The sequence below is a fragment of the Cervus elaphus genome, chromosome X (assembly GCF_910594005.1).
Source record: "Cervus elaphus chromosome X, mCerEla1.1, whole genome shotgun sequence".
In the NCBI taxonomy this organism is placed as follows: Eukaryota; Metazoa; Chordata; class Mammalia; order Artiodactyla; family Cervidae; genus Cervus; species Cervus elaphus.
In genome coordinates, this window is record NC_057848.1 from 175,974,470 (window position 1) to 176,118,648 (window position 144,179).

At 42.9% G+C, this 144,179-nt stretch overlaps 1 protein-coding gene and 3 long non-coding RNA genes across 4 annotated transcripts; 2 read left to right on the top strand and 2 right to left on the bottom strand.

The window, feature by feature from the left end:
- Positions 1 to 12,082: 12,082 nt before the first annotated feature.
- LOC122690155 lies at positions 12,083 to 23,894 on the bottom strand. Its single transcript, XR_006339991.1, has 3 exons — positions 23,763 to 23,894; positions 12,280 to 12,846; positions 12,083 to 12,187 (listed from the first exon to the last, which is right to left on the bottom strand). It is a non-coding gene; the product is annotated as an uncharacterized LOC122690155 (long non-coding RNA).
- Positions 23,895 to 24,115: 221 nt separating this feature from the next.
- On the top strand, positions 24,116 to 35,074 carry LOC122690157. Its single transcript, XR_006339993.1, has 4 exons — positions 24,116 to 24,245; positions 31,934 to 32,009; positions 34,851 to 34,946; positions 35,034 to 35,074. It is a non-coding gene; the product is annotated as an uncharacterized LOC122690157 (long non-coding RNA).
- A 9,476-nt stretch (positions 35,075 to 44,550) lies between these two features.
- Positions 44,551 to 57,183, top strand: LOC122690156. Its single transcript, XR_006339992.1, has 3 exons — positions 44,551 to 44,606; positions 53,554 to 53,661; positions 56,711 to 57,183. It is a non-coding gene; the product is annotated as an uncharacterized LOC122690156 (long non-coding RNA).
- Positions 57,184 to 58,802: 1,619 nt separating this feature from the next.
- Positions 58,803 to 61,075, bottom strand: LOC122690611 (tetratricopeptide repeat protein 17-like). Its single transcript, XM_043897495.1, is given in 2 exon segments — positions 58,803 to 61,051; positions 61,054 to 61,075. Coding segments are annotated over 2 exon segments (2,271 nt in total).
- Positions 61,076 to 144,179: the final 83,104 nt, after the last annotated feature.

The window sequence follows — 144,179 nt, forward strand, 5'->3', positions numbered from 1 at the left end:
AACTTCCCTTAAGCATCAGTATCATTCAGCAGGCTGAACTAGTTTCTGGAATAATATAGCTCAGTTACTCAGTGTAATTCTTTATGATTCCAACACTCTTGGCTGCAGCGCTCGGAAATATTTCTATTTAAAATTTCATGCCCGCTAGGCATAGACCGTATCACAAAATATATCCAAAATGAGTATGAGAAAATAGCATGGATTTCTGCCAGCAGCCACACCAGAAGACTTTAAAATATACTTTGGGAGTTTAGCCACTGTATTGTTTTCCCAAAAAAAATGGGAAGGAGTCAGTGATGTTTAGTGGAAAACAATAAGTTTTAAAATTTTCCCATCAACTGAAGCCTATTTAGTGAAAAGTGCTCCTCTTGTTATTTCTTCTCTCTTTCTCCTGCTGAGTTTGAGTCACTCACTATTTGACTTAGGAATTTCCAAGCATAGGCACAATGATAAGAACACCAGAGTGTTTCCAATAAAGCTTTTTCACTGTCAAATCGGAAGTTAAAGTGGTTCATTCCATGAACCCAAAACATGTATTTTAGTCCGACTTTTTGCCACATAGCTTTTTTGTTGTTGTTGATTCAGTTGTAAATTTGGCCACTTAAAAGTGGCTCCGGGGTAAAGAATGTTCCTGCTAGTGTAGGAGACGCGGTTTGCTCCCTGGGTCAGGAATATCCCCTGAAGAAAGAAACGGCAACCCACTCCAGGATTGTCGCCTGGAGAATCCCATGGACAGAGGAGCCTGGCAGGGTACAGTCCTTTGGGTCTCGAAAGAGTCGGACATGACTTGGCAAGGAAGCAACAACAGCAAAGTTGGGGTTTTAGTATGATAGACACCTTCAGCTCTTCCACAGTGTTGGCATAAAATACTTTGTCCTGAAGAAATGTGATTACTCACAATAGCATGAATGGAAAATGTCTCCAAGCAGATCATTTTCAATAAAAGTGCACTAGGTGTCTTGAAACCTAACTAACCCTGGTCATTGAGGTGGCATCCTCAGAAAATTATGTGCTTTTCAGAATTTTCGCACCATCTTACTTGGTTATTTAGCAAAAACTTGCAAAATAAACTGACTGAAAAGAGAACTGGTACATCAACTCTTAACAGCAAAGATTCTTAGAGGTGGCCTTGATCCATATAGTTACTCCTCTTTATTGTCATTATTTGTATGTGTGGTCAGTCTTGTCCAACTCTTTGCGACCCCGTGAACTGTAGCCTGCCAGGCTTGTCTGTCCATGGGATTTCCCAAGCAAGAATACTGAAGTGGGTTGCCATTTCCTTCTCTGGGGGGACTTCCCAACCCAAGGATCCAACCAGCATGTCCTACATTGGCAGGCAGATTCTTTATCACTGTGCCACCTGAGAAGCTCATAATTATGTGTGTGTGTGTGTGCACGCGTGTGTGTGTGTGTGTGTAAGTGTTACTCAACGGTGTCTGACTCTTTGAGACCCCATGGACTGTAACCTCTGTCCATGGAATTGTCTAGGCAAGAATACTCGAGTGGGTTGCCGTTTCCTTCTCCAGGGGATCTTCCCAACCCAGGGATCCAAGCTGCGTCTCCTGCCTTAGATTCTTTACCATCTGAGCCAGCAGGAAAGCCATGTATAAATCTACACACACACCCCTTTTGCTTTAGCTATGCACCCAGGACTGATATTGCTGTATTATGTGGTAAGTCTAGTTTTTATTTTTTGAGCACACTCCATAATCTTTTCCATACTGGTTGCACCAGTTTACATTCTGACCAACAACACACAAGGGTCCCTGTTTCTCTGCATCCTTGTCCCTATTTGTTATCGCTTGTCTCTTTGATGGTGGCCGTTCTAACAGGCGGGAAGTGATTTCCCATTGTGCAGCTTTACATCTATTGTGTATTTTTTTATTAAATTTATATATTTGGCTGTACTGGATGTTAGCTGTGGCATGCAGGGCCTTTAGCTGCAGCGTTTGGCCTCTTGTTCACTGATCAGAAATCAAACCCAGGCTCCCTGAATTGGGAGTGTGGGGTCTTCACCCGTGGACCACCTGGGAAGTCCTTCTCACTATAGTTTTCATTTGCATTTCACTGATGGTTAGTGACGTCTAGATCTCCAGCACCTCTTCATGGATCGGCTGGCTGCTGGCACATCTTCTTTCAAAAACTGCCTCAGCGGGTCCTTTGCCTGTTTTCAAACCAGATTATTTGTAGGTTCTTTTGCTACTGAGTTATATGAGTTTCTTGTATATTTTGAATATTAATCTCTTGCCAACAAAGGTCCATCTAGTCACGGCTATAGTTTTTTTCCAGTGGTCATGTATGGATGAGAGAGTTGGACTATAAAGAAAGCTGAGCAACGAAGAGTAGATGCTTTTGAGCTGTGGTGTTGGAGAAGACTCTTGAGAGTCCCTTGGACTGCAAGGAGATCCAACCAGTCCTTGCTAAAGGAAAGCAGTCCTGAAAATTCATTCAAAGGACTGAGGCTGAAGCTGAAACTCCAATCCTTTGACCACCTGATGAGAAGAATGGACTCACTGGAAACGACCCTGATGCTGGGAGGGATTGAAGGTGGGAGAAGGGGACGACAGAGGATGAGAAGGTTGGGTGGCATCACCCACTGGATGGACATGAGTCTGGGTAAGCTCCGGGACATGGTGATGGACAGGAAGGCCTGGTGTGCTGCGGTCCATGGGGTGGCAAAGAGTCAGGCATGACTGAGCGACTGAACTGAACTGAACCACATATATGATTTGCAAATATTTTGTCTCATTCCTTATGTTGCCTTTTCATTTTGTCGATCATTTCTCTTGCTGTGCAGAAGGTTTTTTCTTTGGTTTAGTCTGTGTGGGTTTTTTTGTTTCTGTTGTTGTTGTTGCTTATGCCATTGAGGTCTTACCCAGAAAAATCATTGTCAAGACCAGTGTCAAGAAGTATTTCTGGGGCTTCCCTGGTGGTCCAGTGGTTGAGAATTCATCTTCCATTGCAGGGGGTGTGAGTTCAGTCCCCGGTTGGAGAACTAAGATGGGAGAACTAAAATCCCACATGCCTCATGTCCAAAGAACCAAAAACAAAAAACAGAAGCAATATTGGAAGAAATACAATAAAGACTTCAAAAATGGTTCACACCAAAAAAATCCTTTAAGAAAAGAGTATTTACACCGTGTTTTCTTCTAGGAGTTTTGTGGTTTCAGGCTGTACATTTTACGTTTTAATCTATTTCAAGTTAATATTTGTGGATGATATAAGATAGAGGTCCAGTTTCATGATTTTCCCATGGTTATCTATTTTTTTCATCACCATTTATCATAGAAACTATCCATTGAGTATTCTTGGCTCTCTTGTTCAATATTGCAGGTGGAAGCTTTACCGTCTGAGCCGCCAGAGAAGCCCCTGTTCAGTTAGTTGACGTATATTACATGTCTGTTTTAAGCTGTGATAATTCTAGGCAGACCATAAATTCTGACATGTGTGGGATTCTTTAGCAATTTAACTCTGGGGAATCAAATGGCTATCAAATTAACACAGGTTATCCAAAGGCAAGAATCGACTCACCCTGGCTTATATTCATTGTTTCCTTTGGAATGTTCAGTCCATGCTAGCTAAAAGAAAGGTGAATGATCACATGATTATTTACATTCAGATTTAAAGTCATGTGATGTGAAAGTGAAAGTTGCTCAGTCATGTCCAACTCTTTGCGACCCCGTGGACTCAGTCCATGGTATTCTCCAGGCCAGAATACTGGAATGGGTAGCCTTTCCCTTCTCCAGGGGATCTTCCCAACCCAGGGATCAAACCCAGGTCTCCTGCATTGCAGGCAGATTCCTTACCATCCGACCCACCAGGGAAACCCAAGAATATTGGAGTGGGTAGCCTTTCCTTTCTCCAGGGGATCTTCCCAACCCAGAGACAGAACCCAGGTCTCCCGTGTTGCAGGCAGATTCTTATCCAGCTGAACCACAGAGGAAGCCTATGTGAAGTAAATTGGTGTCTTAATGTTCTTTTTAAAAAATTCTTATTTATTTATTTTTGACTGTACTGGGTCTTCCTTCCTGTGAAGGCTTTTTCAAGTAGAGTGGGGGTAGTCTCTCGTGGTTCACAGGCGCCTCATTTTGGTGTCTTCTCTTCTTGCAGACCATGGGCTTGAGGATACTTGGGTACGTGGGCTTCAGTTGTTGTGGCATCTGGGTTTACTTGTTCTGAGGCATGTGGGTTCTTTCTGAATCAGGGATGCAAACTGTGTCTCCTGCATCGGCAGACAGATCCTTTATCACTGCACCACCAGGTAACTCTGCCCCCACTCTGATGTCTTATTATTCTTAAGGTAACTTTCCCATTAGCACATCATAGTTTCCAATATTCTGCGATCTAACCCACCTGATGTAACTCTCTCATAGCGTATATTTGGGTGAAGTGTGTGATGGCAACCGTCAGACAGGAAGATAACGACACGGCTCACACGTGCCAAAATTCTCTGCTGTTTTGTAGGGACGCAGGTTGTGTAGGGCCGGTGGCTTTGAGCGATCCTAGGGGAGCAGGAATCATCTAAACATTTCCAGGTGCGGATGGGCCTAATACAAGACTCAGTGTCTCAGATTGACACGTTATAGCTTCAGTTCCTCTTCCTTTCTTCTCATGGAAGTGCTAATAACTAGGAAGATGGTCAAGAGACTGTCAAAAAAAGAAAAAAAACAATAGGAAAAGATATCTGTCTGTGATGTGACTGCATGTTAAAACAGGGAATGAAACCCGGTTGATACTATTATTCTATCATTTTTGTGTTTTAGAAACTATTCCTGTATTGTGCCTGACAACAAACCCCAAATCAACTTGAATAGATCTTGCTGGTTGATCAGAGAGAGGAAGGAAAGAAGAAAAAGAATAAGTAGGTTGAATACTAAAGATCATTATTTAGAATTTTAGGCTGCCCCCTCCCCCTGTTTTATAGTCAAGAATACTGTATTTATTACCAGCAAATAGGTCTTTCGCAAGAATTATCTGAAAACCCAATGGCGCTGGTTTAGTAATTGTCATAAGCATGGCTCATGGGGACTTCACTGGTGGTCCACCGGTTAAGACTCCTCCTTCCATTGGAGGGAGTGAGTGTTTGATCCCTGTTTGTGGAGCTAAGATGCCTGGCGGACATGCCCGGCGGGCCAGAAAAGCCAAAGCATAAGAGAGAAACCATATTGTAACAAATTCAGTAAGGAGCTTAAAAATGGTCCATAATTTTTGAAAAGAATCTTTAAAAAAAATGATGCATGAAAAAGAAAGAAAAGGAAGTAATAGAGGAAATGCTCTTCCTTCTAAAGTCAACCACAGTTGTACGTTTGGTCTTATCCAACCCAAGTGTATCACTGGATGCAATCTTCCACCATGCTCTTCACTCTGTGCTTCACATGGGGTTGAGATTTGCCGTGTTGCTCCCTGGGAAGATGCTACGTGTGTGTATGGTCATACATATGTGATATATTGCAATGATCTTCAGGGAGAAAAGCCTTAAACCAGGATATACTTCTCTCTCCCGGTTTAATTCTGTGAAGCTTATTCGATGTTTATATACCAGTACGGATTTGTCCGAAGAATTGATGCCTTTGGAACGGACGTGCTGGAGAAGACTCCTAAGAGACCGCTGGACTGCAGAGAGGTCCAACCAGTCAGTCTTAAGGGAAAGCAACCTTAAAAACTTGTTGGAAGGACTGCTGCTGACCCTCCAGTCTGCTGATTCGAACAGTTGGCTCATTGGAAAAGTCCATTGAGGGCTGAAGGAGAAGAGGGCGTCAGAGGATGAGATGGCTGGATGGCATCACCGATGCAATGAACATGAACTTGGGCGGACTTCAGGAGATGGTGAAGGACAGAGGCCTGGCGTGCTGCCCTCCGTGGGGTCACAAAGAGTTGGACAAGACTGGGCGACTGAACAGGAACTAATCTGTCCATCTGTACCATTCCAGCAGCTCCAGGGCGCCATCAGAAATGTAGAAATTCTTACCAGTGGAAACGTTCCCCCAACATTATGCAGTAGGTGACATCTAGGGAGTTTAAATCCAGCACTTCTGCTCAAGAAGTTAGCACAACACAGGGGACTTTGATGATGGTCCAGTAGTTAAGACTTGGCCATCTAAATGCAGGGATCACAGTTTGGTCCCTGGTCAGGGAACCATTAAAGATCACACATGTACCCCAGTGTCCACTGCAGCACTGTTTACAATAGCCAGGATGTGGAAGCAACCTAGACGTCCATCAGCAGATGAATGGATAAGAAAGCTGTGATACATACACCCAATGGAATACTACTCAGCTATGAAAAGGAACGCATTTGAGTCAGTTGTAAGGAGGTGGATGAAACTGGAGCCTATTATACAGGGTGAAGTAAGTCAGGAAGATAAACACCAATACAGTATATTAACGCATATATATGGAATGTAGAAAGACGGTAACGATGACCCTATATGGAAGACAGCAAGAGACACAGATGTAAAGAACAGACTTTTGGACTCAGTGGGAGAAGACGAGGGTGGGACGATGTGGGAGGATGGTATTGAAACATGTACGTTACCATATGTGAAATAGATCACCGGTCCAAGTTCGATGCATGAAGCTGGGAACGGGGACAACCCAGAGGGATGGGGTGGGGAGGGAGGTGGGAGAGGGGTTCAGGATGGGGAACACATGTACACCCGTGGCTGATTCATGTCGATGTTTGGCAAAAACCACTACAATATTGTGAAGCAATTAGCCTCCAATTAAAATAAATACATAATTTTTTTTTAAAAAAAGATCACATGCTTCCAGGTGCAGCCAAAAAAAAAAAAAAACAAAAAATAAGGTGCAACACGAGAGATACACCTAAGAATTTGTTTCATTCTTGGAGCCAAAGATGAATAGGAAAAAAATACATGTTTAAGAGAACTTGTTCTAGTGCTGTTTCCTGCTTTCTAGATGGTAGATATTGGGCAACTCCTGTGATGACTTGCGGCTACATTTTCTTCTCCATAAAATTGAGTTAATAACGCTTATCCTCCTCTCAGTTTTTTTTTTTCCACTGCAAGAATAAAAAGAGAAAATGCTTGGAAAGCACTATGTAAATTCCACAGCTTTATAAAGATGAAAGGTAGGATTACTCAGTCATATTTTTACACCTCACTTGAAAGCTCAAATAAAAGAGTCCTTCCTATAAAGAGCAGTTCTACTTCTGCCTGAAATAAATTCTGATACTAGAAAGCATCAGATTTCTTTTTTGTTAATGAGAAATGGGGGATAGCCCTGGTGGTCCCGTGGTTAAGACCGCCTTCCAAAGCAGCAGGTGTGGGTTCAACCCTTGGTCTGTGAGCTAAGAATCCACGTACCTAGTGGCAAAAAAAAAAAAAAAAAACCCATAGAATGTAAAACACAAGACATATTGTAAAAAGTTCACAGAAGAGTTTTCAAAATGGTTCACGTCAAAAAAAATCTTTTAAGAAAATGGAGAAAGTGTCTTATAGAATTCCCTATTTCTGTCTTGAATACAAATGTGTGAGATGGTCACTTCTCCATAAATGAACCGTAGATATTAAAGCACTTATATAGACTTTTTTGATTAACATTTTTAATAAAATTTTTAAGAGTAATTTATCTATTTTTGGCTGCACTGGGACTTCATTGGACTTCACTGGGACAAGCCTGTGTGTTCTGTGTTGGCGGCGGGCAGGGTCTACTCTCTAGTTGTAATGTGCAGACTTCTCATCGCAATAGCTTCTCTTGTTGTTGAGTATGGGCTCTAGGCACTCCTGCTTCAGTCGTTTGGGCACGTGGTCTTAGTTGCTCTGTGGCACGTGGGATCTTCCTGGACCAGGGATCAAACCCATGTCTCCTGCATTGACAGATGGACTCCCATCCACTCTACCAGAAGGGAAGTGCTATTTCCTACGTTTTGAAAATGTCTTTCACAGGAGCAACATTTTCAAAAACTTCCGTTGCAGGGACACAGCATGCATCCTCGTTGGAATCCGTATGCGGTGGTGGTTCTTTTGAGGCTACCTCCCCCTGTCTTACATGCCACAAATTGAAATTATGAAAAATTACATACTGATTTCCAGAAAATGTTAAACATTAAAGACTTCTTTTTTCCCCCAATGTTTTGAATTTGAAATGTTGAGTGACTGCTCTCCTTTTTGATGCTGTCTGTTTAGTCATATGTACACACCGTCAAATGTTTGCCACTTGATTGATACTCTTGTGAAAATAGGCAAATTACAAGGGAATATGTGACTGTCAAATTTAGACGAGAGGAAATAAACATTGCAGTGTAAATTTCAGTTTGACGTTTTTTTCCCCCAGTAGCGACGGTTTGAAAGGAAACAGTTTTCTAAATTGCTTTGAGCTCTTCGTAAGATCTCCCAGTAGCTCATGTAGCACAATTTATTGCTGATTTCCCAAATTCTGGATTGGGTGGTGGTTGTTTAGTCCCTAAGGCAACTCCGACTCTTTGTGACCCTGTGACCTACAGCGCACCAGGCTCCGCTTTCTTCCACTATCTCCTGGAGAAATGTCTACTGGGGTTTTTGTTGATTTACAATATTGTTAGTGTGTGATGTATAATATTGGGAATCAGTTATAAGTAAACATGTAGCTACTCTTGTTTTAGATCATTGCAGAGTATTGGGTAGAGGTCCCTTGGAGGTCCTTGTTAATTGTGTACATGTAGTCACGTCTACATGTCAACGCCACCCTTTCCATTTATCTCCTCCGTGGGAAAGATCGCAGGCGGGAGGAGAAGGGGGCGACAGAGGATGAGATGGCTGGATAGCATCACTGACTCAGTGGACATGAGTCTGAGCTGGTGAAGGACAGGGAAGCCTGGTGTGCTGCAGTCCTTGGGGTCATGAAGAGGGGGACGTGACTGAGTGACTGAACTGTCTTTGCTTTCCCACCTCGTAACCATATTTGTTTTCTGTGTCTGTGACTCTGTTTCTACTTCGTATATAAGGCTTTTTTTTTTTAGTACTGCTTTTTTAAGATTCCATGTATAAGTGATAGCATATGATATTTATCTCTCTCTGACTTACTACACTTTGTATGATAGTTTCTAGGTCCATCCATGTTGCAGCAAGTGGCATTATTTTGTTCCTTTTTCATGGCTGAATAATATTCCATTGTCTATATGTACCACATCTTCTTTATTCACCATTCCTCTCTTGATTGACAATTTGATTGCTTCTATGTCCTGGCTATTGTAACACTGCTGTGAACATTGAGATGTGTGTATCCTTTCGAATTATAGTTTTCGCCGGATATATGCTCAGGAGTAGTATTGCTGGGTCATATGGTAGCTCTATTTTTAGTTCTTTCCTATGACTGTGATCTTCTTTGGAAACAGTGCTTGCAGATGTAAGTTAAGATGTCACGTGAGCATAGAGTGGGCTCCTCATGAATATGACTGCTGTCTTTATAAGAAGAGAAGAAATATAGAAATATACATGCACAGGGAGCCTTTCCAGGTGGTGTACTATTAAAGAAGCTGCCTGCTAATCCAGGGGATGCAGGTTCAATCCCTGGCTCTGAAAGATCCCCTGGAGAAGGAAATGGCAACCCATTCCAGTATTCTTACCTGGAGAAACGCTATGGACAGAGGAGCCTGGCGGGGCTAAAGTCCATGGGGTCGCCAAGAGTCGGACATGACTGAGCAACTAAGCACATGCCCAGAGAGGAGACTTCCAGGTAGAAAGAGAGACACTCGAGGAAACTCATGTGATGATGGAGGCAGAGATGGGAGTGAGGAAGTGACAAGTCAAGGAATGTCAGAGGCTGCTGGGTGGCAGGGGCAGAGGGATTCCTTGGATATTCCGAGAAAGGACACAGCCCTAGGGACACCCAGGTTTCAGACTTCAGCTCCAGGACCATGAGAGAATAGATGCCTGTGGTTGATAGCTACACTGTTTGTGATAGATTGTTTCAGCAGCCACAGGAATCCAACACAGTGGTTTTTATTTTTATTTTTTTTAATGCTTACCTCTTTTTAAAAAATAAATTTTGGCTCTGCCCTGAGACACAGGGGATCTAGTTCCCCGACCAGGAGTAGAACCCAGAACGTGAGCCCCTGCCCACACTCACATCCATTGAGTCAGTGATGCCATCCAACCGTCTCATCCTCTGTCGTCCCCTTCTCCTTCTTTCATCTCTGGGTTTCATGGTCGAACCTCTGCCTTGCATCTCCCTTCCCTGATTTCGTGTCTGGCTAGCTGTTTTGTTTTTTTTTTTTTTTCTTTTCCCGTATCTGTTTTTTTTTTCCCCCTGCACTGGCAAGACAGACAGTGGGAGGCATCCCTTGGATCCGGGCTACAGAGCTCTGTGGGTTCTATTTAAAGTTTGATGTGCACCATTTTTAAAATCTTTCTTGAATGTGACAATACTACTTCTGTTTTACATTTTGGGTTTCTGGCCACGAGCTGTGAGGGATCTTAACTCCCTGACCAGGGGTCCAACCCACACCCTTCGCATTGGAAGGTGAAGTCTTAATCACTGGACCACCAGGGAAGGCCCAAGATGTGTGGGCTTTAGTCCTCCGTGGGCACACTGTCAAGAATCTCATTCATCCCCAACAACTTTTCTCTGTGCTTGGTTGTTGTGGAAATGCCATAGATCATCCGAGGAGACACGTCCTAATGGATAAAAGTCAAGGTTTCCGTGGACTTTTGAAACTGATGCATAGGCCGATATTTGCCATGACGTTACTGAATGTACATATTTTTCTGATTCACTGTGTCTATCTGTAAAAATTTAATGTTGCATATGCAAACATCCTTAATATCTTTCCACCGTGGCTCAATACCCATTCACGGATACGCTGTAACATCATTTTCATGTCTTTGCTACACCTGCGATGTCTCACTTAGCTTCTTCCCTTTAAATTTCAGAAGAGATTTCTAATAATTTATTATAGCACTGCACAAATTAGGACAGATTGTCTTCCCACGCAGCCTCTGAGGCTGTCTCCTGGGGACACTTGCCACCAAGCCCAGTGACACCACCTTCAATGATAAAGATGTTGAGCTTGATTTTAGATTATAACGTTCTCCCAATAAGCTGCATTTATGAAGAATTTTTTTTTTTTTTTTGTCATTTTCTCTAGCCTGATGAGACCAGAATCATATTCCGAGTCAATAGAGCTAAGAGAGAGATATAGACCTTTTCATAAAGTCTTTATTTGGTCCATATTTCAAATAAGCTGGCACACTGTCTTCCCAATTCATGCAAACCTGTGTAAGTTTCCAGACATTTTATGTCAAACCCAGAAGCTAATCTCATTGGCAAATCATGTTGAAAATACGGAAGCAATGGCAATAAAAAAAAAAATCAGTAAGATACAAAAAAATGGACTAATAATTAAAAATAGCGAATGGAGATAGCATCAATGTAACCGGAAATAAAAGCTTTCTAAATATTATTGTTTATTCTTTAGTAAAGATTTTTGTAAAGTTTTTTTTTTTATGTGAACCATTTTAAAAGTCTTTATTGCGTGTGTTACAATATCGCCTCTATTTTATGTCTTGGGGTTTTTGGCCACAAGACAAGTGGAATCTTAGCTCCCCGCAGAGATCAAACCTGTACCTCTTGCATTGAAAGGAGAAGTCTTCAACCCCTGGACTGCCAGGGAAGTCTCCATGTTGTTGTTTGCAAGGGATTTTATTTATTCATTCATTTCTGGCTGTGCTGGGTCTTTGTTGGTGTCTGCGGGCTTTTTCTAGCTGTAGCAAACCAGGGCTACTCTTGAATAGTGGCCTGTGGGCGTCTCATTGGGGGGCTTCTCTTGTTGGGGACAGTGAATTCTAGGGCGAGCGGGCTTCAGTACTTGTGTCGAGGGGGCTCAATTGCTCCTTGGCATGTGTGTTCCTGCTGGACCAGAGATGGAACCCGTGTGCCCTGCCCTGGAGCATGAAGTCTCAACCACAGGACTGCCAGGAAAGCCCCATTCTTGTTTCAGTTCAGTTCAGTTCAGCCGCTCAGTCATGTCCGACTCTTTGCGACCCTGTGGACCGCAGCACACCAGGCCTCCCTGTCCATCACCAACTCCCGGAGCTTACTCAAACTCATGATGTCCATCCTTGTTTAGATGTGATGTTTTTCAGGTCTCCACTGAGAGGCCTCTCCAGGTTAGAAGCTCGATGGTCCCATTGATGATAAGGGAGAACCTACAAAAGGCTGATGCTCACTTTGAGGGAATTCGGTTTGTCTGGAACAAGAGAGTAGGAAGCTACAGTCACGCTTATGCACAGAGGGGAAATGGGAGGGTCAAAGTAAGGGGAACACAGCGATGGGAATTACCTCTGAAAACGCAGCTCATTGATGTCTCCGTGAGCTCTCCTTGGGCATGAGGTTTCACCAGCGGCTGGCTTTGTGACTCCATCACTCTCTGCTGGAGCACCCTCCAGAAGCCAGTCATACCTGGTCCAACCCTCCTGTAGCCAGAGGCTGCCGTCGCAAACCCCTCTGGAGAATTAAAGCCATCGTCCACATAGCTTGGGTTTTCACAGCCGCTCAAAACCCTTCATACCCAACCCCCCTCCAGCACAGTCTCCGAGGTTAACAGGGTCATGTCTCCGTTCTTTGGAATATTCTCCAAAATGATCTGTTTTTATTTCATTTCAAAATGATGGATCTAGTGGCCATAAATACGGTTATTGTGGAGGAAAAAGCTTTATGATGAAACAGAAGGAAGTCTCACTAATTTTAATGGATGTGTAAGAATGGAGGACTGGGGAACGTCAGCGGTGGTCTAGTCGCTTTGACCCCACACTCCCAATGCAGGCGTCCTGGGCTCAATCCTTAGGCAGGGAATTATATCCTGCATGCCTACATCCTAAGACCTGGTGCAGCCAAATAAATGAGTATCTAAAAAAAATACAAAGGATCATCGTTAAATTCAGAGGCTACTTCAAACTGATTCTCCATGAATATTTATTGAATGAAGGTCTGACATTTGTTAACTCTTAATATATATATGTGTATATATACATAGGCACATATGTATATATGTATGTTATTTATAGAAATTCTGGTTTAAATAATAAACTATTTTTTCTATATGTATGCATGTGCATGTACATGTAGATATGTTACATAAATTTTACTTTTAAATAGCATGATAATTAATAATAAATTAATTATTAATTAATATTATTACTATAAATAAGTACTGATATAATTAATTACTATAGGTAATTATTTACTAATATGATTGATTATAAATAAAATAATTTAAGATAATTAATAATGAAATAATAATAATAGGATGCTTGCGCTTTTTTTCCCATTTATTTTTATTAGTTGGAGGCTAACTACTTTACAATATTGTAGTGGTTTTTGCCATACATTGACATAAATCAGCCATGGATTTACATGTGTTCCCTATCCTGAATAATAGGATAATAAAAACAATAATTTTGATTTAAATAAATAAGTCCCTATTATAAGGATTTCCCTGGTGACTCAGATGGTAAAGAACCTACCTGCCAACTCAGGAGACATGGATTCAATCCCCGGGTTGGGAAGATCGACTAACCAAGAACATGTATATGTGTGTATATATGTTCTATATATGAACTCTGATTTAAATAATACACCATGCCTACATATATGTATATGTGTACCTGTGTGTTATTTAGATATAATTCTTTGATTAAATAATGTAATGTCCCTTTTACATGTGTATTGAATATACATATATATTCAATATATATAAATTTGGGTTTAAATAGTACATTATCCTAACATATAAAAATATAGTATTATATATAGATATATAGTTGTACAAAGCATATAGTATTCTGTCCTTCTCCAGGGAATCTTCCCAACCCAGGAATCTGCATTGTCAGGCAGATTTTTTTTACCAGTGAGCTACCTGGGAAGCCCCTTAAAGGCAGTTACTCCCATTCAAAATCCACTTGAAAGATTCTCAGATAATTGTAACTACATTAATTGCAATATGGGCTTCCCTGGTGGCTCAGTTGGTGAAGAATCTGCCTGCAATGCAGAAGACCTGGGTTCGATCCCTGGGTGGGGAAGATCCCCCTGGAGGAGGAAATGGCAACCCACTCCAGCATTCCTGCCTGGAGAATCCCATGCACAGAGGAGCCTGGTGGGCTACAGTCCATGCGGTCACAAAGAGTCAGACACAACTGAGCAATTAAGAAAAAAAATTGCAGTATCCTTGAACATTGGAAAATTGTCCCTGAAGTGTTTGAAAATGACTTTGATGTCTCCTAGTTTGGCTGACATCTAAAGACTTTGTTGCAAGCAAGGTCAGCTTGTCCATCAAGACCAGCAGGACAGCTGACTGCTTCCATGCTTGAGTTTGGGGGGAAACGGTTACTATTGAGAAAGAGGAGAAGCTTCCTGGCGGTCCAGTGGCTGAGACTCTGTGCTGCCAATGCAGGGGACCTGAATTCAATCCCTGGTCAGGGAACTAAATCCCACCCGCCACAGCTAAGACCCCGTGCAGCAGAATTAATAAATGTAAAACATTTTTAAAAAGAAAGAGGGCATGCTTATGTACACAGCCTTAAAATAAGAGATCGGCATTCCAAATTGACCATGAAAAAATGAAACAGAAGCCCTGAATTGCCTGGATTTGTCACTCTTTGCCAGGTGTTGGTGAACCATGGCCGTCAACCAAGTCGAGCCTGACATCTAATTTATAAAATAACCGTTATTGGAAAATAACCCCGATTCGCTTCTGTGGCTTCATGAGACCTAAAGGAGCAGAACTGGGTCCTTCCAACAGAACCTGTAGGTCTGCGAAGCCTAAAATAATTATTATTTTGACCTTTTAAAAAACGGTTTTCTCACCCTGTCCTAGCTTCAAGCAGGGTGTGTGTCTATATTAAAAACGATGTGCTTGTTACATTAGCTGTCTTAGTGGAGCCTACCATGGTTATTGTTTGACAGTATTTGTGCATCACACCATCATGGTGTATGCCTTAAACTTACAGGGAGATACACACACACATATCATTTATTTCTCAATAAGACAGAAAAAAAAAAAAAGAAACGTGCTGAGAGAACCCGCAGTAGCTGCATTGAGACTAAACACTGATTTTTACATGCACTTACTTTTTTCTTTAGAAGAAAATTTTAAAAAGCACAAGGATCATAATAATGACAGTAATAGCAATAATGTTTCTTTAGTCTCAGACAACATTGTGGTTTTGCGTCTGGCATCAAAGAGAAATGACATTCTATCACTGGGACCTTAAAGTTTTTCTTCTGGTATTTTATAAGGAAAGAACATACTCTGGGGACTTCCTGGCGGTCCAGTGGTGAAGACTTTGTCTTCCACTGCAGGGGGTGTGGGTTCGATCCCAGGTCAGGGAACTAAGATCCCACATGCCTCCAGGTCAAAAAAAAAACAAAGTTTAAATCAAAAGCAGTATTGTAACTATTTCAAGAAAGAATTTTAAAATGGTCTACATAAAAAAAAATCTTTTTTAAAAAAGAACATATTTCGTCTAAACATTCTGTACTTGAAATCAGATACAAAACCCTTAGATTTATGACCAAAGAAAGCAAAATTCCCATAAGTTCACTTAATTTTGGAAATAATCCAATCTGTATATATAATTCTTGCCGTGTACATTGAAATGCATGGAGATGCTTTTAAAGGATGTTTTTAAGGGTTGAATTTGCACCTGGTTATGAAATATGTGGAATTTCATGTATGGAACTCATTCTTTGAAACTAGTGTCTCTAAATATGTGCAAGTTTATAACTTGTAACTAGCCCTGGCTGGTGGTTAGCATAGGGTACAGCTCAGACATAGGATATTTTCATCACTGAAGAGACAGTTCCACTATAAAGTATGCTTCTAAAATGTAGAAGGAGAGCAGATTTCCAAAAGTTTCTAAAAGGCAAATCACTCATAATTTGCAATATTGTGACATCTTTTCTAAAGGGAATATACTTTATAATGCATTTTTCAAACTCCGCTCTCTAGCGATGCTTTAAGAATTACGACCATTTATAAAACACATGTGAGCACAATTGAAATCGCAATGAGATTTCCTTTATCCGAGAGAGGATACATTTGATTTTTCTTTCCCCTCCACAATCAGTTTGGAAATATGCATCTTCCGTATCTAGAGAGTTCATCTGAATCCAGAAAAAAAAAAAAAGGTTCAAAAGATGACCTTCTTGTGCACGCTAACTTAAATGTGCTGGCATTACTGAAAGGTTGTTGTTGACCCACGAAAAGACACCGGGATTCCCGGCCTCCGGAGGAGAAGAATTCAATCCGGGGCCAGAGACGAGGCTTGATTGCTCAGAGCTTCTGTGTAATAAAGTTTTATTAAAGTATAAAGGCGATAGAGAAAGCTTCTGACATAGGCATCAGAAGGGGGCCGAAAGAGTACCCCCTTGCTAATCTTCAGCGGGATGATATAGAGTCACTAGCAGTCTGTTAATGAAAGAAAGGAATGTCTTAAAACTCAGAATGGCACCAGGCCCTTCATCCATAAGATGTATTTTGGGATAATTTTGGCACCAGAGGATTCATCCCGGGCCATAAAACGATTGACTTGAATCTTGTAGAAGGGCAGATTACCATACAAATAGTTCTGTTTACATAGATTAGGGAAACAATGAGTATAACATACTGGTTTGTCAAGTAGGTTCTGAGTCATTAGGCGGAACCTACTTGAAGACAGAGCCTGGGGTAAATGCATAGTACATTAGCATAGCTTAAGACAAACATTTCCATAAGAAAAATGAATTGGTTAACTCAAGGTTTGAGAATAGTTAACTTCAGGTGAAACCAGGTGTCATTATGGCAACACAGTATTTTTTAAGAGAAACCTCCTTTTAAATTTGTATAGAGAAGGAAAAAAAATCACTAGTTTGTTTCCTCCCGCTGCTTAAGAGAGATAAAAATGTCTGACACTTGCAGCCTATTTCCTCCATTTGGAGACCCCTGGCCTTCCTGCCTATTACCCTCTCATTATCATATCTTATGTTTTATTATTTCTGTGTCTGTCAGCTCAATGCAGAGTGAAAAATGCTGGCTATCTTTCTTTCTCCCCCTTAAACTCAATAAAATCTTATTAAGTGGACCCTTGAAGGCATTCATTAAATCTCTATGAGGCAGACCGCTAGGACTGTCGATACTCTGGTTATTGGTTTCTAGGGTCTAACTTCATATTTCAGAACTAACTTAATTTGTGTGCTCCCTGGACTGGGTTTTCAAGGGACAGTATCACTTTTCACACACACAGAAGTGGAAACAACTATCAGAAATCAATGGCCATTTTCATGCATCTCAAATAAGTGTTTGTCTTCTAAAAATCAACAAACCGCCTCAGGAGCAAAGACTCGGTATAGACTCAGTAGACTCATGGGCGTCTTCCTGGAGGGTCATCAGCGTTACTTGAAATGGAATGAAAATTCTGTTCTGTAGAACTTTCTTCACTGCCTACTCATTTATTTTTCCTAGAAACATAGTCTTCACTTATTCATCTGGTCAAGTCTTTTAGATGGGCTTTAACTACCTTTCCATTATGCAAAAATCTGTCTCCTTGGGAATAAGGAAAGAGACAAAAATTAGGGGGAAAAAAAGCAATGATTAAAAAATGTTCTGAGAAATGAAACTTCCCTGGTAGTCCAGTGGTTAAGACTCCACACTTCCACTGCAAAGGTTCAGTCCCTAGTCAGGGAACTAAGATCTCACAAGCTGTGTGGCATGGCCAATAAAGAAGTAATAAGTTAAGCTAATGGGGAAAAAAAAAAAAAACAAGAATATAAAAACAAACAAACAAACAAAACATACTCTAAGAGAGGATATCAATGTTTATCTAAGAATTGCCTTCCAGTTAAATCAGAGTTGATTATAGAAAGAATCTCTTGTTACTCCCAATACTACCAACTATTATAATATTACTTAAAATGAAGACTATTTTCAAGAAATGTTTTTAAAACATTTGTATCAAACTATGTAACTTATTCTCTTGCCTGGGAAATCCCACAGATGGAGGAGCCTGGTAGGCTGCAGTCCATGGGGTCGCTAACAGTCGGACACGACTGAGCGACTTCACTTTTACTTTTTACTTTCATGCTTTGGAGAAGGAAATGGCAACCCACTCCAGTGATCTTGCCTGGAGAATCCCATGGACAGGGGAACCTGGTGGGCTACACTCCATGGGGTTGCAAAGAGTTGGACATGACTGAGCAAAGTTATTTTATAAACTAAAATATTTTTTTAAATATACAATAAAAGATAGTTACTAAAATCGCTAAATTAAAATATAAATCTGTATCAATCCATCATGTTCTCCCTCATTCTTTCCTTCTCTTTTACATGAGTAGTCTTGAAAGATACTGTCCACGATCCATGAGACCTGCTCATGTTCCTGAGAACGTTTGCTGAAAATGATGACTTTCGAGCCACCAGAAACTGCATTTTGAAGAAACTTAGTAGAAGGAATTTGCTACACTGAAATCCAGCATCCACTCTCTCAAGGAATAAATAGAAACCAGTCATTCACCAGGTAAATTTCCTTCTATGTTTTCTTCTTGCTCACATCGGTGGTCTCCTGAGTTCTTATCTCTGAGAGACAGCACTTGGTTAATTTTTTTTTTATTTTTTACTTTAAGTCAGTACTATCTCCTTTATCTCTCTTAACATTTTGTCAGGGTCTGATGCAGCTAGCCGTCTATTTTTAGTCTGATGGTGTAAAAGCTTACTACTTTGTGTATGTGTAAATTGGGGCTTCCCCGATGGCTCAGAGGGTAAGGACTCCACTTGCAAGGCAAGAGACACAGGAGACGTGGGTTCGATCCCTGGGTCAGGAAGATCCCTTCAAGGAGGAATTGACAACCCACTCCAGTATTCTTGCCTGGAGAATCCCATGGACAGAGGAACCTGGCAGGCTATGGTCCATGGGATCTCAAAGAGTCAGACATGGCTGGGCAACTAAGCATGCATGCAAATTTGTATCCTTTGAATCCTTGGTTGTGAGTTGATAGCTGGTGTCACACAGAGTATAATTTAGCTCAGTTCAGTTCAGTTCAGTGGCTCAGTCGTGTCTGACTCTTTGCGACCCCCTGGACTGCAGCGCGCCAGGCCTCCCTGTCCATCACCAACTCCCAGAGCTTGCGCAAACTCATGTGATTGAGTCAGTGATGCCATCCAACCATCTCATAGCATATTGGCCACCTACCGACCTGGGGAGTTCATCTTTCAACGTGATATGTTTTTGCCTTTTCATACTGCTCATGGGCTTCTCAAGGAAAGAATACTGAAGTGGTTTGCCATTGCCTTCTCCAGTGGACCACTTTTTGTCAGAACTCTTCACCACGACCTGTGCATCTTGGGTGGCCCTACACGGCATGGCTCATAGTCTCCTTGAGTTAGACAAGGGTGTGGTCCATGTGATCAGTTTGGTTAGTTTTCTATGACTGTGGTTTTCATTCTGTCTGCCCTCTGAGGGATAAGGGTATATTTTAGCTCAGGATCCTAATTACTTCAATGCCATTATCTCTCTAAATTAATTAATCAAGATGGCATCTAATAAAAAGCATTTATTGATTTAGTCTCATAATTCCTAAGACTGGTTTCAGCTTAAATGTAAGGAAGCAATGCATATCTTTAGTGTAACTTTCTCCGATCATATAATGCATGAAAATGGTTAGTTCCTTCTGATAGTATATATTGTGGGTTTTGTTTTCTTGTTAAATAGACTTTTATTTTGAAACAGTATTAGACTTAACAGAATTATCATGAAGATTGTTCAGCAAGGTCTCATAGACTTCAAGCCCACTTTTTCTTATTATTACCTCTGTCTATTGGCATGACACTTTGGTCACAAGTAATGAGCCACTAACAATTGATGCATTATTATTGTGACGCTATGGACTGTAGCCCATCAGGCTCCTCTGTTCATGGGATTCTCCAGGCAAGAACACTGGAGTGGGTTGCCATTCCCTTCCCCAGGAGATCTTCCCCACCCAGAAAGGAATTTTACCTCCATGCCATGATACCAATGTTTTTTACCCCTTCCTGGAACACCACACTTAGACTGTGGGTTTACTTGGTCATCAGATCCAAGAGAAAGCTCCAAATGCCCACATGTTACACATCCATATGTGAAGAAAGTTAACCGATAAAGGCACTTGGGGTTGAGAGAATATTTGAGGAGGGTTGTGGAGATGAGCATGTCTGTCATTACAAATGTGGATGAATTTCATCCAGGGAAGCACAAACCTGGTGGCTCAGATGGTAAAGAATCTGCCTGCAATGCGGGAGACCCAGGTGTGATCCCTGGGTCGGGAAGATCCCCTGGAGGAGGGCATGGCAACCCACTCCAGTCTTCTTACTTGGAGAATTCCATGGATGGAGGAGCCTGGTGGGCTACAGTGCATGGGGTCCCAAATAGTCAGACACGACTTAGTGACTAACAGACACATTGAGAAGTACAGACCTAGCATGACCTGGGTGATGGCAAGAGTTTGAAGTAATGACAGTGATTCATGCAGGTCTCCTTTTTTTTTTTAACGTTTATTTTTGGCTGCATTGAGTCTTAGCTGACTCTCTCTGCTTCTTCCTTGTGTTATGTGGGATGTTTCGTTGCGGTACATGGATTCTCTAGTTGTGGTGGCCTTAGTTTGTCCAAGGCATGTTGGATCTTTGTTCCCTGACTGGGGATTGAACCTGCATCCCCTGCAGTGGCAGGCAGATTCTTAACCACTGGACCACCAGGAAGTCCCCATGCAGGTCTCCAAAACAGGGACCACTCTGGATAACTCCAGGCTGATGGAATATGTTATAAATTCAGAGAGCATCCACTTGGACAACGAGCTGTTGGCAGAAACGTTGAGGGAGCTGGACTGGTGAAAAACAGGAGTTTTAAGAGCTGTGATTACCAGGCTCTGTGAGGCTAGGAAAGCAGTGTGATTCCCGAGCCACATGGTCTACACGGCTCACGGTCCACACTGCTCTTCCAACCCTGTCTGGGCATGCCACAAGGCTCAAGCTCAAATCGTGGCAGATGTGTGAGACGGATCGTAGGTTTGTGAACGTGTTTCTGTAACAAGCAAGTAATCTGCAGCGGAAATGAACGTGAGAGCTGTTGACCTAGACACTGGCCCCCAGGGAGCAGACAGAGAGTTGGCACGGTGTCTCAGTGATGGACTGTGTTTTTCTGCTAGTCCATGACCCTGTTCTAATCCATCTGTTGGCGTGGGTGGCCTGGGGCCAATCTGAGGACAAGACCTGAGCCACTGGGATCTTTCTGTCCTCTGATGAGGACCGCCTCCCAGGGCGAAGACACCAGGGACCAACAGAAGAACAAGGGAGGAGGTTTGCTCTTGGAAAATGGCATCTGGGGATCCTGCTTCTGGCTCAGATAAAGAATTTCCACTGTCATCTTTCCTAATCACTTCGGGGTTTCATCTACACCTCCTCTCTCTCTCTCTCTCACAAACACACACACACACACATCCACAGACACTGTCTTATCTGTCCATTGACCAGCTTTTGCTTCCAAGGCCCATGCAATTTAAAGTTGAGAACTTGCAGCCTCAAAATAGGAAAACCCAAATTATTGTCTTTCTTTTTTTTCTTTCTTTCTCCCTTTCTCTTTTCTTCTTTCTGTCTTTCTCTTTGTCTCTCTCTTCTTTCTTTCTCTTTGCCTCCTTCTGTCCTTTCTTATCAGTGAAATGTGGAAATTGTTGTTGTTGTTGTTTAGTCGATAACTCATGTCCGACTCCTTTGGGATCCCACGGGCTATAGCCCACCAAGCTTCTCTGTCCATGGCATTTCCAAGCCAAGAATACTGGAGTGGGTTGCCATGCCCTCCTCCAGGGGATCTTCCCGACCCAGGGATCGAACCTGGGTCTCCCAATTGCAGGCAGATTCTTTACCATCTAAGCCACCAGGGAATCCCAAGAATACTGGAGTGGGTAGCCTATCCCTTCTCCAGGGGAACTTTCTGACCCAGAAATCAAACCAGGATCTCCTGCATTGCAGGTGAATTTTTACTAGTGAAACTACCTGGGAAGCCCATATTCCTCAAACTAGCACTAACTAGGTCATTTTTCAAAACCTCATAAAATCATTGAAAATTTGACATTATGCCCTTTTATTCTGCACATTTATTTAAAAGTGCATGCTAAGTCATTTCAGTCCTGTCCAACTCTTTGGGACCCTATGGACTGTAGCCCACCAGGCTCCTCCGTCCATGGGATTTCTCAGGCAAGAATAGTGGAGTGGGCTGCCATTCTCTTCACCAGGGGATGGTCCCGACCAAGGGACTGAACCTGAGTCTCCTAGATGGCAGGTGGATTCTATACCACTGAGGCGTCAAGGAAGCCCCAATATATTAACAGAAATTAGTACCTGCCTAACAAGCACATACATGCACAGAATCAGCCATGGGAATAATTTTCCACACCTGAATATTTCCTTCCAGAACAGGTGTAGCTGAAGCTCGTTTGTTGAAGCAATCAAGGAAAACACTCTGGTTGTCATTTCTCAAAAAAGATCTGTATTTCTCCGGGGAAATTTCAATACTGTTCACTGGGATCCATTTCCTCATAATTCCGTGTCTCTCTTAAGCTCAGTTTGCCTCTATAAGACACACTTGGGGATTTCAATTGTATTTTGTTTATTTTCACATCCAGTGGTTTTTGAAGATGTTTGCTCATATATGCCCATTTCAGTGATTAAAAAAATAGTTTAACCTTGTAATAGAAAATTTGAAAATAAGTTTAGCAGATACTCATGTGTATTTCTTTTTTGAATTTTTCTTTCAGTTCCCCATTTTTTAAAAAATTGAAGAGTAGTTATTTTACAACATTGTGTTAGGTTCAGCGGTACAGCAAAGTGTTTCCCTTTATATGTGTGTATGTGCGTGTTCTTTTTCAGATTGTTTTCCCTTAAAGGTTGTTACAAGATGTTGAATATCGTTCCCTGTGCTGTACAGTAGGACCTTTTTTCAGGCATCCTGTGCGTACGAATTGACATCTGCTAATCCAAAACTCCAGGCGTCCCCGATAGCTCAGTTGGTCAAGAAGCTGCCTGCAATGCAGGAGACCCTGGTTTGATTCCTGAGTGGGGAAGATCTCCTGGAGAAGGGATAGGCTATCTACTCCAGTTTTCATGGGCTTCCCTGCTGGCTCAGCTGGTAAAGAATCCACCTGCAACGCAGTCAACCCTGGTTCGATTCCTGGTTTGGGAAGACCCCCTGGAGAAGGGAAAAACTACACACTCCAGTGTTCTGGTCTGGAGAATTCCATGGACTGTATAGTCCATGGGGTCGCAAAGAGTCGGACAGGACTGAGCGACTTTCCCTTCCCTTTCAATCCCAGACTCCCACCCCATCCCTCCCCAACTCCTGGCCTTGTTGGCAAGCACAAATCTATTCTATAAGGATTTTTTTTTTTTTTAATGCTCATTTTGGCATTTCGAATGTGCCTTTCCGTCTCCTCATTGTTGCTACATCAGATTTACAGATATGGGCATTTGCACTTTTTTTGTTAACTTAATAGTTGTATCGTTTCTCTTAGGTTTTTCTTTTTTTTTTTTTTTCCTTGTTAATGTTCGTGTTTTCCTTTGGGTCTGATTGCATTTTAATGCGTATGTTACTGCTTGTCTCTTGGGGCTTCCCAAAGCAAAGAAAGAACTAGGTCATCAGATACGAATTCTCTTTTACCATGAAAATCACTGAGTCGCTTCATAACTTTGTTCTCTGCCTCCCTCCCTCCCTCTAGCTTGCTCTCTGCAGACATACAATAAGCCACACCCTTCCCGTTTGACACAATACCTGTACTTCGCCGACACATCAACACAGCGATGCTATTGGTTCCATCGCTTTGGCTTAAAAGACCCGCAGGCTCTGTAAGCAGAGTTCATTTCACAGGCAGTGTTACTGCAGTGCCGATGGGATTTTTTTTTCTTCCCCCACTGCATTTCTGTTCTGTTTTATATTCACCACCCTGGTGGAACCAGAAGAAGCCGGAATTTCCGGTGACGCGGTGTTTCAGTGACGCAGTTCGGTTTACCAGATGTCTGCCGTCGCTGCCTCTTCCGGGTACGTATTCTTGCTAGGCTCCTGGTTTCGGCAGAATTTAAACAAGAGCCTCCGTGCGAATGAGTTATTAAAGAAGCCAAGAAGACGGTCAGCGTGGCGATGTGGCTGTGTTAGTCCTCATCTCCCCGATCATCCCGCCCAGCCTTCTTCGCTCGCAGCCACGTGTCCACACGTCTGTTCTATTCATCTCCATCTCTACTCCGGCCCTGCAGTGAGGTTCGTCTGGACTGGGTGGGATTGGGAGGGCTTGAGGCTCAAGAGGGAGGGGGTTTATTGCATTGCACAGCAGTAAACCAACACAGCATTGTGAAGGAACTATTCCCTATTTGCCCGGCAAAAAGAGAGAGCAGATAGAACGGGGGGCTTCCCTGATGGCTCAGCTGATACAGAATCTGCCTGTCATGCAGGAGACCCCGGTTCGATTCCTGGGTGGGGAAGATCGCCTGGAGAAGGGATAGGCTACCCACTTCAGTATTCTTGGGCTTTCCTGGTGGCTCAGATGGGAAAGAATCCGCCTGCAATACGGGAGACCCCGGTTCGATTCCTGGGTCAGGAAGATCTCCTGGAGAAGGGATAGGCTACCCGCTCCAGTATTCTGGCTTAGAGAATTCCGTGGACAGAGGAGCCTGGCGGGCTATGGTGGTGAAGTCTCAAAGAGTCAGACACAGTGGATCAAGTAACCACACAGCACATAGCATGGGGAACAGACTCGTGGGCACAGCGGGGGAAGGAGAGAGTGGGACAAATGGAGAAAATATTAATAGTGCAACTGGTCGGCTCAGCAGCAACAACACCACCTTGTATTCTTTGGAATCCTAACTCTATCATGACAGTCAGTAAAGTCTCTCTGCCTTGCAGGACACATGGGTTCAATCCTTGGGTCGCAAAGATTCCCTAGTTGAGGAATTGGAAACTCACTCCAGTGTCCCTGCCTGGAGAATCCCATGGACAGAACAGCGTGGCGGGCTACACAGTCCATGGGATTGCAGAGTCAGACACAAGTTAGCAACTAAACAGCAACATACATCAAACATTAATAGCATCGACACATATAACACTACTGTGTGTAAAATAGCTAGTGGGATGCTGCTGAATAGACAGGGAGCTCAGCTCGGAGCTCAGTGATGACCTAGAGGGGTGGGTTTGGGGGCGAGGCTCAAGGGGGAGGAGAAATGTATATCATTATGGCTGATCTGTGTTATTGTGTGGCAGAAACCACACAACGTTGTAAAATAATTATTCTCCAATTAAGGTATGAATTAAAAACACAAAGATAACAGTAACAGAGACCACAAAAAACCGTACAACGATATTTCAATAGATCCAAAAGGAAGATTTCAGTTTCAACCCAAGCTAATTTAGGGTAACCTTCTCCCAAGGACGAGTCACCTTCTCCCAACCCCTGGTTGGGATAGATGGTTTAGGTTTACCAGAAGCCTGTGGCAAAATTTTCAGCCTTCTCGTATTGTCCGATAGTCTTTTTAAGGCTCATGCAAATATCCGTGCGGGCTGTTTTCTCAAAGCCCAAGCCACTTAACAAAGTGAGTTTTATCAAAGGATTAAGTCGTTAATAAATGAAGAGTGTTTATCCGCAGGCGGGCTTCAAAGCCCGTTTTGATTGAGATGAGCTCTCATTTCTGGGTCGCAGCTGTCCTAGCCGGTGCTGGGGGAATTCACAGCCCAGGGTTGGGCAGGACTCCAGAGCACTGTGAGAGGGGGACGTCCAGGCCGCCTGGATGGTTTCACTGCAGGTGTTCCCTCCGAGTGTGGTTTAGACAGTCTCTGAAATGAATCTGGAGAAGAAAGGAGGTCACTTCTAGACCATTCCATCTCCTTCAATTTCAGAAGCATTTGGATAAGAATGAGCTGTTCCTTCAGCACAGAGACTTTCTCTGCGCTGTTACTTAATTGTTCCGAAATTCAGGAAAAGCAGGCCAGTCCTAATGATTTGGGAGAATCCTTCAATTGAGATGTAGGTCGAGCTTGCAAACAACATCAAAAAAAGGCCTAGAGAGTAAAATAAATGTTAGCATCCCCCTGGTTTTGATGAACCGATTGGCAGGGCTGCAATGGAGACACCGTCATAGAGAACAGAGCTGTGGTCAGAGAAGGGGAAGGAGAGGGTGGGACGGATGGAGAGGAGCTTGGAAACATACTTTATTATATAAAGTTGAAAATAGCCAGTGGGAACTTGCTGTATGGCTCAGAAGCTCAGCCTGGGGCTCTGTGACAACCTAGAGGGGTGGGATGGGGTGGGAGGTGGGAGGGGACTTCAAGAGGGAGGGGACACATGTACCCCTATAGCTGATTCATGCTGATGGATGGCAGAAACCAACACGATATTGTAAACCAATCGTCCTCCATTAAAAAATAAATACACAAATAAATGGGGGCTTCACAGATGGCTCAGGGGTAAAGAATCTACCTGCCAATGCAGGAGACGCCAGACATGCGGATTCGATCCCTGAGTTGGGAAGATCTCCTGGATTTGGGAAGATCTCCTGGAGAAGGGAATGGCAGCTTGCTCCAGTATTGTTTCCTGGAGAATTCCATGGACAGAGAAAATTACACAAATGTCACCGTCCCAAAATAGAACTTACAGTGACAAAGGAATGCCAAATGGGCATTAGAGGATTATGGAAGGAGAGTGAAAGAGGTATGTGGGAATGCTTAGACATAAAAGGATATGGAGTTGTTGTTACCATGATGATGGACCAAGACCAGCCTCACCATCACCATTGGTAGTTGAGTGTCTCCTTTTAGCGGACAGAAAGCACGGTTGGCTCTCTGATTGGCTCTGGAAGGTAAATATGTGGGTAGCAAGCATACGAGTGATGCAGAGATACTAGAGCAAACATGATGCGGATATCCTTACAGCCACGGGCCATCCAAGAACAGACCGGCTCTGTGGTCCCTGAAGTCACTGTGAGCTCAGTGATGGAAACGCAGAAGATGTTTGTTCCTCCATTCTTTGAGAGTCATTAGTAGTTATTAGCGGAGAAGGCAATGGCACCCCACTCCAGTACTCTTGCCTGAAAATCCCATGGATGGAGGAGCCTGGTAGGCTGCAGTCCATGGGGTCACTAAGAGTCGGACACGACTGAGCAACTTCACTTTCACTTTTCACTTTCATGCATTGGAGAAGGAAATGGCAACCCACTCCAGTGTTCTTGCCCAGAGAATCCCAGGGACGGTGGAGTCTGGTGGGCTGCCGTCTATGGGATCGCACAGAGTCAGACACGACTGAAGCGACTTAGCAGCAGCAGCAGTAGTTATTAGAAAGTTTAATTTCGCTTACATTTTGCTCTATTTTTAAATTATCCACAAATTGAGTTTGCAGTCTCCTGACCATCTTTTTTTTAATTTAATTTCGGCTGTGATGGGTCTTCATTGCTGTTGGGGGTTTCCTCTACTTGCAGCTAGCGGGGTCTCCTCTCTAGAGGTGACGTGAGGGCATCTCTTCTTGTGGACTACGGTCTTGCGAAAGAATATGCTTAGAGGATCACATCAATGTTACCATCCCAGAAAATGGTAGTTGCAGCTCCTGGGCTTAGTTGCCATGATACATGTGGGATCTTTCTGGACCACAGACGGAACGCATGTCCCCTACATCTGCAGGCGGATTCCTGACCACTGGACCACCAAGGATGTCCATCTCCCCCACCATCTTTATTTCAACATCTGGAAGGCAAGTTTTGGCAAATAAAGTAGGCAGAAGAAAACTCTTTGACCATCTCTCCCTCTTTTTACATTTTTATTGGAGTATGGTTGCTTGACAATATTGGGTTGGTTTCTGCTGTCCTGCAGGGTGCATTAGCTGTATGTAAATGGCAACCCTCTCCAGTGTTCTTGCCTGGAAAACTCCTGTGGACAGAAGAGCCTGGTGGGCTACAGTCCATGGGGTCGCAAAGGGTTGGACACAATTTGGTGACTAAACAGCAGCAACATATATCCCCTCTTTTATGGATTTCCTTCCCATTTAGGTGATCATGGCACTGTGTTCCATGTGCTATCCAGTAGGTTCTCATTAGTTATGTATTTTATGCAGAGTGTCAGTAATGTATGTATGGGCAGGGAATTTGGGGGAGAATGGATGCATGTATATGCATGACCACCGAATCCCTTTGCTGCCCACCCAGAACTATCACAACACTGTTAATCGGCTATCCTCCAGTACAAAATGAAAAGTTCTTTCTTTAAAAAAAATAGTGTATATATGTCAATCCCCATCTTCTAATTGATCCCAAACGGCCTTGGTCCCTTGGTATGCAAATGGTTTTTCTCTCCAACTGTGTCTCTCTGCTTTGCAAATAAGTTGGTCTATACCAATTCTTTTCAGATTCCACTAATATGTGTTCATATACATATTTGTTTTCCTCTTTCTGACCTGCTTTGCTTTGTTAACCATCTCTTGATCAAAATGATGCGTAACCATTGACAACGCTATTAATACCTGGGACCGAAATACTCAATTTGGAGCTTTCTTCTTGTGTGTGTGTGTGTTGACTTCATGGATATATATATTTTTTTAATGCATATATTTTTTTAATGCGAGGACCAGAAATAATTACCTCTCAGAGTGGAAGTGTTAGTCACTCAGTCCTCTGCGAGTCTGTGATCCCAGACTAACCCGGCTCCTCTGCCCCTGAAATTCTCCAGCTAAGAATGCTAGGGTGGGTACCCATTTCGACTCCAGAAGATCTTCCTGACCCAGGGATTGAACCTGGGTGTCCTGCATTGCAGGCAGATTCTTTACCCTTTGAGCCACAGTGGAAACCCAAACTCACCAACTAGACAAGTTTTCTAGAAATGGATGAAGTCCTTGCTTTAGTTGAAAACCACACCATTGTCTAGGTATTTTATTTATTCATTATTTATTATTGCCTAAATGTTATTCTGTTTAATCATTCACCCTCGATACACTCACTTTTTTGTCTCCATTGATAGTAATAGTGCACTAGATGAGGAAAAAAAAAAAGCATCCAGAGACCAGCTTTTCAACCACACGTGCAACTTAACATCATGCTTTCCACATATATTTCTGCTTGAGTGTTGTTTTTTTTTACTTGGGTACATGGGGGAAAAAAACCGACTGATGAATTTTGAAACCGATAGTGGCAAGACCAAGTCAGCTTTATAAAGCCAAGGAATCACACTATGTGTACTAAGTCGCTTGGGTCGTGTTCGATTCTTTGCGGTCCCTTGGACTGTAGCCCGCCAGGCTCCTCTGTCCGTGGGGATTCTCCAGGCAAGAATACTGGAGTGGATTAACATGCCCTCCTCGAGGGAATCTTCCCGATCCAGGGATCAAACCCATGTCTCTTACATCCCCGGCATTGGCAGGCAGGTTCTTTATCCCTAGCGCCACCTGGGAAGCCCACAATATAGCACACCTAGTTAATAATTTCAAGTGGTTTCTCTAATACCTCAGTAGCGAGGATCTATCACATCTACAACTATTTATTTTATTTCAGAAAAATTTGAGTTGATGTTTTCCAGTGTCTCATGTGTCCTAGTCAGCCACCTGCTACACCAGCTGTTTTCAACTGACAGAGCTGAGATGAAAAGCCTGCAGAAGGCTATTAATGCATAATGTTCTCTACTTGTAAGATCAGTTCCTAAATCTTAACAGGTTTAGGTCTCACAGAAACCAGCCCATGCAAAACCCAGCTTCCCTTATGAGGCCACGTTATCATCAGAATTGGGCATTCCCTGGTAGTTCAGTTGTTGAAGAATCCGCCTGCAAGGCAGTATATCTGGGTTCAATCCCTGGGTCGGGAAGATCCCCTGGAGAAGGGATTGGTACCCCACTCCAGTATTCTTGCCAGGCAAATCCTATGGACAGAGGGGCCTGGTGGGCTACAGTCTGCGGGGCGGCAAAGAGTCCAACATGACTGAGCTAATATATATATATATACATATGGGCCAATATGGTTCCCAGGTGGAGCTAGTAGTAAAGAACCCACTTGTCAATGCAGGAGATATGAGAGATTGGAGTTCAATCCCTGGGTGGGTAAAATCCCCTGGAGGAGGACTTGATAACCCACTCCAGTATTCCTGCCTGGAGAATCCCATGGACAGAGGAGCCTGGCGGGCTACCTAGATAGGGTCACAGAGAGTCAGATGTGACTTAGGAACTAAACCATCACCACATCCTCAGAATATTCTATGGCTTCCATGGCTTAAAAACAATTCAGGAAAACAGCATGGTTCTGAGAATGTTACATTTTGTGTATAAATAAGGTGCTTTTATCACATGCTTTGGGCTTCCCTGGTGACTTAGGGGTAAGGAATCCGCCTGCAATGCGGGAGACCCAGGTTCAATCCCTGGGTCAGGAAGATCCACTGGAGGAGGGCATGGCAACCCACTGCAGTGTTCTTGCCTGGAGAATCCCACGGACAGAGGAGCCTGGTGGGCTACAGTCCACGGGGTTGCAAAGAGTAGGACGTGACTTAGTGACTGACCACACACACAATCATATGCTTTTGAGCTATTTACTATCGTGCAAGTCAATACATTTTTTTTGTTGTTGTTGTTGTTTAGGATGCTTTTGAAGTGCTGTGCTAAAGATTCGCATTCATCTTGGTAAAAGATACCCATTCATTCTGACATGACTGAATCAACTTAGTATGCATGCATGTACACATGCACCTGTGCATACCTGACCCTGGGTATATCTCAGGATAGCTGTTCTGTATTTTTCTAAAACTTTTTATTGTGCATTGATCTACAGCCAGTTAACAATGTTGTCTTAGTTTCAGGTGGACAGTGGAGGCACTCAGCCACACATGTACATGTATCCTTTCTCCCCCAAGCTCCCCTCCCATCCAGGCTGCCACGTGACAGTGAGCAGAGTTCCCTGTGCCGGACAGCAAGTCCTTCTTGGTTCTCCATGTAAAATACAGCCGTGTGTCCATGTCCATCCCAAACTCCCTGACTGTCCCTTCCTCCATCCTTCCCCCTGGGAACCATAAGGTTATTACAGAGTATTGAGCAGAGTTCCCTGGGCTGGACAGCAGGTCCTTGCTGGTTCTCCATGTTAAATCCAGCAGTGTGTCCATGTCCATCCCAGACTCCCTGACTGTCCCTTCCTCCATCCTTCCCCCTGGGAACCATAAGGTTATTACAGAGTATTGAGCAGACTTCCCTGTGCTGTCCAGCAGGTCCTTGCTGGTTCTCCATGTTAAATACAGCAGTGTGTCCATGTCCATCCCAGACTCCCTGACTATCCCTTCCCCCATCCTTCCCCCTGGTGACCATAAGGTTATTACAGAGTATTGAGCAGAGTTCCCTGGGCTGGACAGCAGGTCCTTGCTGGTTCTCCATGTTAAATACAACAGTGTGTCCATGTCCATCCCAGACTCCCTGACTGTCCCTTCCCCCATCCTTCCCCCTGGTGACCATAAGTTTATCACAGAGTATTGAGCAGGGTTCCCTGTGCTGTCCAGCAGGCCCTTGTTGGTTAAATAAGGACCGTTTAAACTCCATGTTAAATATATGAGTTTGTAGCAAACATACAATTTAAAAGCCACCCCTAACCATTGTGATCTGCAGCCCATTGCAATGACTCGTAAATTTCTTGTGAGTGAAGACAAGAAAGGGTCTTGTCTTAGATTTAAGACCCTGAGATCTAAAATCTTCAGCTGGTGGGAAGTCCCTGGGAAAAATTTCAGCATTTGTCTCTCTCCACTCATGTGGAGACCCTAAATGTACTTTCTTGCTGTCCTTGATACGTTTTGCATCGTTTTGCCTGGTACGGAGACAAAGTGGGCAGTTATTTGAAGCGCTTGAAGAAGGTGGATGAGAACGCTGAAGAAATAGGACACCGCTGGATGATTGCTTTTTTAATCACATGATCCAGACTTCCCATTTTAACGCGTGGTGTATCCATTCATGCCTTTAGGATTCACCTCGACTCTGTGGGAACACTGCGTCATTCCGTCTTGAGGGCCCGTTGTCACTTCTGACATCCTTCAAGGGTACACTCTTTATCTTTTTAAATTTATTTTCACATGTTTATTGTTTATGTTAGTGTCTCTGGAAACATAAATTTAAAAAAGAAACAAGTTGGTTGACAGAAGTGAATCAGTATAGCTGGACATAGGTCCCCTCTTTTTTTGGGTTTCCTTCCCCTTTTGATCACCACGGAACAGTGAGTTCTCTGAGCTACACAGATGAACCTATTTGCAAAGCAGAAGTAGAGACAGAGATGTAGACCACAAATGTGCAGACACCAAGGAAGAAGAGGAAGGTGGGATGGATTGATCGCACTGTTTATTCTAAGAGTTTGCTTTGTAGAGTTTTTATGCTAAAGGTCCTTGCAATATATCTGGGGTTTGGGGGAGCATTAAGTGCTCTTTTGCACAGATCCTGTGTTTCCCTGTCCAGAAGCAAGATTTTTGCTGCCTTCTTGACCATTCCTGTAACAACTTGCAACACATTTAAGGAGCTGCCTTTTAATCCTGTGCTTTAACAACAGGGAAAAATCACATCTTCCAATTCTACTTTGATATAGTGTTATGTATTCTAACATAGGTGTGTATTTGTACCCTTAATTCTGTTCTGCACATTTGTTAAAAATATATACATATCACATACACACATATATGTACAGTGTTATGTGTGTATTCTTAGTGAGAATGCTGCAGCCTGGCTTTTATCTTCAGTAATAGTGATGTTTAGCCTCCTTCCATAATGTATATATTCTTATGTTCTTCCTTGCCTTTATCTTTCTGTCCTGGAAGCAGTAAACTCTTGTGGCTTACCACTAAGGACCCTAATAATGCAATATAATATAGGTGTCTGTGTAGTATATATCTCATATACAATATAGGTATCTTATGTATCTACTGTTGTATATATGGACATGTACATGTATGTATATACTCATCTGTATATAATCATATATAAAAATACATATACTCATGCATATATAATGTTTGTGCAGTTTAGAAATGCCTTCTCAACTATATCAGTGAAAGTGAAAGTTGCTCGGTTGTGTCTGACCCTTTGTGACCTCATGGACTATACAGTCCATGGGATTCTCCAGGACAGAATACTGGGGTGAGTAGCCTTTCCCTTCTCCAGAGGATCTTCCCAACCCAGGAATCAAACCGGGGTCTCCTGCATTGCAGGGAGATTCTTTACCAACTGAAGCTATCAGGGAAGCCCAAATATATCAATTTATATTACTAATTTAGCATATCTTACTAACTTAGTAAGAGTAATAATATTGTTGTTGTTTTTTATTTGCTCAGTCGTGTCTGACTGTTTCTGACCCCGTGAACTATGGCCCACCAGGCTCCTCTGTCCATGGGGTTCTCCAGGCACGAATACTGGAGTGGGTTGCATTTCCTCCTCCAGGGGATCTTCCCGACCCAGGGATCGAACCTGCGTCTCCTGCTTGGCAGGCAGATTCTTTATCACTCAGCCATCAAGGAAGGCCAATATAACCCCCTCCAGTATTCTTGCCTGGAGAATCCCGTGAACAGAGGAGCCTGGTGGGCTACAGTCCATGGGGTTGCAAGTGTCGGACAAAACTTAGCAACTAAGGAGAGAGAGTAATATATAGAAATATATAGAGGTTTATTTATATAGAGGTAATAGGGAGAGAGATTACTTGGGGAGAGTTAGTGATATATAACATGTATTAACAACAGGGATTTAGTATTTATTGCTAAACTGCTTGGATATATTTGTAATTTTAACTTTTCATTTCAGGTCTATCACAGGGCCATGAATAGTGAATGCCACAAGTTCCTAAAGAGATATTTGTCTCCCTCCCACCCCTAGACCAGCTTATAAACCACTTGTCTTTCAAGTTTTGAGTTGACTTGATTCGTTCTGGCAGTTCCTTACCTTGTCACGTTGCATTACCTGCAAAATCAAGTCCAGACAATTTGAGGAGACGTCGCACGCTCAGCGGGGACTCATTTTTTTTTTTTTTTTTACGCAAACATTTGTCTGTGGAAGCTCTGAGGCTGCTGAGTGGCTTCTGCCTCACACGCACGAGGACGCAAAGGCAGCCCCATCATGCTAGTGGGACTGGCCTGGCGTTTCTCAATTGTTAGACCCACCATTTTTATTCCAAAGAAAGGTCCCAGTGACCTAGAATATGTTTTCTAGTTTTAACCCAGAAAAAGCATTATTCACGTGAGGGGAAGTGAGGCACGCTCTTAATCCATCATTCTGGCTTAACTGTTTGGATTTTTTTACTAATTTTTATTGGAGGATAATTGCTTTACAACGTTGTGTTACTTTCTGCCGTTCAACAAAGTGAATCAACTGTGTTAAAAGTGTTAGTTTGCTCAGTCGCGTCCGACTCTGCGACCCCATGGACTGTAAGCCCTACCAGGCTCCTCTGTCCCTGGGATTCTCCAGGCAGGAATGCTGGGGTGGGTTGCCATGTCCTCCTCCAGGGGATCTTCCCGACCCAGGGCTCAAGCCTGGGTCTCCTGCATTGCAGGCAGATTCTTTATCGTCTGAACCGTGATGGAAGCCCCATATGTATACATATAACCCCTCATTCTTGAACCTCCCTTGCACCCCTCTAGGTCATCACAGAGCCCCGAGCTGAGCTTCCTGGGCTATACCACAGCTTCCCAGTAGCTATCTATTTCACACGTGGTGGTGTGTATGTCCTGGAGAAAGAAATGGCAACCCACTCCAGTACTCTTGCCTGGAAAATTCCATGGCTGGAGGAGCCTGGTAGGCTACAGTCCATGGGGTCGCAAAGAGTCGGACACGACTGAGCAATTTCACTTTCCTTAGTGTGTATGTCAGTGATACTTTCTCAATTCATCCCACCCTCTCTTGTTTAGGTCCCAGTTGAAAAGTCTATGATTCTAAATCACTTGAAATGAGAAAAGGAAGCTACCTTCCGGCAGCCATGATTGAATGCTCAACGACGCGAACAAGTATGATTGAAATGTTTGTGTGGTCTTGGATTTCTTTCTGCAGAGTTTTACAGTTTTCTTAGTACACATCTCTCATTACCTCCTCAGGAAAGTTTATTCCGAGGTATTTTATTCTTCTTGATGGACCGGTAAGTGGGATTGTTCCCATAATTTCTCTTTCTGTTTGTTATTAGTGTGTAGAAAACGCAATAGATTTTTCTGCATATTAATTTCGTAAACTGCAACTTTACCAGATTCATTGATGGGCTTCCCTGGTGGCTCAGCTGGTAAAGAGAATCCGCCTGCGATGTGGGAGACCTGGGTTTGATCCCTGGGTTGGGAAGATCCCCTGGAGAAGGGAAAGGCTACCCACTCCGGTATTCTGGCCTGGAGAATTCCATGGACTACAGTCCATGAGGCTGCAAAGAGTCAGACATGAGTGAGCAAGTTTCACACTTAAATAATTTTATGATAGCATCCTCAGTATTTTCCATGTAGAGTATCATGTCATCTCAAACACGGGCAGTTTTACTTCTTCCTTTCAAATTTGGGTCCTTTTTATTTAAGCCACTGCTGTGTCTAGGACTTCCAAAACGATGTTGAATAAAAGTGGTGACCGTGGGCATCCTTGGCTTGTTTCTGATCTTAGAGGAAATGCTGCCACATTTTTACCCTTGAATATGATGTTAGCTGTGGGTTTGTCATATGCAACCTTTATTATGTTAGAGTATATCACCTCAATGCCTACTTTCTGGAGAGTTTTTGTCATTACTGGGCACTGAATTTTGTCAAAAGTTTTTCTGCATCTACTGAGATGGTCCTGTGTTTTTTCTTTTTTTAACTCTGTAATTTGTTGATGTGGTCTGTCACACTGATTATTGAGATCGGTTCCCTTTATGCCCACTCTCTGGAGAGTTTTTTATTGTTTTGCCATAAGTGGATGTTTTAGAACTGATGATTCTTTGACGGGATTGGTCTAGGATTCTTTGAAACCTATCGAACCAATTAGATCCCTTATTCTAAACTTGAGTCTTTATTATTCAGACCAGGTCTTCCTTAATGATGGGTAGTTGGTGTTTTCACTTTCATAGTTGGTGGTCCAGTGGCTAAGTCTCCAGGCTCCCAATGCAGGGGGCCCAAGTTTGATTCCTAGTCAGAGAACTAGTTCGATCCCCCATGCCACAACTAAGAGTTCACATGAACTTTTAATGAGCTTTTCGTTGAACCGTCTCAGCCTTGCTTTCACTGAATAAAGTATTTTGAACCTTTGTTGTGTTTCATTATGAGTTCCTTTGTAATACTTAGATGTTGACATAAAAGCAAGAAATATGATTGGAATGTTGGCTTAAGAGAGAACATGATGAAATTTTTGAACTGTTACTAGCAGAACTTTGGTCTTTCCATTTTCAAAGACTGTATAAGAAGTGTCTAAACTACTGATCTTCATTACAAGTCCTAACAAGAAGGATTCATTTGCAAATGTGAGAAAAACTTGAAAAAGGCGGCGGAAAGTGGAGTGGGGATCAGAGGTAATAAACATTGGTGATTAATTATCACAAATGAAAGAGTGAAACTTTTTATAAAGCAAGGAAATCAAGGAGACATCTCCAATCTTCCTTCAAAAGGCATTTCATTCAAAAAATTAATTTTACTGCTTTTCATTTCCACTCTTTTTCACGTCCTTACATCCACTTTCAAACCAAGTATTGGTTAAGAAATGTTCATTGTTAATTAACAATGTTGATTGCTTATATTATTTACAGTGATTTCATATTCCTAAGTCATATATTTCCCCTTGAATTTGAATTTTATTTTGCCATATTTACCTCCTGTATTAAAATTTCTAAAACCTAAGTCCTTAACCCTTTGATGAATTTTTAATCAGCTAAGTAACCATGCCTCATTAATCTTGTAATGTCATTTCAAATTAATAATGATCTAGATGAATAGAGATATATAAGTTGGGTTTTTTAAAATTTTATGTATTTTTATTGACATAAAATTGACATGTAACCTTGTATTAATTTCAGGTATATGTGTGTACCCATGCACGCTCATTCGTGTCTGACTCTTGGCGACCCCATGGACTGTACCCCGCCAGGCTCCTCTGTCCATGGGATTCTCCAGGCAAGAAGACTGGAGTGGGTTGCCATTTCCTTCTCCAGGGGATCTTCCCAAACTAGGGATTGAACCCACACCTTCTGCATTGGCAGGGGAATTCTTTAACCACTGAGCCACCTGGCAGGGATATAATTTCAAGTATACAACATGATGATTCCCTATTTCTATATATTGTGACATGATCACCACAGTAAGTCTAGTTAACATCCATCACCACCTACAGCTACCGTATTTTTTCCTTGTGATAGGAACTTTTAAGACCTACTATTCTCTTAACAAAAATATATAATCCAGCAATATTAACTGCAGTCACAATGCTGTAACCTTATATCCCCCGAGCTTATCTATCTTATAATTGCAAGTTTGTCCTGTTGAAAGTGAAGTGAAAGTTGCTCAGTCGTGTCTGACTCTTTGTGACCCCGTGGCTATACAGTCCCTGGAATTCTCCAGGCCAGAATACTGGAGTGGGTAGCCTTTCCTGTCTCCAGGGGATCTTCCCAACCCAGGGATCAAACCCAGGTCTCCCAACATTGCAGGCAGACTCTTTACCAGCTGAGCCACCGGGGAAGCCCAAGAATACTGGAGTGGGTAGCCTATCACTTCTCCAGGGGATCTTCCCGACCCAGGAATAGAACTGGGGTCTCCTGCATTGCAGGCAGATTCTTTACCAGCTGAGCCACAAGGGAAGCCCAAATATGTCCTGTTGGGTTACATTTAAATCCAATGCTTGAGCAATTTGGTTTTTCGACGACCCTGAAGAAATGTTACACATATAATTTAATGGTACTGCATATTTTAAGAAAAGTGAGAACCTTGTATAAGGATTGGGAGAGAGAGATTTTCTTTTTATTTCACACCAGGATATCAGCTTTATTTTTGATGAAGCTATTAGAGAATGTAATGGGGCTTTTTTTTTTTAATTGCCATATCATTCCTTTATGATGTTGTGTTAGTTTTTGCTATAACAATGATGTGAGTCGGCCATAACTATACATATGCCCCCTCCTTCTTGAGCCTGCCTCCCTCCCGCATCCCACCCCGCTAGGTCATCACGGAGAATTGAGCTGAGTTCCCTGTGTTGTATAGCAGATTCCCACTAGCTGTCTATTTTACACATGGTCGTGTATATATGTCCATGCCATTCTCTTCTTTGTCCCACCAGTCCCTTCCCCCACTGTGTCTACACATCCATTCTCTATGTCTGCAACTCTGTTCCGCCCTGCAAATAGGTTTATCGGTAGCATGATTCTAGATCCCACATATATGAATTATTATGCCATCTTTGCTTTTCTCCTTCAGAGAAATTTTCTACCTCTATGGCAACCAGGATGGTCGACACTTATCCTTGTTTTATTTAAATAAATTCTAGAGAATGCTTCGGGCTTCCCTCGTAGCTCAGTCGGTAAACAATCTGCCTGCAATGCAGGAGACCTGGGTTCGATTCCTGGGTCAGGAAGATCCCCTGAAGAAGGAAATGGCAACCCACTCCAGTATTCTTGCCTGGAGAATCCCATGGACAGAGGAGCCTGGCGGGCTGCAGTCCAGGGGTCGCAAGAGTCGGACATGACTTAGCGACTAAACCACCACCACCGCCAAAGAATGATTATGAGCAAAATGCATGATGTCCGTGGACTCCACATCTACACATTTCTTCTCTGCAACTGGGATGTGGTTTTCCACTTAGAAACATGGGTAGAAACCCCACCCCTTGCCTGATGTCCCTTGGTGACTTTCTGTATGTGACCAAAGACTTCTCGTGAGAGCTAAGCCAGTAGGTGGCATCAGGAGCTGAACCAGAAAACTAAATCACGTGGAAAAAGAAGGAGCAGGAAGACCTCTCTGTCTTACTGGGTACTTGTCACACACGATGTAAATTCCAAAATCAACAAATAGGTGGTTGTCAAAACCTGTCACTTCTCTGCAGTGGCGGGCTGACAACGCGTGAGATATTTTAGGTGTGTTTTGACAACAAGGAATAATGAACCATGGTTGCATGTGGGAAAGATTTTTTTTTTCCCCTGAGAAGATCGACTGGCTCAGATATCCCCGGAGAAGATCGACTAGCCCAGATTTCACCAGTAGGCAATGCTGTTATCAGCAAAGGCCCTTCTTCCTCCAGATACGTTGTCATGAGGCTTGTTTAAGGAGTAGAGCACCAGAGAATTGATGCTCTTGAACTGTGGTGTTGGAGAAGGCTCTTGAGAGTCCCATGGACAGCAAGGAGATCCAACCAGTCAATCGTTAAAGACATCAACCTTGAATATTCACTGGGAGGACTGATGATGAAGCTGAAGCTCCAATACTTTGGCCACTTGGTGCAAAGAGCTGACTCACTGGAAAAGATCCTGATGCTTGGAAAGGTTGAGGGCAGGTGGAGAAGGGGGCGACAGAAGATGAGATGGTTGGATGGCATCACCGACTCGATGGACATGAGTTTGAGCAAGCTCCGGGAGATGGTGAAAGTCAGAGAAGCCTGGCATGCTGCAGTCCATGGAGTCACAGAGAGTCAGAAACAAGTTAGCGACTGAACAATAGGGACTTGCAAAGATGTCTCCCTTCTCTGCCAGCAAGTGCCAGTGTGCATAGATGTGCAGAAACAGATATCCAGATTTTAATGGGAGGAAAGATAAATGGCCAAGAGAGATTTTGCAGTTGTGGTTTTCACAGCTTTTCTAGAGATGATGTAAAAAGCAGTATTTGAGTCACATGAGATAGGTAGGTCTTTCATATATCTTGGATTCTACTGGACATACTTTAGAACATACTTTAGGACATACTTTAGAACATGCATTACACATCCTTTAGGACACACATCACACTTATTCACAAAACATAAACTGACAGATAGGAAGTGAACGTATGTTTGGCAAAGTGGGAAGGGATAAATTGGGAGACTGGGATTAACATGTACACACTACTGTATGTAAAATAGGATTTAATATATAGCATAGGGAACTCTACTTAATATCTTGTAATAACCTATAATGGAAACAAATCTGAAAAAGAATATATCCATATATTTGTATACATATATGTGTGTGTGTTTATGCCTACATACACAAATCACTTTACTACACAGCAGAAACTAATAAAGCATTACAAATCAACTATGCTTTTTAAATTAATTAATTAATTAAAAAATCCCTCATAGGAATATTACGCAACTTAAAGGCATAGTAATTAGAGAAAAAGAGATCAGCAAAACTATAAGACCTGACTCGAAACCAAGGGCATGACAATTGACATACAACCTCTGGTTTCAGTGAGTTGAAACCAAAAAAGTTGTTTGTCAAATAATTTAAGTTAAAGGTCCTTCTGTGAGTGAAACCGTTTATAAAAATTGCAGCAATCACCAGGGTAGATATTTCATCATAGGTTTTGTGGAGGGGCTTCCCCGGTGACTCAGCTGGTAAAGATTCTGCCTGCAATGCGGGAGACCTGGGTTCAATCCCTGGGTCGGGAAGATCCCTTGGAGAAGGGAAAGGCTACCCACTCCAGTAATCTGGCCTGGAGAATTCCAGGGACTGTGTAGTCCCTGGGGTCACAAAGAGTCAGACACGACTGAGCGAGTTTCACTTTACACTCTCATGGCCCAGTCTCCTTCCAATATCCCCCAGCCCCTTAGACCATCGCACTTGGTCAGGAAGATTAGGAGAAGGGATAGGCTACCCCCTCCAGTATTCTTGGGTTTCCCTGGTGGCTCAGCTGGTAAGGAATCCGCCTGCAATGCAGGAGACCCTGGTTCGGTCCCTGAGTGGGGAAGATTCCCTGGAGAAGGGATAGGCTACCCACTCCAGTATTCTGGCCTGCAGAATCCCGTGGACTTTATCGTCCACGGGGTCGTGAAGAGTTGGACATGAATGGATGACTGGACTGAAATGAACTGAACTCACATTGGTTACAAGAAAAGGAGTTGTAAGTTTCAACTCATACTGGTTATTAAAAAAAAGTGACACAGAGAAAAAGTTTTGTCTTCTAGACATTGAATTATTATCCAAGGGAAGCATTAGCTTTTAAAAATACAGTTCAACAAAACAGAGAGGCTTTTTTTTTTTTATTAGTAGGTAACGTGTGGATGCAATTTTTTGTCGTGCGTTTGTTGTTGTTGAATCGCTAAGTTGTTAAATTCCTGGATGCAGTTGTCACGGGCTCAGTCCCCATCAGAGGTTGTGCTGAAATCAGTAGCTACCATTGTCTAAATGCGGTCCCTACAGATATTAAAAAAAGGTCATTTAAAAAAAAAGTAATTTTTATTGGTTTACGATGTTGTGTTCGTTTCTGCCGGATAGCAAAGTGAGTCAGCTATAAATATACATACACCGCCTCCCTCTTGAGGCTCCCTCCCAGCCCCATCCAGCCCTCTGGGCCATCACAGAGCACGGCCCTGGGCCCCCTGAGCTATACAATAGCAGCTTCCCACTCGCTGTCTGCTTTACACATGGTCGTGTATATATGTCAGCCTTACTCTCTCAATTAATCCCATCCTCTTTTTTTAAATTCATTTTTATAGGAGCATTTTATTTTTTAATTTTTAAAATCAATTTAAATTCATTTTTATTTTTATAGTTCTAACCATTTTACAGGGTTGTGTTAATTTCGGCTGCATAGCAGAGTTCATCAGTCATGTTGCTATTGTTTAGTTGCTAACTCATGTCCGACTCTTTGTGTCCCCATGGACGGCAGCACGCCAGGCCTCCCTGTCCATCACCGACTCCCGGAGCTTGCTCAAACTCATGTGCATTGAGTGGGTGATGCCATCCAACCCTCTCATCCTCTGTCACCTCCTCCTCCTGCATATAGAAATCATCTGTGTGTGCATACATATATCCCCTCTCTTTTGGACTTTTTCCCCATTTAGGTCATCACAGAGAGCTGAGTAGATTTCCCTTAGCTATATACATGGGCGCCTTCATGGCGTTATGACATGGGGAAAAAAATTATTGTGATCAGTTTAACTTCTCATCTTCTGCAGTCTGTACCTTTTATCTTTGCGTCTACGGTAGCATCATGAGGATAAGAACTCGGTTGTGTAATGGGTCTTTCAAGTCTAAATCATGACATATTTATATATTGTATGCATGCTCAGTCATGTCTGAGTCTTTGTGACCCCCATGGACTGTAGACCACCAGGCTCCTCTGTCCATGGGATTCTCCAGGCAGGAATACTGGAATTCGTTGCCATTTCCTCCTCCAAGGGCTCTTCCTGACCCAGGGATCAAACCTGCATCTGTCATATCTCCTGACCTGGGCAGGCACGTTCTGTACGGCTGAGCCAGTGGGGAAGCCCTTTGTATAAGTACTGTGATTAATTTTGCTATTTAAATATAAATTTTAAGGGGCAAATAAAGCAATCAGTCATTGAAAGGCATTTTTGTCATAATTGTGTGGAATCTTCCCCTGCTCTGTGAGCACAGGCTCCTTTCCTGGGTGGCAGGGAGCCAAGGAGAATATTCAGTCTCAAAGGAAACAAAAAAATCTGGGCCCAACAGGACAGCCTACTTTGTCACAGTATTTTTAGAATGTTGCAGATTTAGGACAGAGAGGAGCAACTGTGATCGTGTTACATAAGGCGTCCCCGCATCTGTCCTAAGACGGATATTGTATCTTTGGCAAAACATTGCTCTTTTTGGGCAGTTTGTCATTTCTTTTCAGCACGGATGGGTTTTTGTCTGTCACGCAAGGGAGGGGAAAGCCTTTGCAATGAAAATACTATTGACACTGACTAGACGTAGAATTTACCCGGGAATAAGCTTTTGCTGCTTCCTATTGAAAATTATTTAAAAGAGGTTATTAGTGTGCTTCTGTTGTTTAGTTACTCAGTCGTGTCTGACTCTTTGCGACCCCATGGACTGCAGCACACCAGGCTTCCCTTTCCATCCCCATCTCCCGGAGTTTACTCAAACTCATGTCCGTCGAGTCGGTGATGCCATCCAACCATCTCATCCTCTGTCATCCCCTTCTCCTCCTGCCCTCAGTCTTTCTCAGCATCAGGGTCTTTTCCAGTAACTTCAAATTTATACATTTCCTTTTTAATTAACAAGCATTATTTGGGACCAGTCTACATGGACAACTAATGTGATGTCAGATACGGGGTTTGAAGTTATATCTGACACAATGCAGGCAAATAAGAACCTGGACCGCTGAGTTAAAAATTTTCTTCCAGGCTGGCAGTTCTGATAGGAGCAACTTAATTGGATTTCCTAATCTAATTATTGTTGTTGCTATTTAGTTGCTCAGTCATGTCTGACTTTTTGCGACCCCATGGACCGTAGCCCGCCAAGCTCCTCTGTCCATGGGGATTCTCCGGGCAAGAATACTGGAGTGGGTTGACATTTCCTCTTCCAGGGGATCTTCTCGACACAGAGATTGAACCCAGATCTCCTGCATCGGCAGGAATTGTTGTTTTTTGTTGTTGTTGTTGTTTCGACCATCTCAGCCACCAGGGAAGCCTTCCTCTTGTCCACACAAAGTCCTGACTCTTTTCCTCAGTTAAAACCTGTTTGGGACACGTGACCTTATGAGTTTTAAATGTTTGCAAATTAAAAGTTAAAAACAATGTTAAAAAGTTAAAAAGAAAAGAACTGGAGAGTCCAGTGGCTGAGACTCCAGGCTCCCAATTCGAGGGGCCTGGGTACGATCCCTGATCAAGGAACTAAGATCCCACGTGTGACAGCGAAGACCCACATCAGCCGAATAAATAAATATTAAAAAACAAAAAAGTTGGATAGAATGAAAGGCAGTACTCCAGCCACAGAGAAAAGTAAGTTGCCTGAACAGATGATTGATCGAGGGAGCTGATAGCATGTAGACATTTACTGAAGAACAAAAAATATGTATGTATGGTAAAGCCTGTGATGTTGGGAAAGATTGAGGGCAAAAGGAGAAGGGGGCCACAGAGGATGAGGTGGTTGGATAACATCACCGACTCACTGGTCATGAGTTTGAGCAAGCTCCAGGAGATGGTGAAGGACAGGGAAGCCTGGCGTGCTGCAGTCCCTGAGGTCACGAAGAATCGGACATGACTGAGCTACTAAACAGCAACAAACAAATATGTATGTGGTGGTGAATAATCCTTTAGACACGAGTGATGTAACCTTTATCGTGAGCAAGCCATCCAGTCATAAACAGATGATTAACCGAGCCAGGACACATGGGAGACCTTTCCTGGTTTTATCATTAGTGCCGTAAGATGGCTTGAACAGAAACGCAAGGCACAGTTTATCAAAATGTGTCTGAAACCATGCCGTGAGGAGGGTAGATAATCGGAACAGTCCACACTGGGTCACATTCTGCTTTCATCCGTCCAAAGGCATTTCTGGAATCTTCCAAATGGGTAAACTGTGTATTAATATTAACACATACAGGGTTCACATCTTCTTCCCCTTAATCCACCGAGAGGTTATGTGATGACGTGCATAAAAAAAGGATTAGATCTGACAGAGGCCTTGAGAAGAGAAAACCCAGCATGATTGACCCAGTTTTTTTTTTTTTCCAGACGCAGAGCAGCAAGCCCCCCAGGAGATGATCCCCAGTTGTCTGGACGCAGCAGACTCCACAAGAGTAAGCCTCGTATCCATTGCACTGAGTCCTCCATGCACTGAAGCTGAAGACCTGATAATATCTCTCCTTTCCTACGTTTCAGTGGCTTATTCAAAAGAGAGAGAGAGAGAGAGACTGCTGTTAACCACTCTCGGGCGCTAGGAGTAATGCATTGTCCTGTGGGAGGGTCAATCCAGAGGTTTAGATGCTGTGTACATATCTACTATAGGACACGTGGCTTCCCTGATACCTCAGTCGGTAAAGAATCTGCCTGCCATGCAGCGGACGCCGGTTCGATTCCTGGGTGGGGAAGATCCGCTGGAGAAGGGATAGGCTACCCACTCGAGTGTTCTTGGGCTTCCCTTGTAGCTCAGATGATCAAGAATCTGCCTGCAATGTGGGAGACCTGGGTTCAATCCCTGGGTCGGGCAGATTCCCCTGGACAAGGGAATGGCAACCCACTCCAGGATTCTTGCCTGGAGAATCCCATGGACAGAGGAGCCTGGTGGGCTATAGCCCATGGAGTCGCAAAAGAGTCAGACACGATTGAACAACTAAACAGCAAGAACATATGTCGTTACTAATAATTAATATATACCTACTACTAATACAAAATAAAATATAATATACATGTATATAAACACTATACAATATATAGGAATATATTAGTATACATGTATGTCGCATGTTAATAACTATTTTAACGTTAATGTTTTTTTGCTGAAAGCATGGAAATATCCAAGAGACTTTTAAATATGTTAGACCCATTTAAAAAGCCATAGAGTAAAAGCTTTGTTTGTAGAATGAAGAATTCTGCAGATGAAAACAGAATGGAAAAATAAACTCATGAAGGTATAAAAATCAGCACTCGTGCCTTATGAGAAAATTTTCAGTGGCGGCAGCACAGAGTGCAAAACCTGATTGACTTCAAGTGTTCATTAGTTGGAGATGAATTTGAGGTTTATGAACAGTTGCACTTGGTCGTGGTTGCTTTGAAGAAGACAGTTTCAAAATTGTATGAAAAAGTGCATAAAACTAGGTCACGAAGTGAGGAGGAGATGAAGTCGTGTTTCTAAATTAAGGTATTATTTCCTATTAAATTAAAATGCATGCAACTTCATTAGGGATTTGATCATTTCATCTAATTCTCTAAATATTTATATATTCAAATGACATAAATTTATTTTTAAACCTCTCTCATTAGAAAGATTAAACATCTCTCTGGATTCAGGACGGAGAGTATTCAGGGATGCCCTCGGTGGGCCGGGGAATACGGAATGTTTTGAGAGTATAAAGATGAATTTGAAATGTTGAGACCGCATTTATGGAGGTCTCTGTCTGGTGGAGATGTTATAGAAAGAGAGATTATTTTGTTAGAGAGATTATTTTATCAGTGTGATGGACTGGGTAGAAAGAAGCTGGTGGTGGTGATGATTTTGCCACTAAGTCGGGTCTGACCCTTGAGAGTCCACGGACTGCAGCCCGCCAGGCTCCTCTGTCCATGGGATTCTCCAGGAAAGAATACTGGACTGGGCTGTCCTTTGCTCCTCCAAGGGATCTTTTTGACCCAAGGATTGAACCCCAGTCTCCTGCCCTGGTCTCCTACATTGGCTGCATTGAGAGAATACTGCTGAGCCACATGGGAAGTCCCGTATTATACGTTCTGCATCTACTTTAAAAGTAATTCTGAGCGATGGGATGGGGAGGGAGGTGGGAGGGGAGTTCAGGATGAGGAACACATGTACACCCATGGCTGATTCATGTCAGTGTATGGCAAAAAACACCACAATATTGTAAAGTCATTAGCCTCCAATTAAGATAAATAAATTTTTTTAAAAAATTTAAAAAAAAACATAGAAGTAACTCTGCATTTTTTTTTTAAACATTTCCAAAAGTGTTTTAAAATGAACCGGGCTTGTCAAAATCATACCTGTTTTATGTCAGACAACTGTGGTTTCTCCACACCAAAAACAGCACTTCATCTAAGAGATTTCTTTTCGAAAACGTCACTGAAAAAAATGTTATAGTGGGATCACAGTTCCTCAAAAGGAAGGGCATTATTTTCTTTCATTATTTTTTTTTTTTTTTTGGTGTTTACTAAACTTTAGTTTCCATCCACTTTTTTTTTTTTTATTAGTTGGAGGCTAATTACTTCACAACATTTCAGTGGGTTTTGTCATACATTGATATGAATCAGCCATAGATTTATATAGTCAACCCTTCCATATCACAAGGCAACTCAGAGTCTTGTAAATTTATTTTATACTTTGAATAAATGGCTTCTCTTGTGGCTCAGCTGGTAAAGAATCCACCTGCAATGTGGGAGACCTGGGTTCCATCCCTGGGTTGGGAAGATCCCCTGGAGAAGGGATTGGCTACCCACTCTGGTATTCTGGCCTGGAGAATTCCATGGACTGTGTAGTCCATGGAGTTGCAAAGAGTCGGCCACAAATGTGCAACTTTCCCTTTCCATTTTTCTCTTTGAATAAACAGAATACGTTTAGTTTATCCTCCTTGGGAGTCTATAATGTGCAGTTATATGTGTCATAATTATTCCCTTTAATCTGTTTACGACTATATGCTATGAATCATTCAGACTGTTTTCCCATAAAACCATTGATCACAAGGGTCAATATAGTCTGTGGAGGCTGCTTTTGAATCTTAGGTTTTGCTGGATTTTGTCCACATTTAAAGCCTATGTGATGCAAAGTAGATAGAAAATAGTTTCCTTCTCTGCCTAGTAAGCCAGGATATGGGTCTGTTGAAGTGAAGTAAGGGTGTTGGTTGCTCAATCCTGTCTGACTCTTTGCGACCCCCGTGGACTGTAGCCCACCAGACTCCTCTGTCCATGGGATTCTCCAGCAAGAACACTGCAGGGGGTTGCCATTCCCTTTTCCCGACCCAGGAATCAAACCCTCCTCTTTTGCATTGCAGGCAGAGTCTTTACCGTCAGGCCACCAGGAAATCGACTGTATATTGTACTAGAAATTCAGGAGTGTGTGCAATCCAAATCATGTGTTTAAAATTTTTTTTTAATTGTATTTTAATTAATTATTTTTGGTGGTGCTGGGTCTTTGTTGCTGCACATGGGCTTTCTCTAGTCGTGGCGAGCAAAGGTGATTCTCTAGTTGCAGTGAACGGATTCCTCGTGTGGCGGAGCACAGGCTCTAGACGAGCGAGCTGCAGTAATTGGAGCCCACAGGCTCAGTCCTTGTGACATACGGGCTTACTCGCCCCAGACATATGGGATCTTCCTGGACCAGAGATCAAACCCTGAATTGGCAAGTGGAGTCTTAACCCGTTATGGCAAATAGATGGGGAAACAATGGAAACACTGATAGACTTTATTTCCTTTGGCTCCAGAATCACTGCAGATGGTGACTGCAGCCATAAAGTTAAAAAAGACACCTGCTCCTTGGAAGAAAAGTTATGACTAACCTAGACAGCATATTAAAAAGCAGAGACATGACTTTGCCAACAAAGGTCCATCTAGTCAAAGCTATGGTGTTTCCAGTAGTCATGTATGGATGTGAGAGTTGGACCATAAAGAAAGCTGAGCACCAAAGAATTGATGCTTTTCAACTGTGGTGTTGGAGAAGACTCTTGAGAGCCCATTGGACTGCAAGGAGATCCAACCAGTCCATCCTAAAGGAAATTAACCCTGAGTATTCACTGGAAGGACTGATGCTGAAGCTGAAACTCCAACACTTGGCCTCCTGATGCGAAGAACTGACTCATTGGAAAAGACCCTGATGCTGGGAAAGATTGAAGGCAGGAGGAGAAAGGGATGACAGAGGATGAGATGGTTGGATGGCATCACCGACTCAATGGACGTGAGTTTGACCAAGCTCCGGGAGTTGGTGATGGACAGGGAAGCCTGGTTTGCTGCATTCCATGGGGTTGCAAAGAGTCAGACAGGACCGAGCGACTGAACTTCTTAACCCCTGGACTACAAGTGAAGTCCCTGAAGGGCGTATTCTTTAAACATAAGCATATTTTGAGCCAGCTTATGTTTCTGGAAGGTGCAACCCTCTGGACATAGTAATGAGTCTCTACTGAACAAATATGCTTCCCTCAGGAATGGATTTATGGTTTGGGGGAGTTCCCTGGTGGATCAGACTGTAAAGAATCTGCCTGTCAATGCAGGAGTTGCGGATTCCATCCCTGGCTTGAGAAGATCCCCTGGAGAAGGAAATGACAACCACGTATGACTCCAGTATTCTTGCCTGGAGAATCCCATGGACAGAGGAGCCTGGCGGGCTACAGTCCTCAGGGTCGCAGAGAGTCAGATACGACTGAGTGACCAACAGTTTTCTCAGTATGTGAAGTCTTTCACCTTGTCACCCCTAATGTGCTCATTTGGGAGTGAAAGGACACATTTACAAGAACTGATGTAGATGGCTTCCCTGCTGGCTCAGAGGTTAAAGCATCTGCCTGCAAAGTGGGAGACCTGGGTTCGATCCCTGGGTCGGGAAGATGCCCTGGAGGAGGGCATGGTCACCTCATGGACAGAGAAGTTTGGTGCCTGGGGTTGCAAAGAGCCACTTCACTTACTTACTTACAAGAATTTATATTGTCTTAGCAGGCATCTTCATTCCTCCATTGGCACCCACCTCTCAAAAATGCAAATTGAGACATTCACACCAAAGGCTTAGATGTCACTGGTCCCATTATTTTGTCTCCCATGAAGCTGAGTAAAAATGTATTTTAGGAAGACAACCAACTCTTTTGATTTGGTAAAGGGTCTTCAGCCATTACTCCAAATGTTAGACAAGACAGGTTTTAGAGACATAAAATGTGAATGAATAAGTGGCTTTGTATTCCATTAAATGCATATTCAATGATGAATATTCTTCCTTGAAATATTTCTTGAATTTAAAAAAATTTTCAAAGCACTCAAATACGCAGAAACATAGAGCATAATGTCTAATGAACACTAAATATTCTTTCTCTGTGTCTACCAATGTTTCACATCTTGTTATGTTTGCTTCACTTATATTTCTTTGGTAAAGGATGTCATATTAAAGAGAACATGGTTTTTTAATAGGTAGATACTTAAATATCCTTTCAAAACAACATAGAACTCTAGCTTTATTTATGAAAATCAATAACTATGAGCAATTCCATAATATTTAATACCCAACTGAATTTCTTTTATTATCTCCAAAATGTATTTTTTATGCAGACCATTTTTAAAGCCTTGATTGAATTAGTGACTGTAAGGCTTTTGTTTTGCATTTGAATTTTTTGGCCTCGAGGCAAGTGGGATCTTAACTCCCAGACCAGGGATCAAACCCACGATGCTCTGCCTTGGAAGGTAAGCTTTTAACCACTGGACCACCAGGGAAGTCCCCTCTGAAACATGTTTTAATCTTTGCTGATTCAACCCAGAATCAAATCAAGGACTGATTGTAAATCTGCATTCTTTTTAAGGAAATGACAGACAAGAGTTGAATGCCTTTCATTGTGACACGTTTTCTATAACATCGTACAGTATTTTTTTTTATTCCAGGACACTTATAAATAAAGAATAAGATGAAGACATGTTAGCACACAAAACAGATGATAATTACTAAATTATTTAGTCATTACTTTAATAATACTAAATCTCCAGAATCACCTAAAGAAAGAAAAGAAAAAGTGAAGTTGCTCAGCCATGTCCGACTCTTTGCGACCCCACGGACTATAGCCTACCAGGCTCCTTCGTCCATGGGATTTTCCAGACAAGAACACAGGAGTGGGTCGCCACCTAAAATTGTAACATTTTAAGTTTCAAATATCACCTTCATAGAGTGTAATTTTGTTCCACCTTGATAATAGCTTTTTTCCTTTAAGTAGTCTCCATTTACTTTTCCACCTTCTTACTCATTTCTGTGCATACCTTTATGCAGCTCTTAGACATTAGTTATTCATTTTCTGTAACATTTAGTGTTTTCAACAATCGATTTAAGGGCTTCCCTGGAGGCTCAGACAGTAAAGAATCTGCCTCCAATGCAAGAGACCCGGGTTTGATCCCTGGGTCAGGAAGATCCCCTGGAGGAGGGCATGGCAACCCACTCCACTATTCTTGCCTGGAGAATCCTGTGGACAGAGGAGCCTGTCGGGCTACAGTCGTTGGGGTCACAAAGAGTCAGACATGACTGAGTGACTCACACATACACACAAAACTGACTTAACATTCATCCACCCAGCCTGTGAGCACTGACCTTTCTCTGTCATCAAAATAGCTATTTTAATTTAGCGGCACAAATTAGCATCCTAAGGTCGTAACATAAAGGGGATACACAAATCTGTAATAAGAGGAGTTTGCCCTGTGAATTCCTTGGCAAATAATATTGTCTACAAACCTATTGCCAGAGAGTTAACGATCTGAGCCTTTCTCTAAAGTCAATAACAAATTAATTTTTTGAGTTATAAAAATTATAAAAGAAGCCCACAGATTTCTGGTTATCAGTCAACTCTGAAATACAAAACTGTTTCAGGGATGAGAGAGAGAAACAAACAATAATTATCAAGAAACTACTGCAAAGAAGTCCCCACCTCACTACAGATGTTGTGCTTTTATTGCAATGAGGTCTTTTAGTGAATACGGGCTAAATTGTGTCTCCTTCACCCTTCTGCCTTTCTGGCTGCCTCCAGTGCTCTGCAAATAAGAGACGTTTATCACACAGAAGGATGTGCATACTTGCAGAAGGAGTTAGACATCTTTCTGAGCTCCTGGTGTCCAGACTGTCAGGGATGTTTTAGAAAACAAAACACAGCCGCGTGCCTGTTTTATTCACTACACCTAGGCTGCTGCGAATGCAGTGGGTGCTTAATCAACATTTAAGATACGAGTAAGTCTGATGGTTTCTATCGCGTCTTTCCTAATACATGAAGAAGCTATTTGTGCCCCCCCCCCCCCATCATTATCATTTGAAAATGAAAGTGAAGTTCGCTCAGTCCTGTCCGACTCTTTGCAACCCCATGGACGGCAGCACGCCAGGCCTACCTGTCCATCTCCAACTCCTGGAGCTTGCTCAAAGTCATGCCCATCGAGTCGGTGATGCCATCCAACCATTTCATCCTCTGTCGTCCCCTTCTCCTGCTGCCCTCAATCTTTCCCAGCATCAAGGTCTTTTCCAATGAGTCAGCTCTTCACATCAGGTGGGCAAAGGATTGGAGTTTCAGCTTCAGCTTCAGTCCTTCCAATGAATATTCAGGGTTGATTTCCTTTAGGATGGACTGGTTGGATCTCCTTGCAGTCCAAGGGACTGTCAAGAGTCTTCTCTGACACAACCTATAATATCCTATGGTCAGTACCTATTTTCTGATACAGAAATGTCCCAGCTGGGATGCTGAATATACTTTGGTGATGAACAAAACAGAAAATAAGTCCTCACCCTTGGGGGTCTTATATTTAGTAAAAGAGTCAATGAAGAATATCATAAATAAAATGTATTTTAGTTCAGAAGAATGGAATAGCAAGTGTTATTGAAACAGTTGATGTAGAGCAGACAGGTTCGAGGTAGAAATGTGGGATTGTGGGCTGCAATTTTCACTAAGGTCTAAAGACAAAAAGGGCTTCCCTTGTGGCTCAGCTGGTAAAGAATTCCCATGCAGTGCAAGAGACCCGGGTTCGATCTCTGGGTCGGGAAGCTGGAAGAGGAAACGGCAACCCATTCCAGTCTTCTTGCCTGGAGAATCCCATGGACAGAGGAGCCAGGCGGGCTACAGTCCGTGGGGTCGCAAAGAATCGGACAGAACTGAGCAACTGACACTCTCAAAGACAGAAAGGGAAAACATGACAGGCGTAAGAGATTTCTTGGAGGAAGATTTGAGAGGAGTGAGTGACGAAGCTTATACAGACTTGGGGTTCAACCAGGGCAGAGACCCCAGGGCAGGAGTGAGCAGGTGTCTGCCAGCTAACCTCTGGCCGGAAGAAAGAGAATGTAGGAGAAATACAAGATAAGGACTTGTATGACAATTCCTTGTGTGACAGGTTACCCAGTGTTAAAGTCTGTTACACTGAAGACCTTGGGTTTCTATTGCAAAGCATTGGGCAAGGCCGTTATCATCTCCTTACGTGTGTTTAGCAAACATCTCAGAGGTGTGCCCACGTGGTGGAGACCAGGGATGCAGAAATTCATGGGGGAAAAATGAGCAGAGCTTTCAGGGCGATGCTGTGGATTTATGGGAGGAAAATACAGACTTCACAGTGACGCTGTTGAGTTTGGTCAGAAGCAGTACTCGATTCTCGGTATATGTGAAAGATTTGCCCAAAAGGATCCATCTCACCGACCAGAGAGATGTCGAATATGAAAGTGTAGACACAAGGATGTCCACAGTTTTAGCGACCTGTCAACGGCTCAGTTTCGAGAGTAAACAGCTAAATTCAAAGCCCACCCTCTGAATGGGGATCTGTTTGAAATCCATCGTTTGGAAATAGGAAGGGGTGTTACTGTCGTTAAATGTTAGTGGCTGAATCACAGGTGTCATTGAAATTTTTGTTATTCAGTTTTTTTGTTTGTTTGGTTTTTAGTGTATTTCACTTTAAAGCATAATGACCTATCCCACCCTGCATTTCTGAGCTACCCTCACTTTAAAAAAATTGCCTTCCGAGTGTACTGTAGAGAGCTTTGATATTCATGAAATCAGTGCGGTCTTGCTATCTAATTAAACGGAAGCAAAAATAGTGAGAGGTTCTCAAGAGAAATTTAAATATGTATTTGTGGTATCTGAGAGGCAAATTGGCTCTTTACTAATACTTGAAAGTTTGAAGATGCATTGCTCTGAGAAAAATGTTTGTTAGTATTATTTCTGTGCTGGTTTCTTATTTTTAAAACTACAATTTCTATTTAAAATTATGTCAAGGGAGTGGGAGGGAGGCGATACACATATGCTTATGGCTGATTCACTTTGTTGTATATCTGAAACAACACCATAGTGGTAAAGCCATTATACTCCAATTTTTTTTTTTTTTTAACAGAAAAGAATTTACCAGTGAGGGGAGGAAAAGTATATCAAGAACATTTCTAACATCACATAATTTTTAATTATTCGTGTTACTGGTGAAAGAACTTTGGTAAGGAAAAAGGTAAATGCAGTCATACATTGCAAAACCACTGCGGAGTGATGGGCCAGCCAACAGCAGCAGAAGCTCAAAATTAGATTAAAAAGCACCAGTTAAAACAATTGTTAAAGAAACAGCAGTCTCGTATCTGGGGCTGCACTGGGTCTTCCGTTGCCGCAGAGACTTTTCTCTAGGTGTGGTGCGTGGGTTTCTCCCCGTAGTGGCTCCTCATGTTGTGGAACCTGGGCTCCAGAACACAGGACGAATAGCACACGAGCTTAGCTATCTCAAGGCACGTGGGGTCTTCCCGCATCATGGACTGAACCCCAGTCTTCTGCATTTGCAGGCAGATTCTTTACCACTGAGCCGCCAGGAGGCCCCCTGGAATGAACTTTTCTATTTAAAAAATTGTTCCCTGATACCTTTGAAAGAAAATTTCTTTTAACCAACAACAAATCACTAAGAGCAAAAGGAAAATGATTCATGTGGACAATGCAAGCAAAAAAAAAAAAAACCAGAAATAAAACCCTGAAAATTCTCTTGAGTCTCCATCCGTTTTTCTATTTGAAGGAGGCTTCAATATGTGGTCGTCAGTCCTGCAAAGTGTTTGTAGAAACACATGAGCATGGATTCATAGCAGCAGGTCTAAGACAGAAACAGGGCTCTCTTTTTAATATAAAAAGTCAAGGTTCCCCTGCATATGCAGGGTCGTGTGGGAACTGGGAGACGTATTTAGAATATGCTACATATGTATCAAATTTTATATTAAACATGTAATGGGGGCATGTTTCTTAATTTATTACGTCTAAGTCTGTGTCTCTATCTCTGCTTTTTGCAAAGAAGATTGGCTGTACCATTTTTTTCTAGATTCCATATGTGTATATATATATATATATATATGTTAACATGTGAAACTTGTTTTTCTTTCTAACTTGTGTCTGTATCCCACCCTCTCTGTCCATACACGTCTCTACAAATGCAAAAGGACCAAGGGCAAAATGACGGGGTGGAAGGAATCGGAAGATTTCCATTGACACATATACACGAGTTTAATACTATGTCTAAAACAGATAACCAATAAAAACCTGCCATACAACACAGGGGACTCTACTCATCACCCTGTGATGTCCTAAACGGGAAGGAAACTCTAAAAAGAGGGGAATATATGTATACATATGGCCGATTCGCTTTGCCATACAGTAGAAGCTAACACAACACTTTAAAGCTACTATCCTCCAATAAAAATTAATTAAAAAACACATAGTAAAAAATAAATGTGTCATATACTGTCAGATGGTAATTAATTTTCGTAGATATAAGCAATGCATACGTCTCCCAGGAATGCACGCACATTGACAGCTTGGGAGAAACTGGGCTTCTGCTCCTAAAATTACTGTCTGCATTAAAAAAAAAAAAAAAAATCAGTAGACTAGATAAGAGAGTTTGAACATCTTGTATCATGCCAAAAATATGGGTCACCCTGCTCTTATTTTTCTTCATATTACTTGAATTAAAATGTACTAAAATTTATCTGTATGAAGGGCAAAAAAAAAAATATGATACATTCGGAACAGACAGATTAAATCTATAATGGTTGAATAAATATAACGACAATTTTAGTAATACTCTCAGGCACTCAATAACCTTTTGGTTAAAGCTAATGGAAATTAGTTATTGGTGACAATATACAGAACAAGTAGTCATGTATGTACATACATTCTCAGTCACTTCAGTCGTGTCTGACTCTTTGCAGCCTGGACTGTAGCCCGCCAGGCTCCTCTGTCCATGGGATTCTCTAGGCAAGAATCCTGGAGTGGGTTGCCATGCCCTCCTCCAGGGGATCTTCCTGACCCAGGCATCAAACCCGTATCTCCTGCATTGCAGGCAAATTCTTTACCACTGAGCCACCAGGGGCAAAAAAGCAAGGCAAAAACAAAAAAGTATAATGAAAATTTCCCAGTGGAACTCATTTAAATATTTCAGTTGAAAGCTACTACAAATTCAGAATCTCTTAGTTCTAGCAAAATCATCTAAAAAGTGTGAAGTTTCTAAAATCACTTGTAAAGAAAAATCATTTTCATGGATAATGATATTAGACCTAAGCTATATAGACGCAACAGGCAAGTTTTCCATCCTATTTTTGAAGCGTAATTCTGGCTTTTGTCAGGGACCACTCATCTATGAATGGATTGCTTTATCCAGCAAATAAGATACCCTTATACCTTGTTTTACCTTGTATAGTCCTTGTTAATTCCTTCCTGTGCTCATGGATATAGTTTTCAAAGGGACCTCGGGACTTCCCTCATGGACCATCCAGTGGTTGAGACTTCGCCTTCCAATGCAGGGGGTGCAGGGTCAATCCCTGGTTAGAAGTTACGATCTCACATGCCTCGGGGGCAAAAACAAAACAAAATAAAGCATAAAACAGAAGCGATACAGTAACAGATTCAATAAACACGCTAAAAATGGTCCACATCCAAGTAAATAAACAAGGAAACTCAGACATTCTGAGTACCATTGAAAAATAAGTACAGTAAACAAAAAAAAATTGTTTGATAAATTAGACATTTTAAAATCATTTGATTATTAAATTGGGGCGTTTACTCTCTTGCTCACAAGGATAGTGAAAATCAGACAAAGAACAATACGATGAAAATAAATATATCCATCAGCTAGAGTATATGGAGATGATAATACATTCCCTGCCAAATATTCAGGGTTCGATCCCTGGGTGGGGAAGATCCCCTGGAGGAGGACATGGCAACCCACTCCAGTATTCTTGCCTGGAGAGTCCCATGGACAGAGGAGCCTGGTGGGCTACAATCCATGGGGTCGCAGAGAGTCGGGCATGACTTACCTGCTAAACAACAGCAACCTACATTGTGTTGCCGTTGTACATGTTAAAAAAGCAGAGTTGCACACAGCTGAGTGACTGAGCAAGCACACGCATAGGAAAATCACGTCTTATTTATAAAAGCCGACTTGCCTTTCCGTTCTCTCTCTGTTGTGTGTAGGACACAAAGCTAGCTGAGATTGTGCAATGTTTGTTTTTGGTTTTTTTTTTTTTTTTCAGTTGACACCCTCCGATGACTGGAATGCAGGCAGGATTCGTCACAGACCGCAAGCTGGAAAGCTCAGCTGGAGACATCTGAAACAACACCCTTCGTAAAGGAGAAAGCAAGATGCTGTACCTCTGAAAATGCAAAACTGGGGCCGTGATCTACTTTCAATAATTCCTTTTGCTAAAGCCTACCGGGCAAATTAAAAATACATCACTCACACTTATAATGGTAATTAAAAAAAAAAAAAACCAGCCTGTAATCTAAAGGTGTGAAATGGAGGGGAAAATCTTGCGTGCTTTTCCTGAAGTTCAAACATGACTTTATCCTTTTTCCAACATCTTGAAAAAGGCAACTGTGTTTGAAATCTTCAGAAGTCATCTACTAATACAGGAATTATGCTCTATAAAAGTTTTAAAAACTTGAATGTTGATACTTAAAATAGTAAATTTTATGTCCTCTGGACACTATGGAAGAGAGAATGTTACAAATTATCAAGATCCTTGATACATAAAGAATTTCCTTGTTACCATTACCCGAGTTACTTTCAAGAGAGTAAGCAGGGATAAATGATTAAAAGATTTCTTAGTCGGTTCACTTACAAGGCGGTTAATGAAAGTAAAAGACAATTAAATATTAGCAAATCAGTCACTATTGGAGACAGAGTTAACATTTCTTTTGTTCTTTTTGTTCTTCATAGAGTTTAACTATTTTTCTTCTTGGGCTTCCCTTGTGGCTCAGCTGGTAAAGAATCCACCTGCAATGTGGGAGACCTGGGTTCGATCCCTGGGTTGGGAAGATCCCCTGGAGAAGGGAAAGGAAAGGCTACCCACTCCAGTATTCTGGCCTGGAGAATTCCATGGGCTGTATAGTCCATGGGGTTGCAGAGTCGGACACGACTGGGCAACTTTCACTTTCACTTCATTCTTCTTAATGTGCTTAGTCACTCGGTACTGTCTGAATCCATAAATTTTTAGGCAATTTATTTTTTTAAAACATCAGCCCAAATGCTCTTTAATTTTTTCCAAATGTGTCACTGATGAAATCTAAGTTAACTAGTTGCTTGACTGAGGTATTACTAATGAATGATTTATTTGCCTGTCTCCCTTTCTTAAGTTGCTCAGGGCTTATTTAATTGAGCTGGGATGTGACTTTCCATCTTTGATTTATTTTCAAAGTAGCAATCCATCTTTTAATTTTTTTTTTTTTTTAAATCTCAGGCATCTGCTAGAGCTATCTAAGCAAAAGAGTTTATTTTCTCTTGATTTCTGTTAAAAAGCTGCTCAGATTTGCAACACTGATGTGTGAACATATGTAATGCTTTTATGATGCTTGCAGCTTATGCATTTACAGTTTTTAGTTGCTTTACTAAAAACATTTTTTTTTTCCTAATTGAAGTGTAGCTGCTTCACAACATTGCCTTACTTTCCGCTGTATGGCAACGTGAATCAGCTATACCTCATATACTGGTGGTTGGTTTGGTCACTCAGTCGTGTCCGACTCTTGTGAGCCCGTGGACTGTAGCCCGCCAGGCTCCTCTGTCCATGGGATTGTCTAGGCAAGAAGACTGGAGTGGGTTGCCATTTCCTTCTCCAACACCTTGCATGTATATCCCCTCTTTTTTGGATTTCTTTCCCCTTCAGGTCACCACAGAGGGCTGAGTAGCATTCCCTATGCCATACAGTAGAATCTCACTAGTTAACTATTTTATACATAGTATCAATAGTGTTATATGTCCATCCCTGTCTCCCAATCCAGCCCACCCCTCCTTTCTTTCCCCTCTTGGGGTCCATATGTTCGTTCTCTATGTCCATGTCTCTATTTCTGCTTTGCAAATAGGTTAAAATATACATATTTTTTAAATTGATGCACATTAGCATCCTTGTCTTTGAGAGGCTTTTATTTTTTTTTTCCTGGTATGAAAGTATTGGGTTGGCCAAAAAGTTCGTTTGAGTTTTGCAGTAACATCTTTTTTTTTTTTTTCTTTTTCATCAAGCATTTAGTAAAGCTCAGAGATGACTGGAGTAAATGCAACTGTTAGGTTTTAAAACATAAGAAGTTTATCATTTTGATTAGAGGTGTTTGCACCTTTCAAATTTCAGCTCTTCAATGGAACTTGGCAAAGCAACCATCAATAAATAGGATTACACTGCAGACAGAAGAGGTGATGTTGTACAGAAAGGGATAAAACTGCATACAGCGGATCAGCTTCAGGCTGTTCTCACACTCGGGGCATTTGGTAGTTAATTTCAAAGCCTGTCTAAACACCTCAAGTGCCCCACTGATATTCTTCAGAGCGAGGTAAGCATTTCCCAGGCTCAAAAAGGTCAGGGGCTCAGAGCTACTGATGGCCAAAGCTTGAAGTAGCAGTTTGGTGGCGTCAAGATGAAGGGCATAGTGAATCAAAAGGTTGGCCAAGTTCACAAGAGGAACGTCCTGGTATTGAAGGGGGGCCAAATTCAAAGCCCTCTGAAGACAAGCAATAGCAAAAGTGCTATTTCCTACCGCTCTCCAGTAGAGTCCAGCTTCATTGAGGGTCAGCCAGACAGGAGCATTAGGCTGGTTAATAGCATGAAATAAGAAAGACCCAATTTCTTCTTCTGGGATAGTATAGTTATTAATACGGGAAAGCAAAATTTTTCGTGCATGGTCATCTGGCATTTTGGCTTTCAGATCCATGCGGACCTCTAATTCTTTGACTAAGTAGGACAGGGTCTGGCTTTTTCTGATGTCAGTTATGGAACAGTCAGGGGTTTGGGCCTCTTCTTCTGAAGAATAATCATCACTGTTGAGTTCGTGGATCCTGAGTCCTTTGTTTTCCGGAGGCAGAAAATAGGTTGGCAATTCCCCACCAACGGGGACTCTAGGATAGCTTTCTGCACAATCAGCTCTTTTAGGCCACAGAATATGCTGCTTGTCCCTATATGCATTAGAGTCCCTGCCCCAGATCCAGAGAACAGAATGGGCTACAGGAGAAGACTGGACCAAATCACTGATATCACTCTGATTTGTTTGAACATCAGAGTTCACAGACATCATACTGGAGGTTGAGGAATCTTCACCAAACTGGACATAGTCCACATTTTCAAAGTTATCACCACGATGGTAGCGCACAGGTTGGTCCCACTGGCAATGTAAACTATGCTGCTGGTTGACCAGACGGCATATCGGATGATTTCCTAACTGTGCCTGTTTTGCCATCTGTGTCTCATGGATGATATTTCTTAGGATCTGCTCTTCCTGAATCAGCCTATGTTTTTCTAGGATTTCCTGCTGTCTCAGGTAGTGGTCATGTTGCTTTTGATACTCGTTCGACTCATTCAGTGTTCGCTGGAGGGATCTATGTTGCGCTTCCAATTTCTGCTCAAGTTTTTGCTGACACAGGACAGCATGCTTCCTCTTTATGGCTTGCTCAAACCCAGGTTTGGCCTGTGAAGCATGGTCGTAACAGAGCACTGAGTGGTTATACTCCCCAAGCATTGCATATATGTTTCCTAAAGTGTAGTAGCTAGTGAAGAAGTCACTGTCGTCCAGAGCTGCATGGACCACGACAGCAGCGTCGGCAGAGAAGTGCGCTCTGTGCAGAACGTTCGCCAGGTTGACCAGGGCAATGTCTTTATTGTGCCTGGATGAGAAGTGAAGAGCTCTCATGGCACATTCCACTACTTGATATGGCTCATTCTTTATTCTCCAGTAAAATGAAGCCATGTTATATAGTACCCATGAGGAAGAGTTCTTCTGCAGGCCTTCATGAATGAGGTGACCTATGCCATCTATACTCCTTCCTAATCGTTTAGATAAATACGTGAAGATTGGATCTTCTTTAGGTAGTAGAGGTGCAGAAAGATTAACTCTCTCTTGTACACCTCGCAAGTGCTGAAAAGCATGTATACTATATGGAAGCTCTAGAATTTTAGTACAATCAGGTTGCTCAGGGTCTGGAGGGACAGGAGATTCTGTGTCTATATAATCTTCAGGGCTGATATCTTTGCTCTCCAAAGTTATGTATGTGCCATCATATAGGTCTAGGTCCCCTGAGGGCACCTTGGCTTTGATGCAGTCTGGATCCTCTTTATTATGTCTCTGTTCCAGTCCTGTATCTCTGTCCTCATTCTCTTCTATGTGGATTTTTTGAGCAACTAATTGCTTCTCCAGTTCTTTGAGGTAGTTAACTGTTGTTTCTTGTCTCATTAATATGACTAAGTCATGGGGATGCTTCAAGTTCATAGGTGAATCCACCTGCTGCTGGGTCTTCCCGTCCTCCGTGACGACCCAGTGCGTGGTGGCGAAGGCCCCTGGAGCTGCCACACTCGGCAAGGCGGAAAGGCTGAGGAACCAGCCTGGACCGGAGCACCGCGGACCCCCACTGCCACCGCCATCTTGCCCCCACCCCCCCGCAGTAACATCTTATGGAGACATCCAAATGACCTTTTTGGTTAACCCAGTAATAGTTTCATAGCAAGAATGCATTTGTAAGTATTTTATGAAATACTGCTTTTTTCTTACAAAACGAAATGGTTGCGTATATAATCCCTTATTAACCATAGACACCATGATGAACATTCAGTGCTCAGAAGTTATTCTTGAAAGTGGCTGAGAGTGTATCTTACCTGTTAACACCACATACACACACACACACACACACACACACACACAAAATATATATATATACATATATATATACAAACACACACACATATATATATATATAGTTAGGTGTAAAATGCATGTAAAATATAAATATACATATATACACATGTAAATATAAACATATATATATATATACTTATAAAATGTATGTACATGTAAAATATATATATATATGTATAGTTAGGTGTAAAATGCATGTAAAATATAAATATACATATATATACATGTAAATATAAACATATATATATACTTATAAAATGTACATGTAAAATATATATATATATAGTTAGGTGTAAAATATATGTAAAAATACATATGTATATATAAAGTTAGGTGATGGATATGTTAATTATCTTGGTCTTGATATTAATCTTGATCTACAAATTCCACAATATATACCTGGGTATCAAACATCACATTACACATACTTGCTGTTCAGTTGCTCAGTTGTGTCCACCTCTGCGACCCCATGGACTGCAGCACGCCAGGCCTCCCTGTCCATCATCAACTCCTGGAACTTACCCAAACTCATGTCTATTGAGTCGGTGATGCCATCCAACCATCTCATCCTCTGTCGTCCCCATCTCCTCCTGCCCTCAATCTTTCCCAGCATCAGGGCCTTTTTCCAGTGAGTAGGCTCTTCACATCAGGGTATTGGGTTCAATCAAATATACTTAAAAAATTATTTTCTTCTCTTTTCTTTTTCCCATGTGATTACTTGAAAATCTGACCTTATGTGTACCTGGCTCGATTTCTGAGCTGAGATACAGGATAGATACTCAGATTTTATTGCAAAAGCTTTTATTGTCATTGAATTCAGATTTTACCTTAATTACTTGTTATGGCTAAAAATATGAAGTCAGCAAAATGTCCATCACTGTGATAATTGTCAAAGCAGTCATGCCACATCCACATCATTAGATTCCTCAGGGTGAATAAGGAAAAGGGCCTAGATTCCTATCTTGAGATGTGAAAAGTTTTCTAAATTCCAGTTTCTTATGGAAAACAGCAATAGCCCAAAGCAGGACATACATGGGGTAGCGTTGGGACAGAAAATTGTAAAATTCAGGTTTTCTAGGGAAAACAGAGCCCAATTTGAGGAATACCTGCACAATGGCCCCTTCTCATATTTGCTGAGCCAGACTCTCAAGTTCGATGTAAAGAACTGTCATGCAGCACTTTCCTTGAGATGTACATTTCCTGGGACTTCCCTGGTGGTCCTGTAGTTAAGACTGCGCCTTCCAATGAATGGGGTACGTGCTCGATCTATTTTTGGGGGAGCTAAGATCCTACATGCCTCAGGGCCAAAAAACCAGAACATAAAACAGCAGAAGCGGTATTGTAACAAATTCAATAATGCCTTCCTAAAAAACGGTCCCCATCGAAAATAAAACTTTTTCAAAAGGCACTTCCAGCCCAGTAATTTCCCTTTTCCTTTTCCAGGACGTGAATGCTAAAGAGGAGTTCAAAAACTCATCTGTTGATATTGCTGTTTAGTTGCTAAGTCGTGTCTGAGTCTTGGCGATACCACAGACTGTAGCCCACCATGCTCCTCTGTCCGTGGGATTTCCCAGGCAAGAATAGTGGAGTCGGTTACCATTTCCTCCTCCAGGGGAATCTTCCCGACCCAGGGATTGAACCCACATCTCCTGCATTGGTAAGCACTTTCTTTACCACTGAGCCAGTTGGGAAGCACAATTCATTCATAACCATACACATAAACTGTAGTAGAATTAGCATCTGTACTTCCTATGTATATATTTTTGTTGTAGGTTTTCTTTCGTTGTGCAGGCTTCTTCTCTCACATTTAAACCAGAGGGATGATCATCTTGTGCTGCTGGAAGGATAATGCCGACCTTCAGGTAAAGCGAAGTTTTAAAGTGTGGGTAGAATAGTTTTAGGCTCAGCTGAGCCATGGGCTCCGGTTCTGCCCAAACCAACTGTGATCAGGAGTGGTTTCTGCTAAGCGGGTAATAGCGGGGTCTGTTGAAAAGTTGTACATGTGAAAACTTGCCAAACGTGGGTATTAACCCAGTGTTACCTTGTGTCTCTATCAACTCATCTTACTAAACAAGGCACCTGCACCCTGGGCGTACCTGAATCCTGATTTACAGAGTTCTTATGCAGGTCAGCCACATGGGTGCTATATTGACTGAGCAAGTGTGAGTCAAGGGGGTCCATGCTCTACAATGACAGAGAGTGTGCAAACCCTCCTGAAATGATGCAGGAAAGATATCACACTTTCCGCATCGACATTAATTTTGCTGAGATACATTCTCAGAAAAGCAAGGGTAGCCTTGAGATATCACAGTCATCATTGTCCGCAGTTCAGCGTGGGGCTTCCCTGGTGGTCCGCTGGATAAGAATCCAGCTGCCAATGCAGGGGACACGGGTTCGATCCCCGGTCTGGGAAGATTCCGTGTGCTGTGGGGAGACGAAGCCCAGGTGCCACAACTACTGAGCCCACTCGCTACAACTACTGAGGCCCGTGTGCCTGGAGCCCATGTTCTGAGAAAAGAGAAGTCACCCTACTGAGAGGCCCACACACCACAACTAGAGCGTAGCCCCCACTCACCGCCTCAACTAGAGAAAGTGCATGCAACGACAAAAGCCGAGCACAACCAAAAACAAATATTAAAAAAAAAAAAATAGATAACCAACAGGGACCTTCTGTGTAGCAGAGACAACTCTGTTCGGTATGATGCAACAATTTGAATGGGGAAAGAATTTGACAGAGAAGAGATACATGTCTATGTATAACTATACTGTGCTGGATGCCTGAAACTAATACTGTACTCCAAGATAAAACAGAAAGTTTAAAAAAGAGAGATCATATTTTGCTCAACCCACAAAGTCCCCGCATAGGCCTGTCTTGGCATACCAGACCGACAAAGAGGCCATGGATCTGCGGAGACCACGATGGGGATGCCTCAGCATTGTTGATTGCAGCCCACAGAATAGCATCCATGTTGACTCATTTGATGATGTGAATTAAAACCCAGTCCCCCGGTGGCTGAGTGAAAGAGCCCCTGGAGAGGGGAATGGCAACCCACTCCAGTCTTCTTGCCTGGAGAATCCCATGGAGACAGAGAAGCCTGGCGGGCTACAGTCCATGGGGTCGCAGAGAGTCAGACGCAACTGAATCAACTTAGCAGGCATGTCCTTCTAAACTTCCTTTCTTCCTTTTTATTTCTTCCTCTCTCTCTCCTTCTCATTCTTCATTCATTCTTGATTTCTTACCAGATTTCATGAAACATTGACTATATGCATCAGCATGGGGATTGAAAAACTAAAGACCTTGCCTCAAGGAATCTACACACGATGCAGAAAGTTGCGGAGATAATCACGGTAGGTAATAGTCAGTCATTTTCCGCTTTATTCTGACATCTGCACCATCCCATATGTTATGACTTTTGTCCTGCCCCGTCACCGATTTCAATAGCTTATTCTTAATAGTCACAGCAGGTATGCATCTCTGCTCCTTCCCCTCACCGTAGGCTGCTTCCTTCCATATTTCTTCAGGTGAAAGACCTTGAATTGAATAAACACAGCCCGCTGCTCACCTTTTCATATGAAAACAGCAAATCGTATGCGTCTGATACAGTCTCTGCCACTTTCACGTGTAAATCATTGCTATTCAGTACCTTCAGGGTAATGAGTCCTATAAACACATCAGCGCTATGCCAACATAGGCAGGGAAGAGAGAAAAAGGCACCTTTCATGTCTGCAGATCCGAGAAAGTATTTAAAAGTTTTTTTTTAATTTTATTTATTTTTGGTTGTGCTGGGTCTTCTTTGCAGCACACAGACGTTCTCTAGTTGTGACGAGTTGGGGTTACTCTCTGGCTTTGCTGCACGGGCTCAGTGGTTGTGGCTTTCATACTTAGTCACTCCAGCGTGTGCGGAATCTTCCTGGACCAGGGGTTGAACCCGTGTCCCCTGCATTGCATCATATATGATTGTAGGAGCGAAAGTCGCTCAGTCATGTCCGACTCTTTGTGACCCCATGGACAATAGAGTCCGTGGAATTCTCCAGGCCAGAAACCTGGAGTAGGTAGCCTTTTCTTTCTCCGGGGTGGGGGGGGTGGGGTCTCCTCAACCCAGGGATCGAACTCAGGTCTCCTGCATTGCAGGTGGATTCTTTACCAGCTGAGCCACAAGGGAAGCCCAAGAATACTGGAGTGGGTAGCCTATCCCTTCTCAGGGAATCGAACCTGGGCCTCCTGCACGGCCAGCAGATTCCTTACCAGCAGAGCTATCAGGGAAGCCCAACGGTTGTGGGAGTTGGACCCTAAGGAAAGCTGAGCGCCAGAGAATTGAGTTCCGAAAGGCAGGTTCCAACTGGTGCTCATCAGAGAAGGGAGCGGATGCAGAAACCAGGGAGGAGAAGCCGGGAAACAATGGTGCAGCCTTGGGGCAGGGTCTTGGTTCCTGCTCGAGGGATTGGACATAAAAATATACCCCTGAGCATGTCTGCAGGAACTTGGCACTCCCCTCACCCCCAGGGTGGAGGATGGTCACTTCAGGCTGAGTACAAGCATGGGGACCCCAGACTGGCTGGAAGCAGAAGACTTTCCGATTGAGATTTCACGAAACGCTGCCCCATTACCTCTTTTGTGTGTCCTAAGTTGCTGCAGTCATGTCTGACTCTTAGCGGCCCCATAACCTGCCAGACTCCTCCCTCCATGGGATTCTCCAGGCAAGAATACTGGAGTGGGTTGCCATGCCCGTCTCCAGGGGATCTTCCCAACCCAGGGATCGAACCTGCGTCTCCTACGTCTCCTGCATTGGCAGGCAGACTCTTTACCACTAGCGCCACCTGGGAAGCCCTCCCATAACCTCGCTACCAAGCAATCAGTGAAAGGTCATGTACCCTTTGGCCTTCCTTCAAACGTTGCCTGTAAAAACCCCTTCCCTGAAACCCATCCGGAAGTTCAGGCTTATTTGAGCACAAGCTCCCTGTTCCCTTTGCTCAGCCTTTGTAATGACCGTTGCTCCAAACTCTGACATTTCAGGTTATTTGCACACAGGCTTGGATTCAACAACCGTTCTGGCGAGGCAGCCTGCATTCCGTGCGCATGGCAGGTTGACCCCCGTTCTGGATTCCCAGCAGCTACTGGAGCTCATTTTGCTCCCAGGAAGTTGGAGGGACTCTCCCCGGTGGTGCTGGCCACGCTCCGCAGGAGGACAGAGGAGACCGAATCATGGTCCACCTTCGGTTTTGTTCTGGGGTGAGTAATTCCAGCGAGGGCAAGCTGACCATTCTTCTACTCTTTTGATTCTTTCTCTTAGGGAAGTGAGTCAGTCTGGGCTCAGTGTTTTTTTTTTAAGGAGCCAGGCCGATCTTTTTCGAAGCCTCCATCTGGGAAAGGGGCAGGGTGGTGGGGAATTTTTGGACTACAGTTCATCTGATCTGTTGTTTGTGGGACCGTGTTTATCATGTCTATGTTTGCCTGTGTATTGGTACTTGCACTAGCTGGTTGAGACATCTTTGATATGTAATGGAGATAGTGATGATACCAGGGAAACCTTCGCTATTGGGATGGTCTTGCATATGGCAGAGCTTTCCTTAGGATTTTCCCTTTTGGACTAAGGTTTGGCCATTTGGCTTCAACTCTGATGGAGCCCTGGCTGGGGTTCTCTCGTTTAGACCCAAGTTTGATCACTTGTCTTCATCTCTGATGAGACATTGGTTGGGTTCTGTCATTTAGACCCAAGGCTGGTCATTTGGCTTCATCTCTGGTGGAGCACTGGTTGGGATTCTGTCCTTTAGACCCAAGCTTGGTCATTTGGTTTTGTCTCTGATGGGACATTGGTGGGTTCTCTCCTTTAGACCCAAGCTTGATCACTTGACTTCATCTCTGATGGGACATTGGTTGGGTTTTGTCCTTTAGACGCAAGCTTGGTCACTTGGCTTCATCTCTGATGGGTCACTGGTTGGGGTTGTCCATTTAGGACCAAGCTTGGTTGCTTGGCTCCATCTCTGATGGATTATTGGTTGGGGTTCTGTCCTTTAGACACAAACTGGGTCATTTGGCATCATTTCTGATGGGCCACTAGTTGGATTCTGTCCTTTAGACCCAAGCTTGGTCATCTGGCTTCATCTATGATGGGACATTGGTTGGGTTATGTCCTTTAGACAACCTTGGCCATTTGGCTTCCTCTCTGATGGATTATTGGTTGGGGTTCTGTCCTTTAGACCCAAGCTTGGTCATTTGGCTTCATCTATGATGGGACATTGGTTGGGTCCTGTCCTTTAGACACAACCTTGTTCACTTGGCTTCATCTCTGATGGAGCCCTGGTTGGGGTTGTCCGTTTAGGACCAAACTTGGTCACTTGGCTTCATCTCTGATGGAGCCCTGGTTGGGGTTGTCCGTTTAGGAGCAAACTTGGTCATTTGGCTTCATCTCTGATGGGACACTGGTTGGGACTCTGTCCTTTTGACCCAAGCTTGGTCATTTGGCTTTGTCTCTGATGGGACAAGCTTGGAGACCAAGCTTGGCACCTGGCTCCATCTCTGATGGGATATTGATTGGTCCTCTCCTTTAGACCCAAGCTTGGTCATTTGGCTGCATCTCTGATGGGACGCTGGTTGGGTTCTGTCCTTTAGTCCCAAGCTTGGTCATTTGGCTTCGTCTCTGATGGGTCACTGGTTGGGACTTTCCATTTAGGACCAAGCTTGGTTGCTTGGCTCCATTTCTGATGGATTATTGGTTGGGGTTCTCTCCTTTAGACCCAAACTTGGTCATTTGGCTTCGTCTCTGATGGGTCACTGGTTGGGGCTTTCCATTTAGGACCAAGCCTGGTCACTTGGCTCCATCTCTGATGGATTATTGGTTGGGGTTCTCTCCTTTAGACCCAAACTTGGTCATTTGGCTTCATCTCTGATGGGTCACTAGTTGGATTCTGCCCTTTAGACACAAGCTGGGTCACTTGGCTCCATCTCTGATAGGGTATTGGCTGGGAACCTCCCTTTCTGGGGCTGAGGAACTGTGACCCTGAGGGAGCGTTTTTGCTTTGTATTGATTTGCTATTTGCCTGATACATGGCAACACATGCTGTAAATAATCGGCGGTGGGTGTTCAGAGCTCTGTCCCATCTTGTAGTCCCCCAGGGTGACTATTGCACAAGAGGGAGATCTTCAGCTAGGCTCTCATGAGTGACAAAAAATGATACTTTGTTATAACACTACTGAGCCTTAGTTTCCTTGGGATCTGGAGAACAATGGACTCTCAGGGTTCTGAATGACAACACTGTCTTTCTTTTTTTTTTTTTCTTGGCCTTGTTTATCTCACACTGTCTTTCAATTACCACTCTTTTCTAAAAGGAAAGGGAAATGGGAGGGACTTGCTTATGTATAGGCTTTGATGATATTGTAGCAAAGTGAATCTTTTGTTAATTGGAGTGGTATTTATCTCAGGAGCAGGTGCCAGTGTCCTGCTGAAGTGAAAAGTTAAAGTATTTGTTGCTCAGTCGTATCCAACTCTGCCACTCTGTGGGTTGTAGCCTACCAGACTCCTCTGTTCATGGGGTTCTCCAGGCAAGAGTACTGGAGTGAGTTGCCATACCCTCCTCCAGGGGACATTCCTGACCTGGTACATGAGTCTAAACCCTATTCTCTCCTCCTGGTTTTGACTCTCCTTAGGGGTCTTGGTAACCTGAACACGTATTTACATTCCTCCAGAAGTGAGGCATGTGGACATGAATCATACATATTATTGTCTATTACTGCTCTCAATTATAACTGAACTGAAGGAAGTCTTGCCCTGAAAATAGCCTCGATGAAACTGCTCGGACGTTTTATTTTTTTTTTTTTTTGCTCAGACGTTTTATAACTGATTTCCGTTAAAGGAAGGCAGTTTTCTAGAAGGAGCTTGCAATTCTCTTCCTGTTCTTTTGAGATGTAAATTATCTCTCAGGGTTCTCAGGGACTTTGATCAAATCCTCTGTGATTTCTGAGACCGAAGGAAAGAGGCCTTTTTTATACTTGAGCAGGAAAACTATGAGATCTCTGTGTGGATGGATGGATAGATGGATTGATGGATGGATGGGTGGATATGCTCATTATAGTTTTGGAGGCTGTCCAAGGCATCACCTTCAACACTATCTTTAGCTTAAAGATGAGAACTGTTGGGGGAAAGGGGTGTCGGTTAGGAAAGTTACCAGGAAAAGCAGGGCATGGTTTTTATGCAGACTTCAATTCTGCCTTCTCTATTGATAAGAATTTCTAGAGATTTAGAGTCATTTTTCTCTTCCTGGTACAGAGAAGGAAACACTCTTACGAATGGAGGTTTCCCTTTGAAATATTTTCACAACAGAGCAACTTCGACTCTGGTGCTGGGAAAGACTGAGGGCAGGAGGAGAAGGGGGCGACAGAGGATGAGATGGTTGGATGGCATCTCTGACTCGATGGACATGAGTTTGAGCAAGATCCGGGAGTACGTGATGGACAGCAAAGTCTGCTGTGTTGCAGTCCATGGCGTCGCAAAGAGTTGGACACGACTGAGTGACTAAACAACTTAAATTCAGTTTTCAAAGCTCCTCCTGTGTCTGCTGACTTTTTCGTAAATTTTTATTTTTAATCTGGTGGCTCAAGGTCTTAATTGCAACACCTGGGGTCTTCAATCTTCATTGTGGCATGTGGACTTTTTTTTTTTTTTTTGGTAGCATGCAGACTCTTTAGTTGACTCACATATGACCTGGGCTTCCCTGGTAGCTCAGATGGTAAAGAATCTGCCTGCATTGTGGGAGACCCAGGTTCAGTCCCTGGGTTGGGAAGATCCCCTGGAGAAGGCAGTGGCTACCCACTCCAGTATTCCTGCCTGGAGAATCCCAAGGACAGAGGAGCCTGGTGGGCTACAGCCTATGGGGTCTCGCAAAAGAGTTGAACAGAACTGAGCGACTTCGCTGTCGCTTGCATAGGATCTAATTCTCTGACTGGCAATGTAACCTGGTCCCCCTGCTTTGGGAGCTTGAAGTCTTAGCCACTGGACTACCAGGGAAGTCCCCCTGCTGTTTTCTAAAAGTAACCAGCTAACGACCGTCCTTATGCCGACAAGACATATTTTGGGGTGGCGTGTTCTGTTGCCCCTCACCACCATTTCATTACCTGTTTGCCCACTGATGAACTTTTGGGTGGTCTCCAGCTTTTTCTGATCATATATAATGGACTCGATGGATATCGGGTCTCTGTGTACAGGTGCCTTCTTTTCTCTCGGTTGAATTTCTGAAGTGGGATGGCTGGCTCGATGGGGAGCGTTATGTTACATGGTGGAAGAAATGGCCAAATTGATTTGCAAAGTAGCTGTGACATGCTTGCAGCCCTACCAACTGTGGGAGATAATTCCAGAGGGTCCCTGTCCTCACCAACACTTGGGATGGTCACCATGTTTTTCTCTTCGTGTAGCTATGCTAAGGGATGTGCATTTTAAGCTAATGGGCCGTTAACTTGTAAATCTCTACTGTTGAGTTTCTATCCATTATTTGCCTTGTGTATATCTTCCTGGCAGAGTCTATGTCCAGATGGTTGTTTGACTTGGAGTTATGCTTCCTTGGGCTTCCCTGGTAGCTCAGCTGATAAAGAATCTGCCTGCAATGGGGGAGACCTAGGTTCGATCCCTGGGTTGGGAAGATCCCCCTGGAGAAGAGAAAGGCTAACCCACTCCAGTATTCTTTTCTGGAGAATTCCATGGACTGTATAGTCCATGAGGTCGCAAAGAATCACACAAGATGGAGTGACTTTCACTTTATATTTTCTTACTATTGTATTGTGAGAGTTGTTTCTTCATTCTGGATATGAGTCCTTTATCGACTACGTGTTTTCAAATATTAATAGTTACTCCAGGCTATTTACAGTTTCTCTTTAAAACTTGGTCTTTTTTGATACATTTCCATTTTTTTCTTTTACAATTCATCGTTTTGTGTGTGTTCTAAGAAAAATTTATTTGCTGAGTCACTCAGTTGAGTCCAACTCTTTGTGATCCCATGACCTGGTAGGCTCCTCTGTCCATGGAATTCTCCAGGCAAGAATATCAGAGTGGGTAGCCATTCCTTTCTTCAGCGGATCATCTCAACCTAGGGGTTGAACCTGGTCTTCTGCATTGCAGGCAGATTCTTTACTGTCTGAACCACCAGGGAAGCCCCTTGCTTAACACAAGTCTTAGCAATTTTCTCCTGAATTTTTATTTTTGAGAAGTTTTCTTTTAAGGTTCCCATTTTAATCTGATACATATCAATTTAATATTTAGTACAGTCTGAGAAACCCATTAAGTTTAGAGGGTTTTTGTTTTGTTTTGTTTTTGCACATGAATGTACAGTTATTCCAGTACTAATTGTTGAAAAACTGTCATCTCTATTGAATTAGCCTTGATGCTTGTATAAAAAATAATTTATTACCTTGACGCTTGTTTCAAAAATAATTCGTCTATGTGAACCCATCTCCTGATGATCAAATCTGTTTCGAAAACCTGTGTCTGTGCTTTTGCCAAAATTCCACTCTCTTGGATACCAAGTTTTTAAAGTAAATTGTGGAATTAAGTTACAGGAGTTTTCCAGCTTCTGTGTTCGAGTCTGTCTACATTGTTTTGATTAATCTGGGTTCACTGCTTCCACATGGAAATTTTAGGAGCAGCTGTCAGTCTCTCTAAATCTTTTGCTGTGAATTGTCGGGGATTATGTTTAAATCCAGAGATCAGTTCGAGAACTAACCTCTGGCCAATGTGCCTCTCTGATTTCTCTCATCAATATTTTGTCTTCAGCCTAAAAACCTTGCACGTATTTTGTCAGCTCTATGCCTGAATCATTTATGGCTCCCTGCTATTATAAATGCTTTCCTTTAAATTTTAATTTCCATTCATTCATTGTGAATATATTTAACCGTACTGGGGCTCGGGGCAGGCTTCGCCCCAAATCTGCCGTGTAGGTGATGTCATAAGTGATATCGGACAATGTTTGTCTTTCTCTGTCTGACTTACTTAGTGTGAAGGTCAATCCGCGTGGCTGCAAATGGCATTATTTCGGTCTTTTTTATGCTTGTGTAGCGTTCTATTGTACATATATTAGCCCATCTTCTTTATCCATTCATCTGTCGATGGACACTTGAGTTGTTTCCATGTCTTGACTGCTTTGTAAATTCATCTGCATTATTTTTGAGGTCCCACGTGTAAGCAAGACACTATGATATTTGTCTCTGTCTGACTTAACTTCACTTAGTATGGTCATCTCCAGGTCCATCAGTGTTACTGCAAATGTTACAGGAAGGGGGACTCCCTCCAGGGCCTGAGAGTGGGCTCTTGTTTGACACTCGGCAATGACTTGTCCAAGGAGACATGCTAGCTGACAAAGCAAGAGACGTTATTGGGAAGGGGGCACCCAGGTGAAGAGCAGGAGGGTGAGCGAGCCGTGGAAAACGGCTCTGCCTTTGTGGCTCGCAGTCTTATGTTTTATGGTGATAGGATTAGCTCCCGGGGTGTCTTTGGCCAATCACTCTGACTCAGGGTCCTTCCTGGTGGCACATGCATCACTCAGGCAAGATGGATTCTAGGAAGGAGGACTTTGGGAGGTTGGTATGACTTCAGTTCAGTTCAGTTGCTCAGTTGTGTCCGACTCTTCAAGACCCTGTGGACTGTAGCACGCCAGGATTCCCTATCCATCACCAACCCCCGGAGTTTACCCAAACTCATGTCCATCGAGTCGGTGATGCCATCCAACCATCTCATCCTCTGTCATCCCCTTCTCCTCCTGCCCTCAATCTTTCCCAGCATCAGGGTCTTTTCAAATGAGTCAGTTCTTCATGTCAGGTGGCCAAATGATTGGAGCTTCAGCTTAAAATCAGTCCTTTCGATGAATGTTCAGAACTGATCTCCTTTAGGATGGACTGGTTGGATCTCCTTGCAGTCCAAGGGACTCAAGAGTCTTCTCCAACGCCACAGTTCAAAAGACTGACATCTCTCCTTGCGACCTTTCCCAAATTCTTCCAGTCAGTGGTGGCTTGTTCGGTGTTCCTTGCCAGGACCTTCTGTTATAAGACAATCCGTGCAAGTGATTGCTATGGTGCCAGGTCAGGCCTGAGAGTTTCCATCAGTGTTTCCCCTAATGTCCTTATTATTTTCAATTAAAGTTACTTAAGAAAAGGCTGATGCAAGAAGGATATACTGACCCTCACTGTCCCCCTGAAAGCAGGAAATAAATCTCCCCCGTGAAAGGTGCCTGCCTTGTGCCAGGAGAAAGAGACGTTGTTATCACCAGGGAATTCATGGCCAAGCAGGCTGTGTAAACAAACCGTGTTACTTCTTTACGAATTTATTACCCCATGCCCAGGTTTCTTTCTCTTATCGGTTCCTCGCAGATTTATTGTTTCTTTGTCCACAGGATAGAAGAGCTGCTGCTTGAGTTGGTTACTGAAGTCTTATATTTTTATGAGCTCCTGGATATACAAAATCAAATTTGCTTTTCTCCTAGTTAATCTGTCTTATGTCAAAATAATTAGTCCAGCCAGAAAGACTGAAAGGAATAGGAAATCTTCCTCCCTTGCAAAGGCGGCTGGGTTTTTAACGTATTAAGCTTTTAGCCAGTGTCATTGATAAACTCATTAGTTTTAGAAGATTTTGTTTGAGGTCAGTTAGCATTATCTCTGGGCTTCCCTGGTGGCTCAGATGGTAAACAATCCATCTTCAGTGCAAGAGACGGGGGTTCGATCCCTGGGTCAGGGAGATCCCCTAGAGGAGGGCATGGCAACCCACTCCAGTGTCCTTGCCTGGAGAATCCCAGAGACAAAGGAACCTGGCGGGTTACAGTCCATGGGGTGGCAAAGACTGAGTGACTAAGCAGAGAACAGCACAATGTCAAATGCAGAGCAAGGCATTCAAGGTTCTTCCTTTTCAATCTGTCACCTTTGTATTCAGATTTGTTTTCTTGATCATTGCACGGAATAGAACTTGCAGTATAGACATAGCTCCTTTTATTGTGTCTCACTTTATTGTGCTTTGCAGATATTGTGTTTCTTTTTTATAAGATGAAGATTTGTGGCAACCCCGCCTTACCAGATGATGGTTAACATTTGCTAGCAATACAGTATTTTTTAATGAAGGCATTTAACTTATTTTTTCAACATTTTGTTATTGTCTAATTGCGAAGTTGTGTCCAACTCTTTGTGACCCCATGGACTGCACCACGCCAGCCTTCCCTGTCCTTCACCATCTCCGGAAGCTTGCTCAAACTCATGTCTCTTGAGTCGATGACGCCATCCAACCATTTCATCCTCTGTAGCCATCTTCACGGTTATGTGAACCATGAATTTCCAGATGTTCAAGCTGGTTTTAGAAAAGGCAGAGGAATCAGAGATCAAATTGCCAACATCTGCTGGATCATCGAAAAAGTAAGAGAGTTCCAGAAAAACATCTATTTCTGCTTTACTGACTATGCCAGAGCCTTTGACTGTGTGGATCACAATAAACTGTGGAAAATTCTGAAAGAGATGGGAATATCAGACCACCTGACCTGCCTCTTGAGAAACCTATATGAAGGTCAGGAAGCAACAGTTAGAACTGGACATGGAACAACAGACTGGTTCCCAATAGGAAAAGGAGTACGTCAAGACTGTATATTGTCACCCTGCTTATTTAACTTATATGCAGAATACATCATGAGAAACGCTGGGCTGGAAGAAGCACAAGCTGGAATCAAGATTGCCGGGAGAAATGTCAATAACCTCAGATATGCAGATGACACAACCCTTATGGCAGAAAGTGAAGAAGAACTAAAGAGCCTCTTGATGAAAGTGAAAGAGGAGAGTGAAAATGTTGGCTTAAAGCTCAACATTCAGAAAACTAAGATCATGGCATCCGGTTCCAAGACTTCATGGCAAATAGACGGGAAAACAATGGAAACAGTGACAGACTTTATTTTCTTGGGCTCCAAAATCACTGCAGATGGTGACTGCAGCCATGAAAATAAAAGATGCTTGCTCCTTGAAAGAAAAGCTATGACCAACCTAGACAGCATATTAAAAAGCAGAGACATTATTTTGCCAACAATGGCCTGTCTAGTCAAAGCTATGGTTTTTCCAGTGGTCATGTATGGATGAGAGTTGGACCATAAAGAAAGCTGAGCACCGAAGAATTGATGCTTTTGAACTGTGGGGTTGGAGAAGACTCTTGAGAGTCACTTGGACTGCAAGGAGGTCCAACCAGTCCATCCTAAAGGAAATCAACCCTGAATATTCATTTATGGACTGAGGCTGAAGCTGAAACTCCAATCCTTTGGCCACCTGATGCGAAGAGCTGAATCATTTGAAAAGACCCTGATGCTGGAAAAGATTGAGGACAGGAGGAGAGGGGACAACAGAGGATGAGATGGTTGGATGGCATCATTGACTCAATGGAGATCAGTTTGAGTAAACTCTGGGAGTTGGTGATGGACAGGGAAGCATGGCGTGCTGCAGTCCATGGGGTCGCAAAGAGTCAGACACGACTGAGCGACTGAACTGAAGTGAACTGAACTGGTTCAAGTTATGTTTTCCTTCTTGAATGGGTATTGGTGGTTTATGTATTGAATGGTATCATCAGAGTTTTCTAATACATTAGTATAGTATTGATGATAACATTCCTTAATACTATAATGGGGTATCTTCAGTGATGTTGATTTTTGTTATTTTTAATTTCTATTGTATCTCTCTCTATTTCTTTGAAAAGAGATTTGCATTAGTGATTCATTTCAGCAAAACAGCTTTTCTTTCTTGCTGTTATTTTTCAGCTGATAAGTTGTGTCTGATTCTTGACTACTGGACTTGACTACTTGACTACTGGAAAAACCATAGCTTTGACTATACACACCTTTGTCAGCAAAGTGATGTCTCTGCTTTATAATATGCAGTCCAGGTTTGTCAGCTTTTCTTCTAAGGAGCAAGCATCTTTTGTGTCTGCAGTCACCGTCCTCATTGACTTTGGAGCCCCAAATTTCCCATTGTTTCCCCATCTATTTGCCATGAAGTGATGGGACTAGATGCCATTATCTTCATTTTTTGAATATTGAGTTTGTACGTCTAATGATTTTTTTCCCCCTAATTTCCCCTTTAAGTGCATTGACTTCTGCCTTTTATTTCTCTCTTCTGCCTGTTTTGGTGGAAGTTTCAATGATCCATCCATAATTTTTATTGTTTTCCGAAGTAAGCATTTAATGCTTCGAATTTCCCTGCAAGCACTGCCTTGGATGCATCCCACCAATTTTTATGTACTTTATTTCCATCCTCATTCAATTAAAAATGTCTTCTATCTTCCACTGTGACTACGTCCTCAACTCACGCTTGACTCATAGGTGACTCTGAAATGCGCTCCTTAGTGTCGAAGTAATGAAGAGTTTTCCAGACATATTTTTTTTTAAACTTTGTAATTGCATCTTGTTTGCAGCTGTATCCTAACTAAATACTGTTGTAATCACTGAAGGGAAGCAGATTCTGCCATTCTAAATGGCGTGCGGGTTGCTTCGAGCTGAAGGCGATCGAGACACAGCCGACTCAGGGGAAAAAAAAAAAAATAACTTTTCTCTCTGCCTCACTGCCTAGAAGAATTGAGATTTTAGATAGGCAGCCTGTCCCTGAAAAAAAGAGCTATTTCCAGAGAGAACTTTTTAAAAAAAATTTAAAATTTGTATTTATCTAGGTTTGCCTGTCCTGGGTCTATTGTTGGTGGACGTGGGATTTCTCTAGTTGCAGAGATCGGGGGCTACTCCATAGTGGCATTGTGCAGGTCATCTTTGCAGTGGTTTTCTTGTTGTGCCTCACGGGGTCTAGGGCACAGAGGCTTTGTTGCCCCATGGCACGTGGGATCTTTCCAGATCAGGGATCCAACTGGTGTCCCTTGCCTCGCAACGCAGATTCTTAACCACTGAACCACCAGGGAAGTCCCATACTAGAGACACTGTTTTGTCTGAAAGTCCCATCTACATGGCAGGTCAGACTTAGAAGTTAACAGAACGTCTGTTTTTTTCTAATCCTGTGAGTTACTCCCCCCGCCCCCGCCCCCACCTGCCCACTTTGAAGCCCCAAGTCCCTTCCCCATTTCTTAACTCAGGAGAACATTTATGCTTCAACTGACTTGCTTTTGCCCTGTGGGGTGGGGGTCTTATGTCATTGTGGAGCTCTCTGATATACAAGGAACTTCCCAGGTGGCCCAGGGGTTAAGAGCCTACCCTCCTTGCAGGAGACGCAGGTTCGATCCCTGGGTCGGGAAGATCCGCTGGAGGAGGGCAGGGCAACTCACTGCAGTATTCTTGCCCAGAGAATCCCATGGACAGAGGAGCCTGGTGGGCTACAGTCCATGGGGTCACAAAGAGTCGGACACCATTGAACCAACTTAACATGCATAATTACACGCATAATTAAATGTGTTTCTCCCATTAACCCCTCTTATGCCGATTTAATTCTTAGATTAGCCAAGAAACCTAGAAAGCAAAAAGGAAAAAATTTCCCTTCCTTGCATTAGAAACATACTTGTATGATTTTCTACTGTTTAAACCCACAGATGGCTTATGGTCCAGAATATCAATTATATTTGAATACCTTTCTTAGTGGTACTCCAAAGCAGTGTGTCAGAGAAGGCAATGGCAACCCACTCCAGTATTCTTGCCTGGAAAATCCCACGGACAGAGGAGCCTGGCGGGCTACAGTCCATGGGGTTGCAAAGAGTCAGACATAACTGGGCATGCATGCAAAAACAGTGTGTATTCTCGTGTTGATAGTACATGTTGATTATGTCACATGGGTACACAATATTTAGGTCTGCCATATTAATACTGAGATTTTCTCTGCTTTTCCTGACTAGTTCTAAGAGAGCAGTATTAAAAACTCCAATTATAATTTTGGATTTGTTTACTTCTTCTTTGCAATCTGTCAGATTTTGCTGTATGCATTGGAGGCCCAGTTGTCCGATGCATAAACATTTAAGGATTTTAGTATTTTTGGCAAGTTGATCCTTTTATCATCCCATAATATCCTTCTTTATCCCTGGCATTACGTCTTGCTCTGAAGTACACATTTTCTGCTCGCTGTATAGCCAGTCCAGCTTTGTTTTGGCATTTGCATGACAAAATATTTTCAAACTATGAAACATTATGTGTCTTTATATTTAACGTAAGAATCCTTGTAGACGGTGTATGTCAATTTTTAATCCAATGTGGTAATGTCTGCTTTTCAGTTGGAGTAATTAGATATTTACCTCTATCAAAGTTTTATTAAAATGCTTGAAATTGACTCACCATTCTGTTCATTCTAACTTATCTTTTTTTATCTACCTGAATTGTGGAACTTGCTTCTCAGAAATAGTCACGTCACTTTACAGTCTGCATATTCTATTGATTATAAGGGTCAGGCTTATGAAAGTTTTCGTTATTCTCGGTCTCTCCCTTACTCTCCCCCTCTCTCACCCAACTCCTGACTCTGTCTTTCTCTCTGTTGCCAGCTATGAAGAATCAAGCTGCTGTGAATCCGCAAGTTCTAGCCCTGTAAGAAAAGGACTTCTTGCAACAAACGAAGCAAGTGTGTTACAGAAGTGTATTTGCAAAAGCTTCAAAACAGAAGCAGCTATGACCAGCCCCCAGATTGCAGTCTTACTTATGACCCAGGTATGGTGTACTCAGATTCCTGTTTACCAAAGAAAGTGAACGATAATCATTTAAAGCTGATACAAGTGCGATGCTTTGTTTCATATCATAAAAACCTAATATTATGTCTTGCTGCTGTTGTTCAGTCACTAAGTTATATCCGACTCTGTGTCCCGATAGACTGCAACACACCAGGCTTCCCTGTTCTTTGCTCTCTCATACCCATCAAACATTGAGAGTTTGCTCAAGTTCATACCCATCGAATTGGTGATGCTGTCTAAACCTCTCATCCTCTGTCACGCCTTCTCTTCCTGCCCTCAATCTTTCCCAGCATCAGAGTCTTTTCCAATGAGTTGGCTACCATCAGTACTTCCAATGAATCTTCAGGGTTGATTTCCTAGAGGACTGACCAATCTGATCTCCTTGCTGTTCAAGGGACTCTCAAGAGTCTTCTCCAACACCACAATTTGAAAGCATCAACTCTTCAGCGCTCAGCCTTCTTTATGGCCCATCTCTCACATCCCTCTTACATGACGACTGGGAAAACCATAGCTTTGACTAGATGGACCTTTGTCGGCAAAGTCATGCCTCTGGTTTTTTAATTTGCTGTCTAGGTGTGTCATATTGGTAACGGTTCATGTGTTCCACTGTAGGTTTGTGTTCTGGTCTCTGGTGGATACAGGAAAAATATTTCTCTCAGTGTGGTTAGCTTTTCCCTGGTTAGTTGCCTCAAGGGGACACTTGGTCTTCATAAAGCGTGGAAGCAGAACCTTTTTATTCTTTGAGTGTCTACTAGTCTCTTCCTGTTCCTCTGGGGATTCATTACAAGGTGGGCTTCCTTATAATTACATTTGATCATCATTTACTAGGCTGGAAATTCGTAAAGAGTGAAAGATTTATTTTTTCCATTAAAAAAAAACAAATCTTTATTGAATATGTTACAGTGTTGCTTCTGTTTTAGGTTTTGGTTTTTTTTTGGCATGTGAGGATCTTAGCTCCCCAACCAGGCATTGAACCCATGTCTCCTGTATTGGGTGTGTGAAGTCTCACCCACTGGGCCACTAGGTAAAGTCCCTGAGAGAAAGACTTAAGAGATGCCTCACTTCCCAGGCGGCTCAGATGGTAAAGAATCTGCCTGCAGTGCCAGAGATCTGGGTTCAATCTCTGGGTTGAGAAGATCCCATCCTGGAGAAAGGCATGGCAACCCACTCCAGTATCGTTGCCTGGAAAATCCCATGGACAGAGGAGCCTGGCGGGCTACAGTTAATGGGGTTGCAAAGGAGTCGGACACAACTTACCGACCAAACAACAACATTTCCAGCTTCAACCAGGGCTTCATTCCACGTACACATTTGCTTCCTAACATCCAGTAGGGCAGCTCACGCAGGGTGTACGATTGTGGGGCTGAATGTTGCCGATGAACCCCCTGTGAAATTCCTCCAGGCACAGAGAACTCTTCCTATCGAGGCAGATGCAGCCGTTGCTTTCCTTATTTTGTCTTAGAAAGCACTGCTACGGCGCTTCTACACACCAGTGCTTACGAGGGTGGCGATAAGTTTTGTATGCTCTTGAGTCTTGAATGAACTACGCAAAGTCGTGCATTTAAAGAACAAGGTAGATGTGAAAATCCTGTGTCACTGCTTCAGCCTCTGATTCTGTGCCGATGAAGGATGAAGCAAAGAGAGCTATATATGGTATACTTTATCAACTTGTGTCTTCACCCAGAGTCTAGGTATGTTATGTCTTCTAAGCCACCGTACTAGCCAGGAGGTCATATCTGTTACTGCTGTTTTTCAGTCACTAAGTCAGGTCTGGTCTTTGCCACCCTGTGGACGGCAGCATGCCAAGCTCCCCTGTCCTTCACTGTCTCCCAGAGTTTGCTCAGACTCATCTCCATGGAGTTGGTGATGCCATCCAACCATCTCATCCTATGCCTCCCTCTCCTCCTTTAAGATTCCTCACTTACAGATACAAAAGCTAAAGGCAGTAAGTTCATAATTTGGCCAAAATGATAAAGTTCCTAAGGGATAGAGCCATTATTCAATCAGGGAGCTTGTGCCCCTAACACCTGTTATTTATTTATATATTATTTCCACATGTGAGAAACATATCATAGTACCTGGTTCATCTTTGGTTGCCTGGGACAGGGTTCTGTTTCCCCAACCTACTGAAAACCTGATATACTTTCTCACCCTGAACTCTTCCATGAGATATCATTTTCTCTGGATATATTCCCAGGAGTGGGATTTTTGGATCATAAAACTATAATTCAAAAAGATATGGGATATCCCCAGGGATCCAGTGGCTAAGACTCAATATTCTCAACACAGGGGGCCCAGGTTTGATCCCTGGACAGGGAACTGGATCTCACATGCTGCAACTAAGACCCAACACAGCCAAATAAATAAATTAAAACATAAAAAACATACAGGCATCTCTACATATTAGCCCTGTTCACAACAGCCAAGACCTGGAAGCAATCTCAATGTGTCTATCAACACTGAAGTAAAAGTGAAAGTTGCTCAGTTGTGTCTGACTCTTTGCGACTGTATAATCATGGGATTCTCCAGGCCAGAATACTGGAGTGGGTAGCCTTTCCCTTCTCCAAGGGGATCTTCCCGACCCAGGGATCAAACCCAGGTCTCCCGCATCACAGGCAGGTTCTTTCCAGCTGAACCTCAAGGGAAGCCCAAGAATCCTGGAGTGGGTAGCAGAGGAATGGATAAAGAAGGCATGGTACCTATATACGATGGAATATTACTCGGCCATTAAAAAGAATGAAGCAAGGTCATTTGCAACAACATGGATGCAACTAGAGATTGTCCTCCTGAGGGAACTAAGTCAGAAAGAGAAAGACAAATACCATATGTATTTGGTATAGGTAATCTGAAACAGTGAGACAAATGAATAAACGTACAAGACCGAGACCAACTCATAGTCAGAGAACGGACTTGCAGCCTCCAAGGGGGATGGGAGTTGGGTACGAGACGGCCTGAGTGTTTGGGATTAGTGGATCCTAACTGTTATACGTAGGATGGATAGTCAAGGAACTGTATTCAATATCCTGTGATCAACCATAATGGAAAAGGATATTTTAAAAAACAATGTCTACATGTGTATAACAGAGTCACTTTAATGCACAGCAGACATTGCCATGACATTATAAATCCATTACAGGTCAATCTTTAAAAAATTAATAAAAGTGAAAAAACTCTCCCATGAAATCCTCTTACTTACTCTCTGTTCTAGGTGTGCCTTGACATTTGGTTTTCTGAAAACTCTCTGAGAGTTTCTCCAGGTGACACTTTAACTTGAATTCATAGTTTGCTTTTAAAATATCTCTATTGAAAGTTGCACTCTAATCACCAAGCACGTAATATTAACAATCCTCGCTATTTATGCTAATAATATTCAGATCACTGTCTATATATGCCTCTGCACATAGGTATCACTCTGAATTTCCTCGTATCTCATTTCCCAAGGTTACTCACATAAAAGAAGATTTACAATTCTTTTAGGATAATGGAATGTGTAGGATAACCTTTCCAGGAGAGCTATGGGGGAGATTTTAAGCATTTAAGTTCTTAAAAGACTTCAAGAAGGTGGCAACTCACGCCGCAAAAGTCTTTTTCATCAGATCATCTAAATACCATGCAGTATGTTGCTATATGAAACTCCTGCTTCTCCCATAGTTATGATATCATTAAACTATTAAAGTTCTGTTAATCTTCTTTTACCAAAAACTAATGGCAACCCGACCCAGTACACTTGCCTGGAAAATCCCGTGGACGGAGGAGCCTGGTGGGCTGCAGTCCTTGGGGTCGCAAAGAGTCGGACATGACTGAGCGACTTCAATTTCACTTTTCACTCTCATGTGTTGGAGAAGGAAATGGCAACCCACTCCGGGGAAGTAGCCAGGGATAAATTAGGAGATTGGGACTGAGGTATACACACTACTATATGTAAAATAAGTAACTAACATGGACCAACTGTATAGCACAGAGGACTCTGCTCTATACTCTGCCGTGACCTATATGAGAAAAGAATCTGAAAAAAAGTAGACACATGTATTTGTGTAACTGATTCACTTTATCATACAGGAGACACTAACAGAACATTGTCTACCAATTATATTCCAGTTACAATTAGAAATCTAACTATGTAATCTACACACAGAAGCAAAGAAATTAATAATTTTAGGTAATCTAATAACTTGTTTCACATTGTTAATATAGTATGTGTGTTTTCCATGTTTATGTTACTTATGCGCGCTCAGTCACTAAACCGCGTCTGACTCTTTGAGACCCCATGGACTGTAGCCCACCAGGCTTCTCTGTCTGTGGGATTCTCCAGGCAAGGATACTGCAGTGGGTAGCCTTTCCTTTCTCCAGAGGATCTTCCTGATTCAGAGATTGAACCCATGTCTCCTGTGTCTCCTATATTGGCAAGAGGATTCTTTACGATTATGCTACCTGGAAAGCCCTTTATATTACCATAGCCTATATACAATTCTGGAGAAGGAAATGGCAACCCACTCCAGTATCCTTGCCTGGAGAATCTCATGGACAGAGGAGCCTGGTGGGCTGCAGTCCACGGGGTCGCAAACAGTCAGGCATGACTGAGTGACTAACACAACATATGCAATTCTAATATTGGATGCTTGGTTTTGCGTTGCAAAGAGTCGGACACGACTGAGCGGCTGAACTGAACTTTGCAATTAAGTTTGTGGTCATCTAGAAGAGAGAAGGGCCCTTGCGGCTCAGACAGTAAAGAAACTGCCTATAGTACAAGAGACTCTAGAAGAGAGTCCTGTGGACAGCAAGGAGATGAAGCTAGCCCATCCTGAAGAAAATGAGCCCAGAATATTCATTGGAAGGACTGATGCTGAAGTCGAAGCTCAAGTACTTTGGCCACCGGATGCAAAGAGCCATCTCATTGGAAAAGACCCTGCTGCTGGGAAAGATTGAAGGCGGGAGGAGAAGGGGACAACAGAGGATGAGATGATTGGATGTCCTCACCAACTCAATGGACATGAGTTTGAGCAAACTCTGGGAGATAGTGAAAGACAGGGAAGCCTGGCGTGCTGCAGTCCATGGGGTTGCAAAGGTCCCCACACAACTGGGTGATTAAACAACAATAAGACTTAAAATCAGAACCGTGTGCTTATAGGACAGAAGCCCCCAACAGTATCGTAGTTTTCCCTAGAGCCAGAAAAATACCACATGTCTTTAAAAAAAAAAAAATTTAATGTGCACCATTAATCATGTTTAAGTCTTTATTGGATTTATTACAATATTCCTTCTGTTTTATGTTTTGATTTTTTTGGCCATGAGGCACATGGGATTTTAGTTCCCTGACCAGGGATCCAACACGTATCCCCTACATTGCAGAGAGAATTCCTAACCACTGGACCGCCAGGGACATCCCACCGTGATATGTTTTAATATAAGAACTTACATGTCATGAATTATTACATACTACGAGGAGGAGTAGGAAGGTTTCTGTTTAGGAAATTTTAAGTTTCTCTCCCATTTTCGCGATGGTTTCACTAATCCAGTAAAATGGTACTAACTTAACATATGGGCAGTCACATTCTATCAACACTGATTATGGGGATTTAATCATAATAATTAGTGTGGGATTCAATAACTATAATTCATAAGGACGCCAGCATTCCTACCAGCTGTGAATTTTCATCTGAAGTTTTACTACGGAAGCAGATTCTACAAACACTTTCAGATGTACGCCACTTGTCCTATCATTGATTCGACATCCTACAGATGACAGACCATGGCAGGCCCTCCCTGGGTGGAATATTTTTATATGTTAGAAAAAAAAATGTTCCAAAGAAAGAAACGTATATTAAGTGCTTTGAAAGATTGAAAGTGAAAGAGAAAGTCACTTAGTCGTGTCTGACTCTTTGCGATCCCATGGGCGATACAGTCAAGGGAATTCTCCAGGCCAAGATACAGGAGTGGGTAGCCTTTCTCTTCTCCAGGGGATCCTCCCAACCCAGGGATGGAACCCAAGTCTTCCGCACTGCAGGGGGATTCTTTACCAGCTGAACCACGAGTGAAGCCTTTGTGCTTTATTCTCTTATAATAGCTCTTTGTAAAATGTTACATAATTTGTGGAGCCTGGAGTATAGAATAGATGCTTACGTCATTCACGCCCATTGAAATTCAAGTTATTTAATGATTATAGACTGTGTATTTGCCGCCTGAAATAAAACATGCTCAAGCCTTTATGTATTTTATACAGATCTTCTCCAACTTACTATCCAGTGACCTTAGAATTTTTTAAATATCTAATTACATTTGTGAATTCAGGATATAAAGAAATCACCTTTTGCCGCTATTGAAAATAAATGTGTTTTTCTCATTCTGATATGCAGCAGTCCCCTACAAATACCAAGACAGCCAAATCCTAGTTGTATGCATATGTCATTCATGATTTGGTAACTTACATACCCTTTAAAAACTCTTAAAAATCCATAAAAAGAACCACCACTGTATACTGGGCTTCCCAGGTGGCGCTAATGGTAAAGAATCTGCCTGCCAATGCAGGGGACGTAAGAGACATGGGCTTGATCCCTGGGTCGGGAAGAGCCCCTCGAGGAGGAAACGGCAACCCACTCTGGTATTCTTGCCTGGAGAATCCCATGGATGGAGGAGCCTGGTGGGCTGCAATCCATGGGGTTGCAAAGAGTCAGACACAGCTTAGCCACTAAACAACAATGATGCAAGTATAATAACAATTTTTAAAAATCTTTCTTGAAATTATTAAAATATTATTTCTGTTTTATGTTTTTCTTTTTTTTTTTTTGGCCTTGAGGAATATTGGATCTTAGCTCCCCCACCAGGGATTGAACCCTTACCCTCTGCCCTGGAAGGTGAAGTTTTAACCCCTGGGACACCTGGGAGGTCCCCAGGAAGGAGGGTATTTAACACAGAAACCTGTGAGAACATACTTAGCTGTTGCAAAGGCCTGGGTGGTAGCCTGTCAAGTAGGACATAATTCTGATTTTTGTTTCCACCTTTTTCCCCCACGTCCTTTAATCAGACGGTAAAGAATCTGCCTGCAATGCGGGAGACCCGGGTTCAATCCCTGGATTGGAAAGATCCCCTGGAGGAGGTCATGGCAACCCACTCCAGTATTCTTGCCTGGAGGATCCCCGTGGACAGAGGAGCCTGGTGGGCTACAGTCCGTGGGGTCACAGAGAGTCGGACACGACTGAGCGACCTACACTTTCACTTTCAACACTATAATCTCTGAGCGATAGAACAACACAGCTAGGATAGTGATGTTTAACTGTCTCCTTTCATTGAGAAATACTCTGGTGTTCCCTATATAACATTTAATGGGGAATTTAACGCTAGATTAATTTGACATTCCTGTTAATATTAATCCAGCATTATAATCATGAAGCTAACCAAAAATTATTGAAAAACCCTGAAGGTTGTGGCATGTCTTCTCACTGAGAGTCACAAGCCAAGGATACTTAGAGACTCGCCAGGCGTCCTCAAAAGCACCAAGTTGGTGAAAATCACGACCTTCCTCTGAGTCTGCGTCTTAAAAATTTGTTTGTGTTTGGCTGTGCTGGGTCTTCACTGCTGTGAGGGTTTTCCCTAGTCATGCGGGGAGGACTGCTCATGGCGGGGGTTTCTCTAGTCTTGGATTACGGGCTCTGGGGTGCCCTGGCTTCAGTAATCGTGACAAGCGGGCTGAGTGGTTGCAGCGCCCCAGCTCTAGAACACAGGCTGAGGAGCTGTGGTTCACCGGCTTCATTGCTCTGTGGGAGCTTCCCGGACCAGGGATCGAACCCACATCTCCTGCATGGGCAGACGGAGTCTTGACCACTGAGCCACCAGGAAACCCTGTTCAGTTCAGTTCAGTCGCTCAGTCTCGTCCGACTCTTTGTGACCCCGTGGACTGCAGCACACGAGGCTTCCCTGGGTGTTTTAACCAACACCGACTCCCGGAGCTTGCTCCAACTCATGTCCATCGAGTCGGTGATGCCATCCAACCAGTTTACTTTTAATCACTATCTCGGTGGAAGGAGCACAAAGCAGTAGCTCAGGTTTCCATGCAGGTATTTTAATTAGTGCTCCAGATACTTGCTTATCTGAGAAGCCGTTCAGATGCGCTGTGAAGCTCACGTTTTTAAAAGATGGCTTTGGCATTAACATAATGTGTACAACTGCTTTGGAAAAGATATTTTCAAGTAGAAGTTGACAGCTTCCTTTCTCTTTTTTCTTATTCCCTATCTACACAGCCAGTAATACAATACTTGCCTCATTTTGTCTCATAAGAATAATATTCTTGTTCATAAAATTGTATAGGTTTTAGTATGATTTTAATAGGAGGGTGATGCATGTGATTAGCAAATAAAAATTATGGCAATATGCAGCACTTACTTTCCTGGTGGTCCAGGGGTTAGGACTTTGCCTTCCAATACAGGGGGTCTGAGTTCAATCCCTGGTTGGGAGTTAAGATCCCACATCCTAGGAGATGCAGTCAAAATAATTAATTAATCAAAAAGATAATAATATAAATATGTAATTTATATATGTATAGTATTTTCATAAGCTAAATCTTTACAAGTATGCATCGATGCATTGCCAAATTATGATAGTCCATATTCAATTAATACCTCAGTGTATTTTCATGGACAGGTAATCCCGGCGTGCTGTGGTCCATGGGGTCGCAGAGAGTTGGACACGACTGAGCCACTGAACTGAACTGATGGATGGACTGTTAAAATAATTAACCTTATTTGAAATTGATCCCACGTCAAAATCATATAAATCTTTACAGAGAATTGAAAGAACATAAAACAACGTGCAAATCATTATATTTCCCTAAGTAAAACATAGAGGAGAGGAGTGTTAAAGTTTTTAAATAGACTATTAAAGCTAAGACTGATGATATTTAAGATTCAAAATTTATAAGGCTATTAACGATTCTTGGGGCCTCCAAGGCGGCCCTAGTGGTAAGCAATCCACCCTGCCAGCACAGGAAATGCATGAGACATTATTTTAATTTGCTTCCGTGGGTCGGGAAGATGCCCCGGAGAAGGGAATGGCAACCCACTCCAGTCTTCTTGCCTGGAGACTCCCATGGGCAGAGGAACCTGGCGGGCTGTAGTCCGTGGGGTCGTAAAGTGTCAGACTTGACTTGAGCACATCACTACACATAATTAACTATTTTTATTAGAAGTCTATTTTCAACAATGCATATGTAATTCCAAAATGGCAGGTGTTAACTGGAAAAATATTATTTACATTTTACTGATCGCATTAAATGCGTGTCTTTAGTAAAATGAACACTGTTTTGCATTTTGGAGTAAAGTTGTTAGAATTTTCTACTGACAGTTTATGAAGATGAAAATCCCAAACTTTTCCACCTGGGTTAAGAAAGCATTAAATCAAAAACCTTGATTCCAGATGGCACAGTAAGGATTTCACACAAAATTCACTCAATTGACTTTTTTAAAACATATTTTGACACTTTATTGTGTGGCCACAAATACATTTGTACCCCCAAGAGTGAATTGTTTGCAGTTATTTGGAAGTAATTAATTATTAGCACACTTTAATTGGTATCTCTACGTTGCCTGCTGTTTTCCATTTTACTCTGAAGAACGTTAATAGTTATGGAAAGCAAAAACAAATTATTAGAGAAAATTGAGCATTTACTGAATATTGCAGTTATGCGAAAAATGATAAACAACTTATGGCAACTAAGAATTTTTTTAAAAAAGAAAACATAGCAAAACTTCAGCAAATCTTATGATTTGTTTTACAGGATAGTAAATATTTTGGACATTTTGAGCCTGTTCGTCGCTGGCTGATGACTTCCCTGGTGGCTCAGATGGTAAAGAATTCGCCTGCAATGCAGGAGACCCCAGGTTGATCCCTTAGTGGGGAAGATCCCCTGGAGAAGGAAATGAAAACCCACTCCAGTATTGCTGCCTGGAGAATTCCATGGACAGAGGAGCTTGGTAGGCTATAGTCCATGGGGGCCTATATTAGGGGAAATACCTTTATTCTAAATCTATTAAAGTTTTAACTTCATAGAAAGAAATTCTTTGATACGCTATCTAACAAAAACTTATATTTTTAATGCCTTTGCCCACCTCTGTGCTGTAATATCTTTTGATCAAAAATGGGATTAGATACGCCACATGTGTTTCCCATGAATGCTTTCAAAATTGCTATAGTTAACACATTATTGACCAGAGACTTATCCATGTGTTTTTAGAAACGGATGCCATTAATTAACATCACCATGCGAAGACATTAGAGCTTAAGATTGATCAGGGGTTCATTATGCTACTTAACGATTGTTGTTACCATTCACATTTGGCTCCCTTAACTTTTTGTTTCCCCCTGTGTCTATTATAAACACAAGTTTATTAGTGTAAGATTTTCAAAAAATGAGCATTTTTTCCAAAAGTGAAATTTTGAGTAAAGAAGAATTTTACGGTGAATTTTATGCAGATACGTTCCCTGACTGCCCGAGCGACATGGTTACTAGTGTCTCAGAAGATGGCAGTTCTTCAGAATATAGTTCTGGTTCAGATGATGTGAAAGTGAAAGTGAAGTCACTCAGTTGTGTCCGACTGTTTGCCACCCCGTGAACTCTAGCCCACCAGGCTCCTCCGTCCATGGGATTCTCCAGGCAAGAATACTGGAGTGGGTTGCCATTTCCTTCTCCAGGGGATCTTCCCGACCCAGGGATCGAACCCAGGTCTCCTGCATTGCAGGCAGACGCTTTAACCTCTGAGCCACCAGGGAAGTGATGTGAGTATTAGTGATGTGAGTATTAGACCAACAAATGGACAAAAAAAAAAAAAAAAAAAACAAACCCTAGTGATTGATCCTGTTATGAAACATGAAAAAGAAAACCTCACCAGGCTGGAGAAGATGCATATGGTGTGTGAGATGTAACTGTTTTTTTCTTATTGTTTTTTTTCTCCTGGTTGTGTTAGGTCATCACAAAGCTATGCGCGGGCTTTGTCTAGCTGTGGCAGGTGGGAGCTGCTCTCAAGTTGTGGTGGGCGGGCTTCTTAGTGTAGTGGCTTCTCTTGCACAGGCTGTAAACTCATGGACATGAGTTTGAACATGCTCCAGGAGACGGTGAAGGACAGGGAAGCCTTCGTGCTTCAGTCCATGGGGTCGCAAAGAGTCGGACACGACTGAGCAGCTGAACAATAATGGATTGTAGAGCACAGGCTGAATAGCTGTGTTCACGCACTTAGTTGCTCTGAAACACGTGGGATCTTCCCGGATCTGGGATGGAACCCATATCCCCTGAATTCGCAGGCAGATTCTTTACCCCTGAACCACCAGGGAAGCCCAGGTGTAATTACCGGACTCGAAAAGAAAAGAAAGTGAAGCCATTCAGTTGGGTCCGACTCTTTGCGACCCCACAGACTGTAGCCTGCATCAGGCTTCTCTAACCATGGGATTTTCCAGGCAAGAGTACCGGAGTGGGTTGCCCTTTCCTTCTCCAATTATTGAACCTAATAACCCCCAAAGTGTTAGTGAAACAACAGTACTAATTGTTGGCCAATCAAAATAAAAAGTGTCAGTCATAGGTGTTACAGTTTCTGTAGAAATCCCCCGATCTGTGATGTGTTGAAAATGATTATCACCACCATATAAAACCTGATGCGTACTGTAATCAAACCCTGAATCCAGAAGAAAGTTTGGGAATGGCAGGTTTAAGGGAATGGAATCGTGAATGGCAGCGCTGAGAGCTTTGGATAATCAGTCGGCTGGCCAGAAGGCACAAGTACCCTTAAATTCATTCCTTAAATGAATCTCATTACATCTCCTGGTTACTCAGTTTTTTGAAGAAGATTTGCTATAAATTTCAGTTCGGGGAGATGGTGTGAGTATCAGTAGCCTACTCAAAATTTGAGTTGTACATTGAAATATAGGTTCCCTGAGAAAAAGTAAGGCTGCTGGGGAAATAACAGAGAAGGCGGTTCTCTCACTAAGATGAGTTGCTCAAAAGATTCACATGGAAATTAAACATTGACATAGACATATATAGAGTTGTTCTCTTGTCACTAAGTCCTGTCCAACTCTTGTGACCCCATGGACTGTATCCCACCAGGCTCCTCTGTCCATGGGATTCTCCAGGCAAGAATACTGGAGTGGGTTGCCATTTCCTTCTCCGGGGGCTCTTCCCAACCCAGGGATCAAACCCAGGTCTCCTGCATTGCGGGCAGACTCTTTACCAACTGAGCCACGAGGGAAGCCCAAAAAACAACTATACTCCAATTTTAAAAATAAATGAAGCCTGGAGAAAGGATCACAACCACCAGGAATTAATAAACAATGATGAAAATGTATCATAGTGGGTTGGCCAAGAAGTTTGTTTGGGTTTTTCCTGTAAGATATTACAAAAAAAAAAAAAAAAAACCTCGATGAACTTTTTGGCCAACCCAATACATCTTTTCCATCTCATTTGCTTTATATAAATACCTGTCACCAGTATCAGTTGTTTCACTATACCTTAATGAGTTGGGATGAAATATGACTGACTATATCCACTTTCCCATAGATTCATGTCAGATGCAATTTATAATACTCTCCTTTTCAAATGCAAAGACGTGGAGCTCAGAGTTCAATTCTTGGCAGAAAAGGATTTGATTTTCTAGTAGGAATTATTGATCACAGAAGCAAAGTACATTGCATCCATGTTCCATTTTGAGATGACGTGATCTGAAAAGTGGGCTTCTCTGTTGTCTCAGGGGTAAAGAATCCACCTGCCAATGCAGGAGACGTGGGTTCGATCCCTGAGTTGGGATGATCCCCTGAAGAAGGAAATGGCAACTGGCTCCAGTATTCTTGCCTGGAGAATCCCATGGACAGAGGAGCCTGGTGGGCTACAGTCCATTGGGTCACAAAGGCTTCGACCGTGTGACTTAGCGCCTAAGCAACATCAATAGCATGTGATAAGTATGACCATTTGTTGAAAATCACAGAACTGTAATGTGTGAGTGAGACCCAAAAAATACAAGGATGCGTTCCAAATTCATGGTATAACGCATCATTTCTTCACTTAGATCCAGATATGCACCTGCACTTCTTTTAACTTGTTCAAGAGCAGTCTGTATTTCTGCAGCCGTTCACGTCTTTGAAGTGAAGGAACAGTGCGAACCATTGCATGTGGACACACATATGCTTGGAAATGCTCTCAGGATCGCCCGTGATGTGGAACAATCCTGCAGTAGGAAACCCCTCATGACGATAAACCTTATGTATCTCCTTCCGTCCGGTGGACGCAGAGCTCTCTTTCCATGACGCCGTGCTGTGAGAAACGATAGAGCTTCCAACAGGAGACTCTCATTCTATGTCTTGAGATTCTTAACGGTGTCCAGGACTTTATAGAATTGAGAGCAGCTGAGAAGACAGCGGCTGTCTTTCTTTGGGGACTTTCTGCTGGAGCTTTTTCATTTATTTATCTTTCTACTTTGTTGTCCATTCTCTGACTGCCAAATACAGTTGAGGTCGTGTTGAGCGCCTATGTTATATAGCATCTTTCTTTTTATTATTATCATTTATTCCTAGACTTTTGCTGTTTAATAGGTGCTCGGTTAATATCAAGAAATGAAGTTGAGCCTTTTTCGTATGTGGTACAAACGTAAGTTAACTCTGCTCTCAATACGATTCTTTTCCTTATAATTTGGCTCTGCTGGGTATTAGTCGAGATCTGGTTCCCTGACTAGGGGTCAAACCTACCTACACTGCCTGCAGTGGAAGTGTGGAGCCTTAGCTACTGGACCACCAGAGAAGTCCCGGATTCATTTTTTTTTTTAATTGAAGTATAGTTGATTTAAAATGTTGGGTTAGTTTCTGCATTACAGCAAAGTGATTCGATTATACATATAGATACATATATCTGCTCTTTCAGATTCAGTTTCCTTATAGGTTATTATCGAATAATGAGTTTAGTTCACTGTGTTATATGGTATATCCTTGTTGCTTATCTACTTTATAAGAAGTAGCATGCATATGTTAATTCCAAACTCCTAATTAGAGTCTGCCTGCAATGCAGGAGACCCAGGTTCTATCCCTGGGTGGGGGAGATCCCCTGGAGGAGGAAATGGCAACCCACTCCAGTATTCTTGCCTGGAGAATCCCATGAACAGAGGACCCTGGCGGGCTTCAGTCCATGGGGTCGCAAAGAGTCAGACATGAGCTGTGTGACTAACTCTCAGTTTTCACTTTTTCAATTTGATTCTAATACGTCATTCTAACTGTATTAGACAGTTTTCTTGTTTAATTTATCTACCTTAAGGTGCAACAGATTTTTACATAGTCATTAAAATTTTCTGTAAAGTTCATGTACTGATACGCATATTTATGATTATGCAGCAAAGTAGTGACAAACTGTGAATATTTCTGATAGTTCATTAAGTATCAAAATAAGGATAATTTCAGATGTGCTAGAATGAATATGATACATGTTATAATAAAATGCGCTCCATTTCCTCCCAAAGTGATTGATAAAAACAAAATGTTTCTTCTTCTTCTTCTTCCAAAACATAGGCTAGGCATATTATTTCAAAAAGGTGTGCTAGTGGTCCAGTGGTTAAGACTTCACCTTCCATTGCAGGGGACAGAGGCTCAATTCCCGGTAGGTGAGTTAGGGCTTCCCTGATAGCTCAGCTGCTAAAGAATCCACCTGCAATGCAGGAGACCCTGGTTCGATTCCTGGGTCGGGAAGATCTGCTGGAGAAGGGGTAGGCTACCCACTCCAGTATTGTTGGGTTTCCCTTGTGGCTCAGCTGGTAAAGAATCCTCCTGCGATGCGGGAGACCTAGGTTCGATCCCTGGGTTAAGAAGATCCCCTGGAGAAGGGCAAGGCTACCCACTCCACTATTCTGGCCTGGAGAATTCCATGGACTGCAGAGTCCATGGGGTCAGAAAGAGTCGGACAAGACTGAGTGACTTTCACTTTCAGTTTTCACTTTTCAGGCGAGTTAAGATCCCACATCTCTTGTGGCCAAAACATGAAACGAAAACAGTATTGTGACAAATTCCTAAAAGACTAAGAAAATGATCCACGTATAAACCAGAGCAATACTATAGAGCAATTTCCCTTCAATTAAAAATAAATTTAAAAAAATCTAAGAAAAACTGTTCACATTTATTAATTATCCCTTCAGTGGGCAAGCATTGACAATTATAAATACACACACAACTTGACTTGTTTATATTTTTCAATGGCTTTTGTGTTTACCACTTGGAAATGGTATCAGGGTATCTCTTAGACCTTCAGTCTCCAAGGATCTCTAATAGCTTCGATGCCAAGCAAATCCACAGCACACGGATTTACAATTTCATTTCAGCTCCATTAGTTCCGCATGGAGACTCTATAAGCCTGGTTGGTACATGATGACACGGAGGAAATTTTTGTACAGCACTTAGAAGATTCTTCAGCGTCTTTACTCATCAACAGCTTTCATAACTGCCAGACTTTACTTAGCAATGAATTTATAAACTCTCTGCTTTCTCGTTGACTGAGTAGCCTCTTTTATTTCCCCCAAGAGCCCCGGTCGCCGTGACGACTGCCCTGTTCAGATACTATTTCGAGCTATTCCGAACTCATTTAAAATTCAGCAGGTCCTCCGTGCACTCAGATAAAAAGCAAGAGCCCTTTCTGCCCTTTCCACTCCGAGAAAAAGCAAGAGCCCTTTCTGTTCACAGGAATAAAATATTTTGTACCTGTATAGCATGAATGACTTTTAAATGTGATATTTTATTTGGTGACATTTGATGAAAGGAGATGGGAAAGCAACGATTCCCTGAGGATGAATGGCGTGTACCAGGGGTTGCAGAAAGCAGGCAGACCTCCCCATCTGTGCTTCCAGCGGTGACATCTCATGTTTTTCCCGAGGATGCCCTGAGCTTCAGCTTGTGATAAAGAACCGCACAGCAAGGTAGATAAAAAGAGGGGTTGGCCCAGGAGGGGGTCCTGCCCAGCCTAATTTATTGTCAAGCGCTGAAAGTGCAGAGACACCCTCGGCAGGGTTTCCTGCCATAAAGGCGTTCCCTGGGACCTGCCCTCTCGGCGTATAAAAGGCTGTGACCGTCACCTTCTGGGGCTTAAGGCTTTCATCAATTCTCTGATGTCTCTCTAAACAACACCACCCGCGCTCTCCTCCAGCCCATCCTGGGTTACAGAAATATCTGACTTCGAGCTAAGAATAAACCCGCTTGCTCTGCTTTCAAACCTCGCTCAGATTACGGTGGCTTCAGGCGGCACAGAAATGATCTGAAACGGCTTGAGTTGAATCCTCTGCGTGTGCGTGCCGGTTCAGATATGTCCAAGTCTTTGTGATGCCGTGGCTCCCCCGTCCGTGGAATTTTCCCAGGCAAGAATACTGGAGCAGGTTGCCATTTCCTTCTCCAGGGGATCCTCCTGACGTGGGGGTCGAACCCACATCTCTCGAGTCTCCTGCATCGGCAGGCGGGTTCTTCACCACTGAGCCACCTGGGAAGCCCGGTGGTCTTAATTACTTAGTATTTTTCATTTTGGCATGGAAAAGTCTACTGGTGGATGTTACATGTGGTTGCTTTGGCTTCCCAAGTTAGGAAATAAACACCTGAAACTTATATAATATTATACAACAATGAAAAATGAAGCAAGATCCCCCGGAGGAGGAAATGGCAACCCACTCCAGTACTCTTGCCTGGAGAATTCCAAGGACAGAGAAGCCAAGGACAGAGGGTCCTACCGTCCATGGGATCACAAAGAGTCGGACACGACTGGGCAACTAACTTTCACTTTCATGAAAAATGAAAGTGTTAGTCACTGACACGTGCCCGACTCTTTGCCACCCCATGGACTGTAGCCCACCAGGCTCCTCTGTCCATGGGATTCTCCAGGCAAGTACAACAGAGTGGGTTTCCATTCCCTCCTCCAGGGGATCTCTCCCACCCAGGGATGAAACCCAAGTCTCCTGTGTGTCCTGCATTGGCAGGCGGGTTCTCTACCAGCTGAGCCAGGGAATCCCAGGCGAACCCTTTGACCCCTCGTTAGTTAGTAACACAGATGACCTTTCTCTAAAGATCTTGTCACTGAGGGACTTCCCTGGTGGCCCAGTGGTTAAGACTCTGCAGTTCCAATGCAAGGGGCACAGGTTCAATCCCTGGTCAGGAAATTTAAGATCCCACATCCCATGCCGAGGGAGAAAAAAATCTCTCCAAAGAGTCTTTCTTGTGAGCTATTTAGCTCTTGAATGAGGAAGATAGTCTCCACCCAAGAGATTATTAGACACTTTCAGGGTCACCGGAATCTGTCTTCTTTTATTTTGCTGAAGTGATTCCCCTCTCTGCTCTGAACTATACAGTCAGGAAATTAAAGAGTTGGCAGGTGATTATTTTAGGTATGAAGAGAACTCCCCAGTCAGGGAAAGGAAGTATCATCTTTTTGCTAAGGAGAGAAAAAGACTCTCCTGGTGACGGAATCCCAGATAGACTTGAACTTGGCTGTGAATGGCACCTTGATGACTAGAAAGACTGAGGGCTGTGTTTCAGAGCACAGTTAAAACTTATAAAGTAGTTCATACAAACAACACATAGCATCTGTGTGCTTAGTCACTCGGTCATTTCCAACTCTTTGCAACCCCGTGGACTGGGCCCCGCCAGGATCCTCTGTCCATGGGAATTCTCCAGGCAAGAATACTGGAGTGGGTTGCCACGCCCTTCTCCAGGGGATCTTCCTGACCTAGGAATCGAACCAGGGTCTCCTGCATTGCAGGCGGATTCTTTACCAGCTGAGCTACCAGGGAAGCCCCCACATAGTATATAGGATAGACTTTTGACAGGTCTGACTTATATACTATGTGGGATATACTGGTTCGATTCCTGGGTCAGGAAGATCCCCTGGAGAAGGGCATGGCAATCCACTCCAGTATTCTTGCCTGGAGAACTCCATGGATGGAGGAGCCTGGTGGGGCTACAGTCCATGGGGTCCCAAAGAGTCGGACACGACTGAGTGACTTCACTTTCTTTCTTTCTTTTTCTTTGACCTGTCTGACAGAAAGGGCACAGCTTGAGACTTCACTGGGGGTGCAGTGGTTAGAACTCTGCACTTTTACTGCCAAAGGGCCCAGGTTCCATTCCTGGTTGGGGAGCTAGGATCCCACATGCCTTGGGATGCCGCTGAAAGAAAAGATGAAGAAAAGTGGCAAGTTTTTTCTCATAGACTTGGGAAAACAGTTACTAAAGAAATGATTAAAATAGCCAGAGTTATCAAGCACATCCTGTTAGATTAGAAAATTTGGAAATATGACCCAAGGGAAAGTTATAGGGATTGGAACACTTCTAAATCTGGGGGGAAATGAGACTGAAGATAGTAATTCTGTTCATTATTGGCACTGATAACATTGTTGTTCAGTTGCTCAGTCGTGTCCAAATCTTTGCAACCCCGTGGACCCAGAGTTTGTTCAAACTTATGTCCATCGAGTCGGTGATGCCATCCAACCATCTCATCCTCTGTCGTCCTCTTCTCCTCCTGCCTTCAATCTTTCCCAGCATCAGGGTCTTTTCCAATGAGTCAGCTCTTCACACCAGGTGGCCAGAGTATTGGATCTTCAGCTTCAGCATCAGTCCTTCCAATGAACATTTAGGACTGATTTCCTTTAGGATGGACTGGTTGGATCTCCTTGCAGTCCAAGGGACTCTCAAGAGTCTTCTCTAGCACAGCAATGAAAACTATCCCCCAGCCACCTAGAGAAAAGCCCAGGCAGCAACAAAGAGCCCGTGCAATCAACAATTTATTAATTTAAAAGATTTCCCCAAAAAAGAAAAAAAAATAAATAAAAATACTAAGACTGAGAAAAACAGTCATGGAAGAAATGTTCCATTATAGATATAAAAATGTTATGGAAGATGGTAATCTTGTCATTATTACGGGAAATCTTATTAAAAATACAAAGGATAAAAAAAAAAAAAAGATTTCCTCAGATATATACCCAGGAGTGGGATTGTGGGTCCCACAGTAACTCTCTTTTTTGTTTCTTAATAAACATTCATGCTGTTCTCCATAAACGGCTATATCAATTTACATTCCTATCAATGCCGCAGGAGACATCACCCTCTCCAGCATCTATTTTTGTAGATTTTTTTTTTCTGATGGCCATTCTGACTGCTGCGACATCATACCTCACTGCAGTTTCTATTTGAATTCCTCTAGTAATTAGTGATACGGAGCATCCCTTCGTGTGTGTTTCGGCCATCTAGGACCACTGCCTTCTGATATTGACCAGCAGGCAGACAGGATAATGGGCTTCTGGGAAAACAGAGCATTGATGGGGTGAGCCTCGCTTTTTGCTTCAGTTTGAATTCCCGGTGGGTGAGCGAGCGGCTTAGAATAGGCAAGTGGCTCTTCTGAGCTGAGAAGATTCTGGTCTGATTTCTTAGAGCCTCACGTGGCTGGAGTCTGCGGTGTCAGGCAAGCAGAATGAGGAAGCTATGTGAACAGGCAGCCCCGAATCTGGAAGTGTGTTCTCCGGTATCTCTCTGTGACTGGGCTGGTATGGACAGAGGGATACAGGTGTTGCCAAGGAAGTGAATCAGGGAAAGAAGGCGACAAGCAGAAGCGAACCTTGGAGAATTTAAGCATCGTAAACCAGTCAGAGCAGGACCATCAGCTAGCATCTCATTGTGCGTTGCAGAACTCACTTAGTCAAGACGAGCACAGAGATGCTCACTTATAAGTATGCTAGGAGGGACAGATGAGGACATTTTCCTAAGTTATTTACCTCCAGGAGCCAGAAATGGGCTTCCCTGATGGCTTGGTGGGTAAAGAATCTGCCTGCAATGTAGGAGACGTGGGTTCGATCCCTGGGTCAGGAGGAGCCCTGTCTGTGCAGAAGATGCAGGAGACTCAAGTTCCTCAATTTTCTTGTATCATAGCTCAGATGGTAAAGAATCTGCCTGCAATGTAGGAGACACAGGTTTGATCCCCGGGTTGGGAAGATCCCCTGGAGGAGGAAATGACACCCCACTCCAGCATTCTTGCCTGGAGAATCCCATGGACAGAGGAGCCTGGCGGGCTACAGTCCATGGGGTCACAGAGTCAGACACGACTTAGCGGTTGAGCACGCACGAGGCCCTGAAGGACCAATGTTTTGGAGGCATTGAATGGCTTGATGTCTCGTGTGGTTGTCCATTTTTAATGATACCTTTTTTCCCCTCATTAGGTATGACTTTTGCAATGGACCTTTGAGCCTGTGAGAGTGTTAGTTGCTTGGTCATGTCCAACTCTTTGTGACCCTATGGACTGTAGCCCACCGGGCTCCTCTGTCCGTAGGGATTCTCCAGGCAAGAAGAGTGGAGTCGGTAGTCATTCCCTTCACCAAGGGATCTTCCCAACCCCAGGTCTCCCACACTACAGGCAGACTCTACCATCTGAGCACAACTGACTTTTACAATAAAAAAGATCAAAATAAGTAGTGTTTGGGACATAGAATATATCCTTTAGTGTGTTTCTGTTATATGGAATACATATTTCAGATAATGTTATATTTCAGGTAATATTCCATATCATATTCTATATATGATATTCCATATATCTTGAAATATATACAAAATGATCTACATGATTTCTCACCAGTCACTATCGCCACGAAAAGCTCAGCTTCCAAAATGTCCTGCTGAAGAAAAGAGGCCCAGAAATTAGAAGCCCTGTCTAAATAATGTAAAAAATGATCAGGAAGTTCAGTTTGGATGGTACGCTGTGGAGAGAGCAGTCCTTTCGAATGAGGCTTGTTGTCAGAAACACCTCAAGAAACAGGTTACAGATTATGCACTCAGGATTATTTTTCTGCTGACAGTTTTCTAGGAATACATGTGTTCAGACAGGAATGGATTTATGGACACCCCCCCCCCCACCAGGCTGTCAGGGTAACACATCTTCAACCAGACTACCGCCCGCCCCAGACCGCTAATGAAACACGAGCAGAATCGTGTTATCAGCGCAGTTCAGTTTGATAAAGATTGAATAACGAGATGAAGCAGCATTGCGCAAAAGCCCAGAGATTAGGGAGAGAAAGAGCAAACGGGACGTGCATTCATTTTCCACGTTTATCCTTAAAGCATCTTAAAGTCTTGGGGTTTTTGGTGGGATTAACGGACTTGAATGCTGTTTCAGTTGTTACATCGAAAAGTCGATACAGTATCAGTTATTGGGGATGGTGTTATTTTGCTTGACAGGCAGAGTTGAAATGTGTTGATTATTTGTACACATTCTTAGACATCTAGCTTTCCTGGTGGCTCAGCTGGTAAAGAGTCTGCCTGCAGTGTGGGAGACCTGGGTTCAGTCCCTTGGTTGGGAAGATCCCCTGGAGAGGAGATAGGCTGCCCACTCAAGTATTCTGCCCTGGAGGATTCCATGGACTGTATACTCCATGGGGTCGCCAAGAGCGGGACACAACTGAGCAACTTTCACTTCATTTCACTTTGGACAGCTAAAGAAATACTTAAGCATCAAAAGGAATAAATCTGAATTAAAAAAAAAAAATAGTAAGGGACCAGTGGTCCAGTGGTTAGAACTCCACGCTTCCACTACGAGGGTGTGGATTTGATCCTTCAAGAAACTAAGATCCTATATGCTATGCAACTTGGCCAAAAAAAAAAAAAAAAAAAAAAAGAGGAAGAAATGATAACATGCTTATGTTATTCACACATTTTTTGGGCAGTTCCATTAAGAAGCAGTTTCCAATGCTGCACTGAACTGTGTGTGTGTGTGTTTAACTGGTTTAACAACTCTTCAAATCTCAACCTATCTGAAAAGTAAAGCATGCCTTCTGTTGGATTTTGCTAAATGTTAAAGTTTGTTGATTTGGAAATGAGGAAAGTAGACTTGTATCTTTCAGTATCATTCTCTGTTGCTTCACTGAATTTTCAGCTTCTGTCCGCCACTGACATACTATGAAAGTAATGATAACCTGAGGTGTTCATGTTTCCAAAAAGACCCTTTATTTCTGATGTGTGTGTGTGTGTATGTGTGTGTGCACGCTCAGTTGTGTCCTAGTACTTTTGACCCCATGGACTGTAGCCCACCAGGTTCCTCTGTTCATGGAATTCTCCAGGCAAGAATACTGGAGTGGGTTGTCATTTCCTCCTCCAGGGGATCTTCCCGACCCAAGGATCGAACCCACATCTCCTGCATTGCAGGCAGATTCTTTACCACTGAGCCACTAGCTATTTTTATTGACTTATTTTCCCATCTCCTGATGGCTTTCAAAACACATACCATCTATTCAGTCTTTTAGGGGGAACTAGTTTACTATCATTCTTTCATGAGTCAATTTTGGTCACTTAGAATAGTAGGGGTCTACACAATATGTTAGTATGTGTGTGTTGTATTTTTGTGGTAATTCTGCCACGTAATTCTAAGCAGATACCTTGCCACATACATTGGCATTTCTTTGCCATATTTGCCAAGACTCAGTAGACAATGAGTAAATACTCAATTCCCTCTTTATTAATGCTTTCCTTTCTTTAGTACAAAATATTTTTACTTGACTACCTTCATAGGATGGAAAGTTCCTTAGGTAGCAACAAACTTCTTCTTGTAAAAGTTAGTCACTCAGTCGTATCCGACTCTTGGTGACCCCACGGACTGTAGCCCACCAGGCTCCTCCGTCCATGGGATTCTCCAGGCAAGAAGACTGGAGTGGGGTTGCCATTTCCTCCTCCATTTTCTAGTAAGAGCATATGGAAATGTCAGCATACTTCCAGTCAGTTCTTACCTGTGTCCCTCCAAAACGAATATTCTGCTTTCATTATTTTATGGTAAGGTTTGAAATAGGAGTTTTCCTTCTGATGGCCTTTTTGGAATCACAGGTCATTTAGCAGGGGGTGGGTGGTGGTTATTCAGTCGTTAAGTCGTGTCCAGCTCTTTGCGACCCCATGGACTGTAGCAACCCCAGACTCCCCTGTCTTCCACTATCTCCTGAAGTGTGCTCAGTTTCATGTCTCTTGAGTCTTTGACGCTATGCAACCATCTCACCCTCTGGGGCCCCCTTCTCCTCTTGCCCTCAGTCCTTAGGACTGGCTGGTGAGGGTTGGGTAGGACATCAAAAAGGAATTATCAAGGAGTCTATATAAATTTGCGGGTTTGACTTCACCATGATATACATTCATCAAAACATCAAGTTACATGGCTTAAATATGTGCAGTCTAACATGTCAGTTGTACCTTAATTATTGCATTTCAGAAACTGGGGTTCCATCATTAAAATGAGCTGAAGATGTACAACAGTGATGTGAAAAATTTCCATGTATTTACTTTTACCTACTTACTGACTTTCTAGCTAGTCTATCAGTTATGAAAGAAGGGTATTGAAATCTCTAATTCTTTGCAGTTCTGTTCATGTTTTTCCTTCACGTGTTTTGAAGCTCTCTTATCAGAGGCATAAATATTGAAGCATTTTTTTATATTGAAACATCTTATTTTCGTTCCTCAGCCTTCCTGCTAAGATCAAGTGTGGTATGGGGGTTTCCCAGATGGCTCAGTGGTAAAGAATCCACCTGCCAATGCAGGAGACACAAGAATTGCAGGTTCAAACCCTGGGTCGGGAAGATCCGCTGGAGGAGGAAATGACAACCCACTCCACGATGCTTGCCTGGAGAACCCCCATGGACAGAGGAGCCTGGCAGGCTACAGTCCACGGGGTTGCAAAGAGTTGGACATGACTGAGCACACATGTTCTCTTGATGAATTGAACCCTTTATTATTATAAAATGAGCTTCTTCATCCAAGACAATAGCCTTTGCCCTAAAAACCCATTTTATCTCACGCTGATATAGATTTCTCAGCACAATTTTGATTAACGTTAGCCTGTTACATTCTCTCTCATCACTTTATCTTAATCTTTGTGTCTCTTTCATGTCTTTCTTGTAAACAGAATAAAGTTAGGTCTTGCTTTCTATATGTTCTGAGAATCTACCTTTTAATGAGAAGTTTTTAATCTTTTACATCTAAATTGGTTGTTCAGTTCAGTTCGGTCGCTTAGTCGTGTCCGACTCTTTGCGACCCCATGGACCGCAGCACGCCAGGGCTCCCTGTCCATCACCAACTCCCGGAGTTTACTCAAACTCATGTCCATCGAGTCGGTGATGTCATCCAGCCATCTCATCCTCTGTCGTTCCCTTCTCCTCCTGCCCCCAATCCCTCCCAGCATCAGGGTCTTTTCCAATGAGTCAACTCTTCACATGAGGTGGCCAAAGTATTAGAGTTTCAGCTTCAGCATCTTGTAGTGAGGAATAAATGCACAATCACTTTTATTTTTTTTCTATTTGTCCATCTGTTGTCTGTTCAGTTTTCTCTTATTTTCCTCATCCTTTGGATTGCTTGAATAATTCTCATCCTCCCCTTGTGTCTCATTTGTCATCATATTATCTAAATCAGTATCATAGGAGACCACAGTGTCTTAGCCAATGCTCAGAGTCATAGCAATTCATTAATGCAGGACTCTTTCACTGAGGAAGGAACAGTATTGAGCAAAAAGCCTATAATTAACTCATGGGTGTATGATAGAACTCAAGTCTACCCCATTGCTTTTCCCAAGGAACCTGCGGCCATTTGGCGAACCACAGACATTTTCCTGAATGAATATAAATAAGGGGGAAAGACAAACTTCTAGGCAATTTTTAGATATTACGATATTAATCGACATATTAAAGTCATAAACATGGTTGTTTCGTACTCTTTGCAATCCCGCGGACTATAACCCTCCAGGCTCCTCTGTCCATGGGATTCTCTAGGCAAGAATACTGGAGTGGATTGCCACTTCCGTTCTCCGGGGGATCCGCCCAACCCAGGGATTGAACCTGGGTCTCCTGCATTGCAGGCAGATTCATCACCACCCGAGGCATCAGGGAAGTCCATGAATTTTTACATCTGCTCTTCATATAAAAGGAATGTCACATAGCAGATGTTCACAGGGAAATGATCTATCGTTACATTCATTGCAGTGAAATGACATATAGTTACATTGGGTTGTGAATCTTTCTACATAATAAATCTACTAAATGAATACATTCTGTTGATAAGCCCTTTAAATTGGAATCTTCACAGTTTGTTTTCCCTTTTTGAGAATCCCACACTTAGTTGGAGGTTCATATTCATCGCTGCTTGAAACAAGGCTGGTTTTCCCCTCTGAGATATCGGCTTGAGAAGGTGACAATAGACATTCTCATGGTTTTACCAATTGTTAGAAGTAAGCACTTTTAAATAATTTTATTTATTTTGGGCTTTGTTGCGTTGCTGTGAGCAGGGGTAGTCTCTAGCTGTGATGTACAGGCTTCTCATTGCTGTGAGTTTTCTGGCTGTGAAACACGGGCTCTATAGGTAATTGGGGCTTCAGCGGTTGCAGCACGTGCCCTTGGTATTTAGGGCTCCCAGGCTCTGGAAGAGCGGGACTTGTGGTACACCGGCTTATGTGTTCCATGGCATGCGGCATCTTCCCGGACCAGGGATCAAACCCGTATCTCCTGCCTTGGCAGGTGGGTTTTTATCCACTGAGCCACCGGGAAAGCCCCAAAGAGAACATTTTTGCTAGAACTCTTAAAAGAGACACAGCGTGTGTGGGTTCAGCCCTTGACCGGGGAGCTGAATTCCACATACCTCGAGGTGAAAGAACCAGAACATAAATATCAGAAGAAATACTATAACAAGTTCAATTAAGACTTTAAAAATGGTCCACGGTGGGTGGGAGTAGGGGTGGGGAAGAAAAAGTCTTGAAAACGGTTTTGTATTTGGTCATTTTCAGATACGACAGTATGCTCCTTCTTCATTACCCTGTTTTATTATTATTTCTCTTGGCTTTTGGTGATGTCATTTTTTTAATGCCTTCAGGGACCTAATCATTTCAAATGGAGGACCAGACATTATACATGAAAACACAGGAATAACTGTAGGTCTTGAATGACTTTTTCTCCATTCAGGGGAAAAAAAAAATTGCATTTGCTGCCACTAGATGGCTGTGGGCATTGCTAATCCTAGGTAATCATGACATGTTTTCCAGGGTTGATTGAGTTTTCAGTCTGGTGCTGGGCAGACTTCTTCTAGCTCACACTTATCACCAGGTTATAACTTTTAGGATCTCCATCCAAAACATAGAAAATCTCATCAGTGCCTATGGGCACTGCATTCAATTTTTCCTGCACAATTTATGGGGCTATTAAAATATTTGTTCACTTTCACAGCATTTCAGCTGCCTCTTCAACAGTTAGGAGACAGGCTTAGGAGAAAATCACCACGAAATGCCCTAAGAGTTGACCTAATAACTCTTGTCACACTTTAAAAAATTATTTTGTCCAACTTTTCTAGTGGTTTTTTTTTCACTGTAAATTTTTATGTCGTCTCTCTTTGTTGTTCAATGGCTTACTCGTGTGCAACTCTGAGACCCTATGGACTGCAGCACTCCTGGCTTCCCTGTCCTTCACCAACTCCTGGAGTTTGCTCAAACTCACGTCCATTGAGTCAGTGATGCCATCCAAGCATCTCATCCTCTGTCGTCCCCTTCTCCTCCTGCCTTCGGTCTTTCCCAACATCAGGGATCTCTTCCTTTCTCTAGTTTGCCGTTGTGTGAAAGATACAGTCTCAAGAGCTTTTCTAACCTTTGAGTTTTCATCTTTCTTAGTTGCCAGACCTGTTTTCTGCGGATTGTTTTGAAAGTAACTATGGAGAGCAGGAGTTAGTCAGGGTTTCACAGTGTTCTAACAAAGCAGGACTTCCCTGGTGACCTAATAATTAGGACCTCGCCTTCCAATGCAAGGGGTGTAAATTCCATCCCTGGTCGTGGAGGTAAGGTCCCACGTGCCTTGTGATCCCCCCCCCAAAAAAACCAAAAAACCTAAGGAAGAGAAACAGTATTGTGACAAGTTCAATAAAGACTTCAAAAATGGTCCCCATCCAAATAAAAAAATAAATTACAGAAGAATTTGAAAGAATTAAGCAAAGAAACTTACACCTCCACTATGCTTATTTTTCAGAAAGTTTTTTTTTTTTTAGAACTGAAAACACAGCATCTGAACATCAGTACAGCTAAAGTGTAGGTGAAATATGTGGTTCCCAGGTGGTTCAGTGGTCAAGAACCCTCTTGCCAATGCAGGAGACTTGAGTTTGATCCCTGGGTCAGGAAGATCTCCTGGAGAAGGGGATGGCAACCCAGTCCAGTATTCTTGCCTGGAGAATCCCATGAACAGAGGAGCCTGGCGGGCTATGGTCCACGTGATGGTGAAGAGTCAGACAGGGCTGAAATGGCTTAGCTCACAAACATGTCTCTGGTCTTAACTGTCAGACTTAGAAGAAGGTGGGTCTCCCTGGTTGTGGCGTGTGGGCATGGTCACCCCGAGACCTGTGGGATCTTAATTCTTGAAACCCAAGTCCCCTGCTTTGGAAGGGAAGTCCTGACCTCACGGTTTTGCTTCCTCATTGGTTTTAATCTCCTAGCTTGATAAGACAGGTAATTTCCAATGGAGATGATACAACCAATGGGAACCAACTGGTGACTAAAATGTGTATTTCTTATTTACATCACAAGCAAGTCAACATTCTCAAAAGATTTCCTTTAGACACCACAGTTTAGGAATCTCAAACTTATTTAAATATCAAGTATCCTACTGAAATGGAGACTTTCTTTTTCTAAAAAAAAATTTATTTATTTTAGTTGGAGGCTAATTACTTTACAATATTGTAGTGGTTTTTGCCATACATTGACTTGAATCAGCCATGGTTCAGGATGGGGATGTTCTTTCAAAGGAAAGTTCTATTGAAATCACCTTCCCAGTATCTTAGCTACAGTTTGAAGACAATATTGGAATAAAAAAAAAAACCAAAAAACAAAGGTAGCAAATATAAGCGGACTCATGACCACAACACGTGACAGGAAATGGAAATTGATGTTGGTCAGTACTGGAGGAAAAGCTGTGACAAACCTAGACGGCGTATTAAAAAGCAGAGACATCACTTTTGTCCACAAAGCTGTATATAGTCAAAGCTATGGTTTGTTGTGTACAGGTCTAAGAGTTGGACCATAAAGAAGACTGAATGCTGAATAATTAATGCGTTTGCACTGGGGTGCTGGAGAAGACTCTTGAGAGTCCCTTGGACTGCAAAGAGATCAAACCAGTCCATCCTCAAGGAAACCAGTCCTGAATATTCATTGGAAGGACTGATGCTGAAGCTGAAACTCCAGTCCTTTGGCCACCTGATGCAAAGAGCTGACTCATTGGAAAAGACCCTGATGCTGGGAAAGATTGAAGGCAGGAGGAGAAGGGGACGACAGAGGATGAGATGGTTGGATGGCATCACCGACTCCGTGGACATGGTTTGAATAAGTTCTGGGAGTTGGTGATGGACAGGGAAGCCTGGCGTGCTGCAGTCCATGGGGTCGCAAAGAGTCGGACACAACTGAGGGACTCAACAACAAATATTAACATGAGAGCCATCAAATATTTGAAATTTCGATACTTTGGGGAATCATAGAATTATTCCATACCCATGGAAGACAAATGTTAAGCACTTAAGTAAGAAGGGTGTTAGTCAAACATCTATTTCAAAAGCAGGTTTTGTGAAAACAGAATGTGCTTCTATGGAGATGTTTTGTGTTAATGTAGGGTTTATTTTTAGCTCCCTCAAGGACAGCTGCCAGCTTATGACTGAAACCCTGCAACTCCATGGGTCAGCGCATCTTAAAAAAACATTGTGTTACTATGGAAATTTGTTTTTAGAATGAATTGTGCAAGATGATACCCAACAAATAAACAGAGGGGAGTACAGTGTTTCACATATCTGTGAGATGAATTCACGGCAGTTTTCTACACATTACCTGGTATATGGTAAAACAATATTATTTGGGGCGTAAAGGTTTCCAATTTACATAATTGCAGTGAAAGAGCTAAATATTCAGACTGTGTTCCTTTGTCGGGGAGAGGAAAAACAAAATGCCAAGCAATGGCGTTTGAGGTATCTGATACATATTCGGGAAATGTCAAAACTCCTGTTTTTTATGACAGAATCATAGTAACGTATCTGTTAAAATAGTTTGACCCTAGTTAATTCCTCTTAACCATATATTAACTGTTAACCTATATTATTAACTACTAGCATTATTATCAGTTCTTCCTGCTTGCCAAGTCACTTCAGTCGTGTCTGACTCTTTTTGACCTTATGAACTGTTGCCCACCAGTTTCATTTGTCCATGGGATTCTCCAGGCAAGGATACTGGAGTGGGTTGCCATGCCTTCCTCGAGGGGATCTTCCTGATCCAGGGACCGAACCCATGTCCCTTACATCTGCTGCATTAGGCAGGCAGAGTCTTTACCACTAACACCACCTGGTAACAGTTATTGACTATTAACTATTCAGTTCAGTTCAGTTCAGTTGCTCAGTCGTGTCCGACTCTTTGCGACCCCATGAATCGCAGCACGCCAGGCCTCCCTGTCCATCACCATCTCCCAGAGTTTACCTATTAACTATTAACCTATACTTATTAGCCATATGAACTATGGGCTTCCCTCATAGCTCAGTCAGTAAATCACCTGCCCGCAATGCAGGAGACCTGGTTCGATTCCTGGGTCGGGAAGATGCCCTGGAGAAGGAAATGGCAACCTGCTCCAGTGTTCTTTCCTGGAGAATCCCATGGACAGAGCAGCCTGGCGGGCTACAGTCCATGGGGTTCACAAAGAGTCGGACACAACTGAGCGATTTTCACTTCATTTATCTTCCCTGCTCCTTCTACTATGGGAATACATAGTATTTTTTGATTAATGGTACTTCAGTATTCAGCTCAGTTCAGTTCAGTCACTCAGTCGTGTCCGACTCTTTGCAACCCCATGAATCGCAGCACACCAGGCCTCCCTGTCCATCACCAACTCCCAGAGTTTACTCAAACTCATGTCCATCGAGTCGGTGATGCCATCCAACCATCTCATCCTCTGTCGTCCCCTTCTCCTCCTGCCCTCAATCCCTCCCAGCATCAGGGTGTTTTCCAGTGAGTCAACTCTTTGCCTGAGGTGGCCAAAGTATTGGAGTACTCCAGGATTAGTATATGTATATTTTTACAACATATTAACCTATTTTATTATGTTTGCCTGGCTTTATATAAGCCAGCAAGACTTAAGTATACTCTCATAACTGTGTTGACTGGCTCTCTTGCTGGTATAATTAACAATGTGCTTATGTGCCCAGTCTTGCCTGACTCTTTGCGACCTCATGGCCTGTAGCCCACCAGAGCTCTGTTCTCCAGGTCTGTGAGTCTGTTTCTCAGATAAACTCATTTGCGTCATAGTTTAGACTCCACATACAAGTGATATCACGGGATACTTGTCTTTCTCTGTCTACCTTACTTAGGTCACTGTGATGCATCAGTGTTGCTGTAAAAAGCATTGTCTCATTCTTTTTTATGGCTGAGTAATATTCCACCATGTATGTGTCCCACATCTTTTTCTTCCATTCTTCTGTCAATGGACACTTAAGTTTTTTCCATGACTTTAGCTATTGCGAATAATGCTGCTATGAACACTGGGGTACCTGTATCTTTTCAATCTCATGTTTTGTCTGGAAATATGACCAGGATTCTGGTATCATATAGTAATTATGTCTTCAGTTTTCTAAGGAACCTCCACACTGTTCTCCATAGTGGCTGCACCAGTTTACATTCCCACCAACAGTGTAAGAGGGTTCCCTTTTCTCCACATCCTCCCTAGCACTTACTGTTTGTAGACACTCTAATCATGGGAATTATTAAAGTGTGAGCTGATTCCTCATTGTCCCTTTAACCTGCATTTCTCTAGTAATTAGTGGTGTTGAGCATCTTTTCATGTGCCTTTTGGCCATGTGTATGTTTTCGTGGGAGAAAGGTCTGTCTAGGTCTTCTATTTTGTTTTTGATTGGGTTGTTTGTTTTTTGTTGTTGTTGACTTACATGAGCTGAAGAGTCTTTTATAACATATATAACTGCTTAATACTTGAAACAAGACAGATGTCCACTAACAGTGGAATGAATAAATTTGTTGTGGTTGTTGTTTATTCCCTAAACCATGTCTGACTCTTTGTGACCCCATGGACTGTAGCCTGCCAGGCTCCTCTGTCCATGGGATTCTCCAGGCAAGAATACTGGAGTGGGTTGCCATTTCCTTCTCCAGGAGATCTTCCTGACTGAGGGGTCAAACCTGCATCTCCGGCATTGGCAGGCAGATTGTTTTTTGCTGAGCCACTTGCAAAGCTCCAGATGAGGAAATACATGGAAGCTATTTCCTGTAAGCGCATCTCTGAAATGATGGAAATGAATAGCTTCTTGCTACATCACACCTAATCTCCTTTCACATTTGAATGTCTCCACCATAAGGATGAGCCGAGACATCTGCAGTTAAAGAGAACTTGCAGAATCATTTCCTTGGTGTTAAATCTCAGGGGGGAAAAGTTGCCGTTTGGAAGAGAGGAGACGTCTCTATGGCAAGTAGACATCTCTATAGCAAGAGGTAGGCTTGTGAAGTCCTGCTCGGGTTCTGTTCTTTGATTTGTTGACAGTGGTAGCTGTATATTGGGACGATCCCCCGGAGGAGGACATGGCAACCTACTCCAGTATTCTTGCCTGGAGAATCCCATGGACAGAGGAGCCTGGTGGGCTACACTCCATGGGGTTTCAAACAGTTACAGTGAGATTGCAAATAAAACCAGCTCGTTTTTGACAGCATCGTCTAGTAAACCACTGTGAAGTTCTGCCACTAGAAAAGGTGAATTTTGTGACATCTCCAAGTCCATCTTGCCAATGAAAATCTTTGGCTATATGCAGTGTATTCCCAACGCAGTGGTTGTTTATTTTGTACATAGTAGTTGGGTCCCTCTTAATCCCGAATAATCCTCCTCTGGTCTGAGTCTCCCCACTGGTGACCACTAGTTTATTTTCTGTATCCGTGAGTCTGTTTCTGTTTTTACACATACATTCATTTGCTTTATTTTTTTTTTTTAGGTTCAACACATAAATGATATCATGTGTATTTGTCTTTCTCCCTCAGACTTAATTTCACTCAGCATAATAATCTTCAGGTCCATCGGCGTTGTTGCAAATGCCAGAATTCCGTTCATTTTTATCTTCCTTCAATTTAGAAAGTTTTCATTTTTCCTCTCCTGCATTTTGCATCTAACCCAACTCCAGTGTGCTGTCAAAGTCCATTTCAATCTCTGTGATTGTAAGTACATCAAATATTTTAAAACAGACACACACACAGGCATCAACAATGCTAATTGATTTGTTTATAACTCAGCATAAAACTGTATGTAACACTGAGCACTTAGATCTGCTTTGTCAATGAGATAGAACTTTCATATCCAGAAAAATAGTGCATTCTGTGGCATTCACTTACAAATTTGTATGCAAAAACTTCAAGGTAATAATTCATGAATTGGCTGGTGAGCAGAGGTTACAATTCACAGTGATGCACTTATCTTAAAATAACAAAGCCTAATAATAGTCTTGAGGGCAAAACACTCAGTACACATGTTCTGGGAAGTCATGTTCTGACAGGATTTTTCAATAATGTTATTATCTAAGGAGATATACACAAGAGAAGTATGTAGGTGAGTGCATCTTTAATGGATTCAGCTTGCAGTGGGCATTAATCCTTTCATGGTGCACATTCCTGCCACTTTCTGTGGCCAGATGAAGTGACAGCCAGGAGAGCCGCCATGCATCAAGCCCCAAGCAGGCACTTGTGGATATTAGTCAGAACTCCTGATGGCAAATGACCAGGTAAAGCCTCAAATCATGTTCACAAACTGAATCATTTTTTTCAATTATTTTTAATTGCAGGATAATTGCTTTACAATATTGTGTTGGTTTCTGCCATACACTACCTGAATCAGCCGGAGGTGTACATACGTCCCCTCCCTCTTGAACCTCCCTCCTATCGCCCACCCCATCCCACCCTTCTGGGTTACAGACTGAATCATTTTTACACACCAACGATGTACAGGAAATGTGGTCCAACTTGGCGTCTCTGTGGACCAATGCCTCATCTCTCTGGACCAAGTTGGCATCTCTATAGACCAAGTTGGCATCTCTATGGACCAACCCTACATCTCCATGGACCAAGGCCACATCTCTGTGGGTCAAGCCCCCACCTCAGTGGACCAAGCCCCCATCTGTGTGGAACAAGTCTACATGTCTATGGACCAAGCCCTCATCCCTGTGGACCAAGCTGGCATCTCTGTGGACCAAGTCAGCATCTCTGGGCCAAGCCCGTGTCTCAGTGGACCAAGCCCACATCTCTATGGACCAATTCCCCATCTCTCTGGACCAAGTCGGCATCTCTATAGACAAAGTTGGCATCTCTATGGACCAACCCCACATCTCCATGGACCAAGCCCTCATCACTGTGGACCAAGCCCTCATCTCTGTGGGCCAAGCCCGCATCTCTGTGGATCAAGTCTTCATCTTTGTGGACCAGGCCCTCATTGCTGTGGACCAAGGTGGCATCTCTGTGGACAAAATTGGCATCTCTGGGCCAAGCCCACGTCTCAGTGGACCAAGCCCACATCTCTATGGACAAAGCCCTCAGCTCTGTGGACTGAGCCCCCATCTCTGTGGGCCAAGCCCGCATCTCTGTGGATCAAGTCTTCATCTTTGTGGACCAAGCCCTCATTGCTGTGGACCAAGCTGGCATCTCTGTGGACAAAATTGGCATCTCTGGGCCAAGCCTCAGTGGATCAAGCCCACATCTCTATGGACAAAGCCCTCATCTCTGTGGACCAAGCCCTCAGCTCTGTGGACTGAGCCCCCATCTCTGTGGGCCAAGTCCCCATCTGTGTGGACCAAGTCTACATCTCTATGGACCAAGCCCTCATCGCTGTGGACCAAGCTGGCATCTCTGTGGACCAAGTCGGCATCTCTGGGCCAAGCCCACGTCTCAGTGGGCCAAGCCCACATCTCTATGGACAAAGCCCTCATCTCTGTGGACCAAGCCCTCATCTCTCTGCAGTGTGCTTCTTTACAATCTGCCCACTTGGATAGTCATCTTTTTATGGAGATGACTTAACCTTATTCTTATGTCTAAAACTATAGACCAAAAAAATGTTACTGGGCTTTAGGGAGGAAGTCGCAAGCATAAATAGCCAGAAAGTGCTATTCTAAAGTTCTGTTTTGGCTGGTAGCATACTGGCTTGATGACTGCAGCTTTGTAGTATAGTCTAATGTCCAGGAAGTCTGATGCCTCCAGCTCTAGAAACCAACACAACATTGTAAAGCAAATTTCCTCCAATTAAAAAATACATTAAAAAAATTTTTTTAATGAAATTCTGTTTTGGGACTTCCCTGATGATCCCGTGGCTAAGACTCTGCACGACCAATGCAGGTGGCCCCGGTTTGATCCCCGCTCAGGGAACAAGATTCCACATCCCACAACTAAGTGTTCTTCTGCTGCAGCAGAGGCCCAGCAGAGCCAAATAAATAACAATAAATATTAAAAAAAAAAAAGTCTATTTTCACTCATGCATGCCTGTATGCTAAGTCACCTCAGTCATGTCCAACTCTTTGTGATCCCATGGACTATATAGCCCTCCAGGCTCCTCTGTCCATGGGATTCTCCAGGCAGGAATACTCAGAAGGTTCTAGCAATAAGGATATTGTGACTAGCATAGTACTGTCAACCAGAAGCCAACATCATAACAGACTTTCCATATCCACACTGTAAAATCCACAACTGGAATAAAATAGTTACCCTGTGAATATGTTTTCGATCAAAATATCAGGCGGCTCAACTAGCATCTTTGATTTTTTCTGCATTTTTTATATATATTTTTAAACTTCATGAAAGTATAGTTGATTTGCAGTGTTGGGTTAATTTCTTCTACATGGCAAAATGACTCAGTTATGTATATGTATGGTAGAATGCATTGTAATGCACAAAATGAGCATTGCCAGCCAAGTTTTGTCTGGGGCAAACTGGGGCATGCAGCCCCAGAGACAGCACCTCGGATAGCTCTGAAAGATGCTCCAAAGAGGCAAAGGGGAAGGTCTGTATCTATGGGGTTTTGGTGAAGGGGAATACATGCAGCCAGGCACTTATTTTTTGCAGAAGTTTTCACTAATCACGAGGAACAGTCATCACCATGAAGGAATTTAGTGCTTTTCTAGGTATGAGATGAGACACAAGACCTGGGCTCATAAAATCAGCTCCTGAAAATATCTGACTATCTGAAGACCTGTCCTGCCAGTTTTCCCAGAGTTCAGAGTGCCTTGTTTCTGCTCTCCACGCTGAGCTCCCTTCAGGGAGTCTTGAAGGTCAGCAGCTTCAGCAGCACCTGATTTAATCCTTGTAGCAGTGGATGGCAAATGCCAATTTGTAGCTAACTCTGTGTGTGTGTATATATACAAGTATATAAAAATATATGCACACACTTATATTCTTTTCCATTCTTTTTCATATTCCTTTCCATTATGGCTTTTCACAAGATATTGAATATGCTTCCTTGTGCTCTGGGACCTTGTCCCTTATGCATATTATGTTTAAATTAATTTTTAATGAGATGATAGCTTTACCAGCGTGAAGATCTGGATGTATTCCATAGCCAAGAGTCTTCATATTTACACATGAAGATTTACAAATTGCTTAGAAGAGGGGGAAAAAATAATTTCCACTAGGATTTAGTTAACAGATTGAAGGCCAGAATAAAATAGTACACATTTGTGTATGTGTGTGTGTGTGTGTGTGTACACCAGGGTAAAAATAACAACAGGATGATGGAATTGGGAACTCAGCATGAAAGAGAAGGGTGACAAAAACTATCTGCCTCCTGAAAATCTGCAGAACATTTTATGGACTTTTACGCTAGAATTCGTAAAAATGAAAGACGGAATAGTTGATTTGTAACATTGTGTTATTTTCTGTTGTACAGCAGAGGGATCCAGTTATACATACATCGGTCCATTTTTTTCAGACTCTTTTCCTTTGAAGGTTATTGTGAAATATTCAGTACAGTTCCCCATGGTGTATGGGGGGTCCTTGGTTATCTATTTTATATACCGTAGTGTGTATATGTTAATCCCCAGTCCCCTAATTTACTCTCCCTCTCCCTTTCCATTTTGGTCACCACAAGCTTGTCTATGTCTCTGGATCTATTTCTGTTTTGTAAGTTAAGTTAATCTGTGGGGCTTCTCTGCTGGTTCACACAGTAAAGAATCTGCCTGCAAGGCCGGAGACCCTGGTTCCATCCCTGGGTTGGGGAGATCCCCTGGAGGAGGAAATGGCAACCCAGTCCAGTATTCTCGCCTGGAGAATCCCTTGGACAGAGGAGCCTGGCGGGCTACAGTCCCTGGAGTTGAAAAGAGTCGGACACAACTGAGGAACTAACACACTAATTTCTGTCTTGTTTTCGTTTCCACCTACAAGCAATCCCACATGATATTTGTCTTTTGTCTGACTTACTTCACTTGGTATGGTCATCTCGAGGTCCATCCATGTACCTGCAAGTGGCATTATTTCCTTATGTTCATAGCTACGTAATATTCCATTGTCTATATGTCCTCTGTCTTCTTTATCTATTCATCTGTTGATGGACATGTAGCTTGTTTCCATGTCCCGGCTGTTGTAAACAGTGCTGCCATCAACACTGGGGTGCGTGAATCTTTTCGTTTTCTTCTTTTTCTGGATGTAACCCCAGGAAAAATACTCACTTTTTAAATGAAACATTCCTTTAGTTGTTGTATCCTCTACAACTTTCTAGCTCTGGGTCTGGGGAATAATCTTTCATCTTTATCCAAACTCAATTTGCTTCTGTCAAATGGGGATAATCATACTAGCCTCAGAACTGTTGAAAAAAATGTGAATAACATATGTTAAGGTGTAGGCAGAACTTAGCCCAGTAAGCAATCCCTGCTGCTGCTGCTGCTAAGTCGATTTAGTCGTGTCCGACTCTGTGCGACCCCATAGGTGGCAGCCCACCAGGCTCCTCTGTCCCTGGGATTTTCCAGGCAAGAAAACTGGAGTGAGTTGCCATTTTGAGTGGGACTTATTATTACTGCTAGTATTCCAGATAATTTAATCTGCCTGACCTTTGTGTCAAAAGAAACATAAGACGGGAGAAAAGCATTAGAACAAGGTTCATAATTTTGATTATGTCCTTGTGGTTAATTAATCATTTGCTGAGGGATCTTGAACCAGTTTTCCAGTTCCTCTGGGTCTCAGTTTAGGAGTTTCCTTGTTCTATAACGTGAATAAGTCATAGGAACTCATCTTCGCCGTTTGCATACGCTGTAATGTTACAAGTTCTTGTTATGTCTGTTCTCCAATCAAAAAAGACCCAACTGAGCACCCGAGGCTGCTTAATTGGCGTCATAAGCAATTAGCTTCTTGTTCCTGAAAGACAGGGTGGCCTTGGGCTGTATTTTCTCTACCCTGGCTGCTCTAGGTTAAGTCATGGTTACATCTTAAATCTCACAGATTTTTAAAACGACAATCACAAACACAGTTCAGTTCAGTTCAGTCGCTCAGTCGTGTCCGACTCTCTGCGACCCCATGAACCTCAGCACGCCAGGCCTCCCTGTCCATCACCAACTCCCGGAGTTTACTCAAACTCATGTCCATCGAGTCGGTGATGCCATCCAACCATCTCATCCTCTGTCATCCCCTTCTCCTCCCGCCTTCAATCTTTCCCAGCATCAGGGTCTTTTCCAATGAGTCAGCTCTTCGTATCAGGTGGCCAAAGGATTGGAGTTTCAGCTTCAGCATCAGTCCTTCCAATGAACACCCAGGACTGATTTCCTTTAGGATGGGCAGGTTGGATGTCCTTGTAGTCCAAGGGACTCAAGAGTCTTCTCCAACACCACAGTTCAAAAGCATCAATTCTTTGGTGCTCAGCTTTCTTTATAGTCCAACTCTCACATCCATACATGACTACTGGAAAAACCACCATAGCTTTCTGGGCACACAAGAGTAGCTTACAAATCCTAGATCAATATTTTAGGGTTAAGAAAAAAACAATAAACATTGACCCTGGTTTGTACTTTTCTTGTTCAGCCACTAAGTCATATCCGACTCTTTATGACTCCATCAACTGCAACATGCCAGGCTTCCCTGACTTTCACTATCTCCCAGAGTTGACTCAAGTTCCTGTTCATTGATCTGGAGATGCTATGCAACCATCTCAATCTCTTTCACCCGCTTCTCCTCCTGCCCTCAACCTTTCCTAGCATCAGGGTCTTTTCCAATGAGTTGGTACTTCACATCAAGTGGCCAGAGTATTGGAGTTTCAGCTTCAGCATCAGTCCCTCCAATGAATATTTAGGGTTGATTCCTTTAGGATTGACTGGTTTGATCTCCTTGCAGTCCAAAGGACTCTCAAAAGTCTTCTCCAACACCATAGTTCAAAAGTATCAATTCTTCAGCGCTCAGCTTTCTCTATGGTCCAACTCTCACATCCATACATGACTGCTGGAAAAACCATCATAGTTTTGGCTATGTGGACACTGTGTCAGCAAAATGATGTCTCTTATGAATTCTAATTTATCTTTTTAAGAGAAAATGTGGAGGAGAAGGCTTCACTGAACAAGTTGATGTAATGAATCTTGAAGTCGGGATAAGGCTTGTCGAGTTGGCTGAGTCTCATTAGAATGCCAGGCAGGAAAGCTTAATTAAGAATGATTAGGCACAACAATTGCGTATCAAGGAAAGTTCAGGATGTCAGAACCAAAACAGCTAACGACAGATGTCATGCAAAGCGAGTCGGCTTGACATGCAGAGGAAGACATTGAAGAAGATGTATTCCCCAAAAATGCATGGCGTTATAAAAGATGATTGAAATTTTTGGTAGCATCAATTCAAAATAATAGGCTAAGTGCTTTGAGGTGTTTTTTAAAACATATACATATAATGCAAATTTACATGTACACATACATGTACGTATAATGTTCCCTGATGCTGGAAAAGGTTGAAGGCAAAAGGAGAAGCGGGTGGCAGAGGATGAGATGGTTGGATGGCATCACTGACTCAATGGACATGAGTTTGACGTAGCTACAGGAGATAGCGGAGGACAAGGAAGCCTGGTGTGCTGCAGTCCGTGGGGCCGTAAAGAGTCAGACACGACTTAGCAGCTGAAAGACAATGACAAATAATGTACATATATCTCAATCTATAGCTAAGCATGAAGAATGGACCCTGGAGTTTCAGGCAGTAAGCACTGTTTGCAAAACTGCTTTTGTAATTGTTGTTTTATATTTACAGTATAGTTGATTAACAGTGTTGTTAGTTTCAGGGGTACAAGGAAGTGATTGGGTTATACTTATGCATGTATCTATTCTCTTTCAAAATCACTTCCCATTTAGGTTATTACAGAATGTTGAGTTTAGCTCCCTGTTTTATCCAGTAGGTCCTGGTTGGTTATCTATTTTATATATCGTCGTGCGAGTATGTTAATCCCAAACTACTAACTCATCCACCCCCTCAAACACAGACTGCAGCACACCAGGCTTTCCTCTTTGGAAACTACAAGATTGTTCCCCTAGTCTGTGAATCTGTTTCTATTTTGTAAACAAGTTCGTTTGTATCGTATTTTTAGATTCTGCATTGAAGCAGAGTCATATTTGTCTTTCTGTGACTTAGTATGACACCTTCTAGTTCCATCTATCATGCAGCAAATATTATTTCATCCTTTTTTATGGCTGAGTAATATTCCATTGTGTATATGTACCACATCTTCTTTATCCAGTTCTCTGTCCATGGACTTTTATGTTGCTTCCATGTCCCAGCTATTGTAAATAGTGCTGTTATGAACACTGGGGTGCGTGCACCCTTTCAAACCTTGGTCTTCTCTGGATATCTGCCCAGGAGTGGGACTGCAGGATCATACGGTAGTTCTTAAGTTTTTTTTTAAAGAACTTCCATACTTTTCTCCAAAGTGGCTGTACCAATTTCCACTGCCACCGACAGTGTAAGGGAGTTCCCCTTTTCTCCACACTCCCTCCAGCATCTGTTGTTTGTGGATTTTTTGATGATGGGCTTTCTGACGGGTGTGAGGTGATACCTCACTGTAGCTTTGATCTGCATGTGTCTAATAATTAGCAATGTTGACCTCTTTTCACGTGCCTGTTGTCTGTCTGTCTTCTTTAGAGAAATGTCTCTATAGGTCTTCTGCCCATGTTTTTGATTGGGTTCTTTGCTGGTTTTCTTTTTACTATTTTTATTATTGAGTTGCATGAGCTGTTTATAGATTTTGGAAGTTAATCCCTTGTCGGTTACCTCGTCTGTGGGTTTTCTTTTTATTTTGTATATGGTTTCCTTTGCAAAAAGATTTTGAGTTTAGGAGGCAAGACTATATAATGGAAAAGAGACAAGCCTTAAACTGAACAGGTGCACATAAAACGAATGAAATATGGACACTCCCTAACACCAAAACCAAAAGTGAACTCTAAATGGACTAGGAACCTGTATAAAAGACCTGATACTATAAAACGCTTAGAGGAAAACATATGAAAAACATGCTGACATAAATTGCAGCAAGATCTTTTTCAGTCCATCTTGCAGTTGCTGTTCATTTGCTCAGTTGTGTCTGACTCTTTGCGACTCCATGGACTGCAGCATGCAAGGCCTCCTTGTCGATCACCAACTCCCGGAATTGCTCACACTCATGTCCATTGAGTCAGTGATGCCATCCAACCATCTCATCCCTTCTCATAACGTCCTTAATCTTTCCCAGCATCAGGGTCTTTCCAAATGACTCAGCTCTTCGCATCCGGTGGCTAAAGTATTGGAGCTTCAGCTTCATCATCCTGAGTCCTTCCAGCGAATATTCAGGGTTGATTTCCTTTAGGATTGACAAGTAACAGAAATTTAAAGAAAATAAACAAATGGGAGCTAATGATAACCACCTTTCTCAAATTTAAAAATTAAGCATGCACGACAGAAAAAATAATTGCACCTCCCACAAAAGGTTCCCACTATCCATTTTGTACTAGAAACAGCTTGTGTTTACTCTGCTGTGAATCATTACAACACGACAATAAAAAGTGAAAATTTGTATATGTGTGTTTGGCAAACAGTAGCTCTGAGAACACGCCTCTAAAGTTTTTGTCTACCTTCTCCCAGGGGGAGAATCTTCCCAACCCAGGGATCGAACTCAGGGATCGAACCCAGGTCTCCCGCATTGCAGGCGGATTCTTTATCAGTTGAACCCCCAGGGAAGCCCCAACAAAGGTCTAATGCACAGCTGTGGAGTTGATTTTTTTAATTATATTTATTTATTTTTGGCTGCGCTGGGTCTTCACTGCTGTGCAGGCCTTCTCTAGCTGCGGCAAGCCGGGGCCTTTCTCTTTTAATCCTTGTATTTAAAGTGTTAGCATTTAAAGTCGGGGGTTTCCCAGGTGGCTGAGATGGTAAAGAATCTGCCTGCCAGGCAGGAGACCCAGTTCTATTGCTGGGTTGGGAAGATCTCCTGGAGAAAGGAATGGCAACCCACTCAAGTATTTTCACCTGGAGAATCCCATGGACGGAGGAGCCCGGCAGGCTACAGTCCATGGGATCAAAATAGAGTTGGACAGGACTGACTGACTCATACTATCGTTCACTGACATAATTGGATTAATATCTAAGATATTTGCAATTGCCTCTTTTATTGTATTTGGGATTTTTGTTTGTTAGTTTTGATTTCCCTCATTTTCACCCTTCTGTTTTTTCTTTTTTTCTAAGAGTATATTTTAGTTTTCGAAAGTATTTTATTCACTTATTTTTGGCTGTGCTGAGTCTTCATTCGCTGTGTGGGCTTTTCTCTAGTCCCAGAGTTCCAGCTTCTCCTTGCCGTGTCCTCTCTCGTGTTACGCCGGCTCTGAGGCCTGTGGGCTTCAGTGGTTGCAACACGTGGCCTGTGGCTCCCCGGCTCTGGGGCAGAGACTCAACAATTGTGGAGCATGGGCTTAGCTGCCCCAAGGCGCATGGGATCTTCCCGGACCATGGATCGAACCCGTGTCTCCTGCATTGATGGTCAGAGTCTTATCCACTGTGCCACCACGGAAGCCTTGTACTACTGTATTTGAAATTAATTTTCTGTCATTAGATTTTGGCACCTAAATATAAGAAGGAGACTTTAATCTCACCTTTTTTCATCTTTGTCTTCCGTTGCCGCCATTAAGAACCTCCCAGGTTCTCTGTCCAACCCCAACCCTTGGCAAAAGAAAACCCCCAAATACCAAAGCATTTTTATGTCAAAGTTGTCAGATTATACTGTCCACCTATGGCGGGGGCGGGGGGGGGGAGTGGGTCCAATTTCCCTCTTACAGCAACTTCTAGACTTTATTTTCTTTTTTAAAAAAACTGAACTTATTAATTTTGCATTGGAGGCTAATTACTTTGCGGTATCATGTTAGTTTCTGCCATGCATCAGAATGAATCAGCCATAGGGAGGCATACATTTGTCCCCACCTTCTTGAGCCTCCCTCCCACCTCCCTTAAAATCCCTTCCATTAAGAGGATGGGTACCAAAAGCGATAAAATATAAACAGTATCATGTGCTATAAACAAGTTTTGCAGAGAATAGAATTTCTTATCACCATATAAACAGAGCATGACTTCTATAAGCATATGTTCAGACAAGGAAATAGCCTCAGTATATACACCCCCTATGGTGTAATGCTATTTATCAAAATGGCACTTGATATTTCATATATGCTCACTACCAGTTTCCACATGCATCCTTATCCATGTATATTTGCATGTATATACAGATACGTGTTGTATAGCTGTGTGGAGATCTAATATTAAAAGATTTACCTAGATGTTGGGCTTTCGAGGGTGGCTAAATGGTGAAGAATCTGCCTGCCTATGCAGGAGACACAAGAGATGAAAGTTCGATCCCTGAGTCAGGAAGATCCCCTGGAGGAGGAAATGGCAACCCACTCCAGTATTCTTGCCTGGGAAATACCATGGACAGAGGAGCCTGGTGGGCTACAGCTCAATGACTGAGCATACACTGGCAAGCCACAGTCTATAGGGTCACAAAGAATCAGACGCTATCGAATGACTGAGCCAACACACATAACACAGATATTTGCCTACACGTGTGTGAGAAACGTCCATGTGAAAGGATCTGGAATTTAAAAAAGAAATCAAGAATATTTGTCACGGAATTTCCCTGGTGGTCCAAGGACCAGGACTCTGCAATCCCAGGGCGGGTGGGCTCAGATTCGATCTCCGGTTGGGCAAACTAGAGTCCACGTGCTGTAACTAAAGATCCTACGGGCTGCCACCAAGAACCGGGGCAGCCAAATCAATAAATTTCTTAAAAAAGAATATCTGTCTCAAATCACGTTCAGTTCACTCTGACAAATACATCACGGGAAACAAGAGCCAAATGTCACCTGAAGAAGACATACTGTGTTTCCTATACGAGCTGTGTAAGGGAGTGGGGCATTTTAAAAAATAACCTTAAGATGATACAGACCACAACGGGGCCTTCTTTCATTCTACCTATGGAAGCTTACTACATTGGGTGTGCCTTTGTTGCAAAACTTCATCATGAAAACAACCACAGGGATATGAGTAAATATATTATACAAATGGGAACCATTTGTCAATTTGATTCTGTGCGCAAAGCTCTTTACATACATTTAAGTTGATGGATGCTTGCTCCTTGGAAGAAAACCTATGATCAACCTAGACAGCATATTAAAAAGCACAGATATTACTTTGCAACAAAGGTCCATCTAGTCAAAGCTATGGTTTTTCCAGTGGTCATGTATGGATGTGAGAGTTGGACTATAAAGAAAGCTGAGCACCAAAGAATCAATGCTTTTGAACTGTGGTGTTGGAGAAGACTCTTGAGAGTCCCTTGGACTGCATCCTAAAGGAAATCAGTCCTAAATATTCATTGGAAGGACTGCTGCTGAAGCTGAAACTCCAATCCTTTGGCCACCTGATGCGAAGAACTGACTCTTTGGAAAAGACCCTGATGCTGGGAAAGATTGAGGGCAGGAGGAGAAGGGGACGACAGAGGATGAGATGGTTGGATGGCATCACTGACTCAATGGACATACGTTTGAGTAAAGTCCAGGAGTTGGTGATGGACAGGGAGGCCTGGCGTGCTACGGTTCATGGGGTCGCAACATGACTGAAGAGTCGGACATGACTGAGCGACTGAACTGAACTGAAGTTGATAGAAAAGGATACTGCAAGTAAACTTTAAAGACATCATGCAGTCAAGTGAATTATAATGCCTATTCCTTTTTCTGATTGACATGGTACAGAGACCATCTTATTCCCCTCGGAGACCTAACATTCAGGAAAAATGAACAGCAGAACTGAGAAAACATTTCTAGGAGATGGAACTAAATCCTCATGGCTGTTTGCTCACTTATGACAGCTGTTTATTCTTCCCTTTTAAATTGATTTCTGTTTATCTCGAGGTGGTGTCATATAATATGGATGAGAAAGAACCACGGTAGCCTTTGAGTTAGACTAATTAGGTGCTTGCTTAGTTGTTCAGAGGAGATGAAGTCATTTAAAGGATGATTTCCGTGTCTATAACTTTGTAAACATTCCTTCTCCTCCAGAGTTATACACAAACAATCATGAACATGTGAGCACATATATCCACACACAGGCACACCCAGCAGGGTGCTATGGATTGGGGAGTTCTGCTGATAAGGCACTTCAGTCGAGTCTGACTCTTGTGTGACCCCACAGACGGCAGCCCACCAGGCTCCCCCGTCCCTGGGATTCTCCAGGCAAGAACACTGGAGTGGGTTGCCATTTCTTGCTCCAATGCATGAAAGTGAAAAGTGAAAGTGAAGTCACTCAGTCATACCCAACTCTTAGCGACCCCATGGACCACAGCCCACCAGGCTCCTCCATCCGTGGGATTTTCCAGGCGAGAGTACTGGAGTGGGTTGCCGTTGCCTTCTCCTTGGGGAGTTCACACATGGATATTTACATGTCTAGCTAGAAAGAAAGGTACATTGATTAATGTCAACCCATAATACATGCAGGTTTGCTAATCCATTCATTCATTTGACTTTCCTGACGGTTTATCTGGGGGCACAAATGAAAAAGAATCTGCCTGCAGTGCAGGAGACCTGGGTTCAATTTGTGGGATGGGAAGATCCCCTGGAGAAGGGAATGGCAACCCACTCCAGTATCCTTGCCTGGAAAATTCCATGGACAGAGGAGCCTAACGGGCTATAGTCCATGAAGTCACAAAGAGTCAGACACCACTGAGCAACTAACACATGCAAGAATTCATCACTGTTTTTCTCTCAAGATGGATTTGTCTCTGCAATCCATTAAATGTGGGAAATTGATGTGATCATTTGAAGAACTCCAAACCCTGAATTATATTTTATCTGAATTGTTGAGATAATTTGATTATAATAATAAGGGACAACGTGTAGAAAATGACTTGTATTTTCAACCCTTCCAAAATGCTGAGATGCATAAAGTTAAATCCAGAACTGTCAATCATGTTATTTCCATGAAACTGTGGAAACAGGAAATGTGTTCGTTTGTAGCAATTATATGCTATTTCCCCCCTCCCCATTAGCAATTTGAGCAAATCAAAATGCACTAATTTCAACTCCCGACAGTAAGACTACAACCAGTTCTCAAACAGCTGTTTTTCTGTAGCTTTATGCCGCATTCATGCAAATGCACTCTGATAACCAGAGTGATCCTTTTTAAATGTACTGACATTCAATTAATAACAGAAAAAAAATGACTCATGTTTAAGTTGTTCAGGGGGTTTCCCTGGTGGATCAGCAATAAAGAATCCAACTGCCAATACAGGGGACACAGGTTCGATCCCTGGGTCGGGAAGATCCCCTGGAGGAAGAAATGACAACCCATTTTAGTATTCTTGCCTGGAGAATCCCATGGACAAAGGAGCCTGGTGGGCTAAAGTCTATAGGGTTGAAGATAGTCGGACATGACTTAATAACTACACAACAGCAGTGACCAATACCCAAGAGTGGGATTGCAGAATCATACGGTAATTCTATTTTTAGTTTTTTAAGGAAGCTCCATAGTAGCTGCACCAGTTCACAGTCAGACCAAAAGTGTAGGAAGGTTCCCTTTTCACCATGCCCTCTCCAGCGTTTATTAGTCTGTGGGTTTTTTTGATGATGGCCATCCTAGCCAGTGTGAGGTGATACCTCAGTGTAGTTTTGATTTGCATTCCTTTAATAATGAGCATGACAGAGGAAGGGATGTTTGGATGGCATCATGAACTCGATGGACATGAGTTTGGGTAAACTCCAGGAGTTGGTGATGGACAGGGAGGCCCGGCGTGCTGCAGTCCATGGGGTCTCAAAGAGTCGGACACGACTGAGCGACTGAACTGAACTGAATAATGAGCAGAGTTGAGCATCTTTTCATGTGTCTCCCGGCCATCTGAATGTCTTCTTGGGATGAATGTCTGTTGAGATCTTCTGCCCATTGTTTGATTGGGTTGTTTGTTTCTTTGACAATGCCAACCTGTTTTGTTTTTTCCATTTTTTCCATTCCGTATGTTTTTCCATACGTCCATTTTTGGACGTATTTGCCCAAAGAGCCACCCCCTGCTCCAATGGATGTTAGACAAAGCCTATATCTGATTTGTACAATATACATGTCTGTGTTTTATACATGAAAGAGTAAGGTGTTTATGCCTCCCAAGATCCAACTGCTGTCTCCTTGTGGGGCGGTGTTTCCCTGGTTGAGAATATACAGTAGGGACAAACAGATTCTACATTAATATCACACAGCTTCAGTGGTGGTTTTGTCTTCCGGACAGATTTAAACCTCCAAGACAACAGTGACAGGAAGAGATGAATCTTTGAATAGGCTGAATAATCCCTCCAGTCTTAAGCCTATGCTTATAAAATACAGAGGTCATTTTTCTCTCTATGCAAAGTCCCTTGCAGGCAGAGCTGGTGCCAATAACACACAGAGTCTACCGGTGACCTGACATCCCGTGATTTATCCACCCTACTTGTGAAGAAGAAGGGAACGTAACAACAGGACAGCAACCATTTTTTATACGTTTCAGCTCAGTTCAGTGGCTCAGTCATGTCCGGCTCTTTGCGACCCCATGGATCGAGGCGTGCCAAGCTTCCCTGTCCATCAGCAACTCCCGGAGTTTACTCTAACTGATGTCCATGGAGTCGGTGATGCCATCCAACCCTCTCATCCTCTGTCGTCCCCTTCTCCTCCTGCCCTCAATCTTTCCCAGCATCGGGGTCTTTTCCAATGAGTCAGTTCTTCACATCAGGTGGCCAAAGGATTGGAGTTTCAGCTTCAGCATCAGTCCTTCCAACAAACACTCGGCACTGATCTCATTTAGGATGGACTTTTATATGTTTGCCTGGAGGCACATGAATACCCCCTCAATCACACTTATCGTGTGTGTTCTCAACTCCATCCCAAAAGAGCTCCATTGACACATTCCCAGACTGAACCATGTTTGCTCAGCCTCTGATTCCTAATTATTTCATGTGTGTGTGATTTGTATCATTTTTGTAGCTGTTACCTTAAAAGCCTGCCATTGTTAAAGACAAAACCAACTTCAGTATCTGATATAAAGCTTTGTTCCATTTTGGCATCTGTATCTATGACCTTGCCTTAACCAGCTCTTAGGCCAATTAGAATGCAAGGTTTTGTATTTTTTTGCTCTTTTTTTTTTTCCTATTGTATCTTCACAAGGTCTTTGTTGTCTAAATAGAGTTCTGTAAATATCAAGGAACTCAATACCTTTCCAAGTATTGACCTTGATATCATAACCCACTCCAACACTGTAGTTTTCTTTTCTTTTTTTTTTTTCCTGAAAAATGCTGAGCATTTCCTAATCTCTGTGACTCATGAAACTTTCTCCAGTGGCGGACCGGAATATGATACTTGCATTTCACTGTAAATGAAAACTATTGTAGGCTTCAAGTCATTTCTCGCATCATGAAAGGCAGTTAAATGACTTTAGTTTGCAATCAGACGTGAAGGAAAAGACATCTAACAATGAAGTATTAAGTGGTTTGAATGCAGCCACCATGGCATAAATAATAGATGCCTTAATATCAAGAGGGAGAATGTATTAAAATGAGCTGTGTACACTCTTGAAAGTGATGTTGGTTTTGGACCCAGTTCTTGAGAAATGAAAGGGATGATAAAGTAATACATACAGAAGTCTCAAATTTTACGTCTTTTTTTTTTTTTTAACAGTTTGTCAACAGTATCACATTTACAGGATTAACAAGAAGCTAAAACCTTCACTCAAAATATAGACTGCATAATAATAGGGTAATTTATTTCAACATGCATGAAGGTAAAATGTTGACAAGATGAATCTCACCGTGATATTCATCTTCTCATTTCACGAATCTGTTTCCGGCATACCGGCCCTTCACTGAATTATGACTCTTAGAGCATTTATGGTCTGCAAAATTCTATTTATTTATGCATTTGTTTTTACCTATTCTGGTTCTTCGTTGGTGCACACGGGCCTTCTCTAGCAAGGGCGACCCTCTGGCTGTGGTGCTTGGGTTTCTCACTGAGGTGGCGTCTCTTGCTATGGTGCAGGCACTCAAGGGCGCGTGGGCTTCAGTAGTTGTGACACGTGGGTTCTAGGGTGTGTGACTTCCTTAGTTGCAGCTCCCGGGCTTTAGGGCACAGGCTCAATAGCTGGGGCCCATGGGCTAAGTTGCTCCTTGGCACGTGAGATCTTCCCGGACTAGGGATCAAACTGATGTCCCCTGCATTGGCAAGTGGACTCTTAACCCCTGGTCCACCAGGGAAGCCCTCGGCACAGTTCTAAAGAACCAGGATCAGAGTAGTTTCGTAAAAAAATATTTATTTACTTGGCTGCGTCGGGTTTTAATTGGAGCACTTGTGGGTCTGGGATGTGTCATGCAGGATTTTCCATTGAGGCATGTGGGCTTAGTTGCCAGTTGCCCCCCGGCATGCAGAATGTTAGTTCCCTGACCAGGGATCAAACCCAAGTCCCCTCGAATTGCAAGGGGGATTCTTAACCACTGGACTGCCAGGCAAGTCCTTGATTAAGTATTTTTCTTTTAAGTCTTCATTTATTTATTTTAGCCAGAATGCATTAAGTGTGATGGTTTACTTGGCCAGGTCTCATGGACTATTGAAAAATAAAATTAGAGAATCTCTGCCTATTATTGCAATAAATGAATAAATAACAAAAAAGACCTTCTTAATTACTATCATGGCAAATAGATGAGGGAAAAGTGTAAGCAATGACAGATTTTCTTTTCTTCGGCTGCAAAAGTCACTGTGGACAGTGACTGCAGCCACAAAATTAAAAGACCCTTCTTCCTTGGAAGAAAACCCATATGAAAAACCTAGACAGTGTTTTAAAAAGCAGAGACATCACTTTGCCTACAAAGGTCTGAATACTCAAAGCTGTGGTTTTTCAGTAGCGATGTACAGATGTGAGAGTTGGACATAAAGAAGACTGAGCACTGAAGAATTGATTCTTTCAAACTGTGGTGTTGGAGACTCTTAAGAGTCCCTTGGACTGCAAGGAGATCCAACTAGTCCATCCTAAAGGAAATCAGTCCTGAATATTCGTTGGAAGGACTGATGCTGAAGTTGAAGCTCCAATCCTTTGGCCACCTGATGCGAAGAGCTGACTCATTGGAAAAGACCCTGATGCTGGGAAAGATTGAGGGCAGGAGGAGAAGCGGATGACAGAGGGTGAGATGGTTGGATGGCATCATAGGCTCATGGTCATGAATTTGAGGAAGCTCCAGGAGATGGTGAAGGAGAGGGAAGCCTGGTGTGCTGCAGTCCATGGGGTCGCAAAGGGTCAGATCAGACACAACTCAGAGACTGAACAACAAATCTCCATCATACCTTTGTGTGAGGGGAAGATAATAAAGTTTAAACTTTTACCAGAAAAAAAGGTGCATCACTGACAAGAACAAGCAGAAGCTGGCTTGCTCCCTGCAGTGGTCCAATCTTTATCCCCTCATGCCTGAGGGCTCATTGACTGCTCTGTGCCCAACCTCATTAGAGAAGATCAGAAAGATTCTAAACTTTGTTCATGTGGAAGGACTCTGCAGCCAGATACCCCCATCCCAGAATTTCACCACTCCCAGGCAGGTGATGGGTTTCCCTGACAGCTCAGCTGGTGAAGAATCTGCCTGCCATGCAGGAGACTCCGGTTCGATCCCTGGGTCGGGAAGATCCCCTGGAGAAGGGATAGGCTACCCACTCCAGTATTCTTGGGCTGCCCTGGTAGCTCAGCTGGTAAAGAATCTGCCTGCAATGCAGGAGACCTGGGTTCGATCCCTGGGTTGGGAAGATTCCCCTGGAGAAGGGAAAGGCTACCCACTCCAGTATTCTGGCCTGGAGAATTCCATGGACTGTATCGTCCGTGGGGTCGCAAAGTGTCGGACACGACTGAGCAACCTTTCACTTTAGGCAGGTGAAAAAAGAGTCACGTTCATTCATGATCCGTCGGCATGTGTGCTAAACACACAAACCTTCTAAATCAGTGGAGGTGATGGATAAAGGGTTTCAACAGACGGAGGTGGTCACGGCTACTTGAGACTTCTGTGTCTTTTTTATAAGCAGACTGTAGAGTATGTAATTTGGTATCTCTTAAGTTCAGCCCTCACACTTTTTTTTTTAAGAATTTTTTTTTTTTAATGTGAGCTTTTTTGGGACAGTTTTCGTTCTTTTTAAAAAATATTTGTATTGATTGATTTTTGATGGTACTGGGTCTTTGCTGCTGTGTGGGCTTTCTCTAGTCGCAGCGAGCAGGGTCTGCTCTAGTTGTGAAGTGCAGACTTGTCTTTGGGATGGAGTCTCTTGCCACAGAACACAGACGTTAGGGCGCTGTGACTTCAGTAGTTGCAGCTCCTGAGCTCCAGAGCATGGGCTCTGTAGTTGGGGTGCATGGGCTTAGTTGGTCCACGGCATGGGGGATCTTCTCGGTTCAGTGATGGAACCTGTGTCTCTTGCATTGGCAGGCAGTTTCTTTTACCACTGAGCCACCAAGGAAGACCTGATAAGGACCGTTTTTAAAGTCTTTATCGAATCTGCTACAGTATTACTTCTGTTCTTTCTGTTCCGGTTTTTTGACCAGGAGTCATGTCGGATCTTAGCTCCCCGACCAGGGATTGAACCCACGCCCCCTGCATTGGAAGGCAAAGTCTCAACTATTGCATGACCGGGGAAATCCCACACACTTATTTTTAATGCACATCACCATGTTTAATGAAGTCACAGCTGAACACACATTTACATGCAGGTTTTGGTAACTCGATGACACGCACTTGCTTCAGAGCTGGTTCAGGTCCCATAAAAAAAAAAAAGAAAAGAAAAAGTTCTCATTTCAACCAAGAGGGTTCCGATAGCATAACTGCTGTTCTTGCAGCCTTGAATATAGGGAGTATGCTGTTGTTGCTCAGTCGTATCTGACTTTGTGATTCCATGGACTGCAGCCCACCACGCTCCTCAGTCCATGGGATTTCTCAGGCAAGGAGTGACTTGCCATTCCCTTCTCTAGGGGATCTTCCTGACCCCGGAATTGAACCCGGGTCTCCTGCAGTGGCAGGTGGATTCTTGACCATCTGCGCCGCCAGGAAAACCCTGGTATCGGGGGCTTGGCAGTAAATAAACTATTGCAGAGAAGAGGGAGCCTCTTTTGTCATCGTGGAGGATTCATGTCTAAATTTCACGTGAAGACAAATACACGCTGGACAGGTTCTGTGTTAGCCCCTAGCATCGGCTGTTTATAAGCCCAGGAGCGGGATTGCTGGGTCATATGGTAGCCCAATTTTTAGTTTTTTACGTAACCTGCACACTGGTCTCCATAGTGACTGCACCAGTTTACTATCCCCACCAACACTGTAGCAGGACCCCTTCCGTTTTTAGATGCTATATTCTCCAACTCTGGTAGCTCAAGTGGTAAAGAATCTGCCTGCAATGCCGAAGACCCGGGTTTGATCCCTGGGTTGGGAAGATTCCCCCGGAGACGGGAAAGGCTGCCCACTCCCGTATTCTGGTGGGGAGAATTCCCTGGACTCTATAGTCCATGGGGTCGCAGAGAGTCGGACACAACTGAGCGACTTTCACACTTCGTGGACTGTAGCCCACCAGGCTCCTCTGTCGATGGGATTCTCCAGGCAAGAATACTGGAGTGGGTTGCAGTTTCCTTCTCCAGAGCATCTTCCTGACCCAGGGATCCAACCTGTGTCTCCAGCATTGCAGGTGGCTTATTTGCCCTCTGAGCCACCTGCGAATCCCAGTATGATCATTCTTTCCACCTTAATGCTTTTCAGGGTGTGTCTTCTTTAGATTTCTATCCATTAAAAAGTTAACAGCCTACAGCAGGGTCTTGCCTTTTTTTTTTTTTTTAAATCAGGCTGCAAATCTCTCTTTTAACTGGAGCACTTCATCTTTCTTCATACAATGCAGTGTTTCGTATGGATGTATTTCAGTGGGTCAGCTTGACATGTATTTTCTGTTTGGGCCATCTGTTCTTTTTTTTCCTCTCTTATTTCTTTTCCACACTCTTCTGTATTTGGCATAATGTTTGTGCTTGAACTGTTTATTATTTTTAGACATTTTTTTCAACATTTATTCCAGTGATTACAACATCCCTGTTAGACTCTTTTGTTCTTTTTGTTAAGTCGCTCAGTCGTGTCCGACCCTTTGTGACCCCGTGGACTGCAGCACGCCAGGCTTCCCTGTCCTTCACCATCTCCCGGAGTTTGCTCAGATTCACATTCATTGAGTCAGTGATGCCATCCAACCATCTCATCCTCTGTCGCTCCCTTCTCTTCCTGCCCTCGGTCTTTCCCCGCATCAGGGTCTCTTTCAATGAGTCCACCTTTCGCATCAAGTGGCCCAAGTATTGGAGTTTCAGCACCAGTCCTTCCAATGATTATTCAGGGTTCATTTCCTTTAAGATTGACCGTTAGTTAATGCTTATTTAAAGAATGCAATTTTTCACACGCGTAAAGAAACCCACAGCAGTAAAACTGCATTTGCCTTCCTCAAACCGTTCTTGGTACTCTCATGAAATAGACTTCTACAACTTCACAGTTGTCACAATGTATTTGATTTTGTTTAGTAATGGCTGGAAAGGAAGTCCATGTTTGCTTAAATAGCGTGTGCGTTTACCTGCATCTCGACATTCCTGTTGATTTTCCTTCCTTCTGCCTGGATCTGCAGATAAATTCCTCGTTTCTCAGAAGCTGCCTTTATTTCACCTCGTTTATGAAAGTAATTTTGATATAGAATGCTATATCTATTTTTTAATGCTTCCACATGAATGCCTTTCCAAGTTCATTGATCTCTCAGTTCTATACAATCCTCTGTGATTTCTCTTCAGTGACTGGACTTCAAACAGTTCTTTTCAGTTCCAGAATATTTTCTTTTTTACAGCATTCTCACCTTTCCTAAAGTTCCCCCTTTTTTTCAGTTACTGTATGTAGTTCTTTCTATATTGTGTTTTGATGATTGATAACAATTATTTTAAACTCCTTGTTTGATTCCAAAACGTGGGCTATTTGTAGATTTTTTTTTACCACATACTGATTTTTCTCCTTTAAGATAGTCTAAAATTTTTATATCATTGTATTGATACAGTTGTATATAAAAATGAGTGGCTGAGATAAACATTAGTACTTAAAAACAGACCTTAAAATAATTGTATTAAAAATTAAAATTGATGAACTAAACATTTCCTGAAATTGTATGATAAAGGAAGAAAGAAGTCATACATTGGTGCTGCAATTTACGGAATTAACAACAATATGACAACAAAACACTTTTTTGTCAAGCCTGGAAAATATTGATGGAATTTTGTAAAGAATAATAAATAGAAGCCATAATTTTTTTTTAAGCACAAGATAACCTGAGATACAAGACTGAAAATATTAAAAATATTACCCACAATTAATACTATAAAAGAATATCAGACAACTGTGTCTATATTTATGTGCATATCCGCAAACAGGTGAAAATGACAAATTCCTAGAATTATATATTTTATCCAAAAATTCAGTGAGAGAGCCAGTCTGAATGATCTCGGGCTCTTTGTAAAGTGAACGAGACCTTAAAATCCCCACAAAATAAACAATCAGGCAGATGACGTTCATGGCACACACAAGTAGCTGTTGGCTTCCCAGGTGGGGCTAGTGGTAAAGAACCTGCCTACCGATGCAGGAGACTTGGGTCCAATCCCTGGGTTGGGAAGATGCCCTGGAGGAGGGCAGGGCAACCCACTCCAGGATTCTTGCCTAGAGAATCTCATGGACAGAGGAGCCTGGTGGGCTACTGTCCATGTGGACACATGAGTCAGACACGACTAAAGCAGTAATGTGAAAAGCAGTGAATGCAATCAAACATAGGAAATACCGAGAAGGTTGAGGGACACAGCCGTAACAGCAAAGTAGAACTTTTCCAGAGGAATGGAGATAGAGGATCACCAGGAGACACAATGTGGCCATCTCTTGAGAAGAACGTACAATTCTTCAAAAGCAGAAATGTATAGCTCTCAGGTCTCCAGAATGCTTCCCACCTTGGATTAGCAATGTCCGGTGTCAAAACTCCAGTCAACTCCTATTACGGAAAAACCTAACAATCAGACGAAGAAAACTCCCTGGGGAAAAAAAAATACTATAAATAGTAAGAATGTTATTGAAGGAGGAAACAGACAGAACATGCTCCACCTTGAAAGCAGGACTCGGTCTTGGGCCAGACTGTGGACTTTGAGCTCTATGCCCAGTATCTATGGAAACGACATAGCAACTGGAAAACCAGGCCCCTGGAAGGAAGAGCCCCAGGGCTCGTATCTAGACTCTCCTTTGCCTAAAACAATACCCTAATTATCTGTGTAACCGAATAGAATCGTGCATTCTATTATGCTTATTGGGGTATGACCACAGGCCTATTGATAACTGTCCACTGTTAACCACCTAGGCTAAAGGCAAACGAATCACAGGTTAGCTTTGATTGCATCTTTCTTTTCCTGTGTTTAGACTAGTTTCAGGGAATTTGGGGAGGTGGGTTTGGGCAGGTACGCTTAGGGTATATAAGATTTTCATAAAAACTGGTCGGCATCCTTGGCTAGGAGGAGACTCTGCCTTGGGCCCACCGGTGTAATCAACTGCACTCCACGAACTGCGTTGTCCTTCTGAGTGAGTTTGTTTCCCGGAACCTGTGGCTAACAACGTTATAAATAAAAATATGAATAGAGCAAGGTATCCTGTTAGGGGCTGAACTCTGGTGCTCCTATGTTGACATTCGTATATTGAAGTCCTAAAGCCCCGGGGCCTCAGAGTCAGACTGTATTTGGATATGAGTATCTTTAAAGAGGTGGTGAAGCTAAAAATGTGTTCACTTGGGCTGACCCCCCGACCCCATAGGGCCGGGATCTTTATAAGAAGAGGCAATCGGGACACAGACACACTTGCAGGGCCGTGAGGACACGGAGCAGACGGCCGTCGACACGCCCAGGAGACAGAGGTCTCAGGAGGAGCCAGCCCTGTCCACACCTGGGTCTCCAACTTCCAGCTTCTTGGCTGACTTTCAAACTTCTAGTGTGAAACCTAAAAGTGTAGCATTCTTCTACCAAAGTAGAATTATGACTGATGATAATAGTCTTCTGGCGCCTGGCAAACCATTCATATGTTAATTTATTTCCTTTTTTATTCACTGACCTCTCAGAAGCAGGGTTACTAGACTGAGATTTAACTCAGGAAGTAATTATCATCATAGAACTGATGCCATAGCCTTTAGGAACTTGTAAGTCCCAACTTTTCCTCTTTGACAAGCCCCTGAGCCATCCCTGGAAATACCCTTTTTCCTCAAGAGACAACAGCACACGTTTGTATGCTTCTCATATGTAAATGGCCTACTCTGCCTTTCATGTTCATTTTATGATTTTTCTCAAGGGAGCAGACAGTGTGACCAGGAAATAAAGCACATTAAAAAAAAAAAAAAACTCAGAGCTCAAAAGAATTTTATTTCCTCTCCTCTATGCAGTATGTGAAGTGAAAGTGAAAGTCGCTCAGACATGTCCAACTCTTTGCGAGTCCGTGGAATTCTCCAGGCCAGAATCCTGGAGTGGGTAGCCTTTCCCTTCTCCAGGGATCTTCCCAACCCAGGGATCAAACCCAGGTCTCCCACATTGCAGGCAGATTGTTTTCCAGCTGAGCCACCAGGGCAGCCCAAGAATACTGGAGTGGGTAGCCTATCCCTTCTCCAGGGGGTCTTCCTGACCCAGGAATCGAACCCAGGTCTCCCACATTGCAGGCGGACTCTTTACCAGCTGAGCTATCAGGGCAGCCATAATGCAGTATAAATATTTTCAGTTATCAGTGGTCACCAGCTCTGTACCACTGACACCCTGAAAGGAAATGATAGCTATCTCCATCAACTTCATTTTCCCACTTTATCATCTCGATTGAAGGGCAATCCCGTGGCACTCAAATTCTGAATATGATCTCTGTTTAAGTGAGATGGGAGTATAAGGACAAGAAAGTACTCAATTAACCGATAATTATACGGATTTCTTTTTTAATTAATTAATTTTTGTCTCTGTTGGGCCTGTCAACTAAAAAATATAGTCACAACAGGAAAGTAAAGAGTTATTTTATTTGGTGGGAATGTTTAGGAAACCGAGGGTAAGGCAAGCGTGGAGAAAAAGAGAATGAGACCGGTATTCAGGCAGAGAAAGATTTATTACAAGGAAGAAAGAAAGGGACTGGCTTTAGAGAAAAACCAGTGCTCACCCTTTGCAGCCAAGCCTTCTTATCACGCTACGGATGGGGAATTGTGCCCCAAACGAAGGGCGGCCTTAGTTTATCTTTAGCCTGCAGCTGGGGTCTTTGTGATCACATAGTCGAAGAGGGGGGTCTCACGGTCAGTTGGTCACACAGTCTTAAGAAACTGTCACCAGCAGGGAAAAACAGGATATCATCTTAAGGAAAAAAACAAGAATGCCCACCAGGGCAATGTGGCCACTGTGACTTCATCCTTCATGTCTCAGGTCACCACAATGGACCATTTTAACACTATATGCTATGAGCCCCTTGTGGACCCTAACACCAAGCCAGGGAGATAGTATCTCAGAAGCTCTGAGAAAACAGCTCCCAGGAGGCAGGAGGGGGAAGTCAGGCTATATACAAGTTTGCAACAAAGGGGAGCAGACGGGATACATCAAATGGATGTAAAAAAGCGATAGAGCAAAGATCAGGTATCAAGTTAAGGAATTTAGCTTTCTATGAATGGGAGGATGCCATCCTCCGGGCTCAGTGAATTCACTCCTTTCACAGGCATCTCTGCTATCTGGGGCCAATCCTGTTTCCTTATTCACGTTGCTTCTTGTATTCATTCCCCCAGCTCCTCAGCAGTCACCATGGCGGGGGGTGGGGGGGTGGGGGGGGGAGGGTGGGTGGCGTATTGCAGTTTGGGGAGCCCTCACTCATATTTCAGTTCAGTTCAGTTCAGTTGCTCAGTCGTGTCCGACTCTTTGTGACCCCATGAATCGCAGCACGCTAGGCCTCCCTGTCCATTACCAACTCCCAGAGTTTACTCAGACTCATGTCCATCGAGTCGGTGATGCCATCCAACCATCTCATCCTCTGTCGTCCCCTTCTCCTCCTGCCCTCAATCTTTCCCAGCATCAGGGTCTTTACAAATGAGTCAGTTCCTCGCATCAGGTGGCCAAAGGATTGGAGTGTTTCAGCTTCAGCATCAGTCCTTCCAATGAACGCCCAGGACTGATTTCCTTTAGGATGGACTGGTTGGCTCTCCTTGCAGTCCCAGGGACTCTCAAGAGTCTTCTCCAACACCACAGTTCAAAAGCATCCATTCTTCGGTGCTCAGCTTTCTTCACAGTTCTTATGGGACACGGGCTCTAGACTACAGGCTCAGTAGTTGTGGTCCACAGGGTTAGGCACCCCCTGGCATGTGGGATCTTCCCAGACTAGGGATCGAACCTCTGTCTCCCTCATTGGCAGGCGGACTCCCAACCCCCAGGGAACACATACTGTGTTATGTAGCAGCTTCCCCCTCAATGTCTAGATTACACACAAAAATGTATATATCTCAGTGCGACTCTCTTGGTTCATCATCTCCTTTCCTCCCTGGGTCCACACATCAGCTCTTTACATCAGCCTCTCTGTTCCTGCCCTGGAAACAGGTTTTGTCATTTCCTCATGCTCATAACATATTCTTGCACTGAGAAAAATTGGTGAGAGGCTGTGTTGCTTGCCGAAGAAGGATGGTGGTGGGGTGGGGGCAAGATGCTTGACATTCCAGAATCAATGACAAGCTCGTAAAATCAGCAAGAAAACTAGCTTTCCAGGTTTTCCTCCGGGTGGCCGAAAAGAAGCAAAACATATTCCAAGAGTGTTTCAGTGGTCTTCTGAGAAGAAGAAAAGGTGCTTCCTAAAGAGGAGTGCTAAGTGTTCACTCTTGGGTGCAGTTCTCATCAATGAGCAGGAGAGTGTGGTTCTTGTATTTATCTGAAATTACAACACATTCACGGTGTTATCCGGCCATCATATGTCCTGGAAAACTAAAGATTCTTGCAAAGAGAGGTGAGGGAGCCCAGAGTTTTTCATTTGATTTTCATCTGCACTATTTTTATTCTCTAGTATTTAAAGAGTATTACTAGCATCCATTTCTTCTTCTTTCTTTTTTTTTTTTTAACATTTTTGAAATTTCTTGTTCTGTATTTATTTTCAATCGGAGGATAACTGCTTTTACAATGTTGTGTTATTTTCTGCTGCACAACAAACTGGATCCGCCACATGTATATATATATCTGCCCCCCCTTTTCAATCTCCTTCCTGACCACCCCCCATCCCACCCCTCTAGGTCATCACAGAGCAGCAAGCTAAGCTCCCTGTGTTATGTAGCGGCTTCCCCCTCAATGTCTAGATTATACACAAAAATGTACATATCTCAGTGCGACTCTCTTGGTTCATCATCTCCTTTCCTCCCTGGGTCCACACATCAGTTCTTTACATCTGCCTCTCTGTTCCTGCCCTGGAAACAGGTTCCTCTGTACCCTTTTTCTAGATTCCACACACACGCATTAACATCACCCAGCGGTCCCACTCCTGGGCACATGCCCTGAGAAAAAATCTTAACTCAAAAAAAGACATGTGAACCCCCATGTTCATTGCAGCACTAATTATAATAACCAGGATATGGAAGGGCTTCCCAGGTAGCGCTTGTGGTAAAGAATCCACCTGCCAATTCAGGAGATGTAAGAGACACGGGTTCAATCCCTGGGTTGGGAAGATCCCCTGGAGGAGGAAGTGGCAACACACTCCAGTATTCTTGCCTGGAGAATCCCATGGACAGAGGAGCCTGGTGGGCTACAGTCCATGGGGTCCCAAAGAGTCAGACATGACTGAAGTATGTAAAAAAGGACACGCAAACAATCTCAATGTCCATTAACAGATGAATGGTTAAAGAACATATGGTCTATATATACAATGGAATACTACTCAGCCATATAAAGGAACGAAACTGGGTCACTTATAGACACGTGGATGGACCTAGACACAGTTATACACAGTGAACTGACATTCTTTTTTAAACCACGAAAAGCATAGTTGTTTAACCTAACTTGATTTTCAAGCCACCTCTCTTTGGTTACTGTGTATTGTATTCCTGGAAAATAATTACAGAAGAATTCTGAATTCTTTTGTTGGAAAGAGAAAGCCTAGCTTAGTTTGATTTTACTGTAAAAAGATTGATAATATGCATAATCACCTACAAGACCAACATCATCTACCAGCTAATATGTTATATACTGGCTTTGCCAACCCTTTATAAAACTGTGCTTATGTGAAAATAGCACTTTGGTTCAGCTTGCAAATCTGAGAAGGAAGGAAATCAATGTACATTCCATTTATTTTGAGTATGGCTTCCCTGATGGCTCAGTCAGTGAGGAATCTGCTTGCAATGCAGGACACCACCTGTAATGCTGGAGACCCACGTTCAATCTATAGGTCAGGAAGATCTCCTGGAGAAGGGAATGGCAACCCACTTCAGTATTCTTGCCTGGAGAATCCCATGGACAGAGGAACCTGGTGGGCTACAGTCCATGGGGTCAGAGAGAATTGGATAGGACTTAGTGACTAAACCACCAATAAGATTTTTGGCTATCTGAACTATAACATATTCTTGTATGTGTCTGAATGCTTAGGAAACATAATACACTATTTGTAAACAGTCCGTTTTATTGGCAGATGCCAAAAAAACTGATATTGCACTGAATTTTGTACCCATAAAACACTAAAACTCTAACCCATCGAAACTTATACTTTGATAAAAAGCACTGAATTTCTTTCTCTTCATTTTTCTTCTAGAATGAAGTGGGATGAGGAGTTTATATAATAGTATAAATATTGACTCTCAGTTATGCAGAACAATAATCAGGTTAAATACATGTCGCTTGCACCGGCGTGATTGCTATTTGTGCTGTAAGCAGATGTAGAAATTTCACTAGGCTTTGTGGCTATGGATTCTCGAGTTGAGAAACATACGATGCAGCCTGAAAGTTGAGAGCTATGCTTCATTTCATGGGAAATTTTAGGACTTTGAGTGTGGGAAAACAGAATCTGAAGTAAGCCTGCAAGAACTGCTCCGAGGAAGGGAGTGAAGCTATGGAGGAGTTTTGCACCCAAGGGCAGGTCATCTGAACATCAAAAGATGATCGTGAATGAAAGAAAATCAGATATCCAAAAGTTGAGGAATTCTGCGCTTTTCTACGTAAGGGAAGATGCAAGCATATGGGCTCACTGAAGTCTTTCCTGTGATCCACGCCTCAGCCACCTGGGGCCAGTATCCTGTGTGTTTATATCGTCAGCTTGCTCAGGGCTCACCTTGGGGAGTGGCTGCAGTCTGGTGGCTGCTAGATGCCAGATGTCCTCTTTTCTGAGCTTCCTTAGGGCTCACGAGGTCTTATCCGATGTGGCTGCCCTCACTGTCCGTCTATCAATGGGCAGTTAAGCTGTTTCCATGCCTTCAGTATTTAAAGAGTGCTGCCATGAATATATTGGAGAAGGAAATGGCAACCCACTCCAGTGTCCTTGCCTAGAGAATCCTGTGGACAGTGGAGCCTGGTGGGCTGCCGTCTATGGGGTCCCACAGAGTCGAACATGACTGAAGCGAATTAGGATGCATGCATGCATTGAAGAAGGAAATGGCAACCCACTCCAGTGTTCTTGCCTAGAGAATCCTGTGGACAGTGGAGCCTGGTGGGCTGCCGTCTATGGGTCGCACAGGGTTGGACACGACCAAACTGACTTAGCGGCAGCAGCTATGAATATATAGGTGCACGCATCTTTTTGAGTTATAGTTTTCCCTGAATATGTGCCCAGGAGTGGACTTGCTGGATCAAATGATAGCTCTATTTTTAGTTTTATTTTCTTAAGGGACATCCATATTGTTCTGCACAGGGGCTGTACCAACTTACATTCCCCCCACCTCCAAACAGGGCAAGAGGGTTCCCTTTTCTCCACGTCCTCTATAGCATCTGTTGTTTGTGGATTTTTTTTTTTTTTTGATGGTAGCCATCGTGACCGGTGGGAAAAGCAGAGATTAAACATGGGCCCATTGTGATCAGTGGGCTTCTCTGGTGGATTAAATAGTAAAGAATTCTGCCTGCAATAGGGGAGACCTGGGTTCAATCCCTCGGTTGGGAAGATCCCCTGGAGAAAGGAATGTCAAGCCACTCCAGTGTTTTTGCCTTGGAGATTCTCATAGACAGTAGAGCCTGGTGGGCTATAATCCATGGGGTCCCAAAGAGTTGGACACGACTGAGTGACCAACACTCTGACCAGTGTGAGGTGATAACTTGTTGTAGTTTTGATTTGCATTTCTCTAATTATTAGCGCTGTTAAGCATCTTGACCATTTGTATGTCTTCTCACAAAGGAATCTTCAGTCTCTCAGAATATGGCATGGATGGCTTAAGTCCAAGGTTATCATCCCAGTTGTCCCAATAACTGCAATTGTAGGAAGACCCATTGTTTCTCTCCTAGAAATTTTAAGAACAGAGTTTGACCTCATTACCTTTATATTTTGTCTAAACACATGTCTCTCAGACCAAGTGTCAGAAATGTGGCTTCAGTCCAGTTGGCATCATATAAGGAAATAAAGAGGTTGTTAAGACATAGCTTGCTTCAGAGGATGAGATGGTTGTGTGGCCTCACCGACTCAGCAGACATGAGTTTGAGCAAACTGCAGGAGATACTCAAGGACGGGGAAGCCTGGTGGGCTGCAGTCCATGGGGTCTCAAAGAGTCGGACAGGATTGAGTGATTGAACAAAAATAAATTTGTTTCCAAAGCCCAGCAGACAGGGAAGGAACATGCATATGCTTCCCACACAGCAATATTTGGTAGTCTGCACAATCATTATCTCAAGAATAAACAGGGACTTCCCTCGTGGTCCAGTGGCTAAGACTCTTTGCACCCAATGCAGAGAATCCAGGTTAAATTCCTGGTCAGGGAGGTAGATCCCAGATGCCTCAACAAAAGATCCAGCATGCAATTAAGACCCGATGCTGCCAAATAAATGAACACTAAAAAAGCAGAAAAAAAAGAACAGTCACTCCATTGAATAAAGTCAATCACCTTATCTAGCTGATACCTTTAGGTTTAGGAATTTGGGCAAACTCCAGGAGATAGTGAAGGACAGGGAAGCCTGGCGTGCTGCAGTTCCTGGGGTCTCAAAGAGTCAGACATGACTTGGCGACTGAACAGCCTTTAGGTTATAGTCATTTCTTTACTGTTATTATCTAGATGATATTTGAGGGTTGAAAATACCTTTAGAGACAAAATAAACAGTCGAAAAACAGTTCCACTGTAACCAGCTATTTTGGTGGGTTTCCCCAGTAGCTCAGATGGTAAAAAATCTGCCTGCAGTGTAGGAGACCAGGGTTCAATCCCTAGGTTGGGAAGATCCCTTTGGAGAAGGGATCTGGAATGGCAACCCGATCCAGTACTCTTTCTCATATATTTTTGGTAACATTCTTTAAGCTTTACCCAATGACGTTCTTCTGAGTGTGTTCGAGTACATTTCCCTATAATTAAGTACCTAAAAATGGGAGTTTAGCACCATAAAATTTACCACCACAAATTTACTCACCACCAAAATTCCCTGCCCTTTCTCTCAGGCTCCCCTAATAATAAGATTGCATTTAATAGCTTGTTCTTGTGTGTGTGTTTTTAATGCCAGATGTTCTGCCACTTATTGAAACAAGAATATGCCATCAATTGTAATCTTTGCCAACAACAAAACAGCTTGGTGATAGCCCCAAAGCATTAAAATGTTAAAATGGTATATTAGATCATCTTTTTTTTTTTTTTTTCCCAAGCATGGCCTATAGCCTAGAATTTTATGCCTGTGTAATTCTTTGTGGAAGCAAATTGGAAATAGAAGGTAGGGTTTTTCTGGTACACAGTTAATGAGTATCATTTTAGATGGCAGCTATTCTTAAAAACATGATCCTATATTAAGAGATTAGAGTATCAATCTGTCTTGATGGACCTTAAAAGTGATTTCACTTCCATCATCTTTATGACAATCATGATGCTTTTTGTCTTTCCGCTTCTGGAAGGAGACAAAAGTATATTGAATAAGTGCATAACCTTCTTCTTCTAGGATGTGATTTTTTTTTTTCTGTAATACATAGTGTTTCCAGTATAAATACCTTATTATTATTATTGTTATCTTTAGAATCATGGTTACTCTAAACGCACCAAATAATTTATCACTCTTCTCATAAAGAGAAAATGTATGTGGTGGAAGATGAATTTTAAAAATTTATTTTCTTGGCTCATTTGATTTATTTTTGTTTCTGTTAGTCAGCGACAGATACCATGACAAAATACCATAGGCTGGGTGGCTTGAACAACAGAGATTGTCTCATAAACTTGGAGATTCTTACTCTTGAGACCCAGGTGTGGGCAGAGCTGGTTCCTCCTGAAGCCTCTCTATGTGTCCTTACATCGCTCATCTCTCTGTGTGTGTCTGTGACCCAATCCCCGCTTCTTATAAGGACCCCAGTCTTATGGGATGAGGGCCCATCCCAGTGACTGCGTCTTCTTATAAGGACGCCAGTCCTATGGGATGAGGGCCCGTCCCGGTGACTGCGTCCTCTTATAAGGACGCCAGTCCTATGGGATGAGGGCCCGTCCCAGTGACTGCGTCTTCTTATAAGGACCCCAGTCCTATGAGATGAGAACCCATCCCAGTGACTTCGTCTTAACTTCACCCTCCCCTCCTTTTTTTTTTAATTAAAAAATTTTATTTATTTATTTATTCTTTCTTTCTTTCTTTTATTTTGCTGGCCTGAGTCATTTTGCTGTGCACAGCCTTCCTCTAGTTTTGGCAAGCGGGGGTACTCTCGTTGTGGCACGTGGGCTCCTCATCGCATTGTCTCCTCTTGTTGTGGAGCATGAGTTTTAGGTACGCAAGCTTCGGCAGTTGCCCCACAGCCTGTGGGAAACTTGCTGAACCCAGGATCGAACCCATGTCCCCTGCATTGACCGGCGGTTTTCTTAACCTTTCTTCCCGGGACCACCAGGGAAGCCCCTAAGTCCTTCTTTGACTTGGATTCTATACAAACCAAAGCTTCACCCATTTCTCTGCTCTGAAATAATCTATTTTAATTGATAAATGGAGACCATGTATCCTTTTCTTCTGATTCTATAGAATCTATTCTTCTACCTACGTCTCTTATTACTGTTAAGGGGGAGAGAAATTCCTTAATAATATCACTATGAACACCAGTTTTAGAATTCTACTAAAAGGAAAATGGATGTAAATTTTCAGATAAAAGCTGGGATTAAATATTACTACGTATTTGAACTCAACTTTTAAAAATAGTTGCTAAGTCCAACTTTCTGACCCCATGAACTGCAGCATGCCAGGCTTCCTTGTCTTCAAATTCACATCCACTGAATCGTGATGCCATCCAACCATCTCATTCTCTGCTGTTCTGCCCTCAGTCATTCCCAGCATTAGGCTCTTTTCAAATGAGTCAGTTCTTCTCATCAGGGGGCCAAAATATTGGAGCTCCAGCTTCAGCATCAATCATTCCAATGAATATTCAGCGTTGATTTCCTTTAGGATGGAGTGGTTTGATATGCTTGCAGTCCAAGGGACTCTCAAGGGTCTTCTCCAGCACCACAGTTTGAAAGTATCAATTGTTCAGTGCTCAGCCTTCTTTATGGTCCAAGTGTCACATC